Source organism: Capra hircus, chromosome 25 (assembly GCF_001704415.2).
Source record: "Capra hircus breed San Clemente chromosome 25, ASM170441v1, whole genome shotgun sequence".
Lineage (NCBI taxonomy): Eukaryota > Metazoa > Chordata > Mammalia > Artiodactyla > Bovidae > Capra > Capra hircus.
Genome location: NC_030832.1, coordinates 27,924,035 through 28,050,214, shown reverse-complemented (window position 1 = coordinate 28,050,214; position 126,180 = coordinate 27,924,035). Strand labels below are relative to the sequence as shown.

The 126,180-nt window shown below is 41.2% G+C and overlaps 2 protein-coding genes and 1 pseudogene across 2 annotated transcripts; 1 reads left to right on the top strand and 2 right to left on the bottom strand.

Moving 5' to 3' along the window:
* On the bottom strand, positions 8,536–18,955 carry KCTD7 (potassium channel tetramerization domain containing 7). Its single transcript, XM_018040624.1, has 4 exons — positions 18,590–18,955; positions 15,863–16,032; positions 12,747–12,925; positions 8,536–12,307 (listed from the first exon to the last, which is right to left on the bottom strand). The coding sequence occupies exons 1-4, from the start codon at positions 18,731–18,733 to the stop codon at positions 11,931–11,933; spliced, it is 870 nt and encodes a 289-aa protein (XP_017896113.1). The 5' UTR covers positions 18,734–18,955; the 3' UTR covers positions 8,536–11,930.
* On the top strand, positions 23,511–24,099 carry LOC102187552 (annotated as a pseudogene).
* Positions 33,570–124,786, bottom strand: TPST1 (tyrosylprotein sulfotransferase 1). Its single transcript, XM_018040970.1, has 6 exons — positions 124,530–124,786; positions 101,204–102,149; positions 58,914–59,112; positions 39,125–39,175; positions 36,491–36,537; positions 33,570–34,132 (listed from the first exon to the last, which is right to left on the bottom strand). The coding sequence occupies exons 2-5, from the start codon at positions 102,046–102,048 to the stop codon at positions 36,520–36,522; spliced, it is 1,113 nt and encodes a 370-aa protein (XP_017896459.1). The 5' UTR covers positions 102,049–102,149; positions 124,530–124,786; the 3' UTR covers positions 33,570–34,132; positions 36,491–36,519.

Here is a 126,180-nt window from a genome sequence, read left to right as displayed (position 1 = left end):
AAACTGTATAACAGACTTTTAAGCTTGTTTTTCTTCCCTTAGTCACCTCCATAAGTGGTCTCCACCCTCCCCTCGCACCCCCCCAACATCTTTCCTCTTTTGTCTTTACCGGAAAATGGTATTTAGGTTGGCATTCTAAGCCTTTTCCCTGGTTAGCTCCTGTGTACATGTGAAGGATACATGTTAATACATTTCTGTTTTTCTCTTGTCACTCTTATAAGGATTTCAACCAACTCAGAAAAGCAGAGAGAAAATTATTTTCCCTCCCCTACCACACCTAAAGTGTGCTCTGCTGAGGATAGCAGACTATTGAGGGAAAAAAAAGTACCTATGCTGAGAAGCTTACATTCTACGGGAGAGGTGCAGGAGCCATTAATAAATCATTTACAATAGTACGTAGGATAGTGATCATTCCTATGGAGGAAAATAATGCAAGGGAAAGGGGTAGCGAGTCCAACCAAGAAATTTGACATTTTCAGGTGAACAAGAAAGCCCTGGCTGAGAAGGTGACTAGAGCAAAGGGTGAGGGAGCTAACTATACCATTGGGTTGGCCAAAAAGTTCATTTGGGTTGTAACATTATACAGAAAAACCTGAACAAACTTTTTGGCTAACTCAGTACTACGCAAGTATTTGGGCAAGAATGTTTTAGGCACAGGGAATGGCAAGTGCAAAGGCCCTCCTGACACCAGTTTGAGTAGCTGCAGCAGAGTGAATTGAAGGGAGGAAGAGATCAAATGGTAATGGGCAAAGCAAGTAAGGGGCTAACCCCAAAGTCAGTGTGGGAGGGCACTAGCAAAAAGGACACTAGAAGGTCTGACTTGTTGAGGCCATTAATGGAACTAGCACAAAACTCGGAACAGGCAATGGCACCCCACTCCAGTACTCTCACCTGGAAAACCCCATGGACGGAGGAGCCTGGTGGGCTGCAGTCCATCAGGTCTCAAAGAGTCGGACACGACTAACGTGACTTAGCAGCAGCAGCACAAAACTACCACATTCCCCCCTGGGAGAAGGGATAGTGGTGGTGGAGACTACTGGGAAAGGCAACAAAGGTATAGTTAACTGAGGAAGCAATGTTTTAGCTCTTGAGTTGGATGACAGGTATATGGATATTCATTGCTTTATTCTTTATTTCAATGTATGTTTTGTTTTTGCCTGTGTTTGTGTGTGTGTGTGTGTGTGTGTGTTAGTCGCTCAGTCGTGTCTGACTCTTTGTGACCCCATGGACTGTAGCCCACCAGGCTCTTCTGTCCATGGGATTTTCCAGGCAAGGATACTGGAGTGGGTTGCCATTTCCTTCTCCAGGGGATCTTCCCAACCCAGGGATTGAACCTGGGTCTCTTGGATGCTTTACTGTCTGAGCTACTAGGGAAGCCCTGTTTTTACATAGTAACTTATAAAAATCAGTCCCATTGGGAAAACTGAAAAGAGGGTGAGAGTAAATCCTGGAGTGGGTCAAAAGGAAAAGAGCCAGCAAAGAAAAAAAAAAAGCAACAAGAAGAAAACTAGAAAAGAGGAGTAACATGGAGGCTAAAAGGGGAGAGAAAGCCAAGGGACTGATCAGTCAAATTCTGCAGAAAGGTTAGATAAGACGAATCTACCCAAGAGAAATGAGAGCATACTAATAGAAGCGGTTAAAGTATGCATCCTCACCTTGTTTCCAGCCTCAGTGAAAAAACGCAGTCTCACCATGGTCTGATGTTACCACAGACCCATGGTCTGTGGGTTTTTCATACATGGCCTTTATCATGCTGAGAAGTTTCTTGCTATTCCTAGTTTACTGGGTGTTTTTAATCATCAAAGTATATTAATTTTTAATGTAATTTTTATTGTAAAATAGACATAATGTGAAATTTACATGCAAAAGAATGAAGTTGGACCCCTACCTAACACTGTATACAAAAAATTAATTCAAAAATGGATCAAAGAACTAAATGTAAGAAAATTTAGAAGGAAACACAGAGGAGAAAAGCTTCATTACATTGGCCTTGGTGATAATTTCTTAGATATACACCAAAGGCACAGGTGATAAAAGAAAAAATAGACATATTGGCACAAAAGTTAAAACTTTTGTGCATCCAAGGTAACAGTCAATAGATATAAAGTCAACTCACAGAATAGGAAAAAGGTTTTGCAAATCCCTATCTGTGATAAGGGATTGTTATCCAGAATATATTACTCCTAAAATTCAACAAACCAATTTACATGATATGTCTTTCAATTTATTTACATCTTCTTTCTTTCATCAATGGTTTTGCCATTTTCAGTCTTTCACCTCCTTGATTAAATTAATTCCTAATTAATTTGTTAATTCCTAATTAATTTTGTTCTTTTTGATGTTATTTTAAATGGACTTCTTTCCCTACTTTCCCCTTTGTTCAGTATTAGAAATGCTATTGATCTCAGTGTGTTGATTTTGTACTACTATATTGCTTGATTCATCTATTGGTTCTAACAGATTTGTGTGTGTGTGTGTGTGTGTGTAGTCCTTAGGGTTTTCTACTAAGATCACATCATCTTCAAAGACTCCTTCCTTTCCAGTTTGGATGCCTTTTCTTTCTCTCGCCTAGCTGCTCTAACTAGACATTGAATAGAATTGGCAAAAACAGGCATCCTTAATCTAGTTTCTTATTTTAGCAGATAAGCTTTTAACCTTTCATCATTGTGTATAGTGTTAGCTATGTGGTTTTTACATGTGGCTTTCTTATATTTATATTCCTAGTTTTTTGAGTGTTCTTATTATGAAAGGGTATTGCATTGTGTTGCAAGCTTTTTCTACATCAAATGAGAAGACTGGGTAGTTTTTTCAGTATCAGTTCAGTTCAGTTCATTCACTCAGTCACATCTGACTCTCTGACCCCTTGGACTGCAGCATGCCAGGCTTCCCTGTCCATCACCAACTCCCAGAGCTTGCTCAAATTCATGTCCGTCGAGTCAGTGATGCCATCGAATCGGTGATTCAATATAGTGAATAACATTTGATCAATTTTTATAAGTTGAACCATCCTTTTATATTCCAGGAATATAGTTCACTTGATCACAGTATGTAACTTTTTTATATGCTTCTGAATTTGCTAGTATTTTGTTGAGAATTATTATATTAGTGTTCTTAAGGAATATTGGTCTGTATAGTTTCCTTGTATTGTCTTTATCTGACTCAGTATTAGGGCAATGCTGGCTTCACTGAATAAGTTAAAAAACATTCTCTCCACTTTCTTTTTTTTTGGAAGACTTTGAGAAGGACTGATATTAGTTCTTCTTTAAACTTTTGGTAGAATTCACTAGCAAAGCCATATAGTCTAGGGCTTCTATTTGTTGGGAGGGTTTTGACTATGGATTCAATCTCCTTACTAGTTACAGGTATTTTCAGATTTTCCATTTCTTTGTGATTCAGAGTTGGTAGGATTTATGTTTCTAGGAATTAGTTCATTTAGTTATTCAATTTGTTGGTGCACAAATATTCACAGAATTCTCATAAATTTTTTCATTTATGTAAATAGTAATGATCCCTGTTCTTTCTGATTTTAGCAAACTGAGTTTTCTCTTTTTTGTAGTCAATCTAGCTCAAGACTTGTCAATTCTGATCTTAAAAAAAAAAAAACTTTTGGTTTTGTTGATTTTCTATATTCTCTTGTTATCCTATTCTCCATTCCATTTATTGCTACTCTAATCTTTACTTTCTGTCTTCTGCTAGCTCTGGCTCAATTTGCTCTTCATTTTTCTAGTTCCTTTAAGGTGTCTGGGGGCTTCCCTGGTGGCTCAGATGGTAAAGAATCTGCCTGCAATGTGGGAGACCTAGGTTCAATACTTGGGTAGGGAAGATCCCCTGGAGAAGGGAACAGCTGCCCACTCCAGTATTCTAGCCTTGAGAATTCCATGGACAGAGGAGCCTGGCAACTACAGTACAGTCCATTGAGTTGCAGAGTTGGACACGACTGAGCGACTTTAACTTAAGGTGTATAGTTACAGATTTGAGATCTTTTATTTTAGAATTTTACTTATTTCTGGCTGTGCTGGGTCGTCCTTGCTGTGTGGGCTTTTCTGTAGTTGTGGGGAGTTTCTAATGTCCTTATCTCATAACCTTTTTAAATGTAAAATCTGTTTAATAATATAACCACCTCAACTCTCCTTTGCTTACTGTTTTCATGGAATATATTTTTCCATCCTTTTACTTCCAATCTCTGTGTGTCTTTAAGGTAAGTTTCTTATAGACAGCAGATAGACGGAACTTTTTAGGAAATATATTCTGCCAATCTTTGGCTTTAAACTGGAAAGTTTAATCTACTTACACAAGTACCTGCTGCTAAATGATGACTTACATCTGCCATTTTGCTACTTGTTTTCTAAATCTCTTATGTTTTTTCCCCTCAATCTTTCATTACTGCATTTTTGGGGTATTTAAATGTTTTTCTGTAGCCTACTATTTTCATTTTCTGTAAATTTCTAGTTATTTTCTTCGTGGTTACTTTTGTGATTACAATTAACACTTTGAACTTGTAACAACTTAGTTTGAATAATACCAACTTTATTGAAAATAGTATGTACTGTGCTTCCAAAACAACTATGTCCTTCTCATTTTATCCTGTTGTCAGATTTCATCTCTATAAATTGTTTGCCTATCAGCACAGGTTTATAATTAGTGTTTTATGCATATGACTTTAAAATCAAATAGGGAAGTTGTTTAGTCGCTAAGTCATGTCTGTCTCTTTTGCAAACCTATGGCCTGTAGCCCGCCAGGCTCCTCTGTCCCTGGAATTTCCCAGGCAAGAATACTGGAGTGGGTTGCCATTTCCTTCGCCAGGGGATCTTCTCCCAATCTCCTGCATTGGCAGGTGGATTCTTTGCCACTGAGCCACCAGGGATGCCCAGAGAAGAAAAGAGAGGAGTTATAAATGTTTAGTACAATGACATTGACCTTTACATTTACCTAGGTTTTCATCGTTATTGGTATTGTTTACTTCCTCATATGACTTCTAGTGTCCTTTTTTCTTCAGTTTGAAGAAGTCTTCCTAGCATTTCTTATAGAGCAGGTCTACTAACAACGAATCCCCTTCTCTCCATGCTTTCAAGATTCTTCTTTGGCTTGCTTTGATTATAATCTGTTTTCTGTGGGTCACTTTGAATTAATCTTACATGGAGTTTTTTGAGTTTCTTGAATTTGTAGATTTGTCCAATTTTCTTTATCATTTGTGCTCTCTTTCTCTCCCTTTTTTCCTGAAGAACGTAAGACTAAATTGCAAACACCTACATATTTCAGTGTGTGTTTCCTAAGAATAATCTCTGAGAAAAACCAAAGCAAAATTATCAAAGTCAAGAAAGGTAACATTGATCAAATCCTCGAACTTAATCTATAATCCTTATTCAATTTTCATCAATTGTGCCAAAGATGTCTCTTACAGCTCTTGTTTCCCTGGTCCCAAGTCTAACCCAGGATCACTTGTCATGTCTCTTTGGTAGTCTTTAATCTGGAATAGTTCTTCCATTTAAACTTGTCTTCCATAATCTTGACATTTTTGTAAAGTATAAGTGAAGTGAAAGTCGCTCAGTTGTGTCTAACTCTCTGCGACCGCATGGACTTTACAGTCCATGGAATTTTCCAGGCCAGAATACTAGAATGGGTAGCCTTTCCCTTCTCCAGGGGATCTTCCCAACCCAGGGATCGAACCCAGGTCTCCTGCATTGCAGGCAGATTCTTTTACCAGCTGAGCCACAAGGGAAGCCCAAAAGTACAAAATGGTCATTCTAAAACATGTCCTTCACTTTGGGTTTCTCTGATTTTTCTCTCATGATTAGATTCATGCTATTCAGTTTTTTTTTTTGGGGGGGGGGAGCAGAAAAATCACATAACGTTGTGTTCTTCTCCAGACAGCAAGATAGGTGATGGACATGACGTCTGTCTGTCCCATTTTGGCTAACGACATTGATTGATGATGAAAGTGGAGTCCTTCAGGTGTCTCCACTATGAAGTCACTGTTTTTACTTTATAATTATTTAGTAATATATAGGAAAATACTTTGAGACTATGTAAAGATCCTATTTTTCTTAAAAACTTATTTTAATTATGATGTTTACAAAATGGAGTTCTTTTAATGGGGGTTTTCTAATGCCATCATTCTTTCTATATTAGCTGACATTTTATGCTAATTAAGAACTTTCCTTTCTATCTCTTTTATGCCATTACTTATTCATTTGTGTCAATATGAATTCATGGATTCTTATTTTATTCAATGGGTTATAACCCATGGGTATAATTAGTTATTTTAAAAATGTATTTGGCTGCACCGAGTCTTAGCTGTGACATGCAAGACCTTCTGTCTTCATCACGGCATGTGGGTTCTTTAATTGCAGCATGCAAACTCTCAATTGCAGCCTGTGGAATCTAGTAATAAATAGTTCCCTGAGCAGGGATCGAACCTGGGCCCCCTCTACTGGGAGTGTGGAGTCTTAACCACTCGACCACTAGGGAAATCCCTGTAATGATTTAGTTAGGTGTTCAAACTGTCCCATTTCAAATTTTAAGAATGTGTGCCTAAGACAGGAATTTTGACTTAACACTGAGCCATTATTTTCTACAATAATGATATAGTTCCCTGTGCTATACAGTAGGACCTTGTTGTTTATCCATTCTAAATTTAGTCGTTTGCACCTACAAATCCTAAATTCCCAGTCCATCTCTCTCCCTCCCCGACTCCTACCCCCAGCAACCACAAGTCTGATCTCTGTGTCTGTGAGTCTGCTTCTGTTCTGTAAATAGGTTCATTTGTACCATACTTTAGATTCCACGTATAAGTGAGACGCTGCAAGGGGAGAGATGTTTCCTTTCTGGTTCTGGTGTGCTTGCTCACAGCTCATATAGCTTCTCCCACACCCAGCTGCTGCCATACAAGGTGGTCTGCAGTCACAAAAAGCTTTCCCCAGCACTCCCAGGGGTGGTTTTGTAGTAGAGAGCCCCTGACAAGACACCTCCAGATTTTTCCAGCACCTCAGAGGGTAGATTTCCAGCAAGTTTCACCAGCACGGCACCCCCATGACTTCTCTGTCATTCAGTGAACCTGGCCATGCCTTGTCCAAAAAGGTCTGGATACCAGCTCTTGGGGGAGGGGGTATTCATCCTTGGACCCTCTATCTCAGTCTTAATGGCTGCTTCTTAGCTATTCCTATATTCTTTATAGTTATCCCTACTCTTTATTAGCCAATCCTTCATTCCTCCAATTGTATTATAATTAGTAACTATTTATACTCAAGATATAAATTATTCAAATTACTGTGTAGCTTTTTTTTTTTCTCCTGACTGATACAAATGACTCCAAATGCAATTCAGGAACGGAGACCTTATAGGTTGATATGTCAGATGTAAGGTCCAAGAAGTCTCTGTTATTTTCCATTTTGAATGGGTGGGACGTGAAGGCACATGGATGGCAAAGAGGTGAGCAGGTGTTCAGCTTCCTCCCCTGGCATGCCCATCAGCTGTTGTAAGAGAATACTGTCCCTTTTCGTGTCCACTCTGGGAAGCTCTGGGTTTTGGCTGGCCTCTGCTGCACAGGTGGCTCAGTGGTAAAGAACCCACCTGCCAATGCAAGAGAGACACGAGTTCAATCCCTGGGTCAAGAAGATCCCCTGAAGAAGGGCATGGCAACCCACTCCAGTATTCTTGCCTGGAGAGTCCCATGCACAGAGGAGCCTGGTGGGCTACAACTGAGCAAAGCAACTAAGCACTGCGGCACGTGGGTACCTGCCTGCAGTTTGCAGTGGCTTCGCTCAGCTGCAACCAGAGCCAGAGTCCTCTGCTGGCCTCCTGGGGTCTTGTACATGTAACATAGCCTCTTCTGAAGCCAAAGTGTTTGAAAAACCAGACCCGCCCTCATTGTGTGAACCAAGTTGCCAGTTTCACCTTGACTGCTCCAGACTGCTGCAGACACTCCCGGTAGGGGTTCTTTCACAAGGTGCCTCTGGTCTGTTTATTATATTGCAACTCTCATACCTGGAAGGATCGCCGGCCTCAACCAATTCCAGCATCATGAAGATGTAGGGACAAGGGCCAGAGGCTACTCATGCTGGTGCCTCCCTGTGACCCCCATCGAGGCACTGGAGTGTGTCTTGGGGGTGCAGGCCCAAGACAGGAGAAAAGAGGTACAGGGCTTTCAGCAATGGGAATTCTGGGTCCTCAGTGAAGGATCAGGTGAACCCGCTTCCTAAAAAGATAGAATGGTCAGGGGAGGAATTTGAGGGTCATGAACAAATGGTCAGTACTGCATAAAAACCCCAGAAATCCAGCGGCACAGGTGGGTATGCCTACCAGGACAGAGATCAGGTGAGGGTAATTGCAGAGGGACCTCCAGGGGGGCCCATCCCCCTTTAACTTCAAGTCTGGGTGGAAGTTCAGCCACATGTCACAGGGAAGGGTCTGCTTGATTTAGCATGGCAACACCAAACATACCACGTTTTAAGCAGAAATCAACACATATGCTGGCAGCCTGGAGGGTGAAGGAGTGATAAGAATACATCTCTAAATAAGAAAGGCACGACACCCAGGTTCTAGTTCTTGACTTTAATGCTAGTGAGGGTACCGAGGCTCTGTGGATCAAAGCCCTCACCGACAGGAAAATGAAGGAACACAGGCAGCATCATACGGCGTACACAAACCCAACACTACAGACGACGAAGGACCCGTGACCTCCCACACCCAGAGGCAACTGCCTGCTCCCCTTCTTGGTCTCCGTTCCCATCTCCCGACCCCTCAGCCAGCCCACCCTACCCCAGTTAACATATGTGTATACACGTATGATTCTTCCAAAATTCCAAAAAGTGCCTCTCCCGCCCCTGCTCCCACAACTCTGGCTTCTGATGAATAAACCCTCCCTTGTAATAAGCATCATGAGGCAGGCACCACCTTCTTGAAAGAGCCACAGCAAAATGGTACCTGAGAGAGCTTAGTCACTTACGGTACAATCAAATACGGACAGAAGGTATGCAGAAGGAAGATATCTGAAATCCTAACTGGGATCAAAATGCTGGGAGTGAGTGGTTTCTGTTCTGTTGTTATCTGTCTTAACCATTAGAGGATACAGCTTAGACCAAGATGATACCCTGAGGCTCACCCAACACTGTGGCTTGCGGTTGTCAATTTCCAAGTCCTCCAATGAGTGACCCAGAACAGGAAGATGACTTCACCTGAGCAGCCGGAGGCACAAGACTCCAGACAGCTCCCAGAATGTCCCAAATCCCGGGGAGAAAGACAGAAAATTGCAGAGCACAGTTGACTGCCTTCCACATGATAAGCACTTGACAGCCTGGTGAGCTCACCAGAAGTTGAATAAGGATGCTGACGATCCCTTTATTTCTTCGATTTAGAGCATTACCCAAAGAATTCCCCCACCTTGGGATGGTGGGATGGGTCTCGCTGTGTTGTTGTGTCTCTCTCGTTGTGTTTCAATCTTTGCAAACTGAGTTGCTGTTAAGTTTTTCATTCTTACTAAATTGCAGCTAGCATTGCACCATGCAGTCCTATCTCCTAAAACTTGCACCGTCCCAACGACTGAGCAGAGCTCCTGGGAGAAAAGGTGCCCAAAGTCAAACGTAAGGGAAGCTTCAAAGTCCTTTGGTTTGACCAACTGACGTTACGCACAAGAATTCCATGAACATGGACTTCCTTTCACTCTGGGAAGCAGTTGTCCTCTGGAACCCTCCTTCCTGACCCAACCCTTCATATGCTCTGGGCCTGGCCACTGACAGCTGAAAAGGGAACCCAACTGGGAGAGGTCACTTCCTCAGAGCTGACCTTTATTCGGAGGCCATCGCCACAAACCCCCATGTCCAACAGCACTTTGCAGCCTGGCCTTGGCTTCTCATAAGAGGATGGCCCAACGTGGTCATCAAGTTCTCTTACTCCATGTGGAAAGAGCTCTAAGCTAGCTGCTGGTGTCTCCACCCAGCCTGGTCTACCGGCCTATAGCCTTGTCTCCCCACGGAGGCACGGAGCACCCCAACACGAGGAAAACTCGGGGAGCAGAGAAACAGGGGTGTCTCCAGCAAGAGGCACAGGGCCAGTGTTCTTACTCAGTGCCCCTGGAGCCCCCGGCAAGTCTTAAGGGCCTGATTTTGAGCAAACCTGCATTTGCGTGAACCAGTTGCTCCCTGTCTTTTGTGTGTGGACTCTAAATAACTGAGAGCTAACAACAATAAAAAAATAATAAAATAAAAAAATAAAATAACAGTGCTGTGATGCTCTGCGCTGAGGAGTGAGAGAGAAGGGGCAGAGGTGGGATTACTGAAAGATCTGGGCTTCACTGTCTGCTTTCTCCTCACACCGGCTCCCTCCTGAAGAGCCTGTCTCACTGTCTGTCAGAAAACAAATTTTTACAGGAGTTCAAGCTACTGGCCAGTCTGGGCAACTTAAATCAGACACTTTCCTGTGAGAACAAGGCAAGGGCTGTGCTACTGGGGTCCAAGCAGGGATGTCAGCTCCAGAAAAGTGACAATCCGTTTGCAGATGAGAACAAGGAGAGGATGCGTTATTTCGGAACCTGAAGCACTGACTGGACCATCCCCTCCGATGTTGGCCTGGACGCCTGCTCCACGCACACGAGAATACAATGTACGAGTGGGAGCCCATGCCTGGAATCTTCTCACACAGTGGCCAAGGGGTCACTGCGTGAGGGAATTCAGCCGAGGTCTGGCCTGCTTCTCCTCAGCTCCCGCCCCCCTCACCAGTCTCCTCCTGGAAGAATGAGACCGATGAGGCTCATAGGAAAAAAATCTTGTAAGAGCACCCGGGAGCGGTTAAGTTCAATTGCGACTGCAGGGAATGCCCGCTCCAATGACTGGGGCCGCAGAGTATTTCCTGGGCACGCAGGCCCACCCCCGACTGGCGGCCCCAGGCTGCAGACATAGCAAGAAGGAAACACAGTGGAGCAGAAGCTGCTGGATCTTCTTCTCTCCAAACTGGCTTCCTGCTTGTCATCCCTCAGCTCCAGGGACAGCTGCGCCTCTCCCCCAGCCCCTTCTTCCCTTCCCCAAGACAGACAATCTCCTAGAAGGAGAACACTGACGGGAAAAAGCAACAGGGGTTCCCCGTCCAGGGAGGTTCACCGTAAACTGGATCCTAACACATGGAATAGTGGCCAAGCAGGGATTCTGAGCCTCTAGAAAGGATGTTACATCTCAAAGAAGATCTAGGCATCCTGCCTGCTTGACTGACTTCAGAAGGAGTCCCTGAAATGTACACTCCAGTCCCGGGAGGCAATCACCCTTCAAGCAAGGCAGGTTGGTGGAAAGGAGAAGCCCAGACCCTGAGGCAGGGCTGTAAACATTGTGCTTTTCTAAGGCCAACCTGGTGCATGGCTTTGGCAACTAGGGTAACATCTCCAAAAGGTGGTGAAGAGTATGTCTCGGGAGGAAAAGACTCTTTCCACATCCTAAAATGAAGCATGGGGCCTTCGCTGGGGGAAGAAGGAAACAAGATGCTCCTTCTTCAGTCAGGGGCTGTGGGGGGGCCCGCAGGCAAAGTCCCCCCCACCATGTTCTAGGTTCTCACTGAGACACTGAGGATGAGGGTGGAAGAGTGGTTATGCCTACATCAGCTTGGCAACGTGGCTCTAAAAGGGCACAAACTCTCTTGCAAGGTCAAGAAAATGACAAAACCTCTCTGGACTTGCTGGTCAAGCCCTTGCTAACTGGACCCCATCAGCCTTGGGCAGAGACCGTCGTGCCTTGAGGGCCTCCGGGGAACACCAGCCTCGAGTCTGGCCCCAAGGTGTAGCCGGGGAGCCCGGGGCTGCCCCTCCGTCCTCCTGGAGCCGAGCCTTGGGACCCATCCTCACCTCAGGAGGTGCTGGGGCAGCCAGGAGCCCCTCCGGGGACCGCGCTCCCAGAACCACCACGGAGACCGGCTACCCTCCCTGACGGGACTCTGCTCCCTGCCAGCGCTACTCACCACCACGTGATCTTGAACTCATAGATGGGGCGCTTGCAGTAGTAGTGGTTGATGAGGTGCTTGTCACACACCCCGATGCACTGGTGGTCCACGGTGAGGCCCTGGGCCGACAGGTCCGTGACCAGGCAGTGCAGCAGGTCGTAAACGTCAGCCACGGCCTCCCAGGGCCCGAAAGACACGTCCACTTCACAGTGGTGCTCAAAGAGCTGCCCATCACTCTCGCTCCGCTCAAAGCGCAGAGAGTTGAGCAGTGGGCACTCGTAGGGGGTGATGGGCATCTCCTCCTTGAAGACACAGACCTTGAGCTTGGCAAAGCGGGCCTTCCGCTGCACAGCGCGCAGCCGGGCAATCTCCACGATCCGCTCCAAGTGGTCTACGGGGGGTGAACACAGAGCCCATCACTGGACGAGGCTGGGAGGTGGGGTAGGGAGCAGAGAGAGACCACCCCAGTGACGTCTGGAGGGAAGAGACAGATCCCCAGGGAGGGCACTCTGTGGGCCCATGAGGGGCACAAACTTCACCGGGGATGGTAGGCGGTTCTGCAGGGCCAAAGGAAACCAATGGGACAGGATGAGGGTGTCTTTCTGAAATGCAACTTGATGACGCTGCAGGCAAGGTGCGCCCTATTTCACCTGAGTCTCCCCCTGTGACTGAGGATGGCAGGAAGCGAAGCGGGACCCGCTCCCATCCCAAGTATGACAGGTGTGTAGGAAGCCGTGACCCCCCTCTCCTGGTGGAGATCCCGACACTGACAGATGCCTCGCAACCCTCCCTCTGTGCACCTCGACTGCCCCGGGTCGTGGCCCCCTCACCTTTGTAGTAGGGCATGAGCCCCAGGAATGCCTGGCGCACCTTCTCCCCCTTCAGTGGCTGCATGTTCTCCAGCTGCTCCAGGAGGGGCCCGATGGCATAGTACTGGGCCTCCTTGTACACAGCCCGCACGCGCTCCCGGGGTGGCAGGTCCCCTGAGCGCAGGAAGTTCAGCACATCGCTGAGCAGGAAGGAAAGAGGGCAGGTGAGGGGGAGCTGATGGACCCAGACAGGGCCTCCCAGAGGCTAGAACACAGGCTCTAGACCCAGGCGGCCCACTGTGTAACCTCAGGTTAAGAGAATTTAATCTCTCTGTACCTTGATTTTCTACTCTGTAAAATGGGGAGAAAGTCAGAAAACTACCCCATCATGTTATGAAAGGGTTAAATAAGTTAACATATAAAAAGTTCTTAGAAAATACCCGGCACAATGACTTCTAGTGGTTAAGACTCCATGCTCCCAATGCAGGGGCCATGGGTTCAATTCCTGGTCAGGGAAGTAAGATCCCACATGCCGCATGGTGAGACCAAGAAAGAAAGACATCCGGCACAGAGAAAGCCCTCAATAAGTGTTAGTGGTTGTTATCAGTACCATTATTAATATAATTATTAAGTACAGGAAAGTAATATAGGAAAAATGAAAAGATATATTTAACCTCTTTATATATTTTAATTGAGGTATAGTTAATATTACCTATGAATATACCCATAACAACCACCACCTATATCAAGATACAGAACATGCCTGGCTCCTTCCCTTCAACCTAGTGTTTTTGAGATTAATTTCCTACATTGTGTGCAGCAGGATTTCCCTTCCTTTGTTGTTTTTCTTCCTTTTACTGCTAAGTATCACACCGTTATATGGGTGTGCTACAAACTATTTACCCATTCTCCTACTGATGGACATTTGAGTTGTTTCCGGTTTGGGGTCTCTTAAGAGTAAAGCTGTGATAAATATTCCCTGTAAACATTTTTGTGGACTTGGGCACCAATCCCTCTTAGGTAAATGTCAGCAGGAGAACTTTTTGGTCATAAATGCCTGTTTGACAAAGTGGCTGTAGCATTTCATTCCCACTGGCCACGTGGATGAGTTCTGCACCCCCCACCCATCCCTGCCATCAGTATTATGCTATACAGAGAAGATGACTGCCGAGCCCTGACACCTGAACAAACTGGCTTCAGGAGTGAATAAAAATGACACACTGTATTTTCTTAAAATAAAAATTCAGCTCTTTCAGTTCTCTCTTTAGATTCTGCAGTGCTAAGTCATTGGACCTATCACCGGTAGGTGTGGAAGGGCTCCTCTGTGAGGGTGCATGAGTAAACCCCAACATCAAGCTGTTACCTCAATAGTTTAGTTTATGACCATGACGCAACACCAGCCAGAACTCACTAAGTGATCATCTGTCAGCCACTGTTCAGGCGTTATCCCATATAATCCCTTCAGTGACATGGGGTAAGTGCTCTCTTGCGTCCATTTTATAAATGAGGAAAAACTGGAGCTCAGAGAACTTAAGGAACACTCTTACTAAAGAAGCCACGGCTGCTGGAGGCCCAGATGCAGACACAGGTGACTCCAAGCTCACACCCACAATGGTCCAGACTTTAGTCCAAAGGACTATGTACTGAGCCTAACTGGAAACCAGCCCAGGGGGAGGCCCAAGCAGCCTCCACAGTGGGTGCTGGGGGCACATGTGCTCACCCACGGAGAAAAGCCCTAAACTCTTTTATCTGAATCTTTCCACAACTTCACAGGCTGCTGGTGACTCACAGGCCACTGTAGTCCAGTAGCCTGAGGATGAATGCCACAATATCCTGTTTTTTGCCACACCCTTGCTTGGCCCTGCCACTCTCCAGCTGTGGCCACCTGAGCATGGGCACAGCAGCCCAAGGCCATACCTAGTGCCCCCTCCCCATCACCCCTTCCAAAATTAGTCCTTTAGGCTCGAAGGCAAACCTCAGTGAGCTCTGAAAAACATAACCCTGTGGCCAGGCCCAGCGAGGAGTACTGTGGGAGATGTCAGCTGGGGCCAGCACTTTCCTCCCTCAAACAGCCTGCAAACAAAAATCTTTTTATAGATCTGCAGAGAGATGTGACACTTTGTTTTCTCAGCATTGGAGGCAGCTGACAGCCCAATGGGGAAACCCAGATGCTTCAAAGCAAATTATTTGACCAGAGGCTCCTTTCTGAGGATGAAAAATGACCCTCTTCCCAGTGTGGGCAAGCCTACTTGGAGGCTGGCACAGAGATGTAGCAGTGGAGGGTTTCCTTTTGTTCAAGGTCAAGGACCACGCTAGTTCTCCAGTCATCTCCAAAGTTAGACGGACGGGGCAAAGAGCTTCAGCCATATATGCAAAGGATCCGGCCAGAGGTCACACCAAGACTCTATTTAATAAACATGACAGGCCTGCAAAGCAGCTATAATTATTTCTCATTTCACAAACAAGGAAACGGAAACACAGAGTCTTTAACTTGAGTGTAAAGTTGTCAGAAGTTATTTCTGGGAAAGACTTTTTTTTTGAGATTATGTCTTCCCATGTTTTACTGTTAAAATGACAGTAATAACTGAAGGGTTTTTTTTGAGACTTGGCAATACTATAGGATGGCAACCCTATTTGGCCCTCCCCCCTTACCTGTTTTATTTTTATTAATTTATTTATCACTGCACTGTGCAGCTTGTGGGATCTTTAGTTCCTCAACCAGGGACTGAATGCAGGCCCTTGCCAGGGAGACCATGGAGTCCTAACCACTAAACCACAAGGGAACTCCCTGTTTGTTTAAAACTATTGAAAGAAGTCTGGGAACCACCACCATACACCATGTTCCTCCGTAAGGGTGATACTGACACTGGTGGAATTCCACTTTCCAGTCTTTGCACAGCAGAGAAGCGGTTTCATCACACCTACCCAACGTGTGTTACCTGGGATGTCTGGGGCTGTCCTTGCCTCCTCCGGGAAAGAAACTAAGAAGGCCGATCCAGTTCAGAGTGCACATTTATTAAATCCCACCAGCAGGTTATCTCCTCTTCCGGGTGTTACGGAAGGTTTCGCGGTCCTGGGCCCCAGCCCAGGCCACTCACTCACCAGGACCGCAGGTGACGGCAGAGGGAAGGACGTACCCGAAGTGCGCGCCGTCGCGGTCGATGAAGTAGCGGCCCTCGGCGTCGGTGGGGATGTAGTGTCGCCCGCTGAACATGGCCGCCAGCATGGTGTCCTCGTAGCGCCGCAGGGTGGACAGGCGTGTGGTGAAGTGAGCCCCTCCGATGTTAAGGGGGACGACCTCAGGGAACTGGGGAGGAATCGCCGGCGCTTTCAGTCCGGCGGCTGGGGAGGCGAGCCCCGGCGGGGCGTCGTTCTGACCGCTTCTCTCCCCATCCCCCCACCCCCTCAGCCTTTACCAAGTCCTCCCCTCCTCCTTCCACAGCTCTTAAATCGGGTCTCTTCCCTGCAGTCCTCCTACCTCTGCTCCAGAGTTCAAAGCCTTCGCTGTCCTCCTTCCGCTTTCTGAACTTCCCATCTTTGTGCCTTTGCTCATGTCCCCCGTGCTCCTGCCACTCCTTCTGTCCATTCAGCAAATGCAACTGCCCCATACGGCAGTGTGTGCTGTTCACTGCGCAAGGGCACCCCGGCGAGCAGGCTCCGCTAGCCCAGCTGAGCGCCCTTCTAATTCACACCAAGGCACGGTATAGGTTAGCAGCATCCATTCATTTAAGAGCTTCTATTCAAGACTGCCTGCTCTGTGAGAAATTTTTTTCTTTTACTTTCTTTCACAGATTTATTTATTTGGCTGCTCAGGCGTCTTAGTCACAGCATGCGGGTCTAGTTCCCTGACCAGGCATCTAAGCCGTGCCTTAGGAGCACTGAGTCTTAACCACTGGATTACCAGGGAAGTCCTGCGTGAGCAATTCTACTCTGTCGTCCCTTGCCTGCCCCAAGATAGGTTTAACTAAACACTCCCACCATTGTGCCTTCACTATACCCACATTCTCCTCTATAACAATGCCTTGCACAATAGGTGCTTTGTGCTGTTGGTGGTTATGTATTACTGCCCAAGTTTTCCGAGGGCAGGGGCAGCATCTTGTTCACCTATTGTGAGGCCACCCAGAGCAGGGCTCACAGATGCTTGTTGAATAACGCCAGGCATCCACTCCTCACCCTCTGTACCGCTCTGCTTCCCTCCTTAATCTGTGCAGTGAGATTAGTCCCCAGTCCAGTTATAGTTCTGGAGTCAAGGGCAGGGAATAAGGGTACCAACATTTGCCCTGAGAAGCTCTAGGTTCTCCCTAATATGCTCAGGGTTTTGTTTTGTTTTGTTTTGTTTTCCCCCCTAATCTCTTCACTGCTTGTGGCTTTGAAAGAAACCAGGCCAATTCTAATTTTCCCACAAACCTCCTCCAGATTAACTAAAATTGTATCCCATTGCATACTTCAATATTACGACATCGCTCTGGCTCTGTGAAAGTCTGTGTGTATTTATCTAGACAGTCCTTTCTCCCAACATTCAAATCCTTTGTGAAACAAAAGTAAGAACAAACACAGTACATCAAAGTGGTCCAGGGTCTTGTGCAGTGTGCCTGGCTCATAGTGAAGCCTCAAACAAGCATCGAATGAATGGATGAATCAGACAGACAGGCATTTACAGTTCTGTGAATGTAGGTAATATTACTCATCCGCACCCAAAGGACATAGGAAATGCCTTCTGCTTATTCAACAGCTAGCTCCTCTAAAACTATTCTATGTGCACATCAAGGACTCGAATATTATTGGGGGATAATAATACTTTATATCACTCACATGAAGCCATGTAACATTTTACATTACTCACATGGAGCCACGTACTGTGAAAGAGCTGGCATTGGAGTGCTGGCCTATTATCTCCAGGTCCTATGCTTTTTCTCTCAAAACAGACTGTTTCCCAGTGACAGAGCACACACACACACACACACAAATGGCACCCCGTGTCTCCAACGGCTCTTTTCTTTCTTCAATTACAAAAGTCCTCCTGGAGTTTTGCCCATTTCACAAATGTCCCATGATGTTTAGAGCACAGCCTCCTAACCCCAAGAGGACACTGAAACTTCCCAAGAGCCTCACCCAGGTCCACCTTGCCCTTCTGGGGTTGAGTCCCTTCATCTAGAATGCTACCTGTCACATGTGTCCACGTCTGCCATTACCTTAACCCCTATCTCCTAGCCTCTGTCTTCAGTGTCCAGCAGGGCCCCTCCTTCTTTCCTCTGGAGGGTCATTTCAGGTGTTCACAAGATAGTGTCACATGCATTCAGTAAGACCAGTGGACACCACTGTGCGTCACAGCACAGCATCTAGGGGGGAGAGCCATGGAGCTGTCAGGTGGGTAAGGCTACAGCTATGAACTGGCCTGCTTTACATCTGCACACTGCCCCTGACCCCACTCTCTGGGCAGCTGGATACTGGGTCTGCACAACTACCCAGGCGTCTTCTTGGATTCTCTAGAAAACACTATCATCTCTTGGGGCTCCAAGGGTCCCTTCCCATGGCCTACCCTCCCTCCTCCAGTAGATAAGGGTGGGACAAAGGGATGGGAGTACCAACCCAGGAGGCAGTGAATCCTGGAAGGAGGAGGATGGGAGGGCCAGGTGCCTCCTGGGACAGGGAAGACACACCTGGTGCGTTTGACAAGGGGTGGGGGGGATCGGTGGGTGGTGGGAGCGGGGTGGGTAGGGCAGCAGAGAGGACTGGCGCCGCCCTCGGCCCGACCCCCACCCTGCACCTCCGCGCTGCTCACATCCCAAGGTCAGCTCTGCCGGACACTGGCTCCTCGTTCTGCGGCCCTTCCCGCGCCCCCAACCCCTCCCCGGTCCAGGTACCTCCTGCGGCAGCAGAGGCAGTGCGTGCCCCGCCTGCGTGGCCGTCGGGGTGGCAGGCTCCAGAAAGTCGTCTTCGGCGTCGGAGCTGGACATGGCACCGTCCGGGCGACGGCTGTCTGGCTCCCGCCCCGTGACTACCACCATCCCTCTGGCTCTGGGCAGTGGGCGCGGCTTTGCGCGGGCGGGCGGGTGGGAGGGCGGCGGCCCGGGCACTAGCACCCAGCAGCTCCTGGCATGACGCGGCGCGGCCGACAGGCGGGGCCGGAGGGGCCGAGAGCGCAGCGCGCACAGGATGGAGGGCGGCGACTCCCTCAGCGCCGACCCGCTCGCCGACCACTGGTGGGGACCACAGGGCCACTGGCCTGACCCGGCTGCCTCACGCTATTGGCCGAACCCCGCTAGCGTCCGCCCCCGATTGGCAGGAAGCTCGACCAATCTCAGGGCAGACAGAGCTTTCAGCCCGCGCCTGAGTAGCCATCAGATGCCAGACCGCTGGCCTTCCCGGCTCTGATTGGCCGTCTGGTCAGCGGGCTCGCCCTCTCCACCCGCTACCACTGGCTCCGCGCAACGGGAGCGCGCGCGGCCACCACCTCTAAGCCGGGCCTTCTTGTTGGCGGGGAGGGTGGCTCCCGCATCCCAGTCGACACCTGGAAACTTGAGGAGAGAGAGGGCTTGCGACTTAATCGTTCGTACGTTTCCAGGGCAATGCGTCTTGCGCATCCTTGGGCGTCGAAGGCCGGGGAAATGCGAATCCGGGAGGACCGGGTCTCCTCAATGGAGAACCTGAGCATCCTTTCCTGAGGGAGGAGGCTGAGGTCACTGAGGTTGTCGGAGAGGAAGGGCAGCACTGCGACAGAGGCTGGCCCTCCTCTAACCTCAGAGACAGAACCTGGGTTTCCAGTCTTTCCCGACTGACTCAAGCAGCAATCCGAAAAAGGAAATTCAAAACAGGGGCAATTGAGTTCTATTAAGAATGGCCGTAACTCTTCACCCTCTACGCGTCAGGTGTTCCTCTGGACACCTGGAGACACGGATGGAGACACGCACGCCCTGTCCAAATAAGCTCACAGGCTGCCGAGGCAAAGTCCAGCCTGGCCCAACACGTCTGTCTACAGCCTTGGATGCCATGTCTCCTAGTATGACAGTCAGCTCAGGGAGTCTCCTAGGGGGTCAAGATTTTAGCTCTTTCAAACCATTTTTACATCGGGCTCTTCATTTGAATCTCACGTTGTGTCAGAAAAGGAAACTGAGGCCTAGAGGATTAGCACAGCTTCAGGGAAGTCAGCCATGAGCAAGAGGCACAACACTTCCTCTGTTGGACCAATCACACTCCCAGTTGTAGGAGTCTCCTAGGTCAGTGTTTTCTCTAAATACAGTTTCATCAAAATTACTGGAGGGAGAATTTCTTAAAACACAGATTCCCAGCCCAGTTTCTCAGTCGTGTCCAATTCTTTGTGACTCCATGGATTGTAGCCTGCCAGGCTTCTCTATTGGCAGAATTCTCAGGGCAAGAATAGTGGAGTGGGTTGCCATTCCTTTCTCCAGGAGATCTTCCCCTTCCTGGGATGGAACACGGGTCTCCCGCATTGCAGGCAGATTCTTTATCATCTGAGCCACTAAGGAAGCCCTTCTCCAAATATAGTTGCATCAGAATTACTGAAAGGGTAAAATACAGATCCCCAGCCCCTCCTCCAGAGACTCTGATTTGGTGCATCTGGGGTGAAGCCCTTTAATTTGCATTCCTAACAAACGCCCAGGTAATTCTGATGCTGCAGGTCCTTGAACCGTGTTTTGAGCAGCACTGCCCTGATGAAGGCCCCTTGAGGCCATCTCTTAGCTCTCACTACCTGCTCCAGCCTTTCTGAACAGTATAACAAAATTTCCTCTTTCCATCCTTAGGAAGTTTCAGCTGTAATAGAAATTGCAACCAAAGGTGGCTGAAATCAGTGGTCCCCAGCCTTTTTTGCACCAGGGGCCAGTTTTGTGGAAGACAATTTTTCTGTGGATGGGAGGGTTTCTGGATGATTCAAGCGCATTACATTTATTGTGCACTTTATTTCTATTATTATTACATCAGCTTCACCTCAGATCATCAGGCATTAGATCCCAGAGGTTGGGGATCCCTAGCTTAAAATAATAGGAGAAGCTTATTATCTTATGTAACAAGAAGTCTTAGTAGATCCTGGGTTGGTTCAGTAGGTAATACAACAAGGAGTTACCTGAACCACCTTGCTTCATTTATCCCCTCTGCCAGATGGCCTCTCCTCCCCTAGGAATCCTTGGAGAAAACCACAGAGCTAAGGGCTGTTGGGGTGACATTTAGTCCTACATCTTAAAGCAAGGCTGTATAAAAAGAATAGGAAGGGAGCCCCAGAGACTTGGGATGTAGGAAAATCCATGTGCCATCATGGTTACATTACTGAATGTGTTCGAGTTTTCATCTTCGTTTTTGGTTGAGGAATATATTTCCTTCCAGAATATAGTTTCCCAGTTGGTTTCTGTTTACACGGTGAGGGGACATCCAAGATCAGCTGCCTGGAATGAGGACTTGCTGAGCAAGTAGGCAGGGGTTGGAGCAGGTTTTCTGGGAAAGCAGGGCACTTCACTGGCAGCGGCCACCTCCAGCCTGCAGTGAAATGATTTCCAGGCCAGTCCGCATGAGGTCTGGAGGAAAGGGTCGATGACCCTTGGAGGGGGCATGGCGTGCAGGGGTGGGTTCTGCTTTCAGAACACAGACACTTATAGTGCTGGGATTATTTTTCCTCCAGGAGTCACTCAAACAGATAGTCCTACAGGCATGGAACCCTGCAATTAGTCAAATGGATTCTATCCTCCATGCCTCATTAAAGAAAAGAACTTTTGAATGGCAACAGATTTCCAAAGTACTGATCCAACTACTGAATTTTCTCTCCCAATTCTAATTCAGTGAATAAGAACAATAAAGGAAATAAAAATGGGAACAAAAGCATCCATCTTCTTTTCCTCCCAGTTGAAGGACTGGCCTTTCCTTTCTCTCCCAGCTTTGAGGAGGAGGCTGTTTGCCAGCAGTTTCCCAAGTCCCAAGGCACAAAAGCTTGGTTAAGGACACACTTGCTCGGAACTCAGCTCAGCTCTCCCTCAGCCTCTGACGCACCGGCATTCATTAACCACTGCTGTTCCTTAGCCTTACCCACTGTCCACTTGAAAAATGTGGCTGATCTTCAGATTGGCTCTGTCATTTCTTTTCTGAATCCCATCTACCCCCCATAGGTGTGCCTCACTGAATGCCAGAACCTTGAAATCTAAAAGCTACTTTTCCATAGTATCTTGAATCCTGGGTTCTACAGGTGACTTAACTTTCACCAAGCAGATCCCTGCACTTGAGATTTGGAGGGGGAAAGTGGACCCTGAGTTGGAGGCCTGCTTCTTGCTCTTTCAGCAGACCATCTCGGATGTGGAAGTGTTAAAACTTTTCTTTTTTTGCTGTGGTGTACCAGAGGTCCTCTGTTGGTCTTTACCTTCCTGAATTTTCAGAACTAGGGTGAGGGCATCCATTTTGCTGTCTTATTCATCTCTGTAATCAGCCTCTGTGATCCAGAAGAATGCCTGCCATAGAGTAGAAACTCAACAGATGAATACATGAAAGAAATCATGTTCAAATAATTACTTCTCTCCATAGATTTTATTGGTATTATTGGTATATAAAGGCGTGGATTGTTATTGATATCATAGAGCCAGGGAATTTCAGGGTGGCATCATGCTGGGTTGGTGAGAAGAGGCACCCCTCAAGTTGTGAAAGGTCCTAGGGGTGTTATCCAGGGCAGAACATTCAGTGGGGGAGGGGGCTTTTTGGTTTGAAGTGCACATTGGTAACCATGGTAACTGATAACTCTATTTTCACTGTGCAAGATGACATGGGCCCCAAAATATTCTCATCCTAAGCTCTTTGCATGTCAGTTTTTATGAATGTTTTATATTTCTGTGAGTTAATTATAATAAAACAACATAAAATATGGATGCAAAAATAACTCACATCCAACAGTAGAAACCAACACAACACTATAAATCAATTACACTCCAATAAAAGTTAATGGAAAACAAACAAACAAACAAACTTGGGACTTCCCTGGCAGTCCAGTAGTTAAGACTTCCACTGCAGAGGGTGCCAGTTCAATCCCTGGCTGGGGAACTAAGATCCCACATGCCACATGGTGCAGCCAAAAAGTAAAAATTAAAATAATGATAACAATCACATCCAGAATCCTATGAAAATAGTATTTTATTATTCTTTTTAAAATTATTTATTTATTTGGCTGTGCCAGGTCTTAGTTGCAAGCATGTGAGATCTAGTCCCCCGACCAGGGATTGACCCCGGACCCTCTGCATTGGGAGTGCAGAGTCTTAGCCGCTGGACTACCAGGGAAGTCCCCTGAAAATAGTGTTTTATTAATTTGGTTTGAGGGCTTCCCAGGTGGTGCTAGTGATAAAGAATCTGCCTGTCAACACAGAAGACATAAGAGATGCAGGTTCAATCCCTGGGTCAGGAAGATCCCCTGGAGGAGGGCATAGCAACCCACTCCAGTATTCCCTACTGGAGAATCCCATACAAAAGAGCCTGGTGGACTACAGTCCATGGGGTCATAGAGTTGGACATGACTGAAGCGACTTAGCATGCACACAATTTGGTTTGAGTTGGTAGCTGTCCTACCAACTGCTGCCAATTACTCTCCCACCCCTTTATGTCTCTAAGTGAACTCTTGTTCCAGGCACCTCTGGAAGCATTACGGTCAAATCTCACTGGTGGCTGGGTGAGTTACTTGGAGCCACATCCCCAGTTCTCCCTCCCACCCTCTTGACTGGCATTTTCACTAGTCTTATCAGTTCAGGTTTAAGCACTTCACAGTTTAAAAATCTTTTAGTCAGCTCTTTGTGGCACCTCAGAGGCTGTCGGCCGCTTCAGAATGAAGCTGAACATGTCTTTCCCGGCCATTGGCTGCCAGAAGCTCATTGAAGCAGATGATGAACGAAAACTTTATACCTTCTACGAGAAGCGTATGGCCACAGAAGTTGCTGCTGATGATCTGGGTGAAGAATGGAAGGGTTATGTGGTCCGAATCAGTGGCGGGAACGATAAGCAGGGTTTCCCCATGAAGCAGGGTGTCTTGTCCCATGGCTGAGTTCACCTGCTACTGAGTAAGGGGCATTCCTGTTACAGACCAAGAAGGACTGGAGAGAGAAAGCACAAATCTGTACAGGGTTGCATTGTAGATACCAATCATCGTGAAAAAAGGGGAGAAGGATATTCCTGGACTCACTGATACTACAGTGCCTCGTCGCCTGGGTCCCAAATAGCAGAATCCGCGAACTTTTCAATCTCTAAAGAAGATGATATCTGCCAGTATGCTGTGCGAAAGCCCCTAAACAAAGACGGTAAGAAACCTAAGACTAAAGCACCCAAGATTCAGCGTCTCATGACTCCACAAGTTCTGCAACACAAACACTGGCGTATGGCCTAAACTTTTGGCCAAGAGAATGAAGGAGGCCAAAGAAAAACAGCAGGAACAGATTGCCAAGAGACGGAGGCTGTCCTCGCAGAGAGGTTCTACTTCTGAGTCCAGTCAAAAATGAGATGTTCTAAGAGTAACAAATAAATAAGATCAGACATCCAAAAAAATTTTTTATTCAATATGATTCCATCAAGTGGGAAAATAATTTATTAGGAAATATAATCCCCTGTGCCCTGATAAGATGCACCTTATCTTCTGGTGTCCCTATCTCTTGGGACGGCTCCACCATTCCACAGCCTTTCTCCCTGGCAGGGACCCCCGCCCGCTTAGAAACTGCCCTAGATTTGAGGTTGGGAGTGGCTTGCTTCTCTGAGGCAGTAAAAGAGTATCGGAAAAAAACAATTTGCCATTTGGGGGCTTTCTAGCGCTGATATTTGTTCTGACATCTGTCTGGAACTGTCAGCTAAGAGTCGTTTGCTGCTGCTGCTGCTAAGCCGCTTCAGTCATGTCCGACTCTGTGTGACCCCATAGAGTCTGGCAGCCCATCAGTCTCCCCCTTCCCTGGGATTCTCCAGGCAAGAATACTGGAGTGGGTTGGTGAAATGTTAAAATATCCTGAGGCAATATAGGATTAAAATAATCTATGAGTAGGGGGTCTGAAAACTTTTTCTGTAAAGGGCCAGAGAGTAAATATTTTCAATTTACCAGGCCATAGAGTTTGTCTGTATTTAGCTCCGTTGCTGTTGAGGAAAAGCAGCCATAGACAAGACGCAAGTGATGTCATAGGTTACGTAGTAAATTATGTCATAAGACATAAACGATGTGGTCAGATTTGGCTCAATGCTTGCAGTTTACCAACCCCGACACTTCGCCAATGGACCACGTTTTGTCAGAACTCTCCACCATGACCCGTCAATCTTGGGTGGTCCTACACACCATGGCTCATAGTTTCACTGAGTTAGACAAGGCTGTGATCCATGTGATCAGATTGGTTAGTTTTCTGTGACTGTGGTTTTCAGCCTGTCTGATCTCTGATGGAGAAGGATAAGAGGCTTATGGAAGCTTCCTGATGGGAGAGACTGACTGAGGGGGAAACTGGGTCTTGTTCTGATGGGCGGGGCCGTGCTCAGTAAATCTTTAATCCAATTTTCTGTTAATGAGTGGGGCTGTGTTCCCTCCCTGTTATTTACCTGGGGCCAAACTATGGTGGAGGGCTTCCCTAGTGGCTCAGAGGTAAAGCATCTGCCTGCAATGTGGGAGACCAGGGTACAATCCCTGGGTTGGGAAGATCCCCTGCAGAAGGAAATGGCAACCCACTTCAGCACTCTTGCCTGGAAAATTCCATGGACTGAGGAGCCTGGTAGCCTACAGTCCATGCGGTTACAAAGAGTCAGACATGACTGAACGACTTCACTTCAACTTCAAACTATGGTGGAGGTAATGAAGATAATGGCGACCTCCTTCAAAAGATCCCATGCATGTACTGCTATACCCAGTGCCCCCAGCCTGCAGCAGGCCACCACCGATCCACACCTCTGCCAGAGACTCCTGGACCCTCATGGGCAAGTCTGGGTCAGTCTCTTGTGGGGTCACTGCTCCTTTCTCCTGGGTCCTGGTATGCACAAGGTTCTTTTTGTGCCCTCCAAGAGTCTGTTTCCCCAGTCCTGTGTAAGTTCTGGTGGCTCTATGGTGGGGTTAATGGCTACCTCCTCCAAGAGGGCTTATGCCATACCCAAGTCTGCTATACCCAGAGCCCGTGCCCCTGCGGCAGGCCACTGCTGACCCGTACTTCCACAGGAGACACTCAAACACAGTTCTGTCCCAGTCTCTGTGGGTTTCTGGGTCCTGGTCCACAGAAGGTTTGTTTGAGCCCTCTGAGTGTCTCTGGTGGGAATGGGGTTTGATTCTAAACGCCAATTCACCCCTCCTACCATCTTTCTGGGGCTTCTCTGCCCTTGGATGTGGGGTATCTCCTCACAGCTGCTCCAGCACCATGCAGCCGCCACTCCAGTGCCTACCGTCTTAGGAGAAAGCAATCTAGAACTTTCCCAATGCAGGGGGTCTAGGTTCAATCCCTGGTCAGGAAACTAGATCCCACTAAAGATCCTGCATGCCACAACCATTACGGAGTCCCAGTGAAAAATGAAGTTGTGACCACATCTGTTTCACAGGGAGTCTAGTAGGTTCACAGAAGCATCTGTGGTTATTTCTCCAGCTCACAGTCAGGACGCCTGGTGGCTCACAGGGCACAGCCTGCAGCTGTCCAGGACAAAATGTGGTTCACTGGAGAAGGAAATGGCAAACCACTTCAGTATTCTTGCCTTGAGAACCCCATGAACAGTATGAAAAGGCAAAAAGATAGTACACTGAAAAATGAACTCCCCAGGTGAGTGAAGTCAAGTCACTCAGTTGTGTCCAACTCTTTGTGACCCCATGGACTATAACCTACCAGGCTCCTCTGTCCATGGGATTTTCCAGGCAAGAATACTGGAGTGGGTAATATGCTACTGGAGATCAGTGGAGAAATAACAACAAAAAGAATGAAAAGACAGAGCCAAAGCAAAAACAACATCCAGTTGTGGATGTGACTGGTGATAGAAGCAAGGTCTGATGCTGTAAAGAGCAATATTGCATAGGAACCTGGAATGGTAAGTCCATGAATCAAGGCAAATTGGAAGTGGTCAAACAGGAGATGCCAAGAGTGAGCGTCAACATTTTAGGAATCAGCCAACTAAAATGGACTAGAATGGGTGAATTTAACTCAGATGACCATTATATCTACTACTGTGGGCAAGAATCCTTTAGGAGAAATGGAGTAGCCATCATAGTCGACAAAAGAGTCCAAAATGCAGTACTTGGATGCAATCTCAAAAACGACAGAATGATCTCTGCTCATTTCCAAGGCAAACCATTCAATATCACAGTAATTGATAGACTGTGCCCTGACCAGTAATGCTGAAGAAGCTGAAGTTGAAGAGTTCTATGAAGACCTACAAGACCTTCTAGAACTAACACCCCAAAAAGATGTCCTTTTCATTATAGGGGACTGCAATGCAAAAGTAAGAAGTCAAGAAACACCCGGAGTAACAGGCAAATTTGGCCTTAGAGGACATAGTGAAGCAGGGCAAAGGCTAACAGAGTTTTCCCAAGAGAACACACTGGTCATAGCAAACACTCTCTTCCAACAACAAAAGAAAAGACTCTAGACATGGACATCACCAGATGGTCAACACCAAAATCAGACTGATTATATTCTTTGCAGCCAAAGATGGAGAAGCTCTATACAGTCAGCAAAAACAAGACTGGGAGCTGACTGTGGCTCAGATCATGAACTCCTTATTGCCAAATTCAGACTTAAATTGAAGAAAGTAGGAAAAACCACTAGACTATTCAGGTATGACCTGAATCAAATTCCTTACGATTATACAGTGAAAGTGACAAACAGATTCAAAGGATTAGATTTGATAGAGTGCCTGATGAACTATGGGTGGAGGTTCGTGACATTGTACAGGAGACAGGGATCAAGATCATCCCCAAGAAAAAGAAATACAAAAAAGCAAAATGGTTGTCTGAGGAAGCCTTATAAATAGCTGTGAAGAGAAGCGAAAGGCAAAGGAGAAAAGGAAAGATATACCCATTTGAACACAGAGTTCCAAAGAATAGCAAGGAGAGATAAGAAAGCCTTCCTCAGTGATCAGTACAAAGAAATAGTGGAAAACAATAGAATGGGAAAGACTAGAGATCTCTTCAAAAAATTAGAGATACCAAGGGAACATTTCATGCAAAGATGGGCTCAATAAAGGACAGAAATGGTATGGACCTAACAGAAGCAGAAGATACTCACAAGAGGAGGCAAAAAAACACAAACTATACAAAAAAGATCTTCACGACCCAGATAATCATGACGGTGTGATCACTCACCCAGAGCCAGACATCCTGGAATGCAGTCAAGTGGGCCTTAGAAAGCATCACTATGAACAAAGCTAGTGGAGGTGATGGAACTCCAGTTGACCTATTTCAAATCCTAAAAGATGAATATGACAGCAAATTTGGAAAACTCAGCAGTGGCCACAGGACTGGAAAAGGTCAGTTTTCATTCCAGTCCCAAAGAAAGGCAATGCCAAAGAATGCTCAAACTACCACACAACTACACTCATCTCACATGCTGGTAATGTTCAAAATTCTCCAAGCCAGGCTTCAACAGTATGTGAACTGTGAACTTCCAGATGTTCAAGCTGGATTTAGAAAAGGCAGAGGAACCAGAGATCAAATTGCCAACATCTGTCGGGTCATCAAAAAAGTAAGAGAGTTCCAGGAAAACATCTACTTCTGCTTTATTGACTATGCCAAAGCCTTTTGCTGTGTGGATCACAACAAACTGTGGAAAATTCTGAGAGAGATGGGAATACCAGACCACCTGACCTGCCTCTTGAGAAATCTGTATGCAAGTCAGGAAGCAACAGTTAGAACTGGACATGGAACAACAGACTGATTCCAAATAGGGCAAGGAGTACGTCAAGGCTGTATATTGTCACCCTGCTTAATTAACTGCTATGCAGAGTACATCATGAGAAACACTGGGCTGGAAGAAGCACAAGCTGGAATCAAGATTGCTGGGAGAAATACCAATAACCTCAGATATGCAGATGACACCACCCTTATGGCAGAAAGCGAAGAAGAAACTAAAGAGCCTCTTGAAAGTGAAAGAGGAGAGTGAAAAAGTTGGCTCAAAACTCAACATTCAGAAAACTAAGATCATGGCATCCGGTCCCATCACTTCATGGCAAATAGATGGGGAAACAGTGACAGACTTTATTTTGGGGGGCTCCAATGGCACCCCACTCAAGTACTCTTGCCTGTGGAAAATCCCAGGGATGGGGGAGCCTGGTAGGCTGCAGTCCATGGGGTCGCTAAGAGTCGGACATGACTGAGCGACTTCACTTTCACTTTCATGCATTGGAGAAGGAAATGTCAACCCACTCCAGTATTCTTGCCTGGAGAATCCCAAGGACGGGGGAGCCTGGGGGACTGCCGTCTCTGGGGTCGCACAGAGTCGGACACGACTGAAGCGACTTAGCAGCAGCAGGAAAATCACTGCAGATGGTGAGTGCAGCCATGAAGTCAGATGCTTGCTCCTTGCAAGAAAAGTTATGATCAACATATTAAAAAGCAGAGATATTACTTTGCCAACAAAGGTCCATCTAGTCAAAGCTAGGGTTTTTTCCAGTAGTTATGTATGGATGGGAGAGTTGGACTATAAAGAAAGCTGAGCACTGAAAAATTGATGCTTTTGAACTGTGGGGTTGGAGAAGACTCTTGAGAGTCCCTTGGACTGCAAGGAGATCCAACCAGTGTATAATAAAGGAAATCAGTCCTAAACATTCATTGTACAGTCCTGAATATTCATTGTACATTCAAAGTACTGAAACTCCAGTACTTTGGCTACCTGGTGTGAAGAACTGACTCATTTGAAAAGACCGTGATGCTGGGAAGGATTGAACTCAGGAAGAAAAGGGGATGACAGAGGATGAGATGGTTGGATGGCATCACTGACACAATGGACATGAGTTTGAGTAAACTCCAGGAGTTGGTGATGGACAGGGAAGCCTGGCGTGTTACAGTCCATGGGGTCTTAGAGTCGGACCCAAGTAAGAGATTGAACTGAACTGAATCCCCACACAAGAGAAATAGATCTAAGTGCACTGTGATCTTTTCAAATGTGCTCCATCTAAATGCCTTAATAGTTAATACCCAGCTTCATGTCTTTTTAGAAATTTTTCTTCTTTTTTTATAAACCCTGTGTAAAGGGCTGAGTTTCAATAGACTGCAACAAGGGAGCTGCTTGTTATGTACAGAAATACCAACGCTTCATTTCTAATTCAAGTCTCAGCTACTCATTTGTGACGAACAACCGATAGCAAAGACGATTATTAATATTACTGATTTTTCATCAAAAGGACCGGCTAAATAATGAGACATCAAAAAATAAGTGAATGGAAAGTCCCTGTTAAATCTAACTAGATGGTTCGTCTTGGGTAAGTCACAGCAGTACTCTAGACCCCAGATTTTCTAAGATTAGGGCATTCGATCTCTTATTTCTTTTAAAAAGCTCTCACTGCTTTTCACTTCTTTACTGAAAGTAATTCATGCTGATTGTAGCATTTAGAAAACAGGGTTAAGCAGAAAGACAATAAAAATACCCACAACCCCACCACAAAGAGATAAGATTGTTAATATCTTGGCACATGTCCTTTCTGTTCTTTCAATTTAGTGACTCCATTTAGTTTTCTATCCATCCTTTAAATAATAGAAGTGGGAGCATACTAAACAGCTTTGTGATTTCAAATTTTCACTTGATGTAATGTGAACATTTTTCCTTGTTATGAAAATTTTCTACAGTATCATATTAGCTGAATATTGTTATGTGGATGTACCATAAATCAACTAAACCTGCCTTTCAATAGTTTTCCAGTATTTTCTCTAAACTTCATTGCAGTGGACATCTTTGTGGGGAAACTTTTACACACATCTATGAAATATTTCCATATTTCAACTTAAAAACTTTTCTGTACATTCAGCAGTTATTCCATGTTTGACCAACAGAGGGCATTTAGAGCTTTCCATCTCAGGGAAAGGTCATAAAGCCATTTCCACCGGACATAACAAAATAGTGGTTTTGTTGTAAAAAATGATTTAATTTTGGATGTCCAGTAATAATCAGCAAACTCCAAAGGGAGAATCAAAGTCATTTATTTTTTTAAAAAACCCTCAAATAGTGTGCTTTATTAGGACTTAAACCCAAAACGAATACAAATTATCTCTTTTGCCCAATTCAGAACAAAAGGAGAGCTCAGCTTTATGCAAAGACCTAAATTCTCCACAGAAGACTGTAGGATAGTGACAAACAAGCAGGGAAGGGAGCTCAATACCCCAAATACAGATCCTGCCAGAGAAAAGCCCAGACAGCCCAGGATCTGGGGTCCCTAGGAAGACAAATTTCGGGGCAACACTGGAGTCCTGCCTAGACTATCACTTATCCATCACCTACCAGCCAGGTTGTGGTAGGTAATACTATAGGTTTTGTTAGCTAGAGCCTGAAATAATTGTTTTATGTCCATTCTTCTTGATTTTCACCAAGATCATAAATTTACAAGGCAGCACTTCTTGGCACAACAATTATACCCAGCAAATGACTAAGTACAAGGGGGGTATTTAAATAGTTGTCACTCAGTGCTAATGACAAGTTTCTATTCTAGTAAAAAGATGATTACTGAGAGGCAGAGTGCTGGGTAAGGGTGTAGGCTCTAGAGCCAGATTGCCTGTACTTGCATCCTGATTCCATCACTTACTAGCTGGTCTGGAAAGCTAGTACTGCCTCCTGACCCAGTGTCTGTAAAAATGCAGGTAGAAATAATACCTACCTCTGGTGTGATTTTGAGAATTAAATGAGTTTAGACATGTGCACTCAGGCACAGGGCTCGGACCACGAGAAGTTCTTGATAAACGTTTCTAGAGTGATTACTAAGATTTTTTTCCTCTCATTTTGGAATACTATGACTTTTCACAGTTGCTGCTCTCGCCAAGCTCCTCCTCAGATGCTGAGGACCCTGGCCTCTCCCTGGCTCCACAGGTTCACCTGATGGCTGCAGCCACGGCTTTGCGGGCCGCAGGCAGCTCTCTGACCTTCACAGGTGACACATCTCCCCTGGTCCCTCACCCGGTTACCTCTTTTTAAATTTTACTCCACTTGTCTTTCATTTGTTCAACAGGAGTTCCATTTGGTTCCATCGAATCATAACATTTCACAAATAATAGTCACCTTCATAGGGGTGCTCTAAGATGTTCCATGGAACAGAAAGAAATGTGCTGAGATGGGAAAATCAGGCTCTGAGAAGGAAGGAATGTCAACGGGGATGCAGACACCATAGCATCTGCTTCTCTGGGCCACTTGTGCAGCGGTTCTTCTTTCCTGAGCCAGCTGTTCTGTGCAGTTGTTCCTTTTCCTATTCCAACACAATCCCAATCCTGAAGGTGGAGTCTCCAGAGGTGGGCAGGCATAGGGAATAAAAATCTTTATGTTCACCTGCTGCTGCTGCTGCTGCTAAGTCACTTCAGTCGTGTCCGACTCTGTGCGACCCCAGAGACGGCAGCCCCCCAGGCTCCCCCATCCTTGGGATTCTCCAGGCAAGAACACTGGAGTGGGTTGCCATTTCCTTCTCCAATGCATGAAAGTGAAAAGTGAAAGTGAAGTCACCCAGTCATGTCCGACTCTTCGTGACCCCATGGACTGCAGCCCACCAGGCTCCTCCGTCCATGGGATTTTCCAGGCAAGAGTACTGGAGTGGGGTGCCATTACCTTCTCTGTATGTTCACCTAGGGGTGAGTATTGGAGTCAGGCTGGGCTATAGTTTACAAATGTCCTTGCCTCCCATTCTAATAGGCTCTGGAAGGGTGTGTGACCTCCTCCCTACAATGCTGGTAACATAAGACTAATACAGGAAATAAGGAAAAAACAAAAACACGAATTATGTTATGCTAAAGCTGATTTTATTGCTTTCTGGAGGCTGGAGCAGAACTGGAGCAGTAACTAGAGCAGTAACAAGCAATGGGACTTAAGACAGCTGAGCCCATAACAGAGCTGGGATTTCCCAGGGAGACGGGAGAGGGACTGGGTTTCTGGGCATCTGGAAGAAGCAGAAAATAGTGTAAGGACCCTGGGAGGAAGTGTACTGTTCACAAGGGGTGCCAAGGCCACACTGTGGAGGCAGAATAGTTCAGATGTCATGTGTGAGGCATTAGAGAATCAAAGGATTTTGAACAAAAGAGTGACTTAAGACATAGTGCTGAACAAATGACTGATCCGGCAGCAGGATTCATTTTCAGTTGAAGGGGACAGGGCTAGGGGAGTGGAGCGGAAAGAAGGATTGTAGGGTCAGGCTTGAAACCATGTCCGTGGCACTAGCTGAGGGGTCTCGTGTAAATGACTTGACCAGGCTGGCCTCTGTTTCTTCATCTGAAATGGATACGTTAGAGGCTTCTGGGAGGATTAATCATTTACCAAATATTTTACTAGGTTCTTACAATGTGCCAGACATTTTGCTAGGTGTCAGGAATACAAAAATGAACACAGAAAGACACATCTCTGCCTTCTAGGATCTTACTATCTAATGTAAGAGACAGAGAATTTAAGAAGTTAAGAAACATTAAAAACTGCAAAGTGTGATAAGATATTGTGAATGAGGTTGGCAGAAAGGGCATCAGGGGAAGTCTCTTTGAAATTAGACTTTATGGAGACCAGACAATTGAGAAGGAAACAAAAGAACAGGATTCTGAGACAAAAGGATGGTAGTGGGTCTCTCTGAAATAAATTACAGCAAAAACTCCACTCAGAATATCTGAAATACAGGAACTGAAGAAACTTTGGTTTATTAGATCATCATCTGATACGTCTTATTGCTTCTCTAAAATCACAGCAATGAAAACATGTAAACTAGCAGAGTGTTTCACATTTAAAGCTTTTATTTTGAAAAATAAAATACAAAAGTCATCAAATTGTAAATGTATGTGGTAATTCCTCAACTTCTCAGAAACAATACAATGAGTTATTTAAATAATTAAGATATGTAACATTATCCACATCAAACATTTCAACAGGCACAAGTGTTCTACAAAACATTAGAACATGTACAGACAACCTAGTCCAAGATGAAACTGCCCAATTTTGCTTACAGGATCCCATTTTTAAACCCTCCCCTTGAAAACAAAGTTTGGAATCTGGTAAGAAAAGATGAGGGCCAGAGCAGTTTTAACAGAAAGCACACATCCCCGCTGGGTTCCTTCTCCACAGGGCTGTGCGTGTAATTAGGATCGAGAGCGCTGTACATGGGAAGCAGGTCACTCAGGAGGGTCCCAACGTGTGCTGACATCCCACTCTCTCAGGGGAAGGAGACTGGCAAATAAGCAGGAGATGTAGGCATGGTACATACACTCCACTGATCTCAGCAGGGGACAGCCAGTCCTAGAAATTTCTCTGTGGCCAAAAAGGCAGCAGTCTTCCCTAGGGCAGACAAACAGAATGCATCAGAGGTGTGTACTCTAACCTCACTTTGTTCTTCTCTGCACGACACCACTTCCTTTCCAGCTGTGAGCCCAGCACAGCAGGGGAGACAAGCAGGGGGATGGACCATTGAGAACAGCTGCTTCAGAAGGACTACTGGAGAGGCACACTCTCCCTCAGTCTGGGATGCTTTTAGATGCCTGCCAGGAGCTTTGATATGCAAAACAAAAGGATGAAAGCCAAAGCAAGGACTGCTCCTGCCCATTTCCAAATGACTGCAACCGTCGTCTGCAATTGAAGCAACTCTGAGGGCATTTGACAGGGATGTCAAATGTCCAGGGGTTGAATGCTGACTGTTTAATATCAAAAGGTGGATACTGAGGTTCTTTAAAGCAAACTTTAGGAAATACAGTGACTGCTGTTCATACACGAAAGGGATCCCAAAGACAAGACAAAAGACTATGCTTTGTCTTGAGATACCTTGGTGTCTTCCTAGCTTCTCCTGAGTTCTTCTCTCATCGCATGGGGGCCACTACAGGCCTCGACAAGCAAACAAGGATGTATTGCTGCTGTAGTGGCAACTCAAAGCTGGAGTCATCAGTCCTGTAAAACAGCTGGTCGATAATGCATCCCTGTATGAATGTTTCCAGGAAGGAATTCATCGAATACTCTTTTTTTTTTTGGCTGTACTGGGTCTTAGTTGTCGCACGTGGGATCTTTAGTTATAGCATTTGAACTTTTGAACTCAGTGGTGGCATGTGGGATCTAGTTCCCTGACCAGGGACTGAACCTGGGCCCCCTGCATCGGGAGCATGGAGTCTTAGCCACTGGACTGCCAGAGAAGACTCTCATCTATACTTTTGAAAATATTTTGAATAAACAAAATTACAAGGCCTGATAACTGCTGTTATACCTGTATGCCCACTGAGTTTAAGTCTATACATTTTGCTCCTTAGCAAAAGACAATCATAAATCCTAAGACCTATGAATAGTACTAATTCACTGTCGTTGGTAATTTTGACATGGTATAGCAGTGTTCACTTTTTTCTATCTGTAATCTATTAATACACAGCACATCATAAAAGTTTTATTCAGACTGAATTTTCAATCTCAGTTTTCTCATTAGTAGAACAGAAAAAATACCACCTACTTGCCAGACTTGAATGAAATGATTCATATATATGTGTGTGTGTATATATATGAATAATTCATAGATCTTAAAGATATCATTTATCATATATTATTCATATACTATATATATGTGATGCTTGGTATTTCATGCCTGGTATGGAGTACACAGTCAATACATGGCTATTATATAAAGTAAAAATAGAATAGCAAACAAAACTATGATAAAAATCAGATTTTAATGAAAGCTTTTTTGGCACCAGGGACCTCAACAAGCAAACAAGGGACCGGTTTCATGGAAGATAATTTATCAATGGACCAGGGGTAGGGGGACGGTTTCAAGATGATTCAAGCACATTACATTTATTGTGCACTTCATTTCTATTATTATTGCATCAGCTCCATCTCAGATCATCAGGCATTAGATCCCAGAGGCTGGGGACCCCTGGTCTACAACATAACCACATTATTCAGACCAAAATGGAATCTTAAAATCTGGGAGAGTGGTGTGAGGTCTGAACAGCCACGTCAGGAGGTCTAAGTTCAGAATCAGCTTTGCCACTGGAATCCAAGACATGTACCTGATGATCACTCAGACAGAAAGGGGGCCAAGAAGGCCTGCCCCACACTGTAGCCCTCAACTACAAGACAGCATGGCTTATAAACATATAACACCTTAATGCATTAACATCAGCAAGGGCAGACTTGAAAAACCAACCAAGCAAAAGTATTAGCGCAAAAATGTTGGCACATGCCGCACACAGAGGAAGCAGCATGGGTGGCGAAAGAAACCCTGGCTGGACGTCAGAAGATGGCGCTCATTACTACTGGGTTCTTCCAACCTGTGATGTGACCGCGACCGATAAACTGGTCTCTCTAGGATCAGTTTCCTTATCAGCAAACAGGTGGTTGAGGGTGTTTCTTTCGGCTAAAATATTTTACCATTTAACACCCCTCCTCATACTGAAAATAACAACTGAGTGCTTACTGTGTGTCAGGCTCTGGCAGACATTACTATGGTTCATTCTACCAATCTCTTATTTACACTGTCCTCACTTTACAGATGAAGAAACGAAGACACAGAGAAGTTAAGTAGTCTGCTCAATGCCAAACACAGTCAAGATTCCAATCCAGGTGAACTGACTCCAGAGCTGTGCTCCCCACCCCACCGCGCTGCCTCCTACGAGAGTGAAACCCAAAGGTCCAGGCCAGCAGTGTCCCCAACCTCACCTCATGTATGTAAGAGGTTCCTGGCTCTGCTACTCCACTTGCTCAGACTGTGGAAGGAAGCAAAAGATGTTTTAAAGTCGGTCAGCATGAGAAGTGACTGCTCTTGTTGAAATATCAGATGTAGCTTGCAGGCTCTGATTAGACTTCCTATTGAATTCTGTCTGCTACTGCTGACAGTAAAGAAGACTGGCTTTTGTCTCTGGTTCTTAGAAGGGAGACTAAATCCTAGGAATTTTCCAGGTAACATGAATGTCTTTGTTATTTATGAGCCCCTTAGATTATACCTGAGTATCTGCTAAGAAATAAGATGACTCAGTATGAGGGCTGACCACAAGGAAGACCAACCTGTGATTTGAGGGCTGGGGCCCTGACCCAGCCCAGCTGCTGGGTAGGGGACTTTGGGGATTGAGTTCAATTCTACCACAGTGAGTCAGTCAATCACGCCTATGTAATTAGACTTCAATAAAACTCTGGATGCTGAAGTTCAGTGGAGCACCCTGGTTGGTGAACACATGGATGTGCTGTGAGGGAGACGTACCTGCCCACCTCGGAGAAGGGCACAGAAGCTCTGAGTTTGAGACTCTCCCTGACCTTGTCTTATGTGTTTCTTCACTGGGTTGGTCTTGACTTGTTTCCTTTATAGTAAAACTATAAACTTGCTTTTTGTTGTTGTTGTTTTACCACACTGCAAGGCTTGTGTAATCTTAGTTCCCAGATCAGGGATCGAACCCAGGTCCCTGGCAGTGGAATCGTTGAGTCCTAACCACTGGACTGCCAGGGAATTCCCAAAACTGTAATCTTAAGTACAGTGCTTTTTTGAGTTCTGTGAGAATTCTAACGAAAGATCAGATGTGAGATTCTGTGGGCTTCAGTTTTCTCTTTATTAGGAGTTAAATCAAAGCCTTTTATAGGCTCTTTTTCTAAGTACCTATGTGATGCATTAAATGAAACTAACCTGAACAGGGGGCTTGAAGTGCCTATATTAAGCCTTTTACTCTATTTTTTGTTATCTTTTCTTTATTACAGAAATTCTCTATATTGATGAATCTTTTGTTTCAAAATTTTCTCCTACTTAAGGTGTACTTTTTTATATGATGCTTTCTAATAAGTAAACATTCTCAATTTTAATGTAGTCCAACTTATCCATTTTAAAATTAATGATTAGTATTTTTTATAATGTTTAAGAAATCTTTGCCTCTTAAGGTCATCAAGAAATTCTCTATTGCCTCCTAAACACTTTATTATTTTGCCTTTCACATTGAGTTCTATAATAAACCTGGAAAGGATTTTTATGTATGCTGTGAATCAGGGCTGTCCCATTAATTTCAGTCTTAAAGTCCCTTTCTTGACTCCTTCAGATTTATTATGCAAAACAGCCTTTGGATTGGACATTTCTTTAAGGCTGCCTCTTGGATTATTCTCCTGCTCCAGCTGCCATAGCCTGTAAGTGACCACTTGTTCATGAATTCATCCAGGTTTCTGGTGCATCTTGCCCAGCCAACGCTCAGGGCCTCTGTGTCCCCTTGTTTGCAAAAGTTGATCAGAGTCTTGAAGACACATTCCAATTTCTCACACATAAAAGTGATTCAGTAGACAGTTGTTGAATAAATGAATGGATGGATGGATTAAAATTAAATATATGTTAATGAGCATATACCATGAAAGTAGTTTAAAATACTCAAGTAATATGTATCAATTATTAATGGTTGTTTTAAGACAAGGATCTGAGAAGACAGAGTTTTTGACTTTGGTTGAGATACAGCTACTCTTAGAGAAAAGCCTGTTTACTCTAGTCTTGCTTCAGGCAACACAACTTCATACAGTCTGTGAGGTTCCCCTCAACAACCCAGATCTGGAACACTTTTAGTGACTGAATTCAGTGCTGGGTCCTCATTTCCTATTAACAAGCTAATTGTTGTTAGCAGCAACCTGGAAGCGACATGCATTATCACCATGTTGGACAGGGACATCTTCTCTTGGCTCAGGCAATAGTCACTGACTTCTTCCTACGACTACACAGGAACGGCAGGAGATACGCTCTTGCAGGACACTCTGGGCTACTCTACATCTGTTGGCCATAACATCACCTATTCCTCTTCAACTCAAGGAACAATACTGGAATTCAAGTAAGTGATAGTGTAACATGACAAGGAGACCTCTGGATCTGCTCTAATTTTTTTAAAAAGTAAAAGTTATAAGCTTTAAACTCACATCACCCAGTCCCAGCTTGGTGAACTTGTAAAATGTACTCATGAGTCTTCTAGGCTCCAAATGAGGAAAACCAAAAGGCAATGATGTACACGTAATATGAACAAAGGTTGGCTGTACATTATTATTTCAAGTAAGGTATCAGAAGCCTGGAGCAGATTCACCAAGGCAGGTTCCTTATTTGTGCGATACTGTGAGGCTTGTGAGTGACCTCAAGCAATCAGATTTTAGTTATCAATAAAGTATTTCCCTAGCTTTGGAAGACACTGAGCACTCTGAAATTGAGACTATGTTAAGTGATAAAATCAACAATTACTAGAAGCCAGTCTTTCTACCCCCAGCATATATCATTATCTCATTGAGAGGATGACTTCAATGCAAGAGCCCATTTATTATTACACCAAGAGGAGGAAGCAGATACAGTACCTGAGGTTTTTCTTTAAGAAATTCAGGTAGCTGAAATTCTCCTTTATAGACCTAGAAAAAAAATAAAAGCCAAGTATAAATTTAAGGAAATAGGCACTGTCATCATCGCTTTGGGAAGCTTGCATTGCCTGATGGTGGGTGGGTTCACTGCTTCACTCTTGGTGAGTTTTGGAATAGGAAGGAAGTCTGTCAGTTCAAGAGCAGCCAGAGTTGAGGACTGAGTGAAATTTCTATTCACTCTGACCCCACCTGCTCTACTCTTGCCTAGGTGCTCCCAAATGTGGGCTGCCTGGGAGAAGGCTTAGAATCTCTAAAGAAGAAAGAAAAGCATCCTAGTATTCCAAGTTCCAATTATTTTATTAATAGCTGAGAAAGTAAGCCCTTGGCCATCTCTCTCCAGCATCCAGCAAAGAAGTCACACTATTTATGAACAGGCTCCTCCTGATTTCCTTCTGAAATCTCTAGCTTTACTTTTCTTAACATACCCAATATTCCCATAGTAATTTGAATATTAGGTGGTTCTTAAAATGATATATACTTTTAACCTCATGAAATCTTATAATTAAAAACTTGCACTTTTCAATATGTAAAGTTATGTTTCTAAAAGCAGCAACAATTAGGGAATAGTTTTTAAAAAGATGTGTAGGATCTTTACATAGGAAACCATAAAATATTATTGAGAGAAATCAAAGACCAGATAGACACACCACTTTCAGGGTTTGTAACATTCAATATAATAAAGCTGTCCATCCTCCTCACAGGATTTCCAATATAAACTCTAGCATGCTTTTTGGGGGAAGAAAAAGGGGTAATTTCAAGCTGATTATAAAAGTTGTGTGGAATTGAATAGGGCCAAAAATTATCAAGGTAATCTTAAAAAAACCAAGGTGGAAGGACTTATTCTAAAATATATTAAGACATTATTGAAAGTGAAGTTGCTCAGTTGTGTCCAACTCTTTGCAACCTCATGGACTGTAGCCTACCAGGTTCTACCGTCCATGGAATTTTCCAGGCAAGAATACTGGAGTGGGTTGCCATTTCCTTCTCCAGATCTTCCCAACCAAGGGATTGAACCCGGGTCTCCTGCATTGTAGGCAGACACTTTACCGTCTGAGCCACCAGGGAAGTTAAGACATTATTATTCAGCTATAATTAAGTTACATTAAACATACAAAAGAAGTGGGGAAAGTAGAAAAAGTAGAAGCAGTAAAAGTTTTTCTTTTCGTGGGCTCCAAAATCACTGTGGATGGTGACTGCAGCCATGAAATTAGAAGACATTTGCTTCTTGGAAGGAAAGCTCTGACAAACCAGACAGCATATTAAAAAGCAAAGACACAGTCAAAGCTATGGTTTTTCTAGTAGTAGTTATGTAGGGATGTGAGAGTTGTACCATAAAAAGGGTGAGTGCTAAAGAATTGATGTTTTTGAATTGTGGTACTAGAGAAGACTCTAGAGAGTCCCTTGGACTGCACGGAGATCAAACCAGTCAATCATAAAGGAAATCAGCTCTGAATCAGTGGAAAGACTAATGCTGGAACTGAAGCTCCAATACACTGGCCACCTGATGCGAAGAGTTGACTCACTGGAAAAGACCCTGATGCTGGGAAAGACTGAAGGCCAAAGAAGAGGGAGGCAGAGGATGAGATGGTTAGATAGCATCGCCAACTCAACAGACATGAACTTGAGCAAACTCCAGGTGATAGTGGAGGACAGGGAAGCCTGGTGTGCTGCAGTTCAGGGGGTTGCAAAGAGTTAGACACAACTTAGCAACTGAACAACAACAAAACATACAAAAAACACATACATACAAAAAACATAGCTATAATCAAGACGGTAAGGTTTTGGCACAAAGACTGACACATATATTAATGAAACAGAATGAAGAATCCAGAAACAGACCCTCATTTACAGATAATTGGTTTATCACAAAGGTGGCCCTGCAGAGCAGTGCAGTTAGAATGAATAAATAAATGTGTTTATGTATATAATGACATGCCATCCTGAAGTTTTATTTATTTATTTTTTCATCCTGAAGTTTTAGAAATGAACTAATGCTATAACAACAACCTAGATGAATCCAAATACATAATGATGAGACTCCAAAAAATAATATAACATATGTTTCCATTAAAATTTTGTTTATATTTATTTATTTGGCTGCACTGAGTCTTAGTTGTGTCGTGCGGGATCTTTCAGTTGTGGGGCACGGATTCTCTAGATGTGGCATGCAGGCTTAGCTGCTCCAAGGCATGTGGGATCTTAGTTCCCCAACCAGGGATCAAACTCGTGTCCCCTACATTGCAAGGCAGATTCTCAACCACTGAACCACCAGGCAAGTTTCTCCATTAAAAATTTTTTAAGTTCAAAAATAGGCAAGGGAACTCTGATGTTAGAAACCAGGATAGTGTCTACTGTGGGGAAGAGTGGAGTGGCAGGGCTTGGGAAGAAGGATGAGAGAAGCTTGTAGGGTGCTGGTGATCTTCTGTCTTGATATGGGTAGTGATTATAAACGTGTGCATTTTGTGACTATTTACTGAGCTGTGGTTTGTATACTTTTCTGTATGTATACTATACTTCAGAAAAAAAAAAACTGAACAAATTAAGCCAATAGCTTAAGAATTTACTAGGCTTGCTCTTTCACACACACACAATTTATTTAAGTACAAAGATGTCTCTTTCAACACTGTCAACAACAGCAAAAAATTGGGAACTATTCATGTTAATCAAGTGAGGAAGGTTTCCATCAGCAACAGCTTTGATAAATGTTGAGAAACTACAGAAAGAAACTATGGATTGTTACTGAGAAGAGTCAGTGGGTAGCCGCCCCCTCGCCCCCCAAGCACAGAACAATCTTTTAAATGGTGAATACTAAAGCTTACTAACTTACAGAGTTTCACTTGGGTATAAGCTGGCTTTCACTTCTAAAAGTAGCACTATTCCCTCAGACTCAGAGAATGAATGTACTTTTTTCCTGTCTCTTCCTCTGCAATTTCTAAAACCTAGTCTATTCTTTAGGGTCTCTGCTACAGTCCTAGGAAGCCTAAATTAAAGCACCGAGGAGACTTGCTATTTCTTTAGCAACGTATCACACTGGAAACTGAGGTGGGGGTGCAGGATAACAACGGTGCAGCTGCTGGGAGGGTCAAAAGCTGCCCCCACTCCTCCAAATAGCCCCAGGCCGCTGCAGAGCTAGCCTAGCTGCTCTCCAAAGAATCCACAGGTAAGAATCCTATTTGCTTTACCCCAGCCTCAGAGTCCAGAGATTGCTCCAGTTCTGTTCGTTTCCCCCTAGTTTTACTGAGATACAACTGACATCTAACACTGTATTACTGCTCCAGCTTTCTGACATAGGAAGTGTCTGTATCGTGCTAACTACCATGGTGCTTCTGTCTACTATCTCTGGGGCAAGCAGACACTATATCAAAACAGAGGCTCAAGCTATCAGAATAGGCTTTTTGTTTTAGCTTTTTATCAGACTCTCAAGTCTTTCCTTCTCCCTCTATTCAGGGAACTGAGTCCGAAGCCCCCTTCTCCAAGCCCTGGGCATAAGCTGCTCAGACCTAGGGTCCTGTACCCTGGCTCCTTTATGAACCAAAACCAGTATCCTTGCCCCAGGACCCCTTCCACTGTTAGCAGGTTTGGTCCCTAACAAACTTCTTATATTCCTCACACCCTTTCAGGAACCGAGTCTTCTCTCTCTCAGCTTCTTCTGCCAGAATTCAAGTAGAAGGCGCAACACAAGCCCACCGCGTCAAACGGCTAGTCAGTGCAGCAGGAGGCTCAGAAGCCCCCAGCTCAGCACTCTCCCTTTATACTATGCTCTGCAGCTATTAGTATTAGAAAATTCTTATCGTTAAATTCTTCCTTTTCTTTTTGGTTCGTTGTAAAAACCAGCAAGACATAACAGAAAATATGAGTGGGAACATTAAATATTATAAGTGTCTTCCAGGAATCAATAGTTTCAGAGAGGTAAGGCTTATATGAAGCGGGAAAAAAATACACCAAAACCCTAAATATGTGATATCACAAATTTAATTAAAAAAAAAAAAAGGGGTCAGGATAAGACATCAAACAAAAGGCTCAATCAACAAATAAGTGGGAAACTGTCTCTTCTCATTATCCTTTAGGGAAAAAAATGCTTCAAAAGTTAGGAGCTATGGTACTGACAGAAGTTAGGAACTTTCTATTGACCAAGCAGTGTCTATTTAGTGCAAGAAACCATGTACAGAATCACTTATAAAAACAGCGAAGTTAGAAATGGAATTTCCTCTGGCTAAAGGAATAGTGTTTCTGGACATCCTACCCTCTGGTACTAATGAACTGAGGATTTTACTAGACAGAAATGAGCTAGGTACTCAGAATCTAAACGTTCCTAGGGAACCCTCCCACCTCAAGCTCTGCAAAACAAGGAAACAAAAGTAGGCTTCTGATTTAGAGGGTGCACTGGAAATAAAAATAATAACAGCAGCTAAATTTTATTTTCTCTGCATCAGGCTGGTGCTGAGCATGCGTTTCATGTTTCCCCTTATCAAATCCCACAGTCCTCTGAGGGAGGTATTATTCTCTTTTTACAGATGAAGTAACTGAGGCACAGAGACATTAATTTGTCCAGTGTAGTAAAATGGAAAGTTACTAAGTACCATGATTGAACTTCCATTTTAAAAGGGTCACCCTAATTGCTCTGTTTGGTCTGCAGAGGATCAAGGACAGGGTGTGGAGCAACAGCAGTAATCTGGACAGGACAGGGAGGTGGTGGAGGTGGTGCACAGCAGTACCCTTGTGGATTTCTCCCCCCTAATTATATCTAGATTTCCTAATAGACTAGATGTGGAATGTGAAAGAGCAGAGGGGCGTCAAGGATGACTCCACAGTGTTTGGCTTAAGCAATTACCAACTGGAAATATGAAGCTGCCATCAACTCAGTTGGGAAAGGTTCTGGGATATAACAGATTTTGAGGGGTTCAATTTGGAAATGTTAAGCTTGAGCCATCTACTGGACAATACATGAAAATGTCAAGTAGTCAGAAATACAAATCTAGGATTCACGGAAGAGGTCTGTGCTGGGATACAGAAATTTGAGAATCATCAACTATAGATGGTATTTAAAACTTGACACCTGAGGAGATGACCTAGGTGCTCAGGGTAGAGACAGGGAGCAGATGACTTAAGACTGAGGCATGGGGGTATTCCAACATTAAGAGGTTGGGAAGAAGAGGGAGAACCAGCAAAGCCTGAGAAGAGGCCACCAATGACAGAGAAGGAAAATTTTAAAAAGTGGTATCTAGAAATCAGGTGACTCTGACTAACGTCAGATTCAAGTTTGTGGAGTGAGGTATAATCAACTCTATTACAAGCAAAGCCTTCAGTTGTGGATTACGTAGAATACAAAGCTAGAGAAGGGAAGAGAATTTATCTAAGCTGCCTGTGAACCTTCAAAAACCCAAGAAAGAAGAGGTTCTGAATACTGACTGAAGCAAGCAATGCATCTTCTTGTTATTTGTCCTCAGGCCACTTTCCATTTTCTTACAAGATTAATTAGAAGCTGACCAGCCATGCCCAATACCACTTCACCTGCTACCACAGCCTCACCTATAGTAACAGTTTACAATTAAGATGTAAACAAAAGTCTCCATGGAGCTAAAATGGATGTTATTAACATACCTGCAGACTGAAGATTGAGTCTTCTATTTAATCGAGGCTTTTAGGTCCCTTTTCCTTTATACACATTTTTAACCATCACAAGTTATTTGGTTTCAACCTATAGCCATCAGATACAGCAAACAGGAAGGTAATGGGCAAGTACTGATAACTGAGAAGAGACAAATGAAGCAAAGGAAGACAGAGGAATTGTAAAAGGCAGACAGGAAGCCTTGAGCTCTTTAAGAAAGGGACCCACAGTTCTATATCCTATATAAAGAGAGGATGGGCATTTTCTAACACATACAGTAATTTCCTTTGGATGAAATAAAAATTCAAATTATGATCAATAATTTACTTAAGAAGGTAAAGAAATACATCATCAAAATGCAGAGGAATTCTACATCAAAATATTAAGGTTTGGTCCTAAACGAGACACATCTACCCAGAAACCTGACTTTCTAAAATGATGGGTTCCCCAAGGATTTCAGACAGTCAAGCGTCTACAATTTACAGGAAAAGGTGGCAGACATGTTATGAGGCCTAATTCTGAATCTGGCTTGATCTTATGGAGAATATGAAACTATTTCTAAATTATTTTCATGCTAAAAGTGTTTGTGGCCACATTCCCTGATGATCCCTGTGTCTGGTATTTAAGACCTGTGTAATTCCTTTCCTTTAAGTGTGAGTTGGATCTAGTGACTAGATTCTAACAACTAGAATATGGCAAAAGTGATGGAATGTTATTTCTGAGATTAGGTCACAAAAGTCTGTTTCTTCTGGCTTGGGTACCCAAGATGAACAATGACTTAATTCAAAACATTCTTTCAAAATAAAAAAATTTTAAACAACGTCCAGAAACACACACTAATGACCATACTACATGCACTGCAGATTTTAAAGTGCTGCTTTTGCTCACTGTTTTCTTCAAAGTGTGTGCATGTATGTACACACATGTGTATACATACACACACATTCCAAGGGTTAAAAGATCAGTCTTATAACCTCTGGTTATGAATTCAAATTTCTCTGTAAGCTCAAATCTAATTTATTCCTCCTTTCTGCCTTCTTCCTTCTTTCCATCCTCTTTCCAAGAGCACTCAAGTGCACAGAACTGGATTACTTCTTAGTTTACGACAAACTTTCATCATTGGTCCATGCATGGCCTGCTATTTGTTTTGTTATGCAATTCACTATTTTTAATAATATAAAAAGCATTTCCCCTCGAGAAATAACAATAGTTTCACATGCAGAGAAAACACAACTCCGGCCAGATATGATAATACAGAAAGGAATCTAGATTTTGAAATTTACATCTTTAATCCCTCTGGGCTCTTCTGGCCCACTAGAGACTTATTATCGCTAAAATATAAACATGAAACAGCTGATAACATGCATGTTTACATATTCTCATTTGTCTTAAAAGTATTCTGGCAGCTTTGCAAACCTCAGACTGGGTTTCTGTAGCATTCAACAATCGTGTGTTACAAACAATGGACAAGTGTTATTAATACATTCCCTATATCAAGAAGAAATATATTAATCAGTTCATAAGCATCATCTACCCTCCAAAAATGTTTTTAAGAAAAGGTGTACTGACTTTTGGGTGAAGCTATACAAGATGGATTGGAATGTAAATTGAATTGGGAATGTGTAATAAATGTGACATAGGAACCTCTACAAGAAAGCAATATAAATATAGCAAACTTAACATCAGGGTGTTGATTTCCAGGGGAGAAAAGTTTAACATGCAGGATGATTAAGAAACTGTATCAGTTTACTACGGGATACTTACCAGGCAAGAATACATCTCTATTCAAAGGTAAACATGTTGAACATAATTTTCAGTAACACTGAAGGACAGTTAATACACACAGGTACAGTCAATAATAATTTCATCAATTTCCTTTCACTGGGGTGCTTTTTCCTTCTTTTCTCAAACTAGGAACTTTTAACTTATCCTTTAAACATGACAATCCAGTAGAGCCAGTTCTGTGTTCACATAGCATCCCAAATGCCTTAAATTTATGGCAGTTATCATGTTGAACTACAGTTAGTTACACATCTATTTTCAGCATACTTCTTAAGGAGAGGGACAGATCCTTAATTATCTGTATATCCTGGATGCACGGATGAATGGACAGTTGGACAAAAAATAAATAAATGAAGAGATTCCTTCATAATGGTCTCCACTTTTACAGATGATGGACCAAGAATAGTTTCTGAGGCCAATTTACAGTACAGATAAGCAGAGAAGCAGAAGAAGCAACTTCACTGGGCCCTCCCTGATTGGAACCTACTGAACCTTGAGGGCTACATATGACATTATGTTATAGAATACTGTTAACTCATTCTATTCAATTCTACTTTTGGAAATAAATGAATTCAAGAATCAACCATTAAAAAGAATGAAATAATGCCACCTGCAGCAACATGGATGGACTGAGAGATTGTCATACTGAGCGAAATAAGTCAGACAGAAAGAGAAATATACATGATATACCATGTATAAGCAGAACAGAAAAAGAAATGCTACAAATGAACTTGCTTACAAAACAGAAGTAGACTCACAGACTTACAGAATGAGTTTATGTTTATGGGTGGAGGGACAGTTAGGAAGTGTGGGATTGAGATATACACATTGCTGTATTTAAAATTAACCTTCTGTAATACTGCACAGGGAACTCTGTTCATTATTAGGTAACAACCTAAACCACTGGACCACCAGGAAGTCCCAGGAATTTCTATTCTTAAAAAGACAGCCTTAACGGAGAGAAAAGGCAAAGTGTGAGAACATATGTGAGATACATAAAAACATCACACATCAAAATACGCAGAGAATCTCTAAAAATCATTAAGGAAAAAGCAAATGATTTCGTAGAAAATTGGGTAAGAGACTTGAAAAAGCATTTCATAACATAGTTCAGTGGCAAATAGCATGAAAAAGGGTTTGCTCTCTTTAGTTATTAAGGAATACTTATTTTAACCATAATAAAACATCACTATGCTCCTATAAGACTAAAATTTTAAAAGATTGACTCTAATATTGACGATGTAGAACAACTGAAATTCTCATACACCTGCTAGTAAGAAAATATAGTCACTTAGCATTATCTCCTAAATTTGCACATTCAAATGCCCTCTGACCCATACGTTCATTCATTCTGTGATGGAAAAGATTAACTCAGCAGGGCGATTTTGCTCAAATGTTGCACTCCAAAGAAAGGCCTATTTTCAGGACTGCTCTTGGCCGGCTCCAGGGATCTGAGCCTAGAGTGTTCTGTCTATAGGAATGTTTTTGCATGTCTGAGGCCTTGGGCTGGCCTGTCCCAGTTTGAGCAGCTAGTTTATGTTAGTAATTTATTTATGGTGAACATCTGTTTTTTCTCTGGGGGGGTCTACATGCCTACATGACCAATCCCCAGTAAAAATCCTGGATTCAAAAGCTCTGGTGAGCTCCCTGGCTGGGAACAATTCACATGTGTTGTCACACATGTTGCTGGGTGAATGAAGCAAATCCTATGCGACTCCACTGTGAGGGACATTTGAAAGATAGCACCTGGTTTCCTCCAGAGTTTTTACCCCATGTGCCTTTTCCCTTCGTAGGTTTCACTTTCCATCTTTTTGCTATAATCAGCTACACTTGGAAGCATAAGAATTTTAAGACTACTGTCTTGGAAAATCCTAATGTAACTCTCAGGCATATTCTTAACAAAAGTGCATACTCATTTTCATCAAAAGACATGTACAAGGATATTGTATATCAACATTAAAACATCCCTACAACTATAAACAACTCAAATGTCCAAACAGTGGTGCAAATATTGTATCACATTAAAAAACAAAAATGAATTACTGTGAAATGCAACAACACAAAACTCACGAATGTTAAAGGACAGAAACCAGACACAAAAGAATACTGTCAGTACCCTCCAGCTAAAGACTACCAGGAATATAGCTGTAGTTGAACATGTTGAATTCATTACTCCTTTAAGCAAGGGAACACACACACACCATGGAAACGTGGGATATCTCAGGAAAAGAGCATCAGAAAGGACTCTCATGATTTTGGTTAGGTGATTTGGGGAAGAGTCCAAGGAAATAGGGTTTTGCTCTGGACTGGGGGCTGCCAGCAGGCAGGGATTACTCTCTAAATAGGTATCTTAATAAATCTTATCTAAAAGAAAGGAACACTAGAAGTGAGAATAAAGCTATTTTTGGTTAAGAAGCAAGAGGTGGGTATTTGGTATTTCATTGTTACTACAAAGTGGTCTTATCTTTTCTCAGTTCATCGTGGTTAAAGAGGACTTCTGCCTTGTGTTGGTGCTCTGTGAGATCATTGATATCCAGGAGAAGACCATCATATTTTAGTGTTGAGCACAAAAGGTCAGTTTCTAATCAACCATAGGCTAGAGGTTGTCTCAGATCAGTTTTTTGATGTCTAAGACTGCTTTTTTCCTTTCTTCAAAATAAACTGTATGATTTCACTTCTATGAAATTTAAGAGCCAGCAAAATTAAATCCATGATGGCAGAATTTAGGATAGAAGTTATCCGTGGAAAGAAGGAAAGAAGAGGAAGAAATAATTCGGAGGGGCAGGCACAGGGCTTCTGAGTACTCCTACTGTCTCCCTGGAAAGCAGCGGCATCTCTGGGTTGAAAAGTGGTGGAAAAATAGGGGAACTGGCAGTAGCCTGTCTGCACAGTCCTCATCCGGTGATAAAGCGTGGTCAACAGGTTTTCACTACAAGATGAGGTCTCTGTATGCTCGCTTGTCTGTCAGGTCACTATTTAGGAGAATGAGTCACTCAGTGGTAAAGAATCCACCTGAGATGCAGGAGATGCAACACGAGCCGCATTTTCAATCCCTGGGTCAAGATCCCCTGCAGAAGGAAATGGCCACCTACTTCAGTATTCTTGCCTGGGAAATCCCACAAACAGAGGAGCCTGGCAGACTACAGACCACAGGGTCGCAAAGAGTTGTATATGACTTAGTGATAAAACAGCAGCAGTCACGTGTTGAAATGTAAAATGTATTAAGTGAAAAATATATGAAGAAGTCACATGAAGCCCACTGATACTTAAGACTTCAAGTCCCAAAAATGAACATTTGAAAAAAGCAAAGTTGAATGTCTATCAGTGTCACTACATTGATTCAACAACAACAGGAAGTAATACAGGCACACCTTGGAGATACTGTGAGTTTGGTTCTAGACAACCACAATGAAGCAAATATTACAACAAAGCTAGTCACACAGATTTTTTTGGTGTCCCAGTGCCTATAAAAGTTATGTTGACACTATCCAGTGAATCATAATTATTTTGCTGGTAGAAGGTCTTGCCTCAATGCTAATGACTGCTGACCATCAGGGTGGTGGTGGCTGAAGGTCAGGGTGGCTCTGGCAATTTTTAAGAATAAGACAACAATGATGTCTGCTGCACCGACTCTTCCTTTCATGAACAATTTGTCTGTAGCATACAATACTGTTTGATGGCACTTTACCCACAGAGTAGAACTTCTTTCAAAACTGGAATCAATCCTCTCAACCTCTACTGCTGCTTTATCTTCTAAATTTATATAATATTCTAAATCCTTTGTTTTCATATCAACAATCTTCATAGCATCTTCACCAGTAGTAGAGTCCATCTCAAGAAACCACTTTTCTTGCTCATCCAGAAGAAGCACCTCCTCATGAATTAAAGTTTTATCATGAGGTTACAGCAATTCAGTCGCATCCTCAGGTTCTATTTCTAATTCTAGTTCTCTTGCTGTTTCCACATCTTCTTACTTCTTCCACTGAAGTCTTGAACCCTTTCAAGTCATCTATGACAGTTGGAATCAGCTTCTACTAAACTCCTGTTAATGTTGATATTTTGATCTCTTCCAATGAATCATGAATGTTCTTAACAGCATCTAGAATGATGAATCCTTTCTAGGAGGTTTTTAATTTCCTTTGCTCAGATCCATCAGAGGAATTGCTTTCTATCTAAGATACAGTATTATGAAGGTATTTCTTAAATAAGACTCGAAAGTCAAAATTATTCCTTGACCCATGTACTTCAGAATGAATGCTGTGTTAGCAGGCATGAAAAAAACAATCTCACTGTCCATTCCTATCAGATCTCTTGGGTGACCAAGTACATTGTCAATGAGAAGTAATACTTGGAAAGGAATATTTTGGGCTTCCCTTATAGCTCAGCTGGTAAAGAATCCACCTGCAATGTGGGAGACCTGGGCTGTTTGCTTTCTTAATATTTGTGTGTTCACTGGAGGAGAACTTTTAATTTCCTTCAAGAGCCTGCCCTTTGCATTCACAACCTGGCTAACTGAAGGTGCCAAGAAGTCTGGCTTTTGCTGTGTCTCAGCCTTCTACATGCTCTCTTCACTAAGCTTAATCATCTCCAGCTCTAATCTAAGGTAAGAGGTATAAAACTTTTTCTTTCACTTAACACTTAGAGGCCATTGTAGGGTTATAAATTGGCCTAATTTCAATATTGCTATGTCTCAAGAAATAGTGAAGCCCAAGGAGAGGGAGAGAGATGGGGGAATCACCAATCAGTAGAGGAATCAGAACACGCAAAACATTTGTCAGTTAAGTTCATTGTCTTAAATGGGCATGGCTTGAGTGAGGTGCCCAGAACAATCACAATAGTAACATCAAATATCATTGATCACTGATCACAAGAAATAAAACAATGCATACACAACAGTGCATTACTATTTCTTCCTGGAGGTTCTGCAGGTACAATGCTCAGTATGAATGAAACTACGTAATGTCATACAGGCTCTGAAAAACACTATTAACAACCCTGATTTAATTTCTAATTGATACTTAAAGGACACCACATTCAACACATGCAGAATACACATTCTTATCACGTGCACATTGTACATTCCCTGAGATAGAACAGATGCGCAACTATAAAACAATTATCAACACAAATTTTGATATGTTGTATCTTCTTTGTCATTCAGTTTAAAATATTTTCTAATATCTCTAGTGATTTTTTTCTTTGGCTCATTAATTACTCAGAAGTGTGTTAATTTCCAGATTGTCTGGGCTATGACTTCAAATGTTGCCTACAAGAACTTCACATTAGGACACAGTATTTTTGGTCAAAGAAATATTCTTCTTTCTATGTCTAAGGTTTATTTTTGCTTTTAATAACGATCATTTTACTGAACACCTACTAACTCTCAAATGCTCAAGATACAAAATTTACATGTGGTCCATGCCTCTGAAAAATCCTTAGTATAAAAGAAGTAGTAAATAATATAAACAATACTATAACTGCAAGAGCAAAGGCAGGCACGAAGAATAGTAGAAGAATCTGTGGCACATAAGAGGCGTCATGTGAGCTGAGAAGCAAGTTAATCAAGGCAAGAAGAGCAAGTGCCAAGTTACAGGGTTATAAAAATGTGCCAAGAGAATGAAAGGCAGGTAGTGTGGTGTGACCTGAAGGATAAAAAGAGGTGAGGTTGAAAAGGAAGACTGAATGCAGCAGACAAAGAATCTTAATGCTGTTCTAAGGAGTTCCGTTATGGCTATGAAATGAAGATCTCATTGAAACGATAAGAAAACATCGGATAAACTTTTCTTTAGAGCCATCAAAGAGCAGTGGATGCAAAGAAGCAATGAAGTCTAAATGACTTCCAGAGAAGGATGAGTTCTTCAAAGGTGAGCAAAGAGCCTCTTTCTATCTTGAATCAATTGCCTAATCTGCGTACAGACAGGCAGAAAAGCAAGCCTACCAGAGGTGAAAGATTTTGCTGATAAGACAAAAAGAAGCTGAACTTTCAGTGGCAGTGTAAACTGGTATGATGAATTAAAATCTAGAAGAGGCGCAGATGTAAAAATAAATCTCTTGGTGTAATAACTATAACCCAAGGGACTTCTGCTGAGTAAGCAGCAGAGGAAGCAGAGCTAGAAAGGAGAGAGATCTAAACTTGTGTGGTCCTTAGATTCCAGGGCCCTGCTGCAGCTGCAATCCAGAGGTGAAACAAATTAATTTAAGCTTCAACCCACTCCCTGCCAGCTGCTATTTTTAAAAAGCCAAAGAAATCAGCCTTTCATCCTCAGAACACAGGAAACTGCGGGTTGGGCTAAAGATCCAATCTCCATAATTTCATTTAAATCTAGAAGTAAACTGACTAAAACTGCTGCTCAGCCCTAGCTCAGTCTAACTCACTGAAATTTGAATGATCAGCCAAATACCCCAGCTGCCTGAGAGAGGAAAAAATATGCCCTATCTGGGAAAAATAAAGGAAAAATATTATCTAGGTTACTTCTTTTATACAAAAGGTCCAGTATGAAACAAACCATAAAACATGCAAAGAAGTAAATAAGCATAATTCATAATTAAGAAAAAGAGCCAAAAGAAAGACCCATGTATAAGGACTTTAAAATAATTATAAAAATGTTAAAAGAATTCAGAGGAGAAGATGAACATAATGAGTGACGAGATGGAGGATTCCAGCAAAGAAACAGAAATTCTAGTTCTGAGAAATAAATTATCTGAAATGAAGTCGTTGGATGGGATTAATAGCAGGTTGGACACAGAAGAAGGAAGGATCAATGAATTCAAACGTAAGTTAATTAAAAGCAAATCAAACCTGAAGTGAGAGATGGCAAAAAGAGGATCAGTGAATCTGGCACTTTTTAGTCAAACTGGCAAAAACTGAAGAGAAAAATCTTATAGCAGTCAAAAACAAAAAACAGGGCTTCCCTGGTGGCTCAGCGGTAAAGAATCTGCCTGCCAATGCAAGATATGTGGATTCAATCCCTGGGTTGGAAACATCCCCTGTAGAAGCAAATGGTGACCCACTCCAGTATTCTTGCCTGGGAAATCTATAGACAGAGGAGCCTGGCAGGCTACAGTCTATACTGTCAAAAAGAATTGGACACAACTTAGCAACTAAACAACAACAAATTCTATCAAGTGAACTATGTGTCAAAGAAGTACAGAACTGCTGAACTTTAGCAATCAAAAACAAAAAACAAACAAAAAAGCTATTACATTCATAAGAATTTTAGTTGACTTCCCATAAAAACAATGACAACCAATAAAATAACATATTCTGAGTGCTGAAAGTAAAACAAGCAAACAAAACTAAAAAAACCTGTCAGTCTAGAACTTTACACCAAGCAAAATATTCTCATATAATGAAGAAGAAATAATGACATTTTCAACATGGTTGCATAAAAACAATGAAATGGCTACGCTTACATGAGACAAAGGAGATTTCCAGAGAGAAACATCAGAGATGATGAGACACACTCCACAGTAAGAGCTAATTACTTACAAATATATAAAAAGGTATGCTCCTAATGATACAGATTCAAAGCACAGGAAGCAAAATTGATAGAAATAAAAGAACAAATTCACATCTTTATCCAAAAACTGATAAAATTAGACCCCCCCAAAAGCAATAAGAATTAGAAGATCTGAGCAACACTGAAACAACAGGACCTAATCAATATTTATAGAATTCTGCAACAATTGCAGAATATACATCCTCTCAAGTGACATGTGAGAACATATGCTGGCCACAAAGCAATTTTCAATATATTTCAAAGGACTGAAACCACACTAGTGTAGTCTCTAACTGTAATGGAATTAACTTAGAAACCAACAATAAAAAGTGCATCAGAAAATTTCCAAAGATTAGGTTGAAAAGCACCATTCTAAGAAGTCTGGGCTTTATCCTATAGTACTAGTGGAGCTACTCAAGGTTTACACAAGGGAATAGTGTGTTCAGATACATTCAGATTTGAACTTTTAAAAAAGTAATTGTCACTGAATATTTTTTTAAATGTAGAAGAATGAATACACTCACATACACAAAGGAGAATAAAGCATAATTCATGTGAAAAATGAGGAGAAACTGAAATAAGTAAGGTAGCTAAATAAGAGCTGAGTCAAGATACTTTCAAATATATAATCAAGGGGGCCTGGTGATTAATTAATTACATGTCATCTGCAAAGCTAGGTAATCCTAACTAACTTTGATCACTAGACAAACAAATGCTATGCATGGAGACAGGAAAAACATACAGAAGTTTTTGAAAACACAGGTGTGCATTACAGACTCTCCTGTTAATGCAAGAACATTGATTCCAACAGCTGCAGCTTCTCTTTTTTTCAGTGTGTCCTTTCTTTAAAAAAAAAAAAATTATTTTAATTAGAGAATAATTACTTTACAATATTGTGATGGTATTTGCCATACATCAATATGAACTGGCCGTAGGTATACACGTGTCCCTTCCATCCTGAAGCCCCTACCCTCTTCCCTCCCTACCCTATCCCTCCACGATGTCACCGAGCACCAGCTTTGGGTGCCCTTCCTGTCTGGTTCAGGAATATAAACCAACTCTCTCTCCCACCTAACTTAATATTCAAGTTCCTTCTTGTTTGCTCTGTCGGTTCTGTACACTGATATGTGCTTTTCTATTTGACTCTTTATTCTTCCTTAGTACTATCTAATCTGGTTTTCAACTGGATATTCCATTCACACTTGGATTTGCTTTTCAGCTCACTGTTCAGGTTTAGTAACCAAGTCTGTTACCGCTCTGTTTGGGGCTTGACCCATGTGTCCTGAGGACTCTGCTTCCTGGCTCACAGACAGTGCAAATATAGATAAACACAGCCTAATCTTGCCCCTATTCTAGATTCTTGCTCAGTTTAGAGAACAATCTGTCGAGCTTCTATCAGGGAACAGGTATGGACAATAAATTCATTTTGGACATTGAGTTTGAAGTACTTGCGAACAACCAGGTGGAGCGATACAGAAAGCAGCTGAAAAAAATGAGTTTGGGGCTCAAGAAAGAGACCCTAGGAGATACAGATTTATGATAATCAGCAAATAGATTGTAATCAAAGTCACACGAGTGAATGAGCTTTTCAAGGAGACTATAAAACAGTTCTTAATCTGATGGGCTTTAGAGGCATCTATGAATCCATTAAAATTATAGAATAAAATTTTCTCTATATATATGTTATCTTATTTCTCAGACAGGGACCCATAGTTTTATCAGATCTCAAAAGCCTATAAATTTAAAAAGATTAAAAACCCACGGGCAGGGAGATTGCTAGAATGTAACATGGGGAGGGAGATTGCTGGAATGTAACCTAGAGGGCGCTATTTACTGAAATGTGCTACAATTTGGGGATTAGAGACCTCAGTGATGGGAAAGGACATGGAATATTAGTTAGCATTTCATTTCCAGTTTACCATCTGAGTCAGAATAGCCATGAAGCACATGATTTTCTATTTAAAATTGAGCAACATGTCTCCAAAATACACTGACTCAGACACCAATACTTCTAGACTATCCAAAGTTGTATGAAAAACACAATTTTTAGGCCTAGAACTTTGGATTCTATATTCCCAGTCAAAATGTGAATTTTTCCCCTACTCCCAACCCATAAATAAAGGGCACAATCTCCCCAGCCATCTTTTTTCTCTGGAGTCAATCTCATGTCACAGCTGACAAGCGAAGATCAATTTTTAAGCATTACTTTATGAAACTTCACAATCATCAATGCTGGATATATTAGCATCTGAGCTTTTACAGAAAAAAGCCTTGAAAATATATAGCTTTGTAAAACCACAAAACAAGGATGTCGGCTTGTATGTTTTATCACAAAAAGCTCAAAAATGCAACTATGGTTCACACTTTATCTTTTTTCTCCCAAAATTACTGGTTACTTTAGAGATAGACAGGGTTAGGGAGGGAGGCCTTTTCCAGCCTATACTTTGAAACTCTTCAAAAGCCACAAATGTGTATGAAACAAACTCTCTAGTCACAAGGATTCAAACCACAGCATTCTTCCCTACTTAACCACTCAAGCAAGCCAAGAACAGTCTAACCAGCCAACTCACATGTAGGAAAACTATAATGTCTACTGCTTAGGAAACCTCTAAATATAATTTATACATGTACCTTGGTTTATAAAAACCATTTTAGTATGTACAAAAGCAAAAGCTATGAATTACCAATCACCAAGAAATTAAAAACGACTATGATAATGGATGCTGGACTGTGTACTGTCTTTAGCAGAACATAACTGACAAAACTTTAACACACATAAAACTTTTTTTAAACTTAGGAAATAGTTTCATAAAAGAATATATAGATGCAGGTAATAACTGGAAATGTTCGATTATATTAATCAATGAAACCTATTGAAATTAGCAAAAATCTAAAATAAAATCACCTGCATTATGCTACTAGTTCAAAAGACTAAAAAAACTTTATCAACATATATCATGCACCTCAAAATTTTAGATACTCTGACATAGTTTAATTCCACTCTCATTATTCTAACCTTTAAAAAAAGAACCCACTAAAACGCAGTATGTGCAAAGATGTTCATTGCAGCACTGCTTGCCGAAGAGTAAACTGTAAACAACAAAAGAAAAACAGTGAAATGAATATACAACATATACTAGGGAAACCTCATTCATTCATTCACTTTTCATTCATTCATTCACTTTTCATTCATTCATTCACTTACTGCTGTGTTTCAATTTAAAGTGGTTCATATAATGATTTATTTATACAACCATGAAAAACATGTGCACAATGGGAAAATGCTCATGAATATTAAGCGGAAAGGGTGGGATACAAGATTTTGTGTGTGCAAAAGTAAGATTAAAAGTTATGTAATCTTACCTTTGTTTAACATGTACAGAAGAAAGGGAAATTCATCAAAACACTAACAATGGTATTTGTCTGGGTGGTAACATTATAGGTGAATTTTTTCCTATCTTTTTAATTTTATAAATTTTATAAACTGAGCTTATAATTTTATAATAATGCTTACATATAGGAAAACTATTAAAAGGATAAAGATAATTTTAAAACCAAAAAGAATCTGCCTCCTTATATGATGGTTTATAAGAAAACAGCTCATTCCAAATAGCCACTAATGACTTGAAAAGAGAAAAGTAATATCTAAGAGTAAAAAATCTACATGGAAATCCATTATGTGAAAAAGTAAATACAGAAAAATGTTAATTGTAGCTAGTGGATATAATTGTTTCAGTTTTTTGTATGTTTGAAATTTTTCATAATAAAATGTTAGGGGGAAAATAGTCAACCACTCACTATCCACTAGCCTCATGAAATATATGTTAGTCAGTTAAAAGTATCAAAAGGAGGACAGAATAAAGAGGTGATATAAGACTGTGGGGAGGGGAGAACACTACATAAAAAGAGAATACCAGAAAAAGGCAAGAAATTTTGATCTTGAAAATCAAATAGCCTATCAGTGACTTATGCTAACATGGTTGTCTTATTTAAACTGTAGTTTCAAAAAAGACTAAATCTAGAGATTGAAAGTAGAATTGTGGTTGCCAGGGGCTGGAGGAAGCGGGAATGTGTAATGAGTTTGTAGTTTCAAATTGAAAAGATGAAAGAAGTCTTTGAGATGGATGGTGCTGACAGCAGTACAACAATGCAAATGTACTGAACTGTATACTTATAAGTTGTTAAAACAGTAAATTCTGTGATTTGAATTTTACCACAATAAAAAAAGAATACATTAAGATCTGACTTAAAACAGATTATAGAGGTAAGGTATATATTCAGATTTTTTGAGTTTTGAGCTTTTCTCTAATAAGATTATAGAGATATGAGCATAACTTATTAAAAGATATAGTTGTAGTCACACTTTACTAGCAACTTTCTCTCAATCAGAGGGTAGTTTATTGTACCTATTTATAATAATTCTTCTCATATGTCAATGCTTAGTTTTCAAATACCAAGAAAGCATGCCTCATCTAAGCAAAGTAAAGCAGCCATTAAATTCAGAGAAAAAAGAAACTAGAAGTGAGGTCACTAACAATTCTGGTGTTTAGACTAGTTTATGATAATCAGCTAATAGAATAAATCTCTCCAACAGTAAGCACTATTCTTAGAAAATGGGAAAAAAGGGATTGAAGAATTGTCCCCACAGTCCCTGGAAAGAGCCATAGTTATCCTTAAAATGCAGTGGAAGATTTCTGACGATGAAGCATTTTACAAATAGGATTTTTCTAATTTAAAACAATTTTCTGATCATAAAAAAAGCAAGAAATAAAATGAAAAACTTTCCCGGACCCAGATTCCATACCCAGTTTTCTGAATTCACTTTGAAGTTCCCACTTACCCTTCTGGTGTTTTCAAGGATTTTGGGATCAGGTTTTCCATAGTTAGGTGGATTGGCATACGGGTCATATCCAAGCTTGGCAAGCATGGGTGCAATAACTGCCATGTCTTGTAAAACATCCGGAGGTATCTTCCCAACCCATTTTGATAGAGCACCCACATTGACTGGCTTGATGACTTGGTCTGTAGATCTCTCCACTCTGAAAACAGTATAATGTGAATAAATATGTATTTAGAATACCAAAAACTGTACTGGAAATTAATTTTGATGACTTTAAAAATTACAAGTCTCTGGATTATAAAGCTATTGAAAAAGAGCACATTTTTCAGGCTTAACATTATTTACTAGACTTTTTAAAAATATTCTCAATTTGGCAGCAATTATTGGCAGTCTCAGATTTCTAGAAATAGGAAAAAGGGTCAGCTGAAAACATCTGCACAAAATGTATTACTGACACTTTGATTACAACACTCAGAAAAAAATAACAAGATGCTCAGAAAAACAGCTTATCAACTTACTTGAAATACATCAAAAAAACACAGGTAAATAAGATGGCTTGATGAAAGATGAGCAAAGGGACAGAAAGATGTACACATTATGTGAAAAAGTAAATACAGCAAAATGTTAATTGTAGCTAGTGGACATAATTCTTCCAGTTTTTTGTAGGTTTGAAATTTTTCAAAATAAAATGTTAGGGGGAAAATAGTCAACCACTATCCACTAACAATGCAAAAGATTCCTATGTCTTATTTTTCTGTTGATTTCCTAAAGAACTCTATTTTTTAAGGAAGAAAAGTGTTCTTATGACTTTTGCTATTACAAAATAAATGCGTTCTAACTCGACCTAGATATTTACTTTAAGCCTATAGTGATACTATGTTTGAGCAAAAACTCATAATATCAGTGCAAAATATAATATAAAAAGACATCTGTATTGGATCTGAACTAGCAGATTTTGGCCTAATGACTATCAAACAAAAGTGACAAAAAAATGCCTAAAAGAATTTTATATTAATATCATAATACATTAAAAGTCATTCAAACATAGTATTCTAATAAAAGGTTAAAAAAAACCTTTTCCTTTTCAATCTCTCCCTGAAGATAAACATTATCTAATAAAGAATCCCTCAAAGGGGCTATACTCCTTCAAAATTACACAAGAGAAAATAAAATGACTCTTCCCTGGGATTCTGTGAGGCCACTAGACCCGTTTCCTCCCTGTCTTGATGGCCACCTTTTTTCTCTCTCAAAAATTTCTCCAGGGCTTCACTGCTCTCTTCACTCTATGCATTTCCCTGTATGGCTTCATCTCTATGATATTTTCTTGATATTTTTTTACCTGAGTGAAGAACATCCTAGTATGTCGAGGACAGGTCCAATTTATATCAATTGTCCCCAGCTTAATGATGAACAGCACATCACACTCACACCCGTAAATGTCCAAGTGTGTATGATACATTATATGGTAACCCTACCCATATACCCTGCACACACCCAAAAACTAAGGTGGTCCAAAACTGAACCCCTCATCTTCTGTTCAAAATCTACTCCTCTTCATGTATATCTTATCTTGATAAATGGCACCACCACCTGTCTACAAAGCAAACCCAGAGATCTCAGACGGGACAGGGAGAAAGCAAGATCACTCCCAAATTATTCAAGTGCTGGAGGCTCTATCTTTGAGTAGGAAAAGCTCTCCTGCTAGTCTTACTGCCACTAACCTTAGTTCATGTCACCATCATTTCTCACCCAGATTACTACAAAAGCCTCCTAATTTCCCTGCATTTAAGTAGCTGGCTTCCTTTTCCAACTATCTTATCCTTGCACCAGACTATAAGGCGGGGCAATGTTTTATTAAAAAGGGCTTCCTGGGTGGCTCAGTGGTAAAGAATCCGCCTGCCAGAGAAGAGAAGCAGGAGACGTAGGTTGGATCCCTGGGTAGGGAAGGTCCCCTGAAGAAGGAATTAGCAACCCACTCCAACCCACTCTGGATAATCCCATGGACAGAGAAGCCTGGTGGGCTACAGTCCACTGGGTCACAGAGCTGGACACAACTGAGCGACAATGAACACATACGCATGCAATGGTGTAAATACTCCCACTATAGCTAATTTCAAGCTACCAACATAATGTCATCAACCACAGAGCTGAGAAGAAATGCACAAACAAGGTTTCTCTATGCTGGGAAAGAATTGAAGGCAGGAGAAGGGGACAACAGATGACGAGATGGTTGGATAGCATCACTGATTCAATGGACATGAGTTTGAGCAAGCTCCAGGACAGAGAAGCCTGGCGTGCTGCAGTCCATGGGGTCGCAAAGAGGCAGACATGACTCAGCAACCGAACAACAAACAGCTGAGGCAATCCAGTTCCAAGAGACCACTGGGTATATAGGGCCATAGTCTCTTATGCAAAATTCTGAAATCCAAAAAGTTTCCAAAACTAAACATTTTCCTGTAACTCATATGGCAGCAAGACATAACCTGAACTGATAAGAATCTATTTATAATCTTTATTTTTCTTGGTGTAAACAATCAGTCTTTGATGCAGAAACATGTACTTGATTACAGAGTGTTGACCCAGAATGCACAGAGGATGTTATGTGTTACGTACATCATACGATACGACCTTTCTAGAATCCAAAAATTTCTGAATTCTAAAACACATCTGTGTTAACCAATGAAGTCGTACATAGATAAGGTCTTGTATGTTGTGACTGGGAAGTTGGTTTTATCTTGAAAATGATGGGGAATGATAGAAGGGTTTTTATTACTGAACTGACAAGACAAGATTTTATTACAGAACTGACACGACCAGATCATCCTTATCTGCGTTCAATATTGATAACTATGGGAAGAGTAGATTGAAGGAAGAGGTAACTGCAGTCAGAAAAACCAGTGAAGACGTTCAACCATATACCGAAAGAACTGAGAAATAATTAAAGCTTCAACTACTGTAAATGACATAGAGATGGATAGAAAAAAATCTGCACCGATTTTTTAAACTGATAAGCCAGTGGCTAATTAGATACGGGGAAGAGAGAAAGGAGTCTAGATGAATTCATATTTGACTTGAAGGACTGAATGTACAATGTCATCATTCATTAATAGAATGATCAATAGACAACATAGAGGGAAAGCTTAAGTATTATTGCTTAGTTTCATTTCAGATGCAGGGAACAAAGGAGAAGAGATAAATTTTTTTAGTCGTCAGGTTTCCAAAAGTCTAAAGGAAAACTAGAGCTGACTAAGAGACTGAAATGTAGTATGTAAACAGCTATTATTATTTTTGTATCCAGATTGTAGCACTGATTCAGAAGAAAAGTGAAAGTCATTATTTATTATGACTGCATAAATGATTTACAGATAAAGTTTAACCATCTCCTGTCTGACAGACAGAATTCTAAAATGAAAAGGCTTTTTGTTATGTAACCACTGAGTCACAAGCTCCATTAGTAATGAATGCAGTTGCTATGGACTTCTTAAGGGGAAGAACTTGGGAAGGCCTCCGGCACAGTGATAAGGTGTTTCTCTTTAAAGGAGCAGTAATGGCATTTTATGTTGTTGAGCATAAAATCCAAATTAAATATTTTTTGAGCCCAGTACGTGTCAAGTGTTAGATATTAAGGATGCAAATATGACATGACTAGGTCATGGCCCTTCTCTCAAGAAGCTCAGAGTACCTTAAGAGAGATAAACATATACATGATTAATATGCAGCATGATAAGTGTGATGTCAGAGGTTAGAAATCATATTATGGGCATGTAGATAACAGAACTAGGCCATTCTTCTCCTGGAGTGGGACACGGGTCAGCATAAATTACCAATAGCTAGGGCAAATGTCAGCAATCTATGGGTCACAGCCCAAATCCAATCCTACTGCCTATTTTTATCTGTCCTTCAAGCTAAGAAGGGCTTTATATTTTAAATGCTTTTTTAAAAAATCAAAAGAATATTTTATAACATGTGAAAATCATATGGAATTCAAATTTCTAAAGTTTTACTAGAATACAGCCACACTCATTTGTTTACATACTGTCCACGGCTGCTTCTGTGCCACAATGGCAGAGTTGAGTAGTTGAGGTAAAGACCCTGTGGTTGGACTTCCCTGTGGTGGTCTAGTGGTTCAGAATCTGCCTGCCAATACAGGGGACATGGGTTTGATCCCTGGTTCAAGATGATTCTACATGCTGCGAGACAACTGCTGCTACTAATAGTTGTGCTGTGCACAAGTACCGAGTCAGCACTCTAGAGCCCAGGAGGCACAATCACTGCGCCTGCGCTCTGCAACAAGAGAAGCACCGAAAGGAAAAGCTCGCACACCACAACTACAGAGTAGCTTGTCTCATCTCAACTAGAGAAAGCCTGTGCGTGGTAATGAGGACCCAGCACAGCCAAACATTTAAAAAAAGAAAAAAAAGACCATACGATTCCCCAGACTTAAAATATTTATTATCTACCCCTTCGCAGAAAAAATTCATCAACCCCAATCTAAAAGTGTATCTTAAGGGCATGGAGGGTCTGTGGTGGGTGGTGGTCTTAGCTGATAGCCTTTCTCAAGAAGGACCATATCAACTTTCACACACTTGAGAGCCTGGTACATTAGAGAGCGACACATAAGGAGAGCTCAGGGTGTATTTGGAGCAGCTTTTGGGTACAGAGGGAGAGAGAGGAGGAAAGAAACATACTGTTTACTTTCTACTTATCAGATTCAAGAAAGACATTTGTTGTGGGATGAGTAGGATAGGGGAAAATAAAATAAAAAATAAATTGAAAAACAAGAGAAAGTGTGATCCCAATCCTCTAGGAGGTCACTGCTGGTTGGGGAGCCACACAAACTTCCCACTCTTAAACTCAGAGAATTGCTTTGTAGTTCCAAATCATCCCTTTTGGCTCATTTTTTTCTTTCTTCCCATGGTTTTTAGCTATTTAGTCTGCCTTTTTTTCTAAGAGGCACCAAGTAATGGTAAGAATGCGGACCTGGAAGTTGGGCCTGTGTGCTCTAGCTTTGTGATCTATGAAAACTCTGATTCTCAGAGACTGGAGATAATGGCCACTAGCAGGTAGAGACGCAGTTTGTAACACACTGCTCAGCAGCACAGACTGGCGAACTATGACCCAAATCTGGCCTGCTTCTTGTTTTACGAACAAAAGTGTTATTGGGACAAAGCCACATCCACTTGCTTCTATACTATCTATGGCTGCTTTTGTGCTGACATCAAAGCTGAACAGTTACGAGAGAAATTATATGGCCTATAAAGTAAAAAATGTCTGGTCCTTTACAGAAGAAGTTTGTCATTCTCTGTTCAAAAGGATACAGTTAGGACTTCCTTGGTGGTCCAGTGATTAAGAATCTGCCTGCCAACGTCGGGGACTGGGGTTCAATCCCAGGTTTGGGAAGATTCCAACTAAGCCCGTTGTCTAGACTCTGTGCTCTGTAACAAGAGAAACCACAGCAAGGAGAAGCCCACACACCGCAACCAGAGAGTAGCCCCTGCTTGCTGCAACTAGAGAAAGCCTGCATACAGCAATGACAGACCCAGAGCAGCCAAGCACAAATAAATAAAAACATAAATAAATATTTGTAAAAAGAAAACAGTTATTTGAGAGCTATAAAATTCCTCCAGAGAATCGAATTTTCTTCTCCAGACAACAATCTGCAGGCAGGATGGAGTTCACCCAATCTCCTTTACTCCTTCAGTTCTTCCAGAAGTTAACTAACACTTAGGCCTGAAGAGTACCTGAGTATAAATTAGTCCTCACTCCCATACCCTCTAGCCTCACAGGGACCATAAAACAGAGCCTGACCGATATGTATTTCAACACCCACATCCCAGGCACAGCACTGCAAGGGTAAGGCAAGATATCTATGAATCATATATATTTCAACACCCACATCCCAGGCACAGCACTGCAAGGGCAAGGCAAGATATCTATGAATCATATATATTTCAACACCCATATCCCAGGCACAGCACTGCAAAGCAAGGCAAGATATCTGTGAATCTGCAGGTAAGGAGCTTGATGCAGGAGTCTTAACCGTCCAGACTCCCTTATTCTGCAGCATTCACAGCGGAAGGCACTCTTCCTCGGGGAATGGAGACAGTGCCAAAGTCTTGAACGACTGAGGTGAACATTATTCTCCAAGACACTCATTTTAAAAGCATGGAGCTTCCACGCATCTTAGTTAAACACTACAGCTAGGCGGGCTGCCAAACCACAGGTCTGAATTATGATATGTAGCAACTACTAGAGGAAACCAAATCCTCTGGACTAAAGCATCAGGGCTGGAATGGACATGCAAAACAGAATGGGTAAAACATAATCCACACAGCTAGACTTATTAGAGTAAAAAGATGAAACACCATTAAAAGTCATATTTTCAAAGTCTATTTCACTCTTAGAAATTGTTCAGGTTATGTCTTGTGAAAGTGGATTTTTAAATGTGTACACAACAGAAATTCAATTTTGTAAAAATGTGTTAAAATTAATATATGTGTGTTTTACATATATGCATAGAAGCACAGTAAAATGCTCACAATGAGATATGATTAAGTGTGACTTTTATTAATACATTCTCATCTGACTTCTCAGCATCTTCCCATTTTCTATGATAAACCATCTTTCTTTATTAAGCCCATGTAATAGTGGGATGCACAGGATCACGAAGATTCACTTCAAAGTCTAATAATTATCTCAAGTTCAACACAGTCCAAACTGAACTCCTACTCTTACCTCCCAAATCCACTATGCCCACAGCCCTCCCCATCTCAGTTAAAAGCAGCTTTATTCTTCTGGCTGTGCAGGATAAAACAAAGTAAAGTGGAATTGTCTTTTGACTACTCTCTTTCTCTCATACTCCACATCCACTTCACCAGAAAAGCTTGTCAACTATCCTTCAAAATGTATCAAATATGATCACTTCTCATTAATGTCACTGCTACTCCCAATTCAAGCCAACACCGTCTCTTGCCTGGATTTCTATCATATTCTTCTAATAGGCTCCCTGCTTCTTCCTTTATGTCTCTGTGGTCTATTCTCATTACACAAGCAGACAGAGCCTTTAAAAATACAAGGCAGATCTTGTCACTCCTCTACTCAAAATCCTGCAAACTTCACCTGTTCCCCCTGCCCAATGTCAAGTATTTCGAATCCATATCCCGAAAATGAGAGGGAATCTGAGAAACCACAGAATATTGTTTCATCTTGCCAAATATTCCCTAAACACGAAGAAACCAGATAGCAAAACCAAAACCCCATAACCAACATTTAAAACAAAGGTAGATGACAAAGTAGCCCCACAAACGCCCAAATTCAAGTGTGGAAACAGCCAGCACAGCCATAATACCTGCACAGAAGGAATGTTTCTGTGGGAGGAAAGAGAGGGAAGCAACATGGCATATGGAAGACAGCTGTACTCTGAAAACCAGAACAGACCAGTCTGAAAACACTAAAGTGGAAGGGGTTTCACCCAAACCAAAAGATGAGAGCAAGAGGCTCTCATAAGTTGAGAAAGGGATCAGTAGGATGGGAAAAATGAATTCTTAAAACCAACCAGCCAAAGCTCCTATCCAAGATGGGGCGCCACACTGTAGGGAAACTTCTGGAGAAGAATTAGAATAGGGACGGAGACAAAGGAGTGAGCAAGTTCAGATACGTTTGACAGAGGGGTACAGAGCCAGGAATCTCAGTAAAGCAACCCATCATATTATTTAATACTTTACCAAAAAATGAGAAGAGGGTGATCTGTGCAATTGATAACAATATCCTGAACCATTACTCCTTCTAAAAGTTTAAGAAAAGTATTTTTATGTACAAATGAACAATAAGAAAATACAAGACCAAATCTCAAGGTTTTTTTAATTGTAAGGAAAAAAGGAAATAACATCCCTATGGATAAGGAAAAGCAGTCAGAAAGACAAGGCCACAAAATATTAAAACTGTAACTTACTATTTTATTTTTTAAAAAAGATTTACTTGGTTGTGCCAGGTCTTAGATGCAGCATGTGGGATCTAGTTCCCTGACCAGGGATTGAATCCTGGTCCCCGTGCAATGGGAGTATGGTGTCTTAGCCACTGGACCACCACGGAAGCCTGTAACTTACTAAGTTCTTTCTTAGTGTAAACATGACATTTTTTGCATTTTTAAAAACTTTTTATTTTGTATTGGAGTATAGCTGATTAACAATGTTCTAACAGTTTCAGGTGGACAGCAAAGGGACTCAGCCATTTATATATGTGTGTGTGTATGTGTGTGTGTGTGTATACACACCTCATAACATTATTTTTAAACAGCTAAAAGACACTTAAAAAATGATATAAGATAGGAAAGAACAACATAAATCATAAGTATACAAACTCAGAAATGAAGTGATAGAACTCAGGAAAATCAGAAATGAAAAAAGATTATTTCATAACTGAAGACTAATCTTGAAGGAAAAATAAATATAATAGATACTCTTAAAAGATATTACAAGTGAAACAGAATAATGCTTTCAAAAGACTTAAATGTTTTCCAATTTTAAATTAATTTTAAAAACTGGAAATAGAAGAAATACTAAAAAATAAAAAATTAATGAAGAGACAAAATTCAAGACAAAGTGATCAAATTATGAACGTCAAATAAAGAACAAAGTGGAACTCAGCATATGAATAATAGGAAGTAGAAAATGAAAGTTGAGAAATACTAAAAACCAAAATTCAAAGAAGACACTCTTTAAAAAAAATTTAACTACATGATTGACAATGTACATGGTCTATCTGAGAATATCTGTTTTTTAATGATGAGTATCAAAACATGTTCCAGTAAAATTAAAGTTACAAATAAAGAATAAGAATCAAAATTAGATTATCAGATTTTTCAACATCAACACTTGTTACCAGAAGAAAATGGAGCAATCTATGTAACATTCACATAGAAGAAAATTGAGCCAAGAATTTTATATCCAGCAAAACTGACTTTCAGGTATAAAGGGCACAGAGAAGCTGTTATCAAAATTAAGGACTCAGGGAATGTTGTTTCCATGGACAGATTCTTCTTCTGAAGAATCTACTAGAGCATAAGTTGGCAAACCAAACTTTCCCTGTAAAAGACTAGACAGCAAATGTTTTAGACTTTCAAGCCACATTCTCTGTTGTACATCCTCCTTTAAAAAAAAAATTACAACCTTTTAAAACTTAGTAAATATCATTACTGGGGATTCCCAAGTGGCACAGTAGTAAAGAATTCACCTACAAGGGTTCAATCCCTGAGTCGGGAAGATCCTTGGAAGTAGGAAATGGCAATGGGTTTCAGTATTCTTGCCTGGAAAATTCCATGGACAGAAGGAGTTTGTCAGGCTAGAGTCCATAGGGCCACAAAGAATTAGACATGACTGAGTGACTGAACATGAACACAAAATACCATTATTGCTAACAGGTCATTCAAAAACAGGTAGCAAGCCAGTTTGCCAATCTCTGTACTATAAAATGAGTTTCAGATTAAAATAACTAGAGGTATGACAGAGGATTCAAATATCCTGACCAGGCAGAAGTTCTGAAACACCATTTTCTGTCAAAGGAAACTAGGACATATTGAAAAAATGATTCCAGGTCTGAGCTGAGCCTGTAATATCTCATCATGCCAGAGAGCAAGAAGTTATTAGACATTATTATGGTATGGCAAAAGTACACAGACACCAATTTGAAGAAGTTTCTAGTGGCCAGAGATGGGACAATTTGAACTTCAATAAAAATAATAATTGCAATAGATTGAAATCATTAAATTGGTCTCTCGAGAAGATACACCAAGGAACCAAACTCATTACCTTAAAAACCAGCAAATTAAGAATAAGAATTAGGGACTTCCTGGTGGTCCAGTGTTTAAGACTCCATGCTCCAAGTGCAGGGGGCACTGGTTTGATACCTGATAGGGGAACTAAGTTCCTACATGTCACACAGTGTGACCAAAAGGATAAAAATAAAAAATAGGATGCAAAGAATGTACATTAAACAATCTGTTTTGGAAAAAAAAAGAATAAGAATCAAGCATTTACCATGCTTTTTTCCTATGTGAACTGTAACCCTGGAAAACCAAATAAAAGATACAGGAAGGTATCTTGTTATAAAATTTTTCCAATTAATAAATAGAAATCTGAATTGGAATAGAAAAATTTTGCAAGATACAAAAAATTGATGAATCCAGGCACTGAAGACCAATGGTTGCTAAAATTACAAAAAGAAAGAAAACTATACATAATGACGGCCTTGCCAAATCAGATTTCTACAGATCTTGAGCCTTTGGATTCAGCTGCCAAATCTGCACAAAGTACAGAATCAGACGAATATGTTGGGGCTTTCCTGGTAGCTCAGCACTAAAGAATGTGCCTGCCAATGCTGAAGACACAGGTTCTATTCCTGGCCCAGGAAGATCCCACACGCCGTGGAGCAACTAGCCTGTGCACCACAACTATTGAGCCCTCGCGTAGAGCCTGTGCTCTGCAACAAGAAGCCAGCACAGTGAGCAGCCCACGCACTGCAATGAAAGCAAAGCCTGAGCATCAGCGAAGACCCAGCACAGCCAAAAATAAATAAATAAAATGATAAACCACAGTACCATAAAAAAATAAGAATATATTGAACAATCAGCAGTTTGACTGAAAAAATGTTGCAATCATCAAAATTCAGATTATTAACTTTACAGGCTAAATGACTCAAGCTCTTCAAAAAATAAAATGTATGGTAAAGAATGTTTTTGGCATGCCACACCACTTGCAGGCTCTTAGTTCCCTGACCAGGGACTGAACCCGGGCCACCGCAGTGAAAGCACAGAGTCCTAACCACTGAACAACCAGAGAACTCCCTGAACCTTTAGATTAAAAGAAACTTAAAAGACACATTAAATTATTTTTAATGAGTGAGACTATAATATATAGAGATGCATATTTGGGTGATAAAACTATAAAGGAACATAAGAAGGTGATTTCTATAAAAGTGCCAGAGTAGTGGATAGTCTGGTGGGGAAAGAGAATATTTGAGTTAGGATACATGGAAAGGCTTCTGGACTAACATAGTCCAATTTCATGATACTGGTGATAGTTATAAGGGTGTCTGCCTTATTAAAATTATTAAACTAACTTTAAAACATATTTATCATTTATTTGGCTGCATGAGGTCTTAGTTGTGGCACGTGGGAACTAGTTCCCTGACCAGGGATATAATCCCAGCTCCCTGCATTGGCAGCATGGAGTCCTAGCTACAGGACCACCAGGAAAGTCTCTCTTAAACTAACTTTTAAATAGTTCTTATGATGGTCTGCAAGGCCCTACAAAAAATAAGCTGACTTTTACATACTCCCGTATCTATCCTGTTTCAGCCCCATTGACCTTTTTGCAATTGCTTGCCTAGGCCACGCATCTCCTCACTGGCATCTTTACAGAGGCTGTTTCCTCTGCCTGGAACACTCCCCAGATATCCACTTAGCTAAGTACCTCACCTTCTTCAAGACTTTCCTCAGATCTCACCTTCTCAATGAGGCATACCCTGACCACTCTATTTAACTACTAATACAACCTGCCCCTCAAAATCTCCTAGGTCACGGTCCCCTTCATTCTTCTGATCTTTCTTTTTTCTGTGTTTATAACTTCCTATTATACTACTTTTTAAAAAAAATTAGTATAGATTTTTGGTGCCTCCTCTCATGAAGGCAGGAATTTCTGTGTTTCGTTCACTTGCTCTTGCTTTCCCTCAGGGCTCTGCTCAAATTGTCACCTTACTGATGAAAACTTCCTTCTATTCCTACACCCCAGGTCTTGGCAACTACTTATTTTCTGCTTTCTCTCTTTAGCATTTATTGTGCTCTGTTTAGTCGCTCAGTCATGTTCGACTCTTTGTGACCCCATGGACTGCAGCCTGCCAGATTCGTCTGTGCATGGGGATTCTCCAGGCCAGAATACTGGAGGGAGTTGCCATGACCTCCTCTAGAGGATCTTCTCCACTCAGGGATCAAATCCAGGTTTCCCGCATGGCAGGCGGATTCTTTCCCATCTGAGCCACCAGGGAAGCCCCTAGCACTTATTATTACCTGACAAAAGAGACATTCAACTTGTCTATTTATTTATGGTTAACTCCCAAATGCTAATGTGAGTTCCATGAAAAAAAGGATTTGTTATTTTTTGTTAACTGCTATAACCCCAGCATGTAGAACTTTGGTAGCACTAGTGGTAAAGAACCCGCATGCCAACACAGGAGACATAAGAGACGTGGGTTTGATCCCTGGCTCAGGAAGATCCTCTGGAGAAGGGATAGCAACCCACTCCAGTATTCTTACCTGGAGAATCCCATAGACAGAGAAGCCTGGTGGGCTTCAGTCCATAAGGTAGTACAGTTGGACATGACTGAAGCAGCTTAGCATGCAAATACAATGCCAGCATGTAAAACATTACCTGGCACACGATAGGTGCTCAGTAAAAACATTTAGGTGACATTTAAGTAGATTTTTCTATTCTTTAAGTTTTTTTTTAATGAATGACAACTGAATTTTGCCAAGAGCTTTTTCAGCATTGAATGCTATGATCATACGGTTTTCTCTTTATTGATGTAGTGATTTAATAGATTTTCTGATAGGAGCCATTCTTTCATTTTTGAAATGAAAACTATTTGACGATAGCTGCTTATCAGTCTTGATACACTGCTGAATTTCGTTTACTAATATTTATGATTTTGGCATCAATGTGTATAAGATAATTGGTGTCAGGTTTTCTTCTCTGTAACTTCTGTTGGGTTCTGTCATTAAATCATGGTTTCATAAAATGAACTGGGGAGTTTTCCAATTTTTTCTCTATGACCTAAATTAATTTAAACAGGCTTGGGTTCATCTGTTTTCTAAAAGTTAGAAATAATTCAGTTCTTGATAATTCACAATGTTTTTATGGTATCTCTTAGTCACATTTTCAATCTCTTTGAAGCTAATCAACCTATTTAAGTTCTCCATCTATCCTGAAAAATCAGCTATTCTCTCTAGGCTTTCAATTTATTACAAAAGTCCATCCATGTAGCATTCTCACACAATTCTTTTCTATCTGTGATTATATCCCCTTTCTCATCCTTTATGTGATATATATTTGCTCTCTTAGGCTTTTATCAATACTGCAAAGGGTTTACCCTTTGATCATCTCAAATACCGACTTTGGTTTTTATTCTTTCTACTATTTTTCCCTCTTTTATTAATTTCAGCTCCTAGCTACATTGACTTTAGGATCCAATACCATTATTCCTTTGTGAAAGATATGCCACTATCCTAAATTCCCATATGATTTGGGTCTATTTCTTATTTATCATTTATCAGGACAGATCAATCTTGATTCATACACAATATTTTACTACTGAAGTACTGAGCAAAGTCTCATTAGAAGGGGTAATGAGGCTTTGATAGCAGCATTAAACCAGAGGCCCCATAATATATGTTTAGTTGAGGCTAAGCAAGAAACGTAGGTATCTAATGTAAGCTCACGGCAACATGATAATGTGTGTATGCCTTCCTGGGCTATCCTCCACCCAGAGAATACATGTTCCATAAGGACAGGAATTTTTGTCTCTTTTGTTACTATACATAAACTGCCTATAATAGTCCTAGGCACACAATAAGAGGTCAATAAGTATTTATTGAATAAATCCATTTCTGATTCTTCAGATAAAAGCAGCATTTTTAGGTTTAGATTAACAGTGCATTTTTAGGTTTAGATTAACAGTTAGCACAAGGTCAAGAAATAAAAAAATCTCTCCCCTCCCCTGATTACCCTTCCTCTCCACTGTTCCTGGTCACATCTCAGGCCTTATTCTTCAGTTCCTTGACATTCTGGGATGAAAGCAGCTCTGCTGTGGTTTTGTCTCAGGTTGTTTTCTCTGTGTAGCAACATCATCGTGTTTGGCCAGACTTGCATTCTTCAAAACGAACACATTTCATTTCTTTTTTATGGCTCACAAGTAGTTGTAAAAACACTGGCACTTCATTTCTTGAAAGTTCCCTCACTTGTTCATTCTGCTTTGTTCCTCCAGCATGAAATAACAGACCCAAGTTGGTTAAAGGTTGCTAGTAACTGCCCTGAGTCTATTCTGGACTTCAGGAATAAAATATTTAATTATTGCAAGCAAGCATGCTCAGTTGCTAAGCCGTTGCTGATTCTTTATGATCCCATGGACTCTAGCCTGCCAGGCTCCTCTGTCCAAGGAATTTCCCAGGCAAGATTATTGGAATGGGTTGCCATTTCCTTCTCTAGGAGATCTTCCTGAACCAGAGATGGAACCCATGTCTTCTGCATTGTTAGGTGGATTCTTTACCATTGAGCCACCTGGGAATCCCTTATTTAATTATTACCTAAAAGCAAATAGGGTAATCAGCAGATTCATCATTAGAATTAGGTATATGTTTTTATCTCCTAAAGGTAAATTGTTTTAATATGTTATATTTTAATTTCAGGCTTTTAGCAGTTAGAAGTAATGAAACTGTAGTTGGAATTTTCTTACACAGTGATTGAATTGTATAGTATTATTTATCTCTATTTAAATAACACTGAAGAACAAGAAGGATATATATATTTCTTCAAAGTCTTAAATTATTATCTTTCACAAGTACAAGCAGGACTTCAAGAACAATAACTTTTATAAGGTGTTTAACTTAAATTTTTATGAATATGTCCAAGTAACCACCATCCAGAATAAGATAAAGAACACTTCCAGACTCCAAACTGGCTTCTTTGTGTTACATCGCAGTACTAGCCCTATGATGGGCTTCCCTGGTGGCTCAGAGGTTAAAGCATATGCCCGCAATGCGGGAGACCTGGGTTCGATCCCTGGGTTAGGAAGAGCCCCTGGAGAAGGAAATGGCAACCCACTCCAGTATTCTTGCCTGGAAAATCCCATGGACAGAGGAGCCTGGTGGGCTATACTCTGCAGGGTAGCAAAGAGTTGGACACGACTGAGCAACTTTACAAGCTTCACAAGCCCTATGATAATCATGGTTTTAACTACTACATAGATCAGTTTTATCTACTTTTGAACTTCATATAAATGAAAACATATTATAAATTCATTTGTGTCTGGATTTTTATGAAAAGCATAGTATTTATGAGATTCAACCATGTTGTATCAGCAATTTGTTCTTTGCTGAATAGTATCTTATCACATGAATATATTACATTATCTATTCCCCTGATGATGGACATTTGGATTTATTTTCAACTTTGGGCCATCAGTATAAATAGTGCTGCTATGTATATTTTATAAAGTCTTTTGGTGTGATTTTCTTAAGTTTATAACTTCTACTATTGTATATGTATCCTGGAGAAATACGATGGGTCATAAGAGAGGCATACATTTTGCTAAACAGCTGTAACAAATAGTTTTCCCAAGTGCATTTACTATTTTACATTAACAATAAGAATTCCAGTTGCTTCACATCCTTGCCAACACTGTATTGCCTACTCATTTAATATTAACTATTCTGGTGGAAATGTAAGGGTATCTCACTATGGTTTTAATTTGTAACTCCTGTTGATTAATATTAACCCTACTAATTCATTCATTCACTATATCTGTTTATTTACTTAAGTAGATTTAGAACAGATCTCACCTCATTAATCTATTCAGAAATTATGTACTGAATGAAAGAAGGGAGCAGTGTGGCTTTATCTTTGCCGTCTTAAAGTAAGTGATTGTCTGAAGATCTCCTTTTTCTAGGGACCAGTTTGGCCATTGCTAAGTTAACCCAGGTAGTGACTTTACCCACGTTCTTTATTATTTTCTAAATACAGATTTGAATCTAGTGTTCCTTCATTTCAGCTTGAAAAACTCCCACTAGCACTTGTTGTAGGCAGTTCTACAGATGACAAATTTATCACTTTTTGTTCTGGGGGATCATCTCATTTCTCCTTCATTTTTGAAGGATAGTTTTGACAGGCATATTGGGTTGGCCCAAGTTCAGTCAGGTTTTTCTGTAACATCAACTTTGAGTCAACCCAATGAAAGGTTTAATTGATTTTTTTTTCCTTTCAGCACTGTGTATATGCCATCCCACTGCCTTTTAGGAATCCATGATTTCTAATGAAAACACAGTTGTTCTTCTTATTGGGGATCTTTGCATGCAATGAGCCCTTTTCTCACTTTAAAGATTCTCTTTATCTTTCAAAGTTTGACTATGATGTGTCTAGGAATGAATCTCTTTGGTTTTATCCTAGAGTTCACTGAATTTCTTAGATGTTTAGATACATATGTTTCATGAAAATTGGGGTTTTCATTCATTATTTCTTCAAATATTCTTTCTGACAAGGATAATAAATTCTATTAAAAAAAGAGGGAGAAAGGAAGAAAAAAGAGGAAGGAAGGAAAGGAAGGAAGGAAGAAGAAAAGAGAGAGGAGGGAAGGGAGAGGCAGAGAAAGACTATACTTGAGCAGAAAACCAAAGATAAGGAAAAACTCTTGAAAAATGCCAGAGGATTAATTATCCTACCTATAGAAGAGCAAAGATAAGAATCACATGTGACCTCATCAGAAACCATGCAAGCAAGTAGAGAGTGGAGTAAAACATTTTAAGTGCTGAGAGAAAAAAGTCATCAGCCTATAATTGTGTATCTTGTGAAATTATTCCTCAAAAGTGAAGAGGTAAAAGACTTTCACAAACAAATATTGAGGGAATTTGTTGCCAGTAGACCTGCCCTGCAAGAGATGTCAAAAGAAGCTCTTTAGAGCGAAAGATATTGATATGGGTTAGAAACTTGATCCATATAAAGGAGGGAAGAGCATTAGAGAAGAGGTAAGAAAAGGTAAAGAAAATTTTTTACTTTTTTTCTTGTTCTTAATTGATCTACCAGATAAGAATTTGCTCAAAATAATAATAGCAACTATGTATTTGATTATATATGCTAACGTATTAGTTCCTGGAGAAGGAAATGGCAACCTGCTCCAGTATTCTTACCTGGAGAATCCCAGGGACAGAGAAGCCTCATGGGCTATAGTCCATGGGATAGCTAAGAGTCAGACATGACTTTGCCACTAAACAGCATATATAAGTGATATTAATGATAGCAATTATACAAGGGACAGAGAGAGGAATCAGGAATACTTTGCTCTTAGGTACCTCAACTACCCATGAAGTGGTATAGTGTTATCTGAAAGTGGATTTGCATTAGTTGTAAATGTATATTGCAGGCTCTAGGGCAACCACTGAAAAGTATAACTGATAATGCTAAGAAAGGAGACAAAATCAAATTATATAAAATGGTCAATTAAAACCACAAATGGCAGAAAAAGAGTGGAAAACAAATATACAAATAATAAAGAACAAGGGCAGCGAATAGAAAACAGTATCACTATAGTAGACATTAATCCAACTATGATAAAAATCACTTTGAACATCAATGGTCTAAACTCACCGATTAAAAGAAAGTGACTGTGACAGTAGATCAAAAAACAAGCCCCAATTGTTTGTTGTCTACAAGAAACCCAATTTAAATACAAAGACACATATATATTAAAAGTAAACAGATGGAGAAAGATACATCATGTTAAACAATAATCAAAAGAAAGCTAGAGTAGCCATATTCATGACAGAAGCCTCAACTCTGAGACATATAATAATTCTTAATGAGTAGGTGCCCACAAAAAAACACGAGACAGGAAAGGATAAAAATATAAGGAGGAAGATGCCCAGAGAGATGTTATGGGGAGGGAGATGGGAGGGGGGGTTCATGTTTGGGAACGCATGTAAGAATTAAAGATTTTAAAATTAAAAAAAAAATAAATAAAATAAAATAAATAAATAAAATTTAAAAGAAAAAAATATATATAAGGAGGAAGATGAATTCACCATTATTGTTAGAGACTTTAACATGTCTCTATCTGAAATGGACAGATTCTATAGGAAGAAAAATAGCAAGGACAGAGTAGAGTAAAACATTTCAAATGCTGAGAGAAAAAAAATGATCAACCAACTGGATATAATTGACATTTATAAAATACTTCACTCAACAACAGAATACACACATCTTAAGCACAAATGAAACATACAACAAGATCACATTCGGGCTATAAAAAACAAACAGAAGTTACACAAGGTATTCTCACAGACTAAAATGGATTCAAATCAGAAATCAGTAACAAAAAGACAGCTGGAAAATCTCAAAATTCTTGGGAGACTAAACTATACACTGCTCAATAATACACGGATCAAAAAAGAAATCTCAAGAAAAAACATTTTTAATATTTAAAACTAAAGGAAAATGAAAATACAATTTATCAAAATCTGTGGAACACAGTGAAAACAGTGCTTAGAAGGAAAATTTTACATCACAGAGAATGCATATGTAAGAAAAACAGCAGCAGTCCTCACACAGCCTGGTGGAGTGGACTAGCCAGGACTCCAAGATGGCATCAATCATACTACTGAAGGAGAAGAAGCTCCTGAAAGTCTAACTAGGGGAGCTGCCAAGCTGGATACTGATGTAGGATTTCACCTACATAAAGGCACTGCTGGAGTGTTTCAAAGAGGCTCTGTGCTTAGTTGGTCAGTCATGTCCAACTCTTTGTGACCCCATGGACTGTAGCCCACCAGCTCCTCTGTCCATGGGGATTCTACAGGCAAGAATACTAGAATGGGTTGCCAGGCCTCCTCCTGGGGATCTTCCCAACCCAGGGATAGAACTCAGGTCTTCCGCATTGCAGGCAGATTCTTTACCGTCTGAGCCACCAGGGAAACTACTGGTATTAAAACAAGTACATCAGTGTGAATAGAGGGAGTATCACTGGGCTTTCTATGCTGTTTCAAATCCTGAAAGATGATGCTGTGAAAGTGCTGCACTCAAAATGCCAGCAAATTTGGAAAACTCAGCAGTGGCCACAGGACTGGAAAAGGTCAGTTTTCATTCCAATCCCAAAGAAAGGCAATGCCAAAGAATGCTCAAACTACTGCACAATTGCATTCATCTCACATGCTAGAAAAGTAATGCTCAAAATTCTCCAAGCCAGGCTTCAGCAATATGTGAACCATGAACTTTCTGATGTTCAAGCTGGGTTTAGAAAAGGCAGAGGAACCAGAGATCAAATTGCCAACATCCACTGGATCATCGAAAAAGCAAGAGAGTTCCAGAAAAACATCTATTTCTGCTTTATTGACTATGCCAAAGCCTTTGACTGTGTGGATCACAACCAACTGTGGAAAATTCTGAAAGAGATGGGAATACCAGACCACCTGACCTGCCTCTTGAGAAATCTGTATGCAGGTCAGGAAGCAACAGTTAGAACTGGACATGGAACAACAGACTGGCTCCAAATAGGAAAAGGAGTACCTCAAGGCTGTATATTGTCACCCTGCTTATTTAACTTCTATGCAGAGTATATCATGAGAAACGCTGGACTGGAAGAAACACAAGCTGGAATCAAGATTGCTGGGAGAAATATCAATAACCTCAGATATGCAGATAACACCACCCTTATGGCAGAAAGTGAAGAGGAACTAAAGAGCCTCTTGATGAAAGTGAAAGAGGACAGTGAAAAAGTTGGCCTAAAGCTCAACATTCAGAAAACGAAGATCATGGCATCCGCTCCCATCACTTCATGGGAAATAGATGGGAAGCAGTGGAAACAGTGTCAGACTTTTTTAGGGGAGCTCCAAAATCACTGCAGATGGTGACTGCAGCCATGAAATTAAAAGACGTTTACTCCTTGGAAGAAAAGTTATGACCAACCTAGATGGCATATTCAAAAGCAGAGACATTACTTTGCCGACTAAGGTCCGTCTAGTCAAGGCTATGGTTTTTCCTGTGGTCATGTATGGATGTGAGAGTTGGACTGTGAAGAAGGCTGAGCGCTGAAGAATTGATGCTTTTGAACTGTGGTGTTGGAGAAGACTCTTGAGGGTCCCTTGGACTGCAAGGAGATCCAACCAGTCCATTCTGAAGGAGATCAGCCCTGGGATTTCTTTGGAGGGAATGATGCTAAAGCTGAAACTCCAGTACTTTGGCCACCTCACGCGAAGAGTTGACTCACTGGAAAAGACTCTGATGCTGGGAGGGATTGGGGGCAGGAGAAGGGGATGACAGAGGATGAGATGGCTGGATGGCATCACGGACTCGATGGACATGAGTATGAGTGAACTCCGGGAGATGGTGATGGACAGGAAGGCCTGGCATGCTGCGATTCATGGGGTCGCAAAGAGTCGAACACGACTGAGTGACTGAACTGAACTGAACTGAACTGAGCTGAACTTTTCAACTAATGCAGTTCCTACAAGGACTCAAACATGAGCAGCTATGCAACTACCACTGAAGAGGGCCACTCTGCATTCCTGACCATAACCTTAGCCCAGCACCCTGAATCCTTTCATACAGTAATGGAGAATTAACACCCAACAAAAGGTGACTGGTTAGGGACTTCCCTGGTGGACCAGAGGTTAAGACTTCAGCCTTGCACTTCAGGGAAGGTAGGTTTCATCCCTGGTTAGGAAATGAGGAGCCTGCATCCCAAGTGGTGCAGCCAAAAAGAAAAAAAAAAACTTAATTATGTTAAAAAAATACTGGTTAAAAAATAGGTAGCAGAGAGAACAAGATGGTGGAGGAGTAGGTGGGCGTGGAGTACATCTCTCTCCACCAATACAACAGGAACACACCTTCAGACACAGAAGTGCATGCAGTACACCAGCTGAAAGCGGACAGGAGTACCTGACCAGTGGAAAAGAATATACAGAACCACGAAAAACTCGGTAGGATGAAGCAACTAGGGGAAAAAACAGGACTGTTAGTAAGACTGGACCTGCCCTAGGCGGGTGGGGGAACTGAGGCAGGGCTCTGATCCCCACAGAAGGGCAACTGTCTGAGTCAGAGGAGAAACATTCAGGGCTGAGAGCGAAACAGCTGATCTGTGGCAGCCTAAATGGAATGAGAATCAGACAGTCCTTGCCGCAGCCATATACACCCTGGGCAGAAACACTGATCTCCTAGAAGGGGCAGAGGCTGGGAGCTGGAGTTTAGGGATTGTGGAGCAATCCCAGGGGGAGGGCTGCTGTTGACTGCAGAGGGAAGAGATGTGAGGGAAGAGATCGTGGTGGGAAATTCTGGTAGAGGAAGGCCAGGTAGCCACGGAAGCAAGGCGATACTGCTGAGTGGCATAGGGGGTGAAGCCATCACCACAGCCTCTCTCTCACCACACACCAGCATTGGTAGCTGAACAATAGAGAGGCTGGCCCATCAAATGTCTGATGCACTGAACTACAGAGTAGGACCCGAGTCAGGCGGTGCCCTCTATGTCCCTGATGCCCTGAACAACAGAGAAGGACCCCAGGCAAGGGAGCCCTCTAAGTGCCTGAATGGGTAGAGCTACGGACAAAGACTGGCCAAAGAGGCCTTCTGATCGCCACCTACATAGTGGCTCAAAAAAGACTCTGATAGGACCATAACTCCTGCAACGGAGACAGTCCATATCCCTGTATACCTGGTGCCGCCAGGGTTCCCGCCAAGCCAAATAGCTGCACCACCTTCACACTCAACTCTCACTGAGGCAGAACTGTCACAGGCAAAATAGTCACGTTTATGCACGCAGGGTCACTTCGGTCATGTCCGACTCTGCGACCCTGTAGACTGTGGCCTGCCAGGCTTCTCTGTCAGAGATGGGGTTCTCCAGGCAAGAATCCTGGAGCGTATTGGCCAAGACTGGTAGCCATACCCTTCTAGAGCACTGTATTTCCTACTACCCTAGCCGCCAACTCCCCCTGAGTACTGGTGCCGCCCGAACCCATGACCCAAGCAGCTGCACCACCTCCATACCTGGCCCCCTAAGGGGCAAACCCAAGCCCTCCAGGGCAGCCTCAAGAGCTAAACCTCAGTGGATGACCCAAATGTAGAGGTGGAAATAAAACCACAATTGAAACCCAGGGGCATTGTGGCTAAGGAAAAAGATCCAAATCCCAAACCTTCCCACCAGCTGTACAAGCTGCAGATTAAATCCACACAATCAACTAAGCAGACTCTGTGTCTATGGAATATATAAAAGGCCATTGAGAGTGCCCACAAAGGAAAACGCACTAGCTCTGAGAGCTGTGGACACTGGAGGCAAGAACACACAGGAGTAGAACAGATTAGAATCTGAGCAGCCCCCACAGCAGGTCCAGAGATCAGCAGTATTGGAGGGCATCCTAGGGAGGTAAGGTGGACTGTGATTCCCAGCTCGGGAAAGGACTCTGACAGCAGTGACTCAAGAAAAACATTTATTATTCTTATTTTTTGACTTGTTCTGTAGATTCTTTTGGATTTTTTTTTCCTTCGGTTTCCTTTTTTCCCCCTCTGTTGTAGTTATCGATTATATTGGCACTAAGAACCCCTATTAAGCTTTTGAGCTTTTTTCCCCCTCAGTCATATTTTTAATTGTTGTCATAAACCTCTGCCTCTATGTTGGGCTTTTGCAGTTCTGTGGAGTTTTCCTTTTTTCTAATTTTTTAAACCTATTACTATTTTTTTCTACATTTATTCCTTTGTTTGCTTTTCCCACTGTTCTTTTCCTCTTGCAGTTAATCTTTAACATATATAGAATCTTCTTTATCTACCTCTATTTAACTCTGCATATCTATTCTTTTCTTTCTCTCCTTCCCTCTCAACATATTTGTTAGTTTTATTTTCATTGCTTTATTCCCCAATTGTTACCTAGTTTTGTTTTCCAGTTTGTGCTTTAATTAGTTTTGTTCTGGTAGATATAATTTTTGGTTCCCTTTGATCACCTGGTCAATCTATTGTACTTTATTTTTGCTGAGCTGTTTTGATTTTGCCTATGGGTGTATATGCATATGTGTATATTCTGTCACATTTTCTATTGTTGTTATAAACCTCTGCCTCTACATTGGGCTCTTGCAGTTCTGTGGAGTTTTCCTTTTTTTCCCTCCTTTTTCCTTTCTTCTTCTGTTTTTTTCTCTTTTTTCTTTTTTATAATTTTAATTTCTAATTTTTTAAACCTATTACATTTTTTCAACATTTATTCCATTGTTTGCCTTTCCTACTGTTCTTTTCCCCTTGCAGTTAATCTTTAATGTATACAAATCTTCTTTATCTATGTCTATTTAACTTTGCATATCTACTCTTTCTTTCTTTCCTTTCCTCTCAACATACTTGTTAGTTTTGTTTTCATTGCTTTATTCCCCACTTGGCACCTTGCTTTAGTTTTGTCTTCCAGTTTGTGCTTAAGTTAGTTTTGTTCTTAACTGGTAAATATAATTTTTTATTTCCTTTGTTCACTGGATCAATCTACTGTATTTTTGTTGGACTGTTTTCACTATGCTCATGGGTGTATATGACATTACTTTAATTATTATTTGCCTGATTTTGTAACTGCCATTAGTCTGGGGTTCATCTTTGGTTTCTCATTTTTGGATATTTGTTTTAAGTGCCAAACCACTTGTGGAATCTTCGTTCCTGACCAGAGATCAAGCCCTGAGCCTTTGGAGTGGGAGTACTGACTCCAAGACTCTAGACTACCAGAGAACTAATCCTAGGGAGTATCAATTAGTGAAAATTCACACAAAGGAAACCACTTGAATACAAGACCTGGCATCACCCAACCACCAGTAGCATCCTGTGCAGGATGCCTCATCTAAACAACAAACAAAACAAAAATACAAACCCAGTCATCAGCAGACAGGATTACCACCTCACTCAGCCTTTTCAAGGGAAAAACAAACAAACAAAAATTCAGCACAAATCTCACCTACAGGAAGCTCACATAAACTACTGGACCAACCCTAGGAGGACAGAAACTAAAAGGAAGAAACAATTCAACCTTCTTCAAGGAAAGAATTCAACTTTCCTTGAAGCCTTGGAAAAGGAGACCTCAAACACAATAACTTAAAAAAAATGAAAAGGACAGAAATATTGCACAAATGAAGGAACAAACTAGAAACACAGAAGTTCAAATCAATGAAGAGGAAACAGGAAAATTATCTGAAAAAGAATTCAGAATAATGATAGTAAAGATGATTAAAAACCTTGAAAAAAAATGGAGAAAATGCAAGAGTCAATTAACAAACACCTAGAAGAATTAAAGAATAAACATACAGAGACAAACAACACAATTACTGAAGTTAAAAATACTCTAGAAGGAATCAATAGCAGAATATCTGAAGCAGAAGAACAAATCAGTAAGCTGGAAGATAAAATGGTGGAAATAACTTCTGAAGAGCAGAATAAAGCAAAGAATGAAAAGAGCTGAGGACAGTCTCAGAGACCTCTGGGACCATATCAAACACACCAACATTTGAATTATAGGGGTCCCAGAAGAAGAGGAAAAGAAAGGGTATTAGAAATTTTTTGAAGAGATTCTAGTTGAAAATTTCCCCAACATGGAAAAGGAAATAGTCAATCAAGTCCAAGAGGCACAAAGAGTCCCATACAGGATAAACCCAAGGAGAAACACACCAAGACACATACTAATCAAACTAACAAAGACTAAACACAAAGAAAGAATATTAAAAGCAGCAAGGGAGAAGCAACAAGTAACATACAAGGGAAACCCCATATGCTTAACAGTTGATCTTTTAGCAGAAACTGTGCAGGCCAGAAGGGAATGGCAGGATATATTTAAAGTACTGAAAGGGAAAAATATACAACCAAGATTACTGTACCCAGCAAGGATCTCATTCAAAATTGATGGAGAAATAAAAAGCTTTTCAGACAAACAAAAGTTAAGAGAATTCAGTACCACCAAACCAGCTTTACGACAAATGTTAAACAGACTTATACAGTCAAGAAATACAACAGAAAAAAAAGATCTACAAAATCAACCCCAAACAATTAGAAAATGGAAATAGGAACATATATGTCAATAATTACTTTTTTTTAAGTTAATATGATGGTTTTTTTTTAATTTTTATTTTTACTTTATTTTACTTTATAATACTGTATTGGTTTTGCCATACATTGACACTGATCCAGAGAGATGATATGGGGTGGGAGGTGGGAGGAGGGTTCATGATTGGGAACTCATGTACACCCGTGGTGGATTCATGTCAATAATTACTTTAAATGTAAATAGATTAAATGCTCCAATAAAAAGACACAGACTGGCTGAATGGATACAAAAACAAGACCCATATATATGCTGGCTACAAGAAACCCACTTCAGACCTCAAGACACATATAGACTGAAGTGAGTGGATGGAAAAATATATTCCATGCAAATGGGAAGCAAAAGAAAGCTGGAGTAGCAATCCTCCTATCAGACAAAATAGACCTTAAAATAAGGAAGATCACAAGAGATAAGGAAGGCCACCACATAATGATCAAAGGATCAATCCAAGAGGAACACATAACAATTGTAAAAATCTATGCACCCAACATAGGAGCACCTCAATACATAAGACAAACACTAACAGACATAAAAGGAGGAACTGACAGCAACACAATAATAGTAGGAGACTTTAACACCCCACTCACACCAATGGACAGATCATCAAAACAGAAAATGAATAAGGAAACACAAGTCTTAAATGATACATTAGATGAGATGGATCTCATTGATATCTTCAGGACATTCCATCCAAATGCACAAGAATATACCTTCTTAAGTGCACATGGAACATTCTCCAGGATAGATCACATCATGGGTCACAAATCATACCCCAGTACACTTAAGAAAATTGAAATCATATCAAGCATCTTCTCTGACAACAATGCTATGAGACTAGATATCAATTACAAGAAAAAATCTGTAAGAAACACAAACACATGGATATTAAACAACATGTGTCTAAATAACCAACAGGTTACTGAACAAGTAAAAAACTTTCTAGAAACAAATGACAATGAAAATGTGACAACTCAAAACCTATGGGATGCAGCAAAAGCAGTCCTAAGAAGGAAGCTTATAGCAATTCAATCCTACTTCAAGAAACAAGAAAAACACAGAATAGACAGCCTAACATTACACCCAAAACAACTAGAAAAAGAAGAAGAAAAAACCCCAAAGTTAGTAGAAGGAAAGAAATCATAAAGATCCAAGCAGAAATAAATGAAAAAGAAATGAAAGAAACAATAGTAAAGATTAATAAAACTAAAAGCTGGTTCTTTGAGAAGATAATAAAAATTGACAAACCCTTAGCCAGACTCATCAAGAAAAAAAGAGAGAAGAACCAAATCAACAAAATAAGAAATGAAAAAGGAGAGGTTAAACAGACAATGAAGAAATACAAAGGATTATAAGAGACTATTATGAACAACTCTATGGCAATAAAATGGATAACCTGGAAGAAATGGACAGATTCTTAGAAAAGTTCCATTTTTCAAGACTGAACCAGGAAGAAATAGAAATTATAAACAACCCAATTACAAGTACTGAAATTGAAGCTGTGATCAAAAATCTCGCAGAAAACAGAAGCCCGGGACCAGATGGCTTCACAGGAGAATTCTATCAAACATTTAGAGAAGAGCTAAGGCCTATCCTTCTAAAACTCTTTCAAAAAACTGCAGAGGAAGGAACACTTCCAAATTCATTCTATGAGGCAACCATCACCCTGATACCAAAACCAGACAAAGACAACACACAAAAAAGAAAATGTAGGCCAATATCACTGATGAACATAGATGCAAAAATCCTCACAAAATTCTAGCAAACAGAATTCAGCAACACATCAAAAAGCTCATACACCATGATCAAGTTGGGTTTATTCCAGGGATGCAAGGATTCTTCAATATATGGAAATCAATCAATGTGATACACCATATTAACAAATTGAAAGATAAAAAACCTATGATCATCTCAACAGATGCAGAAAAAAAGCCTTTGACAAAATTCAGCACCCATTTATGATTAAAACTCTTCAAAAAATGGGCACAGAAGGAACCTACCTCAACATAGTAAAGGCCATATATGATAAGCCTACAGCAAACATTATTCTCAACAGCAAAAAACTGAAAGCATTCCCGTTAAGATCAGGAGCAAGACAAGGGTGTCCACTTTCACCACTATTATTCAGCATAGTTCTGGAAGTCCAAGCTACAGCAATCAGAGAAGAACAAGAAATAAAATTAATCCAGGTTGGAAAAGAAAAGACAAAGCTCTCACTGTTTGCAGATGATATGATACTGTACATAGAAAACCCTAAAGATAGTATAAGAAAGTTACTAGAGCTAATCAGTGAATTCAGCAAAGTTGCAGGATACAAAATCAATACACAGAAATCACCTGCATTTCTATATACTAACAATGAAAAATCAGAAAGAGAAATTAAGGAATCAATCCCATTCACCATTGCAACAAAAAGAATTAAACATCTAAGAATAAATTTACCTAAGCAGACAAAAGAACTGTACACAGAAAATTATAAGACACTAATGAAAGAAATCAAAGATGACATAAACAGATGGAGAGATATTTCATGTTCCTGGGTAGGAAGAATCAACATTGTGAAAATGACTATACTACCAAATGCAATCTACAGATTTAATTTGATCCCTATCAAATTACCAATGGCATTTTTCACAGAACATTTTTTGTTCAAAAATTTCACAATTCATAAGGAAACACAAAAGACCCCTAATAGCCAAAGCAGTTTTGAGAAAGAAGAATGGAGCTGGGGCAATCAACCTTCCTGCCTTCAGATTATACTACAAAGCTACAGTCATCAAGACAGTATGGTACTGGCACAAAAACAGAAATACAGACCAATGGAACAAAATATAAAGCCCAGAAAAAAACCCATGCACCTATGGGTACCTTATTTTTGACAAAGGAGGCAAGAATATACAATGGGAGTAAAGACAGCCTCTTCAATAAATGGCGCTGGGAAAACTGGATAGCTACATGTAGAAGAATCAAATTAGAACACTTCCTAACACCACAAAAGATAAACTCAAAATGGATTAAAGACCTAAATGTAAGACCAGAAACTATAAAACATCTTAAGAGGAAAACATAGGCAGAACACTTGGTGACATAAAGCAAGATCGTCTATGACCCATCTCCTAGAGAAATGGACATAAAAACAAAAGTAAACAAGCGGGACCTGATTAAAGTTAAAAGCTTTTGCACAGCAAAGGAAACTATAAGCAAGGTGAAAAGACAACCCTCAGAATGGGAGAAAATAATAGAAAATGAAACAACTGACAAAGGATTAATTTCCAAAATATATAAGCAGCTCATACAACTCAATACCAGAAAAACAAACAACCCAATCAAAAAGTGGGAAACTAAACAGACATTTCTCCAAAGAAGACACACAGATGGCTAACAAACACATGAAAAGATGCTCAACATCGCTCATTATTAGAAAAATGCAAATCAAAACTACAATGCGATATCACCTCACACTGGTCAGAATGGCCATCATCAAAAAGTCTACAAACAATAACTACTGGAGAGGGTGTGGAGAAAAGGGGAACACTCTTGCACTATTGGTGGGAATGTAAATTGATACAGCCACTATGGAAGACAGTATGGAGATTCCTTAAAAAACTAGGAATAAAACCACCATATGACCCAGCAATCCCACTCCTAGGCATATACCCTGAGGAAACCAAAACTGAAAGAGACACATGTATGCCACTGATCATTGCAGCACTATTTACAATAGTTAGAACATGGAAGCAACCTAGATGTCCATCGACAGATGAATGGATAAAGAAGTTGTGGTATATATACACAATGGAATATTACTCAGCCATAAAAAGGAATACATTTGAGTCAGTTCTAATGAGGTGGATGAACCTAGAACCTATTATACAGAGTGAAGTGACTAAAGAGAAAGATAAATACCATATTCTAATGCATATATACAGAATCTAGGAAAATGGTACTGAAGAATTCATTTACAGGGCAACAATGGAGAAACAGACATAGAAAATACGGACATGGGGAGAGGGAGGAGAAGGTGAGACGTATGGAAAGAGTAACAAGGATGCTTACAATACCGTATGTAAAATAGATAGCCAACAGGATGGCTATCTGTATGGCTCAGGAAACTGAAACAGGGGCTCTGTGTCACCCTGGAGGGGTCGGATGGGGAGGCAGAAGGGAGGAAGGTTCAAAAAGGAGGGGATATATGTATACCTATGGCTGATTCATGTTGAAGTTTGATAGAAAACAGCAAAATTCTGTAAAGCAATTATCCTTCAATAAAAAATAAATTAATTTTAAAAATAGGCAGCAGAAGAAAAGAAAAAACAATAATAATTACAGCAGAATTCAACAAAGTTGAAAACAGAAAATCAGTAGGAAAAAATCAACAAAATCAGAGGCTAGTTATTTGGAAAGACCAATAAAATGTCTCACTCAGTACTAAAAAGAAATGAGCTATGAATCTATGAAAAGACTGGGAGGAACTTTAAATGCACACTATTAATACTAAGTGAAAGAAGTAGTATGAAAAGGCTACATACAGTACGATTCTAACAAAATGACATTTTGGAAAAGGCAAAACTATGGCAACAATAAAAATATCAGTAGTTGCCAGGCACTAGGGGCACAAACAAGCAAAGCACAGGGAATTTTTAGGACAGTGAAACTACTCTGTATGATTCTGTAACAGTGGGTATGTGACAGTACACATCTGTCAAGACTTGTAAAATGAACAACACCAAGCATGAACCCTCGCGTATAATATGGACTCCATATGATAATGATGTATCAATGTTGGTTCATCAACTGTAACAAATGGACCAGTCCGGTTTGGGATTTTGATCCCAAAAGGCTGTTCCTGGGGGAGGGGCTGAGACTGTATAGGAAATCCCTGTATTTTGCGCTCAATTTTACTGTGAAACTGAAACTGCTCTTAAAAAAGTCTATTTTAAAAAATTTAAAAAACATCATCTTGGATTAGAAGAATTAATATTGTTAAAACGGCTATATTACCCAAAGCAATCTACAGGGTTAGTGCAATCCCTATCAAATTACCAGTGACATTCTTCACAGAACTAAGACAAACAATCCTAAAATTCAAATGGAACCATAAAAAACCCAGAATTGCCAAAGCAATCTGAGGAAAAAGGATAAAGCAGGAGACATAACCCTCCCAGACTTCAGACAACACTACAAAGCTACAGTAATCAAAACAGCATGGTATTAGCACAAAAACAGACATATGGATCAATGAACAGAACAGACAGCCCAGAAATAAACCACATACCTATGGATAATTAATCTCTGACAAAGGAGGTAAGAATACACAATGGAAAAAAGTCTCTCCAGGAAGTAGTGTTAAGAGAGTTGGACAGCTCCATGTAAACTGATGAAGTCAGAAAACACAAAACAAATTCAAAATGGCTTAAAGACGTAAATGTAAGGCAGGACATCATAAAACTCCTAGAAGAGAACATAGGTAAAACATTCTCAGACATAAATCATATCCATGTTTTTTTAAGTGAGTCTCCCACGGTAACAAAAAGAAAAATAAACAAATGGGACCTAATCAAACTTACAAGCTTTTGCACAGCAAAGGAAGCCATAAACAAAATGAAAATACAACCTACAGAATGGAAGAAAATAATTGCAAATGATGCAGCTAACAAGGGTTTAATTTCCAAAATATACAAACAGCTCATACAACTAAACAACAACAACAAAAGAACAAATAACCTAATTGAAAAACAGAAGACCTAAATAGACATTTCTCTAAAGAAGACATACAGATGTCCAACAGACACATGAAAAGATGCTCAATATCACTAATTATTAGAGAAATGCAAATCAAAACTACAATGAGATAACACTTCATACTGGTCAGAATGGCCATCAGTAAAGTCTACAAATAACAAATGCTAGAGAGGGTTTGCAGAAAAGGGAAACCTATACTACTGGCAAGAATGTAAGCTGGTGCAGCCAGTATGGAAAACAGTTACAACAGTTCCTCAAAAAACTAAAACCAGTTGCCTTATGATCCAGCAATTCTACTCCTGGGGGCCTTCCCTGGTGGCTCAGCAGTAAAGAATCCACCGGCAAATATGTAAACACAGGTTCAATCCAGGAAGATCCCACAGGCCATGGAGCACAACCACTGAGCCTGTGTTCTAGAGCTCAGGAGCTGCAACCACTGAGCCCACACACCTTAGAGCCCATGGAATCAAATATGACACAAATGAACCTATATATAAAGAAGAAAGAGACAGAACAGATTTGCAGTTGCCAAGGGGGAGAAGAAGTGGGAGAGGAACGGAGTGGGAGTCTGAGGTTAGCAGATGCAAACTGCTGACTGGATAAATAACAAGGTCCTATGGTCCGTCTAGTCAAGGCTATGGTTTTCCCAGTGGTCATGTATGGATGTGAGAGTTGGACTGTGAAGAAAGCTGAGCGCCAAAGAATTGACGCTTTTGAACTGTGGTGTTGGAGAAGACTCTTGAGAGTCCCTTGGACTGCAAGGAGATCCAACCAGTCCATCCTAAAGGAGATCAGCCCTGGGATTTCTTTGGAAGGAATGATACTAAAGCTGAAACGCCAGTACTTTGGCCACCTCATTCGAAGTGCTGACTCATTGGAAAAGACTCTGATGCTGGGAGGGATTGGGGGCAGGAGGAGAAGGGGATGACAGAGGATGAGATGGCTGGATGGCATCACGGACTCAATGGACATGGGTCTGAGTGAACTCTGGGAGTTGGTGATGGACAGGGAGGCCTGGCATGCTGCGATTCATGGAGTCACAAAGAGTCGGACACGACTGAGCAAGTGAACTGAACTGATTCACTAACAAAGAATCCATCCACTAATGCAGGAGACACAGGTTTGATCCCTGGGTCAGGAAGATCCCCTGGAGGAGAAAATGGCAACCCATTCCAGTATTCTTGCCTGGGAAATCCCATGGACAGAGGACCCTGGCAGTCCATGGGGTCACAAAGAGTCAGACACAACTTAGCGACCGAGCAAACATGCACACACTGGATAGAACAGGAAACTATATTCAATACCTTGTGATAAACCATAACAGAAAAGAATATAAAAAAGGAAGTATATTTGAATCCCTGTGCTGTACAGTAGAAATTAATACAACATTATAAATCAACTATACTTCAATTAAATTTTTTTTTTAAATTTAAAAGGCATTAGTGAGCTCTGGAACAATTTCAAACAATCTCACATATTTATAGTTGGGGGCCTTCAAAAGAGAAGAGAAAAAAATATACCTGAAGAAACAATGTACAAGTTTTCCCACATTGTATAGTGAAAGTGAAGCCGCTCAGTCGTGTCCAACTCTTTGGGACCCTGTGGACTGTAGCCCACCAGGCTCCTCCGTCCATGGGATTCTCTAGGCAAGAATACTGGAGTGGGTTGCCATTTCCTTCTCCAGGGGTCTTCCTGACCCAGGGATCGAACCCAGGCCTCCCACATTGCAGGCAGATCCTTTAACCTCTGAGCCATCTGGGAAGCCCCACATTGTATAAAAACTCTAAAAAAGTTTTTTAAGAAACTTTCAAAAAGCCCAACAGACTCCAAGTAGAAATTACCAATTTCAGGAATGACAGTTCCCACAGATCATTATAGTTTCTACAGATATAAAAATGACAATAAAGGAATGCTATAAAAAATTTATGCCTATAGATTCAAGAACTGAGAAAAAATGGACAAACTCCTTCTGAAAGACACAAAGCATATTCAAGAAGAAATTGTTTAAATAACCTTTATCTTTTAAGGGCTCCCCTGATAGCTCAGTTGGTAAAGAATCTGCCTGCAGTGCAGGAGACTCCAGTTCAATTTCTGGGTCAGGAAGATCCCCTGGAGAAGGGATAGGCTACCCACTCCAGTATTCTTGGGCTTCCCCGGTGGCTCAGCTGGTAAAGAATATGCCTGCAATGTGGGAGACCTGGGTTTGATCCCTGGGTTGGGAAGATCCCATGGGGAAGGGAAAGGCTACCCACTCCAGTATTCTGGCCTAGAGAATTCCATGGACTATACAGTCCATGAGATCGCAAGGAGTCAGACACGACTGGGCAACTTTCACTTTCAATTTTTACGTTTTAAAGAAATTGATACCTATTCACAAAATATATTAGTAAAAACACAGAACACAAAAGAAGAGATCTTAAAATGGTCATGGAAATGTCATATAAAAAAAAGAACTGGAAAAACAAAACTGACAATTAGACTGACAGCAGATTTCTCAAGAGCAACAACTGCAACTAGTGGACAGTGGAATAATACCTTCAAAGTACTAGGAGAAAATTACTGCCAACCCAGACTGAATCTGGAGAAGGAAATGGCAACCCACTCCAGTATTCTTGCCTAGAGAATCCCAGGGACAGCAGAGCCTGGTGGGCTGTAGTCTATGGGGTTACACAGAGTCGGACACAACTGATGAGACTTAGCAGTAGCAGCAGCAACAGACTGAATCAAACAAAAATAATCTTCCAAAAATTAAAGACATTCCCAAATAAAACTTAGAAACATTAAAATCCTTAGAATAAAAGAAAAATCATTAGTACACCCGATGCACAAATGTAAGCAGCAAAAAAACTGAATAAAACCCCATCTTTTAGGCAAAAAATAATGGGAAAAGGGAGCACTGGGGTCTGAAGAGTATAGGAAACATCCTCGTTATTCTTAACAGTTTTCTCTCATCTGTTTCATGGTGACACCCAGCATGCAGAAATGCACAGTGATGGTGCAAGCAGCTAAAACTGAGAGAAAGCCATACTTCAGGCCAGAATAACAAGAAATGTAGCCCCAGCTAGCATGTTGGGCGGGGAGCTGAAATCAAGGGAAAGAGAGAGCCAGAAAACATGTCCCATAATTTTGCGTATGAATTAACACAACTTCCAACTCACACCTGGGAGAAATGGAAGTAGCGCAGCAAAGCCTTTGAGAATTGAGTTTAATTAAGTGAAATAAATTGCCATCGATGCTCCAAACTCACAAATGATTTGTCAGTGACAAAACCCAAAGCAGTATAGCAAAGTCTGAAAAGTAAAATGATACTGCAAACATTATTCATAGGAGACACAAACTTGAGGTTTAGAAACTAACCAGACTGATTACTCAACAAAACAAAACAAATCTTCATTCTCCAGAGGATTTTAGCAGGACTCAGAGACTCAAAACATAACTTCAAAAATTACTCAGATACATAGAACCAAGAAAATGTGATTCAATAATAACGTAAAACACCAAAAGGTGCACAGAACAGGAGGGAACACTCTCCAAGTAATTTGTAAGGCCAGCAGTATGATATAATGAAACTGAAACCTCACATCTCAGATTGAGACTTGAACCCACAGGCTGAGACTCGAACCCAGCCAAACCCCAGACTGGGATGCGAACCCATACTTTTTAACTAGACTCACTCACCTGGTGTCAGGACTTACTGAGGCTCAGGTTCTATATGTCTCAGTGCAGAAGAAATTCAGTGAGAGGCAAAGTGATAGACAAGGAGTAGATTTATTAATATAGTATGCTTGTGAGGGATATAAGCATGTAGGCAAGGGGGCTCTGGCCCAAGAATTAAGTGAGTTTACAATCAAACGAAAGTGGGGATGGGAAGAGGACTACCTTCTTCCTCATTCTATGAGTAGACATTAGGCTTGTATAACTAGCTTCTCCTTCACATCAGGCAGGAGACTGATCGTATAAGGTCAAACCAGGACTGTCCTGGTTCTTATTCAAATCAGCAGAAGGCTGGTAACATATACTAAAATACGTTAAATCATCTCAGGTTTCATTATAATGAGGGTCTTCTACTTTGGAATGTCATCTTTCCCTTATAGTTCTGTCCTTGGTTCTAAGGATGATTATCTTGCTAGACTTGGCTAGCAGGATGCAGGCCTCATTTAACTTAATAGTCTGAGGCATATCTCATGCTTTCATTGATAAAAGCTTTATAGTTAAAGTGTTAGTTGCTCAGTCATGTCTGACTCTTTGCAACCCCATGGACTGTAGCCCATCAGGCTCCCCTATCCATGGGATTCTCCAGGCAAGAATACTGGAGTGGGTACCCATTCCTTTCTCCAGGGAATCTTCCCGACCCAGGATCAAACCCTGGTCTCCTGCATTGCAGGCAGATTCTTTACTGTTTGAGCTACAGAAAAGTCCTTTATTTTGGACCGGGATCTCCCAAAGTTCCTAAGGCTCCCTCTCTATCTATAATCCCCTAGTGAGATTTCTAAAACTACCTACCTACTCTATCCCTATCAAAACCAGACAAAGAGTGTAAGAATAATAAAAACTACAGGTCAGTATCACTCATGAAACAGATGTAAGAATTCTAAACTAAAAGTTAGCATATCATATGCAGAAGTGCTCCACTAAGTTGAAGCTTTACCAGAAATTCAAGGTTAAATCAATATTACAAAATGTATTAATGTAACTTACATAGTAGCTTTAGGGAGGGAAAAAGAAGTCATATAACTGCTTCAATGAAATAACCTCAATGGTAGGTTACTTCTAAATGGCTCTCAATTATTCAGTCACACAGTCATTTAAACAAATTAAAGGTGTGCCTCACAGGTCTTCTCAATTTAACAATAAGGCCTCTAAGAAGCTTAAGCACATTATCCCTTAGGCATCTCAGCAGGAGTCCAAAGCAAAGAATGGTTTATCTCAGAGATTTGTGGGGAAAACTATTATCCAAATGGAACGAACCCCAGTAAGATTTACAGAGGACCCACAAAGTTTTTGAGAAGTTTATCACCAGCAACATTACCAACTTGGACTGAAAGAGACAGAAAAGTACAAAATGAAAATACACATTGGATTTCCAGAATTCTTCTGGCAGGAGGCAGTCTGATAAAACCACACAGCTACAAAATATGTGCTATCTTTCATGAAAAAGAAATGATCACTCAAGAGCCCAAAGAGCAGAGCTGAGAGACATGGAAAATAATTCCTAGAATTATTTATATTCAATTGAGACCTAATCAAAGAATGTCTAACATTTTCCCAGATGGATTTCAGAATTGAGTATTGACTATGCCAAAGCCTTTGACTGTGTGGATCACAATGAACTGTGGAAAATTCTGAAAGAGATGGGAATACCAGACCACCTGACCTGCCTCTTGAGAAATCTGTATGCAGGTCAGGAAGCAACAGTTAGAACTGGACATGGAACAACAGACTGGCTCCAAATAGGAAAAGGAGTACCTCAAGGCTGTATATTGTCACCCTGCTTATTTAACTTCTATGCAGAGTACATCATGAGAAACGCTGGACTGGAAGAAACACAAGCTGGAATCAAGATTGCCGGGAGAAATATCAATAACCTCAGATATGCAGATGACACTACCCTTATGGCAGAAAGTGAAGAGGAACTAAAAAGCCTCTTGATGAAAGTGAAAGTGGAGAGTGAAAAAGTTGGCCTAAAGCTCAACATTCAGAAAACGAAGATCATGGCATCCGGTCCCATCACTTCATGGGAAATAGATGGGGAAACAGTGGAAACAGTGGCAGACTTTATTTTGGGGGGCTCCAAAATCACTGCAGATGGTGACTGTAGCCATGAAATTAAAAGACGCTTACTCCTTGGAAGAAAAGTTATGACCAACCTAGATAGCATATTCAAAAGCAGAGACATTACTTTGCCGACTAAGGTCCGTCTAGTCAAGGCTATGGTTTTTCCTGTGGTCATGTATGGATGTGAGAGTTGGACTGTGAAGAAGGCAGAGTGCCGAAGAATTGACGCTTTTGAACTGTGGTGTTGGAGAAGACTCTTGAGAGTCCCTTGGACTGCAAGGAGATCCAACCAGTCCATTCTGAAGGAGATCAGCCCTGGGATCTCTTTGGAAGGAATGATACTAAAGCTGAAACTCCAGTACTTTGGCCACCTCATGCGAAGAGTTGACTCATTGGAAAAGACTCTGATGCTGGGAGGGATTGGGGGCAGGAGGAGAAGGGGATGACAGAGGATGAGATGGCTGGATGGCATCACGGACTTGATGGACGTGAGTCTGAGTGAACTCCGGGAAATGGTGATGGACAGGGAGGCCTGGTATGCTGCGATTCATGGGGTCCCAAAGAGTCGGACACGACTGAGCGACTGAGCTGACTGAACTGAGTGATACCTTGCTTACCCCAATACTTTGGCCACCTGATACGAAGAACTGACTCATTTGAAAAGACCCTGATGCTGGGAAAGACTGAAGGCGGGAGGAGAAGCGGACAACAGAGGATGAGATGGTTGGATGGCATCACCGACTCAATGGACACGGCTTTGAGTAAACTCCGGGAGTTGGTGATGGCAGGGAGACCTGGCATGCTGCAGTCCATGGGGTCACAGAGTCGGACACGACTGAGCAACTGAACAGTGATACCCTGCCCTCTCCCCCATTTACCTTCATTTTAAATAAAAAGGTCTACTATCTTATGCCTGTTTCACCATTTTATACTGGCATTGGGGGCGGGGTGAGGACATAACTTGTATCTTTAGATGTATCTTCAGATTGAAAACTGTTGTATTCAAGGACCTGTATTTAATAAGGAACTACACCCAAAAGCCTGAACCACAACTAAACCTAATTTAGATGGCAAGATGAAGGACTCTGAGCTTATAACAAGATGAGAATTTTGGCACTTGGCAAGGGAGAAAATATATTCTGCATATGAGTTATTGGCAACCAGAGGGCAGATTGGTTGACTGCTTCTAAAATGATTCCCAGCTCCAGGTATTCCTTTGTGTAATCCCTTCCCCTTGATTGGGGCTGGACCTAGAGACTTGCTTCTAATGAATATGGCAAAGATGACAGGATGTTATTTGTGAGATTAGGTTAAGAAGATGTGAATTCTGTCTTGCTCACTCTCCTTGACTCTTTTCATTTGCTTGCTCTGATGAAGTCAGCTGCTGTGTTAGTAACCATAGAGAGAAAGCTTCATGGCAAGGAAGCGAGGTCCTCCATCCAACACCCATAAAGAACTGAATCCTGCCCAAAACCACATGAGCTGGGAAACAGTCCCTTACCAGTTAACCTTGACTGCAGCCTGTATGAGATTCTGAGCTATGAGACTCAGCTAAGACAAGCCCATATTATCAACCCACCAAAACTGTGACAAAATACACATTTGCTATTTTAAGCAAACACTAAAGTCACTATATTTTTAGGAACTTCCAGGTTGGTGAACATAGCCATATGCAGAGGGCAGAGTATCCTTATATCATGGGGCCAGAAGCTTGTTTTGGGACCCTTCCAGATTTCACCCTATGTACTTCTTCATTAGCACCAGACTGTCTTTCTTAAATGAAACCTTTTAAGTGGGAATAAAAGAGAACTACCAAAAACCAATGAAAATATAAGGTACTCAAATTCATTAACAGGGAATTACAAATTGAAATTTCAATGAAGTACCATTTACTCTTACTCAATTAGAAAAATTAAAAAGCCAGGCTGTACTCTATAGTAACATTAAATAAGAAGGTTTGCTGTTTCTTTTTTTAAAAGCCATGTTGATGAGGATATAGATTCCTGGGGATTTTTATATTGACAGTAGCAGTGTAAGCTACTGCAAACTCTTTGGAAAACAATTTGGCATTACCTAATGAAGCTGAATATGAATATGCCCCATGGTCCAGCAATCCTATGCTTAGGTGTTTATCTTAAGAGAAACTCTTGAAGAGAAGAACCTTAAAAAAATGTACATAGCTCTAATCCAAAAACAACTCAAATGGTCATCAATAATATAAATAATAGTATCTATTATTAGTAATTGATTATATCAGAATAGAACTATGGCCATAAAAACAAATTAAAAATAGCTATACACCTCAGAAAGATAAATCTCAAGATAATGTTAAAAGAAAACAAACAAAAATGGACAGAAGAAACAGACTATAATCCCATTTATCTGAGGCTCACAAATAGGCAAACTAAACAAACAAAAGGGGAAAAACATGACAATAATAACAGATGATCACCATAAAGTAGTTTCAAATATTGCTACTGTAAGGCCAATCTGCCCTGTCAGTGTCCCGAGAAGAGCTGTTCAATCAGGTGCCCATTTTGCTTCGTTCATGAGTTAAGACTAGTGGCTCAGATGGTAAAGCGTCTGTCTACAATACGAGAGACCTGGGTTCGATCCCTGGGTTGGGAAGATCCCCAACCCACTCCAGGACTATTGCCTGGAAAATCCCATGGACAGAGGAGCCTGGTAGGCTACAGTCCACGAGGTCGCAAAGAGTTGGACACAACTGAGTGACTTCACTCACACTCTCTCGCTACACTAAAAAGCTTATAGAGAATGTGTGGCAACAAAAGCTTATGAGGCACTTGGTACTGTACTAGGTACCATGCTAGGTGTTTCACGTGCATGTTTTTGTTTTTTTGACAGAGCATAAGCATTTAACAATAATTTAAAAATATATACTATATATAACATTTATGCCAGGGCCTGTACTAAAGGCTTTACAGTAATTTTAATTTAATCCTTACAACAAATCTATGAAGTACAAACTATGATCATCATCCACAATGGGTACAGTTATCATCATCTTGATAATAATAATAATAAAGATAACAGGTAACACTTTTTGCCACACTGTGCAGCTTGTGGGATCTTAGTTCCCTGACCAGGGATTGAACTCAAGCTCTTAGCAGCGAAAGAGCAAAGTCCTAGCCACTGGACCACCAGGGAATTCCCAATAGGTAACATGTTTGATCACCTACTAATGCCAGGCACTGGGCTAAGACTTCATAGTCACCTAATTTAGTCTTCAGGATAACCTTAATGGATATTGTGTCCACCTCCATATCCAGGATAAGAAAACTAAGGGTGAAGATGAGGTAACTAAGAATGAGCAAAATCAAGTAACTCACTCAAGGTCATACAACTAATAAAGGATAGAACTAGGATTTGGACCTTTGTCTGACTGTTCAGCCACTTTCACAGTCGTAATTTTATTTAATATTCATAAGTCCTGTAATGTAAATATAACACAGAGGTTAAAAGCACAGTTTCTAAAGTTGGAGAGACATGAACCCATATCCTCTTTCTACTATGTTTCAACCGTGGAACCAAGAACAAGCTCCTCAACCTCTATGAGAGGGATAGGCCTTTCATCTATTAAATGGAGGTTTTTAAAGTATCCATGGGTAATGGTGAAAGGGTAAATATGAAAACTGAGATAAAGCATATGTAAATAGTGTTATTTGAAATATCACATAGTAATGGAAAAAGAAGGAACTATTGCTATGCAAAATAATATAGGTGAATCTAAATGTTACATGACAAAATCCAGGAACAAGATAGTAAATAGACATGATAGCATTTATATGAAGCTCAAAAACAAGCAAGATTGTCTTTGAACTTCATATGCAACCTCATCACCTCTGGTGAAAGAGACTGAAACAGTGGTTACTTTGGGGTTGAGGAGGATATTGACTAGGAAGGAGTAAACAGGAGTCTCTTAAATGCCAGTTATTTTTAAACTAACTTTATATGTATGGTGAGAACACAGCTGTATAGAGATGTAAGCATTCACCAAATTGTACACTGAATATTTGTAATTTACTATATGTGTTAATTAAAAAATAAAAACTCATAGTGGCAAGTCTTTGAATAGGCATTGCAAGTTCTAGTTCTGCCATGTGTGATTCTTGACAAAGCATAAAACTTCACAGGGTATGCATTCCATATACTACAGCTAAATAAGGTCTCTTCCCCTTCTAAAGTTCACTGATTCAAACCTCCTATGAATTTCCTTGGCCACCCATGAGGCATGCAAGAGTTTAGTTCCCCAACTAGGGATCAAACTCGTGCTCCCCTGGAGTAGAAAGTCCAAAGTCTTAACCATTGGACTGCCAGAGAATTCCCTGCAAAATTATTTCCTCCTGATTTCCACGGAAATTTAACTTCAGCCAATCTCTTTACTCCCTACTTGGAGAGATGGGGGGTGTTAATAGGCTTATTTTATATTAATAGATGGAACCAGCATCAGAATTTCTGGGCCAACATATAGGCATACAAAATAAAATGCTTACCTAGAAATACAGATGATTAGAAATAAGTTATGGTCTATTATATGGAAAGAACAATAAACTATGATGACAGGAGCTAAAACTGTAATTTTTTTGAATCAATGTAAATAACCTAGAGCCACTAGAGTGATGATACCTAATAATTTATAGTCAGTAACTGAAAGCTAGCTGCAGAAAAGTAGCTGTTCCTTTCAAATTATCCATATGAGGAAGCAATGTCTACTGTACAAGTTCTACACTTGAAAAAAATCAAGAAGACATTCCTTGATAGGGGCAAGTAGGACACACGAGGGAAGTTCGTTGCTTTTTCTTTATTTTACAGGGGATATATATCACTTTTATAAATGGAAAGATATAAAATAGAGTCAAAGTCAACTTTTCTTCATGAGGAGATGCTACCTGAATTTAAGAGTACTTTTTATATCATTATGTCCTTGTTTGATGTGTACGTCATCTTATCAGATCAAGTCAACCCAACCTAGTCATCACTTTATGAGAAAGGAAGAAAAGTGCAATGATTTTAGAAGTATTTTAATTCAAGGAACTTCTAGTATGGATTATGGATTAAACTTCTAAATTTCAGTGATTCTCTAACCTTTTATAAAATTCAAGGGAAGATGTCTTCATCAGATGACTAAAGAAAACACTAGATGCAATAAAATGACATGGACAAAAGTACCAGCTCATTTAGACTAAAGCACAGATTCTAATTCTGGCCCTGCCACCTAAATTTGAGTAAATCATTTTTATCTTTCTGACTCAGACCGCTTCCCTATAAAATGAAGGGACTGAGTTAGATAATTGTACCTTTATTTTTCCTCTCACTAAAATGTTCTATATACTTGGAATTTACTATCTATGGGCTTCTCTGGTGGCTCGGATGGTAAAGAATCTGCCTGCAATGCAGGAGATCCGGGTTCAATCCCAGGGTCAGGAAGATCCCCTGGAGAAGGAAATGGCAACCCAGTGTTCCTGCCTGGAGAATTCCAGGGACAGAAGAGCCTCAAGGACTACAGTCCATGGGGTCACAGAGCAACTAATACTTTCACTTTCAATATGGTAGATGCTTTTCCTCATATTGACCATACTCTACACAAAAGTCAACTATCCTTATTAACAGAAATATCTGGAAATTAAATATCAGAAGCCACTAAATTTGAATGATGGACTTGAAAGTCTGCAGTGCTTTTACTGCTATAAACTGGGTTTGCCTCCATCAAGTACATAAAAAGGATAATTCATCAATTCAAAAATGAATTAAGTAAATGAAAGTGTAATGAACCAGTTAGAGAACTTTTTAAGAATTCATTGATAAAGCTCTCTCTATTCCAGGAAAGGGCTATAGTTTACACACACACACACCCCTTTATTAGCTGAATATAGGGTCAAATAAAAAACATAAAATCTACTCACTTTGACAGAGATACTCCCCCAGCTTTTCCAATCATCTCTTCATGGTGTAATACTGAGTGGTTCCAAGGAATTTGGAGGAACTTTAAGACTGTTCTCATCCACCGTTCTGGATGTAAGACAAGTTGCTCATAGTGAACTAACATGCATTTTCTATAGCCAACCTCCATACACTGGTTATACATGGTCTCAATGGCACGATTCCACTTGGTCAAACAGTCCCTATAGCTGTTCAGGTCAAATCCAGCTATAGTAACTTTTCGAGAAATCATTGAATGCACTGATGCCCGGCCATCTCGGACCATCAGGAGAAATTTGGCATTGGGGAATAACCTAGCAAGGTAAGTTAAGGATTTCAGGGCAAAAGGATCTTTATTACATAAATAAGGGGCTGGCTCCCCATGCTTCACAATGATTTCTAGTAAGAAGGCCTGCATGGCAGAATCCAGCACTTCATCGGTGACACCAGCCTCATCCAAGCGTATTTTCTCCTTACTCGACCGTGACCATATCTGCTTCAGAGCCAGGATTCGAGGAATGACCCTGGTTTCCTCTCCACAGCGAATATCAGGGTGTGCATCTAGCATGGCCCTCATGAGCGTGGTTCCACTCCGTGGCACACCTCCAATAAATATTAAAGGCATATCTTTGTGATAGGCAAAGGTTTTATTGGCTTTGATGTCCAGGGCAGTTCGCACAGTGGTCTTTATGTTCTCCAGTTTGAGGGGCTGGCTACGTTCTTCTATTCGGTGATGGCATTCCATGGCGTGTTGGCCCAAGTAAAATACAGTCACAGAACTAATCACCAGACATGCCAATAGTAAGTTCTGCTTCAGTTTTCCAACCATCTTGATGTGATTATCTTGCTATTAAACAGATATTTTGCTTCAAATGATTTTCAGAAAACATTCAGGCCATTGACAGTGTACTTCAGAAAGATGACCAACATCTAATAGAGAAGGAAAAAGTTATTTTACCATCACACTGAGATTGTTGACAAATTTAATGATCAGTTATCACCATTACATTTGAGCTAGAAAGAAGGTGAAGCAGTCTTAAGTACACTGATATTCTTAGAATACAAGCATATATAAATGAAAGCAAAAATAAATCAACATTTCTAATCAGTAACAGCTTTTCTTTATGTAACAATACTGAAGCTACAGACATTGCATAGAATGGAAAAATAAATAAAATTATTTCTAGTTAGTCAAGCAAATATTCAATATTCCCAAGTATGTTTCAAGTCTAACTCAAGGTTCATCTCTGATAGCCAGAGCTGCTTCATCCCCAAGAATTCATTATCTCCACATTCTACTTTAAAGATAAATTACAGAAGAAATATACAACTTTCAAAATTTTAACACAGTTTATTCATTCTTTAAAGTATTTATTTAGATACAGTCCAGATACTTGGGCTTGGCTGAGGATAAACTTTGAAAAGGACAGCAGTGCAATGACCGCTGCTCTCAAGAAACATAGTCTCATGGGCAGACAGATACACAATAACAGTAAAAATGTGATCAGTGCCTTAATAGAAAGCAAAGGAGACCATGGGAGTGTAATGAAAAAGCACACAAAGCATGCCTCAGGAAGCTACAAAAGCCTTATATGAAACAAGAGGAAAGACTACACTAAGCAACAGCAATTTGTGTGCAAAAGCACAATGGCGTGACAGAACACAGAGTAATTAGGTGACAAGAAGTAGTTCAGAAGAGCTAGTATAGGGTGCAAAGAAAACTGTGTGTGTCTGCGATCTAGCCTTCAGAAGAATAAATAAGATCTGGGCACAAAGAATATTCTAAACTGAAGATACACCATGACCAAACACACAGACACATAAGAGCAGAGGCATACATGTTAAACACATATACTAGTGCATGTAAATTTAACCTGAATTTCAGAGAGCAAGTGTGGTGTTTAATTTTATCTGTCAACTTCGCTAGGCTATAGTGCCCAGTGTTTGGTCAAACACCAGTCTAATGTTTCTGTGAAGGTTGATTTTTTTTTGAAATGACTAACAAATCAACAGACTGAACTGTGAGTAAAGTAGGTTATCCTACAAAACATAGGTGGGCCTCATCCAACAACTGAAGTCCTTAAGAGAAAAGACACATTTCCTGAAGAAAAGGGAGATTTTCCTCAAGACAACAAACACCAGAGACACCCTGAGTTTCCAGCCTACTGCCTTGAAGAATTTAGACTCAAGGCTAACATCACCTCTTACCTGCCAGACTGTTGTATGGATTTTAGAAATGCCAGAGCCATAATCACATTCCTTAAAAACTCTCGGTTATATATATACAGATATATATGTATGCATATATATATATATGCTGCACTCAATATGTCAGCAAGTTTGGATAACTCAGCAGGGGCCACAAGACTGGAAAAGGTCAGTTTTCATTCCAATCCCAAAGAAAGGCAATGCCAAAGAATGTTCAAATTACTGTACAACTACACTCATTTCACATGCTGGCAAAATTATGCTCAAAATCCTTCAAGCTAGGCTTCAGCAGTATGTGAACCAAGAACTTCCAGATATACAAGCCGGATTTAGAAAAGGCAGAGGAACCAGAGATCAAATTGCCAATATCCGTTGGATCATAGAAAAAGCAAGCAAATTCTAAAAATACATCTACTTCTGCTTCATTGACTACGCTAAAGCCTTTGACTGTGTGAATCACAACAAACTATGGAAATTTCTTAAAGAGATGGGAATACCAGACTACCTTACCTGCCTCCTGAGAAACCTGTAAGCAGGACAAGAAACAACAGTTAGAACTCGACACGGAACAACGGACTGGTTTAAAATTGGTAAAGGGGTACATCAAGGCTGTTTGCTGTCACCCTGCTTATTTAGCTTATATGCAGAGCACATCATGAGAAATGCCGGGCTGGATGACTCACAAGCTGGAATCTGCCCAGAGAAATATCAATAGCCTCAAATATGCAGATGGTACCCCTTTACTGGCAGAAAGTGAAGAGGAACTAAAGAGCCTTTTGATGAAAGTGAAAGAGGAGAGTGAAAAAGCTAGCTTAAAACTCAACATTCAAAAAATGAAGATCATGACATCCAGTCCTATCACTTCACAGCAAATAGATGGGGACAAAGTGGAAACAGTGACAGATTTTATTTTCTTGGGCTCCAAAATCACTGCGGATGGTGACTACAGCCACAAAGTTCAAAGATGCTTGCTCCTTAGAAGAAAAGCTATGACAAATCTAGACAGCATATTAAAAAGCAGAGACATCACTTTGCTAACAAAGGTCCCTATAGTCAAAGTTATGGTTTTTCCAGTAGTCATGAACAGATGAGAGCTGGACCATAAAGAAAGGTGAGTGCCAAAGAATTGTTGCTTTTGAACTGTGGTGTTGGAGAAGACTCTTGAGAGTCCCTTGGACTACAAGGAGAGCAAACCAGTCAATCCTAAAGGAAATCAACCCTGAATATTCATTGAAAGGACTGATGTTGAAGCTCCAATACTCTGGCCACCTGATGCAAAGAGCTGACTCATGGAAAAGACCCTGATACTGGGAAAGATTGAGCGCAAGAGAAGGGGGTGACAGAGGATGAGATGGTTGGACGGCATCACCAACTCAACGGACATGAGTTTGAGTAAACTCAGGGAGATAAAGAAGGACAGGGAAGCCTGGCATGCTGCAGTTCAAGGGGCTGCAGAGTCAGACACAACTTGGCGACTGAACAACAACAATCCTGACTGACAGTGAGTACACCTGGGGAAATTACTAACTATACTGGAAAAAGTACATTCTGAGAAGCATGACTTCCAGCAATGAACTAATGAGAAGGTAGGCTAATTCTCGCTCCCTGTTGCCCCCTCCCCTACCCCCAGGCCACAGAAACAAATTATAAAACAGGATGAAACTGACCAGAGAAATACAACAACCCAAGAAGCATTTATGTTTTAAAAACTGCTCAACACTGAGTAAGAACAGTGAGAACCGCCGGTATTTGTGCCTGACTACTCCCACCCCACCATTCATCCACTCAGCAGAGGCACAAGTTCGGCAGAGTAGGGCAAAGCAGAACAAACTATAGGGCCTAGAGCCTTTGAAACTGGAATCAATGGAGATCGCTCAGGCTGAATGGGAGCGCAATGCACATGCCCCACTGTGCTGCCAGTGTGACATTTCAGCCAGCACGTGTGCAAGGAGCGAGAAGAGCTCGAGTAGGTTGAGGCTGTAGCTCATACACCTGTTTGCCACAACTACTGAGCCGGCACGCTGCAACCACTGAAGCCTGCACACCTAGAGCAGTCTGTGCTCCACAAGAGAAGTCGCCACAATAAGAAGCCCACACACCATAACAAAGAGTAACCCCTGCTTGCCACAACTAGAGAAAGCCCAAGCAGGGCAAGAAAAATCCAGCACAGCCAAAAATAAATAAATAAAGCCTTTTTTTAAAACAGACTGCAAAGAAAAAATTAAGATAATTGGTAGCAATATAGCATTGAAATATCTATGCAGAAAACTGTATCCATAACATAGAAGGCAAACTTCAGATGTTACACCAGTATTTAATTTAAAAGGGAGTAAGTGGGAGGGAAAGAAAATAATGGAGAGAAAAGCTAGCAATATAAAGAATGGAGAATTAAGATTCAACCTGAGGAAAATAACATTTTGGCTGAAGAAACTAAAACTGTATCACAAGCACAAAGGGGAAAAAAATCTTTCTGAAATGAAGAAAAGAGACATTAGTTTAGTTTATACATGTGAGGGCCTACCTTTCAAGCAAAACAAACGACAATAAACTCAATCTGGAAACATCCTGGCAATTTCAAATACGATGATTTCAAATTTCAAATACAGTTCAACTTCAAATGTGAATGAAACAGCTCTGCAGGCTTCCAAACAGAAAAAGAAAATAAAGCCAAAGGACCAAATAACAAAGTAGCATTAGATGTTTCTACAACATTGAATGCTTATTCTCTGGTTTTCTTGTAAGATACATTTCCTTATTTTTCAAATTTGCTACAGTGAACATGCATTACCTTTCTAAGTGGGAAAAGAAAAACAAGTATTTTAAAAATAATTGGAATAGTCTTTCTTAAAAACTGATAGGTAAAAATCTGAAGAATGAGTAGGAATTAGGTAAAGAATGCTAAGAAGAGCATTCTAAGCAGAAGTAAATGAATACACAAAAGCCCTGCAATGGAAAGGCATTTTTCAAGCTTTCAAGGAGCAGGCTAAGGCTTAAGTAAGCAAGACAGGAAGTGAATGAAAAATGAAGCTGGAAAGATGGGCAAGGGTCAGATCTTATGAGTCAGGGACTTGCCTGGTGGTCCAGTGGTTAAGAATCCACCTTTCATGGGAGGGGGGTGCATGTTTGGGAACGCATGTAAGAATTAAAGATTTTAAAATTAAAAAAATTAAAAAAAATTCATTTAATGAAAAGAAAAAAAAAGAATCCACCTTTCAATGCAAGAGACACAAGATTCAATCCCCGGTCAGGGAACTAAGATCCTACATGCTGTGGGAAAACTAACCCCACATGCTGCAGCTAGAAAGCCTACATACCACAACTACAGAGTCCACCTACTCCTGAGTCTGTGTGCCACAGTGAAAGATCCTGCATATCCCAACTAAGACCTCAATAAATAAATACATATTTTTTAAAATAAAAACATCTTGTGGGTCAGGTTAGGGATATAAAATTTTATCATAGACACCATCAGATATGACTCATGTAAAGATTCTAAGCAGGGAGGTTTATACGATCTCACTCTGGCCAAAACTATTTTAAAAAACAAAGTTGTAAGATTCACAATTACCAATTTCAAAACTTACTACAGGGACTTCCCTGGCAGTCCAGAGTTAAGACTGTGCTTCCAGTGCAGAGGGTGCAGGTTTGACTCCTGGCCAGGGAAACTAGGAGCCCGTATGCTGTGCAGTGAAAAATTAAAACACAAAACTTAGAGAAAAAAAAAACACACACACAAAACTTACTACAAAATGACAGTAATGAAGTTAATGCAATACTAGCATTATAAAACAGGCATACAGATGACTGCAAGTCCAGAAACAAACCATTAGATTTATGGTCGACTAACTTTTGACAAGGATGCCAAGATAACTAAGTGAGGAAAGAGCACTCCTTTCAACAACTGATGCTAGGACAACTGAATATCCACGTGTAAAGAAATGAAGTTGAATACCTATTCACAAAAATTAGCTCAAAATGAGCTAAAGACCTAAATGGAAGAGCTAAAATGATAAAATTCTTAGACAAAAACAGAAGTGCAATTAGGTCATAGTTTCTTAGATACAACACCAAAAGTACAAGAGAAAAATAAAGAACAGATAAACTAGACTTCATCAAACTTTAAAACTTTTGTATTTCAAAGGACAATATCCTCAAAGTGAGAGACAAACCAAAAACTGGGAGAAGATATATGGAAATCACATCTCCAGTAAGGGAATTGTATCCAGAAAATATAAAGAACTCACAATTCATCAATAAGGACAAATAACCCAATAAAAAATAGACAAAAACTCTAAACAGATCTTCTCCAAAGAAGGTATAAATAGTTAATTAGCACATGAAAAAATGCTCAACAGTGTTAGTCTTACGAAAACACAAATCAATACCAAAATGGGATACCACTTCAAACCCACTACAATAAAAAACACAGACAGTAACAAATGAAGATGCAGAGAAACTGAAACCCTCATTTATGCCAGTGGGTGGGACTATAAATCCGTGAGGGCATAGTCACTTTAGAAAACAGTAAGGCAGTTGCTCAAAAAATTAAACACAGAGTTACCATACCATCCAGCAATTCCACCCAAGAGAACTGAATACATGTGCCCACAGAAAGAACTTGAACACAAATGTTTGTGGCATCATTATTCATCACCAAAAAGTAGCAACAACCCAAACTGAGTAACTAATGGTACATCCATGCAATAGAGTATTATTCAGTCATAAAAAGGACTACTGATACATGATGAACCTTAGAAACATTATGCTAATCGACTAAAGAAGCTCATAAAAGATCACATATTGTATGATCTCATTTATACAAAATATGCAGAAAAGGCAAACTTGTAGAGACAAAAATTAGTAGGTTCCTGGGGCTAAGGGGAAAAGGAAGATGGAAGTGACAAACGTGCGGTTTCTTTTTGGGGTGATGAAAGTGTTCTAAACCCAGGTTGTGGGAAAATCTATGGTATGTGGATTACATCTTAATAATACTGCTTTTAAAAAAAAGGACTACACACTTATTAGGATGGCTCAAATAAAAAATTCTGACAGACAATATCAAGTGCTGACAAAGATAAGGAGCAACTCGTTCTCACACACTGCACAATGGTACATCCACTATAAAAAAGAGTCTGGTGGAGTCAAATGACATATATGGGCAAAGAATCTAAAAAGGAGTGGATATATTGGACTGCAAGGAGATCCAACCAGTCCATTCTGAAGGAGATCAGCCCTGGGATTTCTTTGGAGGGAATGATGTTGAAGCTGAAACTCCAGTACTTTGGCCACCTCATGTGAAGAGTTGACTCACTGGAAAAGACTCTGATGCTGGGAAGGATTGGGGGCAGGAGGAGAAGGAACAACAGAGGATGAGATGGCTGGATGGCATCACTGACTCGATGGATGTGAGTCTCAGTGAACTCCGGGAGTTGGTAATGGACAGGGAGGCCTGGTGTGCTGCGATTCATGGGGTCGCAAAGAGCTGGACACGACTGTGCAACTGAACTGAACTGAAGCGTAACTGATTCACTCTTCTGTACAGCAGAAACTAACACAACATTGTAAATCAATAATACTCCAATAAAAATTAAAGAAAAAAAGAGTCTGGTAGAGTCTAATAAATGTATACTTATCATACAACCTAACAAGTGCACTCCTGAGTTCTATAGAAATGAAACCTACACTTCGGCTTGAGGCTCCAGAATGCTCAGTAGTTGTGGAGCCTGGGCTTAGTTGTTCCGTGGCATGTGAGATCTTCCTGGACCAGGGATCGAACCCATCCCCTGCACTGGCAGGTAGATTCTTAACCACTGGACCACCAGGGAAGTTCTTCTACTCTGAATTTTTAAAAAAGAAATTGCTAGGTCAAAGGGTGTAAGATGCGCTTGATTTTAAAACTTTTAATACATATTTTATTTACCTCTTTCTCATTACCCTACATTCAAATCTGACAAAATTTCTGCCAGCTCTCCCTTCAAAATATAGTCAGAATCCCACCACTTAACACTTCCACTAGGACCATCCAGATTCTCCACCAGGATTTCTGAAAGGTGCCCTAACTTCTACTCCTGCCCCCACAATCTGTTCTCAACTCAACAGCCAAAGAGATCTTTCCAAAACTTAAGTCAGAATGTGTCAATCCTCTGCTCAAAGCCTGGTATTATCTTTCAAAATGGTCTTGAAAAGGTTTATTTGAAGACATCCAACACTAAATCTCACGTTAAATTCCTCTGTCTCATTCTACTCATTCTGTCAATAGTCATCAAAAGCACTGATGGAAGTCAGGCTTATTAACACTATTCCAAAACAGTAATTTGCTGTTCAAAGTGAAAATTAGAGGCTTAATAAGGACTCAAATGAAAGCAACTTCCTCTTCACTAAGGGACAGTTTGGGGTAAAGAAAACCCTGCCATGTATCCCAGCATGTGTCCTCACAACTTGATGGTTGAGTCAATTAACATAATTTGAGGTGATTTTTTTCAAGCCTTCATTACTGTTGTATTTTAAATTGAACACTGTCTTCCCCAACACACTTAGGGCAAAAAAGTATGTTCTATCTCCCCTTCCAAATATTCAAAAGCAAGTCAGACAGTAGTCAAAGGCCTTGTAAGAGACACAGAAAAGGAAAAGAAGGGGATTCTTGGCTTCCCCATAAATATTCCCATTACTTTTCACTGTTTATGAAGCCTAAGGTCCTGTCTTTAGATGTTTCTTAACTTGAAGAATCATAACACATGAGTGCTACTTTACATCATTTGGTCCAAGGCCCAAGTAGCACATTCTTCTCACCACCTCTTTAAATCTTACCTGTTCTTCAAAGGTCACTCTTCATTTATTGGGTATATTTTACTTACTCCAAAAGATTTTAAAGATTTCCTGAAGCTCAGAAACCTTGTCTATGTCCTGTCCCCTACCACAGCATGCTTCACAGAGCTCAAGGTCGCAGTGTACACTGAGCCTTCAAAAAGCATCAGTAAACTACTCAGACTGAGAAGGAAATCTCTACAGAAAAGAGACTCTGCAGAGCCTGAGGCCTCTATTCGTACCTCAATACTGAGTCTTCTCAATCTCCGGAGAAAAGTAGCTCTATAAGAAGGAAGTACAGTGCAAGCTTGTCTGATAATCACCGTTACACATCTGACCACTGTCCACCTGCACATGCACACACATGCACTCTTACACTGGCCTCTTTCCACTTCCTAAAGTCCACATTACTGTGTTTTCAGACAAGGAGGCTCAACATTTTCTCATTTGGGACATTTACAAAGCTGAGGCTGAGCTAGAAGGAAACATGAGAAAGTTTAGTCTCATTTTTATCTCCAGGAGGAAGAAAAAGCACAGCCTCAGACATATTTGAAAAATTACTATTAACAAGACTTCTCTTCCCCAGAAAGCCAAATGAAAGACTCCCAGAAATAAAGTTCTGGAGAAAAAGAAAAGGCTGACATTATACTTCCATACTTGGATCACTGTAAATTTTACAAAATTTTCTAAGCAAACAGTTTCAGTCAACAAACATAGGGGTGTAAGAGACTGGTAGTCAGCAGACCATGCCCAACACTCGGCACATACACACAGGCCCACAGGTGCTCATGAGCACAGTCTTTACACTCTTCCTTTAAAAGCTGGGAAGTAGCCATGTGCTACATACAAAGATATTCTAGGTAGATTTCCAGCAAAAGATAAATTATAGGAATGCAACAATCCCCTAAAAGCTTTCTTTCCTTTGTTAATCATTAGCTTCTTGCTTTCTGTGCTTATTCATGCCAACCAATGTGGCAAACAGAAACAGCCAATGGTACCTTGCCTTCTGTCCAAAGTCCTGTCTAGAGATGGTTTCTCTATTTGCTTCCAGCTTTTTAGCAAAAGGAAAAATTCATGTGTTTGAACTTGACGATTAGTAAGTGTCCAGGGGTTAATTTGAATGAGTTTTGTCATTCAGCAGAAATTTCAAATAAGCCCACTGCTGTAAAACCAATCTTTATGTCCGCTCATGATGAGAGTACCAACACAGGAACATCCATTTCTAGCCACCCCCTGGGGACCAGCACTAAAACAAATGGTGAGAAGACTACAGCATACACAACTGCTGATCTCTGGGAATCTACTGGGACTTTGGGAGTGTATTGGGATTTTGGTTTCAATAAACCTCATGGCCAGAAGGGAAAAAGCTGGACCTAGTGCGTCATAGTCAACAAGAGAGCCCGACTGCAGTACTTGGATGCAATCTCAAAAACACCAGAATGATCTCTGTTCGTTTCCAAGGCAAACCATTCAATATCATGGTAATCCAAGTCTATGCCCTGACCAGTAACGCTGAAGAAGCTGAAGTTGAACGGTTCTATGAAGATCTACAAGACCTTCTAGAACTAACACCCAAAAAAGATGTCCTTTTCATTATAGGGGACTGGAAAGCAAAAGTAGGAAGTCAAGAAACACCTGGAGTAACAGGCAAATTTGGCCTTGAAGGACAGAATGAAGCAGGGCAAAGGCTAACAGAGTTTTGCCAAGAGAACGCACTGGTCATAGCAAACACCCTCTTTAAACAACACAAGAGAAGACTCTACACATGGACATCACCAGATGGTCAACACCGAAATTAGACCGATTATATTCTTTGCAGCCAAAGATGGAGAAGCTCTATACAGTCAGCAAAAACAAGACAGGGAGCTGACTGTGGCTCAGATCATGAACTCCTTATTGCCAAATTCAGACTTAAGTTGAATAAAGTGGGGAAAACCACTAGACCATTCAGGTATGAGCTAAATCAAATCCCTTATGACTATACAGTGGGAGCAAGAAATAGATTTAAGAGACTAGATCTGACAGAGTGCCTGATGAACTATGGATGGAGGTTTGTGACACCGTACAGGAGACAGGAATCAAGACCATCCCCAAGAAAAAGAAATGCAAAAACGCAAAATGGTTGTCTGAAGAGACCTTACAAATAGCTGTGAAAAGAGAAGCAAAAAGCAAAGGAGAAAAGGAAAGATATAAGCATCTGAATGCAGAGTTCCAAAGAATAGCAAGGAGAGATAAGAAAGCCTTCCTCAGTGATCAATGCAAAGAAACAGAGGAAAACAATAAAATGGGAACAAATAGAGATCTCTTCAAGAAACTCAGATACCAAGGGAACATTTCATGCAAAGATGGGCTCGATAAAGGACAGAAATGGTATGGACCTAACAGAAGCAGATATTAAGAAGAGGTGGCAAGAATACACAGAAGAACTGTACAAAAAAGATTTTCACAACCCAGATAATCACAAAGCTGTAATCACTCACACTCACCTAGAGCCAGACATCCTGGAATGTGAAGTCAAGTGGGCCTTAGGGAAGCATCACTACGAACAAAGCTAGCGGAGGTGATGGAATTTCAGTTGAGCTATTTCAAATCCTGAAAGATGATGCTGTGAAAGTGCTACACTCAATATGTCAGCAAATTTGGAAAACTCAGCAGTGGCCACAGGACTGGAAAAGGTCAGTTTTCATTCCAGTCCCAAAGAAAGGTAATGCCAAAGAATGCTCAAACTACCGCACAGTTGCACTCATCTCACACGCTAGTAAAGTAATGCTCAAACTTCTCCAAGCCAGGCTTCAGCAATATGTGAACTGTGAACTTCCAGATGTTCAAGCTGGTTTTAGAAAAGGCAGAGGAACCAGAGATCAAATTGCCAACATCGGCTGGATCATGGAAAAAGCAAGAGAGTTCCAGAAAAACATCTACTTCTGCTCATGACAAAGACTTTGACTGTGTGGATCACAATAAACTGTGGAAAATTCTGAAAGAGATGGGAATACCAGACCACCTGACCTGCCTCTTGAGAAACGTGTATGCAGGTCAGGAAGCAACAGTTAGAACTGGACATGGAACAACAGACTGGTTCCAAATAGGAAAAGGAGTATGTCAAGGCTGTATATTGTCACCCTGCTTATTTAACTTCTATGCAGAGTACATCATGAGAAATGCTGGGCTGGATGAAACACAAGCTGAAACCAAGATTGCCGGGAGAAATATCAGTAACTTCAGATATGCAGATGACACCACCCTTATGGCAGAAAGTGAAGAACTAAAGAGCCTCTTGATGAAAGTGAAAGTGGAGAGTGAAAAAGCTGCCTTAAAGTTCAACATTCAAAAAACTAACATCATGGCATCCAGTCCCATCACTTCATGGTATATAGATGGGGAAACAGTGGAAACAGTGGCTGACTTTATTTTGGGGGGCTCCAAAATCACTGCAGATGGTTACTGCAGCCATGAAATTGAAAGACGTTACTCCTTGGAAGGAAAGTTATGACCAACCTAGACGGCACATTAAAAAGCAGAGACATTACTTTGCCAACAAAGATCCATCTAGTCAAGGCTATGGTTTTTCCTGTGGTCATGTATGGGTGTGAGAGTTGGACTGTGAAGAAAGCTGAGCGGCGAAGAATTCATGCTTTTGAACTGTGGTGTTGGAGGATATTCTTGAGAGTCCCTTGGACTGCAAGGAGATCCAACCAGTCAATCCTGGGGTATTCACTGGAAGGACTGATGTTGAAGCTGAAACTCCACCTGATGTGAAGAGCTGACTCATCTGAAAAGACCCTGATGCTGGGAAAGATTGGGAGCAGGAGGAGAAGGGGATGACAGAGGATGAGATAGTTGGGTGGCATCACTGACTCAATGGACATGGGTTTGGGTGGACTCCGGGAGTTGGTGATGGACAGGGAGGCCTGGCGTGCTGCAGTTCATGGGGTCGCAAAGAGTTGGACACGACTGAGCAACTGAACTGAATGTCTAGGACACAAATAGAGACAAGAGCACACGTTAAACTCAAGCATGGCATTTCTAAAGTTCAAATCCAGTGAAATGATGTCTGGGAATTACTTCAAAAATATCTGAAGGCAGATGTGTGGGAAGGAGAGAAATTAGATGAGTACGAGTTAATCACTGTTGAAGCTGAGCAATGGGTACTTGAGGGCTCAACATAATTTATTTCTGCATATGTTTGAAAATTTTTATAATAAAAGGGTTAAATGAAATAAAACAAAATAAAAAGTTCAAGTTACCAAGTTCTAACCTTCTCAGACTTATAAATCAGAGGGCCACGGCAGGCTAACCATTCCTATCCTAGATTCTTCACTTATGTTTATTGTCTTAGTCATCCATGAGAGAGAACCCAAAGAAAAGAAAAAACACATGTGCTCAAACTATACACTCTTATTCAGTTATTCAATTGGGCAATTTTCCCACCAACCTCTCAAGTTTAGAATATGAAATTATTCAAGTAACAACAATAGGAAAAATAGAAAAGAAGATGCCACTGAAATAATATAAAGGCAGCCTAGTATATTAGTCAGAAGACTTGGGCTCTAATCTGAAATTGATTTTATCTTAGCCATATGGAACTAGACAAATCACTGAGCATCAAGTTCCTCATTCATAAAACTGGGATAATGATAAACTCTTTTCCAGATGTAATTAGAGTAGAAAGTATAAGAAGTAAGACTGAAGAGACAATGCAAAGATAAAGGAACACCTGCAAGTTCCCTTGTTTCCCACTGCTGCTGTGACCATCAGGTGGGCAACGTGTGACAGGACCTCTGAAGAACACAGGCCTGTGGGACCCCTCATACACGGGCTTCGGCTCGTCCTCTAGCTTCATGTCTTGGCACTCCCCCCACGAAGCCTGCCCCTTTCAGGACCACCCCGCACCCATGCCAGGCCCTCCACACACAGCTGGCCTCTGCCCACGCTGCGGCCTCCTGTGTCAAGCCCCATTCTCTTTCGTACATGCCTCCTCAGTGCTCTTTACTCATCCCCCTTCCCCTCAAAATCAATTGCTTCCTCTTCTGTAACCTCAAGCCTTGGTAAAAACACTTTGGTTTGCACACTCCTGCACTGTATTGTGGTTAGTTTACCCCCACTAAACTATAAGCTCCCTTAGAGCACAAATTAAAACCCATTCAGCACTCATGCAGCAGGTGCATTATTATCAAATAAAATATAAAGGAATTTATAGATGAATGAGCACTAGTGAAATCGTCTTTCTTAAATCTCCTTAAAATGCCTTTCTTCATCTGAAAGAAAGCAAATGTTCAACAAATAATGTCAAAAATGAAACCAGGAACTACAAATAAACAAAACCAAAGTAATCTGGAGGCCATGAAACAATTTTGCAATCCAAGTCATTATTCCAACTGAGTTTTTTCAATTGACTCTACAAAATTCATAGCAGATGGGGAAAACAACTTTTCCAAGACTTTGGAAAGAACAATACAGATATTAAGGTGGTAGCAAAAATATTTTAACTGTTCTGATACTAATATTAATCAATGGAACAAAATAGAAAGCCTCAAAAAACAGCCCCAACTACATATATAAATTTTTAAGCCAGTCACAAAACATTATTTAACTTATGGCATTGGTTTTTCTGGGGCTTCCCTGTAGCTCAGTCAGTAAAGAATCTGCCTGCAATGAAGGAGACCTAGGTGTGACTCCTGGGTAGGGAAGATCCTCTGGAGAAGGAAATGGCAACCCACTCCAGTATTCCTGCCTGGAGAACCCCATGGACAGAGGAGCCTGGTGGGCTACAGTCCATGGGGTCACAAGAGTTGGACATGCCTTAGTGACTAAACCACCACCACCATTGGTTTTTCAGTAGTCATATACAGATGTGAGAGTGGGACCACAAAGAAGGCCAAGCACCAAAGAACTGATGCTTTCAAACTGGAGAAGTGCTGGAGAAGACTCTTGAGAGTCCCCTGAACTGCAAGAAGAGCAAACCAGTCAATCCTAAAGGAAATCAACCCTGAATATTCATTGGAAGGACTGCTGCTGAAGCTCCAATACTTTGGCCACCTGATGCAAAGAGCCAATTCGTTGGAAAAGACCCTAATGCTTGGAAAGATTGAAGGAGAAGCCGGCAGCAGAGGATGAGATGCATTACCAACTCAATGAACATGAATTTGAGGAAACTCCAGGAGATAGTGGAAGACAGAGGAGCCTGGCATGCTCCAGTCCCTAGAGTCACAAAGAGTCAGAACACAACTTAGCGACTGAACAACAAAGAATAATTGGGTTCCCTCAACCACACTCCTACACTCACCCAGCTTCATCTATGGCAACCCACTATTTATTTTCTGATGCCTCACAAATCTATATGCAGCCAAAACTTCTATGCTAAATCCCAAGAACTGACCATTCAAACCGAAGGGATAAAATCTATCTGGATGTTCCACTGGGCCTGTCAAATTCAAAGAACACCAAATGGAACATATCTTCTCTAGTAAATCAATCCTCCTCTTCAGTTTTCTCTACTGGTAAATGAACCACTTCCTCCCAAATGCACAAGCTAAAAATCTGGGAGCCTTTCTGTGGCTTCTTCCTTAATCTCTTCATACACAGCAGGTAAAGTCCTGTCAATTCTTCCTCCTTTATAGCTCTTGAATCTTTTCTTCTCCCTTTTCTTCCCTTGCTGGTATGGCTTTAATTCTCACCCTCATCTTATTCTCAAAGATAATCCACAGCCTACTGACTAGTACTCTCTGACTTCCTTTAATCGGTTCATTCACTATCCTGTTTCAGGAGAGATCTCTCTAAAATGTAAATAAACTTATGACACTTCCCTGCTTAAAACCCTTCAATGGCTTTCTACTTCTTTCAGAAAAAAATCCTTACCATAACATAAGGCCCTTCATGATCTAGTCCTCACCTGCCCCTCAGCCTCTGCTTTTACTACTCCACATCATCAACACCCTCAACGCGCACACACACACTCTCACCCAACGCTGCCTTCATCTTAACAACCTGAGTACCACTTACGACTCCTACTTGTCCTTCAATATTCAGTTTCAAGACTATCTCTCCTAGGAAGCTTTCCTCACAGCTCTCTGCTTCATATGACACAGGTATCCTTCCTAGTGCCCTTGTACTTACCCATATCTTATTTCTTCTTATGTAATTCATCTTTTTTCAGTAGATTGTGAACTCCTTGAAAATAGGGACTTTTGAATGAGTTAATGGATTCTTGATTGCCAATAAGTTAATATAACTAGATTCTGAGTGTAATTAGTTGTAAAGATACTGACTACATCTTTATCCTACCTGCATATTGAGCATCAATAAATAAGTGTTCCGTGAACCCACTAAACTTTTTTTCTCACTAAAACCCCAGACAGCTAACACTTCACTATAATTACACTATAATTAGAATATTGATCAGTCTTTCTTCCTGATTCCAATGTGAAAATACGGTTTGACTATATTCAGAAAGACTAAAGTATAAAGTTCAATTCTTGTTTTTCCCTCTCTGGCCCTTGCTCTTCTAATCCACTTTCTTTATTGATCAGTCTATTTCATCTGCCTCTATCATTTCACTCTCATTGATGAATAGATCAGAATCTAACTTTTTTTTGTACTCTCTTAGTCTCACTGCAACAAACCAGAAGATAAAGTAGCACTTCTGTCCCAGAATCATTTTACATAAAAGGAAACTGAAGCTCAAAAAGAATAAGTAACTCATTTAAGATATCAATACCTGGCAAACCAAGCTGGAACCCAGGTCTGGCTCTAAAACTATGATGACAATTCCATGGTGCTTCCCTAGGCCTGGCATGAACAAAAAGCAACACAGGCAACATGAATATGCAAATGAAGTGAACTTAAAACTCTGGCAGTGTTATAAGGCTTTCATTAGCCTATGGTTTAAAAAATGCACCTAGCTTTTGAATTATCCTATTTCAGTCATCTCAGATCTAATTAGAATGATAGAAGAAAACTCTAAATCCATGTATGCATTCTGCTTTATTTGCATAAACAAATACCATGCATTTTTGCACACTTTCTGCAAGTCCCTGATGACTTTATCAAGATGGGATCAAGAATGGAGAGCTAGATCTGATGCTAAGAGATAATAGACATACATGAAAGGCAAAAACTAGCATGTCAAGTAGCTCTACAATTCCTGTGTTTTTCTGCAGTTTAGTTTTGCTTCAGCACAGTCACTCTCAAATGTAAATAAATTCCCACTTCTGTCAAGAGAAATTATGTGTCTGACACAAAGTTACTCAGAGCTGGAATTCTGCGACCTTCTTCATAAAAATTTGGGTATCAAATCTTTGATTAGAAATCACTATTAAAATAATTTATATGAGAAAAATTGAAATTTGCCTTTATACACTTATATTCCTGTACCTTACTAAAGATTATATAGTATAGGGTGTGGTTGGTATATTTTTCCAGAGTAGACCTCTTCCTTCAGTTCAATAATAAATGGATAAAATGCAATTCCCAGTAACAATACCCAAAATGTGGAGCATTCTTGCTATAAAACCTTACTCTTACATGTGAAATGCCAGGCTGGATGAAGCATAAGCTGGAATCAAGACAGCTGGGAGAAATATCAATAACCTCAGAAATGCAGATGACACCACCCTCATGGCAAAAAGTGAAGAACCAAAGAGCCTCTTGATGAAAGTGAAAGAGGAGAGTGAAAAAGTTGGCTTAAAACTCAACATTCAAAAAACTAAGATCATGGCATCCGGTCCTATCACTTCATTGGAAACAGATGGGGAAACAATGGAAACAGTGAAAGACTTCATTTTCTTGGGCTCGAAAACACTACTGATGGTGACTGCAGCCATGAAATTAAAACATGCTTGCTCCTTGGAAGAAAAGCTATAACCAACCTAAGCAGCATATTAAAAAGTAGAGACATTACTTTGCTGACAAAGGTCTGTCTAGTCAAAGCTATGATTTCTCCAGTAGTCACTTGTGTATGTGAGAGTTGGACCATAAAGAAATCTGAGCACCAAAGAATCGATGCTTTTGAACTGTGGTGTTGGAGAAGACTCTTGAGAGTCCCTTGGACTGCAAGGAGATCCAACCAGTCCATCCTAAAGGAAATCAGTCCTGAATATTCACTGGAAGGACTGATGCTGAAACTCCAATACTCTGGCCACCTGATACAAAAAACCAACTCATTGGAAAAGACGCTGATGCTGGGAAAGATTGAAAGCAAGAAGAGAAGGGGACAACAGAAGATGAGATGGTTGGATGGCATCACCGACTTGATGGACATGCGTTTGAGCAAGTTCCAGGCATTGGTGATGGACAGGGAAACCTGGCGTGCTGCAGTCAGCTGGACATAGAAGGCAGGAGGAGAAGGGGATGACAGAGGACAAGATGGTTGGATGGCATCACCAAAGAGCTGGACACAACTGAGCAACTGAACTAAACTGACAGGATGACAAGTGGGAGTTGGAAGTGACAGGTAAGGAGTGCACAGTTTCTTGAAAATGTTCTAAAGTTGACTGTAATAAGGGTTGCACAGGACTTCACTGGTGCCTCAGTGCTAAAGAATCTGCCTGTCAATGCAGGAGATGAAGGTTTGATCCCTGGGTCAGGAAGATCCCCTGGAGAAGGAAATGGCAACCCATTTCAGTACTCTTGCCTGGGAAATCCCATGGACAGAGAAACCTGGCGGGCTATAGTCCATGGGACTGCAAAAGAGTCTGGCACAACTACAGCAATTAAACAACTAAAATATACCAGACATACTAAAAAAAATTATACCTTAAATGGGCGAATGTATGAAATGTGATAAAGCTGCTACCAAAAACAGAAGAAAGTAGGCTGGGCCCTATGTATGAAACTTTTTAGGGCAACTGCTACTAAAACAGAAGACTTTTTCTTTTTATTGAAGGGTAGCTGACTTACATTATTATATTAATTTTAGGTGTACAACACAGTGATTTAATATTTTTAAACATTACAAAATGGTCACTACCATAAGTCTAGTTACCACCTGTCACCATACAAAGTTATTACAATATTTAACTACATTCCCTATGCTGTATATTACATACCCAAGATTTATTTTATAACTAGAAGTAATTCTTAATATCCCTCACCTATAAAAGATTTAAACAGGATCCAGAGTCTCCTAACAAAATACCACAAAGGTCCAGGATACAATCAAAAGTCACTCATCAAAAGCCAGTATAAAAGTATGTTTAACCATAAATTTAATCCAGGAAACAATGGAGTCTCAGTTTCCCTGGAACCTCTTAATAGCATATGGAATGGCTCTCAGAATTTTGTTGTTCAGTCGCTCAGCCATGTACAACTCTTTGTGACCCCATGGACTGCAGCATGCCAGGTTTCCCTGTCCTTCACTATCTCCCAGAGTTTGCTCAAACTCATGTCCATCAAGTTGGTGATGCCATCCAACCATCTTGTCCTCTGTCATCCCCTTCTCCTCCTGCCTTCTATCTTTCCCAGCATCAGGGTCTTTTCCAATGAGTCAGTTCTTCGTATCACGTGACCCAAGTATTGGAGCTTCAGTACCAGTTCTTCCAATGAATATTTACGGTTAATTTCCTTTAGGATTGACTGGTTGGATCTCCTTGCAATCCAAGGGACTCTGAAGAGTCTTCTCCAACACCACAGTTCAAAAGTATCAATTCTTCGGTGCTCAGCCTGCTTTATGGTCCAACTCTCACATCTGTCATGACTACTGGGAAAACCATAGCTTTGACTAGACAAAACTTTGTTGGCAAAGTGATGTCTCTGCTTTTTAATACACTGACTAGATTTGTCACAGCTTTTCTTCCAAGGAGCAAGCATCTTTTAAGTTCATGGTTGCAGTCCACAGTGACTTTGGAGCCAAAGAAAATAAAATCTGTCACTGTTTTCACTGTTTAGTCAATGGGTAAAGGTAAGTAATGAGCTTTCCTGAATTCTGTGAGCCTTTATAGCAAATTACACACCTGAGGACGGAGTTGTTAGAAGCCTCAATTTATTGCCAATTGGCTTCAAGTACAGGTCACAACCTAGGACTTGGGATTGGTCTGAAGTTGAGAGGAGTCTTGTGGGACTGAGTCCTGAATCTATGGAGTGAAGTGACTCAGTCGTGTCCGACTCTTTGCGACCCCATGGATTGTAGCCTACTATGCTCCTCCATCCATGGGGTTTTCCAGGCAAGAATACTGGAATGGGTTGCCATTTCCTTCTCCAAAGGATCTTCCTGACTCAGGGATCAAACCCAGGTCTCCCACACTGTAATCTATGGGGTCTGCACTAAATCCAGGTATTAACAGTAATAATTAAGTTAAAGTGTAGAATACTCAGTTGCTGTCTGGAGAATTGAGAACTATTTAATGAGGGAAAAACCTACGTATTTGGTATCAGAAATGCCGTGAATAGTGTAAGAAACAATAATTTACCTTTGGGCATAATCACAGACCTCAAGAAAATCCTAGTTATGAGAAAAATGGGCCCATGAGAAATGATTTAAATAAAATCTGGGGGGTAGGATGAGAGGTGGGAGGAAGGCTCAAGAGGAAAGGGATATATACATACATATATATAAATATAAAATGATGACTGACTCGCATTGTTGTATGGCAGAAACTCACAACATTGTAAAGAAATTACCCTCCAATTAAAAAAAATTTTTTTAATGTGATAAGTACTTTAACAGGTAAATGTACAAAGTCAGGAAAGTAACCATGCCAACAAGTGACATTTATGTTGATTTTTAAAGGATGAGTTAAATGCTATATATAGCTCCTCACCATTCTCAGTCCCTCTTAGAGCTCTCAAGCCAGTTCTCAGCCTTTGCTGCCTATTACTGCTGCATGGGAAAGATTTTTTAAATGAAAAGGTCTGGCCCCACAGCAGACTAAGACTCAGAATCTCTATGGAGGCCTTGATCCCCTCATCCTCAACCTTTAAAAGCTCCCAGGTGGTTTTAAAGTAGAGCCTGGGTTGAAATCTGTTCAGGAAAAACATAACCCAGGCCACAAGCAATCTTCTGGCAATGAGGAAAGAAAAGAAAAGGATTTCAGATAGCAACAATAGGATCCATGGCAGATATAATGATAAGAGAGAAGAGGATTCTAAGGTTTCTAGGGTACAGAACTTAAAATAGGAGGTTTGTGGATGTCCTTGAGGCAGCTATGAGTAAGAAGAGAAAGGACAAAATACCCAAGTTTGAAGTACAAGTATCCAAGTATAGTTATCCGACAGAAAAACATATGAAATACCTGAAGTTCATGAAAAATGAGGACTGGATATATACCGCTACAAACCAAAAACATACAGGTGCTACTAGAAGCCATGAACGGAAGTGTAATAACACAAACTAGAGGACAGGGGAGAGAACAGAAAACAAAATCCTCAGGAATACCACTAATCTGAGGGAAAGTACATCAAGGCAATGTTTTGTTTTGGACGGTGAAAACCTGAGCATGTGTGCAAGCTGAGAAAAAAAGAGAATACAGAATAGGAAACATGTTAGCCTCAGAAAGTAATACCTTCTTCCTCTGATAAAAGAAAAGGTGATCAGAAATCAGACAGGTACAAGCACACTGAAAAACGACAAACCCTTAAGGGTTCAGGGCTGATGCTCACCAATTCTGCGAAGTAAGAGGCAAAATAAGCAATGTAAAGAAATCAAGAGTAAGATAAGCCAAGAAGAGGAGAATGGTAAAGATCTAGAAATAGCAATGAGGTCTAGGTACATAAGAGGTACATGGGGAGTGAGTCAAAGGATCTCCAGGCAGCACGACCAAAGTTGAAATCCAAAAGTTTCGAGCAGCACCAGCAGCTCAGTCACACGCTTTCCTCAAGCCTCCAGGAGCAGAAAAAGCCAACTGTTTGATTCATCCAGGCTTGGAAATCATCAGAGCAAATGAGCAAGAATGGCTTGAGGCCAGTAACACGGCTTTTATAATTTTCAAAAGTCAAACTTATTTTATTCTTTTTAAAAATCGACTCTAGTTATTTCCTCTGATAGCCAGAAAGGGGGGCAGGGGTGGCTAATTCTTCTTTCACTCTGAGAGAACTTGTCAGAACTTCCACTCCTAAGCATTTCTGATCCCTTCCACAGTTGATTCCAAGAAATCTAAACCTGATTTCTCGAGGCTCTTAAAGGATGAAAATTCACTGCAGGGCTGGACTATCCAGCTGGGAGGTAAACACGCTAAACCCTTCTTAGACACAATGCAATTTCAACTAGGAGGTGGGGGCTCTTCCTTCCCTAAAAATAAAAGTTCAGCAAACACTGGAAATGGGGTGGTGGGCCTAAGTTGCAAACCTTATTAAGAACTCTTTACAAAGCCAATTATTATAAAACAATACATGACCCAAAGATGGCAAAATTCAATTCTTCGGAATGACTGCTGTAAGTAAATAACTGACAATGCAATCTCTTCGTCACACTTGGAGGTGCCTAATTCATCCTGCCACCTCTCATACTACTCTTGAGGTACTGGTTACTGGACGTCTTGCTACCACTATCTGGAGGGCACAAAGGCCTCAAAGGAGGAAGAGGGTAACATGCGTAAGCACCTACCACGTACCAGACCTACTGTGTGCCAAACTCTAAGCAACACACTTTACATGTTATGGGTGTAGCTCATTTAAAGACGACTTATGCTTAAACTATAGACCGGGCACTCAGGAGAGGAGCAGTGTCTGAAGGTTTAAGCGTAGAGGAAAAGATGTGTTAGCGACGGTGGGTGATGAAAACGGAGAGAGAAGGGGCGAGTTGGGAAAGGAAAGCATCTGGGGGCAAAAGGCAAAACCCAGGGACACATGGCGTGGGGTGGGGGTGGGGGGGCGGGAGGGCGCGAGTGAAATGCCTAGAGGACCCAGTATAGAGGGGAAAGAATGGGGTGAGCCTGGGGAAGGGAAGTCCGGGTAGAGATGAGGGCAGAAGTCCGATCTCATCCCCGGAAGGCGCCCCGAAGGACTGCGGAGGCTGGGAAACTGCCGGCCCAGCCTGAGGGACAGGAAGGCGGGGAGGAGGCGGGAGAGAGCAGAGGCCGACCACGGCGGGGGCGAGTCGGGCCACGGGGAAGCCCCAGGCAGGGAAACGCGGGCGCCGAGGACAGGGGTGCGGGCTCCGGAGCCGGGCCCGGCCGGGCCGGGACACGGGGCTCCGCGCTGAGGGGGCGGGGCTGGACTAGCCCCGGGGGAGATACGCGGGCCGGCGGCGACTGGGGCCGAAGGATGCCGGGACAGACGCGGCCGGGACTCGGAGCCAGGTGAGCGGCGGCAGGAAGACAGAGGGGCCGGGGCGGCGCGCCGCAACGAGCGCGGCGTCCCCCTTACCTGGAATGAGTGAGGAGCCGCCGCGCCGCCTCCTCAGCATCCTGGGCTCAGTCGCTACTGCCACGGCCCTAGGTGGGGGCCATTCCGCCCACCCCGGGAGCCCGCCCTCACCGCCAGGCGCCAGCTGCTGCCAGCCCGGCCCGGCCCCGAGGAGCTGCGCTGACACGACCCGCGCCCGCGGCCGCCTCAGCAGCGACTCCCGCCGTCGCCGCCTCAGCGCCCGCAGCCGGCCTCCCGGGCAGGCACGGGATCACACACGTGCGGCGATTGGTTGCCCGGCGCCCGGCCGGGCGATGTGTCGGTCTCTCTGATTCGTGGGTTCCACAGGCTGCCCTCCGAGTGGGGCGGGGCTCGGCCTCCCGCCGGGCCCGACAGGCACTGAGGAGAGGGGTAGGTCTGACGTCGGGGCCGCGCGGGCGGCCCTGAGTCCCGGCGTGTGCGCGCGCTCCCCGCAGGGTTCTGGGGCCGCCACCTGTGTGAGGGGGTGGTTGCCGAGCAACGGTGCGCGCGACCTAGCTGGGGGTAGGGGGGAGGCCGCGGGCAGGTGCCGGTCCACGCAGCCCCAACCCCCACGGTGGGTGGCCTTCATCCTGGAAACCTGGGACCCGACAGGAGAAGGAGCTTTTCCAAGAAATCCTCCCTCTGCCTGTCCCTGCTTCAAATAGCACCTCAGTGCTTGCTACTAGCAGAGGAGCTTTCACCTCATCAGGGTGATTCGAAAGTGCAAATATCACATTCGCACAAAATTATATTCCACACCAAAGTGTAAATGAGTGAGAGTGGATTCTGTACCCACCAGAGAGGCGGAAACCCCGGTACTTGAAAGAAAGTGAGAACTAGGAGAGGAGGAAAAAGGCAAAGAGAAGGGGGACACTGGGAGAGGGCTGAAATTTCACAACTGAAAAATAACCATTCCTGTTCACAGGTCCTTCCTGCGGACATATCCACAGCACGTTCTGTCGAAACAGTCATTTCAGCTCTGTGAACACAGACTGGAAAAAGCATGGGCTCAGAAATCTAACAGTTGCATCAAAAATTCCTGTCTACAGTCTTGGAATGAGTTTTGTTGTCTGTAGAACGAGGTCTGTAAACCTCGTGAGAGTTGCTGTAAAGATCAAGTGTACCTATATGCTTGGTCATATCTGACTGTGACCCCACCACGCTCCTCTGTCCATAGGCTTTCCCAGGGAAGAATAGTGGAGTGGTTTGCCATTTCTGCCTCCAGGGGACCTTCCCTACCCGGGGATAGAACCGCATCTCTTCCATTGCAGGCAGATTCTTTACCGCTGAGCCACTGGGGATGCCCAAGTTCAAGTGAGGTCCACACAAAAATGTCTACAGGAATGTTCATAGTACCCTTAGCTCATTATAGCCAATAAAGTGGAAAAAACCCAGATGTCCATCAGCTAATTAATGAATAAGTAAAATATGACATAGCCACACGATGGAATATTACTTGACCATAAACAGGAGTGAAGTACTGATAAATGCTACAACAGGGCTGAATCTTGAAAGTGTCCTGCTAAATGAAAGAAGCCAGTCTTGAAAGACCACATACTATATGAGCCCCTTTATATGAAATGTCCAGAACAGGCAAATCCATAGAAAAAAACAAGTATATTAGTGGATGCCTTGGACTGAGGGGGAAGTA

Bases quoted from the DNA above. Each gene is read 5' to 3' on its own strand.
- KCTD7 (XM_018040624.1), bottom strand. From the start codon at position 18,733: ATGGTGGTAGTCACGGGGCGGGAGCCAGACAGCCGTCGCCCGGACGGT. The intron at 16,033-18,589 runs GTACCTGGACCG...ATTCCTCCCCAG, and splicing joins TGCCTCTGCTGCCGCAGGAG to TTCCCTGAGGTCGTCCCCCT. The intron at 12,926-15,862 runs GTACGTCCTTCC...CTTCCTGCTCAG, and splicing joins CGCGACGGCGCGCACTTCGG to CGATGTGCTGAACTTCCTGC.
- TPST1 (XM_018040970.1), bottom strand. From the start codon at position 102,048: ATGGTTGGAAAACTGAAGCAGAACTTACTATTGGCATGTCTGGTGATT. The intron at 59,113-101,203 runs GTGAGTAGATTT...TACTGTTTTCAG, and splicing joins GGGGGAGTATCTCTGTCAAA to AGTGGAGAGATCTACAGACC. The intron at 39,176-58,913 runs GTAAGTGGGAAC...TTTTTTTTCTAG, and splicing joins TCCTTGAAAACACCAGAAGG to GTCTATAAAGGAGAATTTCA.